Source organism: Pipistrellus kuhlii, unplaced genomic scaffold (assembly GCF_014108245.1).
Source record: "Pipistrellus kuhlii isolate mPipKuh1 unplaced genomic scaffold, mPipKuh1.p scaffold_m20_p_1, whole genome shotgun sequence".
Taxonomy (NCBI): Eukaryota; Metazoa; Chordata; class Mammalia; order Chiroptera; family Vespertilionidae; genus Pipistrellus; species Pipistrellus kuhlii.
The window spans coordinates 124,661,199-124,804,863 of NW_023425404.1; the positions used below are offsets into that span (position 1 = coordinate 124,661,199).

The 143,665-nt window shown below is 46.9% G+C and overlaps 2 protein-coding genes across 5 annotated transcripts; one reads left to right on the forward strand and one right to left on the reverse strand.

The window, feature by feature from the left end:
* The first annotated feature begins 4,080 nt into the window (after positions 1-4,080).
* PITRM1 (pitrilysin metallopeptidase 1) lies at positions 4,081-42,290 on the forward strand. Of its 2 annotated transcripts, none has more exons than XM_036408247.2 (26): positions 4,081-4,231; positions 7,568-7,670; positions 9,675-9,781; positions 10,396-10,547; positions 11,241-11,452; positions 12,646-12,806; positions 15,124-15,250; positions 16,573-16,661; positions 17,417-17,545; positions 18,163-18,276; positions 23,302-23,398; positions 24,686-24,820; positions 26,418-26,556; positions 32,140-32,256; positions 33,911-34,043; positions 35,247-35,367; positions 35,472-35,548; positions 35,788-35,953; positions 36,289-36,389; positions 37,678-37,798; positions 38,495-38,566; positions 39,134-39,246; positions 40,157-40,282; positions 41,207-41,352; positions 41,733-41,835; positions 41,923-42,290. In XM_036408247.2, the coding sequence occupies exons 1-26, from the start codon at positions 4,182-4,184 to the stop codon at positions 42,014-42,016; spliced, it is 3,105 nt and encodes a 1,034-aa protein (XP_036264140.1). In that variant the 5' UTR covers positions 4,081-4,181; the 3' UTR covers positions 42,017-42,290. The 2 variants fall into 2 exon arrangements, with proteins under 2 accessions (XP_036264140.1, XP_036264149.1); XM_036408256.2 differs by having other exon boundaries at positions 4,147-4,231; positions 7,571-7,670.
* A 1,007-nt stretch (positions 42,291-43,297) lies between these two features.
* Positions 43,298-105,761, reverse strand: LOC118702396 (phosphofructokinase, platelet). Of its 3 annotated transcripts, XM_036408280.2 has the most exons (22): positions 105,580-105,758; positions 91,911-91,984; positions 74,649-74,726; positions 71,028-71,217; positions 69,567-69,732; positions 68,919-68,963; positions 68,612-68,720; positions 65,813-65,908; positions 63,326-63,418; positions 62,505-62,630; positions 60,663-60,727; positions 60,057-60,126; positions 59,698-59,844; positions 57,806-57,876; positions 55,984-56,071; positions 54,977-55,129; positions 49,166-49,330; positions 47,232-47,293; positions 46,758-46,869; positions 45,746-45,845; positions 43,794-43,896; positions 43,298-43,687 (listed from the first exon to the last, which is right to left on the reverse strand). In XM_036408280.2, exons 1-22 carry the CDS (start codon positions 105,683-105,685, stop codon positions 43,543-43,545), a joined length of 2,364 nt encoding a protein of 787 aa, XP_036264173.1. In that variant the 5' UTR covers positions 105,686-105,758; the 3' UTR covers positions 43,298-43,542. The 3 variants fall into 3 exon arrangements, with proteins under 3 accessions (XP_036264173.1, XP_036264181.1, XP_036264191.1); XM_036408288.2 differs by lacking the exon at positions 91,911-91,984 and having other exon boundaries at positions 105,580-105,712; XM_036408298.2 differs by lacking the exons at positions 43,298-43,687; positions 43,794-43,896; positions 45,746-45,845 and adding an exon at positions 46,059-46,266 and having other exon boundaries at positions 105,580-105,761.
* Between the last annotated feature and the right edge of the window lie 37,904 nt (positions 105,762-143,665).

Here is a 143,665-nt window from a genome sequence, read left to right on the forward strand (position 1 = left end):
TGTGAGGATATAACTGTAGGGTAATTTTCATGAAGTGAAATTTCTGTTGAAAGGGTACATATATTGCCATGACCAGTTTAGCTCAGTGGATAGAGTGTTGGGCCATGGACTGAAAAGTCCTGGGTTCCATTCCAGTCTAGGGCTTGCACCTTGGTTGCAGGCTCTATACCCAGTGGGGGTCATGCAGGAGGCAGCTGACCAATATTTCTCTCTCACCGATGTTTCTAATTCTCTATCCCTCTGCCTTCCTCTCTGTGAGAAATCAATAAAAAATATTTTTTAAGAAGATCCAAGATGGCTGCGCCCAGGTGAACACCTAGCCACAGCCGCACACAACAATTTCAATAAAAAACAACTAAAATATAAAACGGACATTGCCCAGAACTACAGGAAGGTTGACTGACTGGAAATTCTACAGCGAGAAGCAAGGAGAAAACCAGAAGGAGGCGCGGAGGAGCTGGAAAAGCCCAAGGTACAGAGACCGTGGCGCACAGAGAGGACGAAGCCGGAGAGGAGAGAGGCCGAGTGCCTGGCGGGCGTTCCCTAGCGGAAAGGAGACTGTGCTGGGCCCCCGACTGCTCTGAACCCCCGACTGCTCTGAACCCCAGTTCTAGGCCAAACCCCGGGGACTCAGGCTCAGCCATAGGGAGCCGGGCTGTAAGGCGGAACCCCGGGGAGAGGCAAAAGGAGGTCTGGGAGGTGCGCACACTGCACGCAGAGAAGGGACGGTTGGCTGTGCCGCGGGATTGCCCTGACGGGAAGGAGACTGGAGCTCCAGACTGCTGTGAACGCCACCTCCAACTCCACTTCCAACTGAACTGAACCCCAATACTGGCTCATTGTGGGAGAGCATAGACTGGCAGCAGGCGAAAATCAAGGGCACCTATCTCTCAGAGGCACCGGCAGCGAGCACTGAAGGACCCGCATAGGGCGGGGCTGACGGAAGCCAAAGCTGCAGGCTCCACCCTGAAACCCCATCCCATCTGTAACTGCGAAATGCGACAACAAAATAGATCACAAACGAAAGAAATGGAGGACAAAAAGCGTCTGGATATTGAGTTCAAATCTACGCTTATAAGGTTTTTCAAGAATTTCCTAGAAAAGATGGATAAGACCTATGAGGATATGAAAAGAGATCAACTAGAATTAATAAGGAGTCAACAAGAAATGATAAGGGATCAACAAGAAATAAAGAATACATTGTCTGAAATAAAAAATATTTTACAGAGTCCTAAAAACAGAAGGGAAGATCGCAAGAATCAAGTCAAAGATTTGGAACATAAAGAGCCAGAAGACACTCCTCCACAGAAGCTAGAAGGCAAGAGAATCCAGAAAATTGAAGATAATGTAAGAAACCTCTGGGACAACTTCAAGCGAACCAACATCAGAATTATGGGGGTCCCAGAAGATGAGAGAGAGCAAGATATCAAAAACATACTGAAAGAAATAGTGACAGAAAACTTCCCCCACCTGGTGAAAGAATTAGACTTACAAGTCCAGGAAGCGCACAGAACTCCAAACAAAAGGAATCCAAAAAAGACCACACCAAGACACATCATACTTAAAATTCCAAGAGCAAAAGACAAAGAGAGAATATTAAAAGAAGCAAGAGCAAAGAAGGTAGTAACCTATAAAGGAGCACCTATACGATTGTCAGCTGACTTCTCAACAGAAACCATGCTGGCCAGAAGGGAATGGCAAGAAATATTCAAGGTGATGAACAGTAAGAACCTACAGCCAAAGATAATCTACCCAGCAAAGCTATCACTCAGAATCGAAGGTCAGATAAAGAGTTTCACTAATAAAAAAAAGTTAAAGGAGTTCATCAACACCAAACCAGAATTATATGAATTGCTGAAGGGGGTTCTTTCAGAAGAGAAAGTAAACAAAGATAAAAATTATGAACAACAAATACGTAACTATCAACAAGTGAATCTAAAAACCAAGGAAATTAAAACAACAACAACTGATGAACAATAGTAACTGTTGAATATAATAGAATCAGAAGTATAGAAGGGGAGTGAACTGACGATTCTTGGGGAAAAGGCGAGAGGGGGGCGTGGGAAGAGACTGAACATAAACTGTGCACCTATGGATGAGGACAATGGGGAGAGGGGAAAGGGCAGAGGGTGGGGTGGGAACCTGGTGGAGGAGAGCAATGGTGGGGGGGAGAAAAGGAACATTTGTAATAATATGAACAATAAAAACTTATTAAAAAATTAAAAAAAAATCAATGGGGGAAAAATTCTCCCATGAGGATAAAAAAATAAAAAAAAAAATAAAAAAATATTTTTTAAAAAATACATGCATTTAAAGTTTACATTAAAATGCCACGTCTTTGTATAAATACCACAAAGTGGGTATCTTAGAACAAGTGAGATTTACTATGCCTTGGCTCTGGAAGACAGAAAGTCGAGATGAAGATGTTGGCAGATTGGTTTCTTCTGAGGCTGTGGGGAGAATCTGTTCCTGCCTCTCCCCCAGTTTCTGCTGGTGCCAGAAATCCATGTAGATGAATTTCTTGTTCAATCTGTTCAAATAACCCCTTTTTGTAAAGACACAGGTCATCTTGGATTAGAACCCATCTTAATGACCTCATTTTAATCTGATGACCTCTGTAAAGACCCTTTTCCCAAACGAAGTTCTATTTGGAAGCTGTGGGGATTAGGACTCTAACATATCTTTATGAGGAGACACAATTCAATCTTTAACACTTCAGTATTCATTCGATTGCCTTTCTAAGGTCCAGTCACAATCTGTTCAGACCAATGCTCACTTGGTAATCTTGAAGCAGTAAGTTTCATTATAACACAGGGTATGTTTTTGTAACATAGAATATTGCATAAACAATTTTTCATTTCACATTACAATTATCTGTTAATATAAATTGGGACTACATGTTGGGAGCGGCTCAAAATAATTACTTATAAAATCTTATTTTGTAGGTGTGTATGTGTAGGCAAGCCATCAGTGAGGTTGAATCCTGTGGGAACATACCAGTACATGGCAATTACTGGATCTAACAGCATCTATTCTTCAGATAGATCAAAACACTTTAACCACCCATCCAGTGCCTCAGTTTCCTGCACAATCACTGTAAGGTTAATAATATCCAACCGTTTCCCCAAGATCACAGAACTGCTGTGGTGAGTCAAATCAAGGTATATGCAAGGAGTGTGTTTGTGTCAGTAGCTTCTCATCATCACTGTTGTTTGTTTTGGTTCAGTTGGGTTGTCCTCTTAATAAAGAGATATTTGGTTAACTGCAGAATCCGCTGTGCTGTGGATAGTTTTTGGTAAACTTCTGGTGGCTTTTCATCACGGTATGGACCTCCACATCGCTGCCAATGCTTTTATATGTTGAGACTGATCACCCATGGCTACCTAGCCTTCTTTCTTTAGAGCCTGGAATAAGGGGCAGAGAGATTTGAGTCCCTTTGCGTTAGTGAGCCAGGGGAAGAAATGAGGGAGACAGAGAGGAGGCCAAAACTCTGAGAGCTGAACTCAGATGTGGGCACTGCCTTCTTCCCAGCTTCACCCACCCACGCAGCGCCCAGGTGTGGTTCCTCTGAGATGCCCCAGGGAGCCCACAGGGCCGTGAGGGGCCCATCCACTCATGCTCTGCCCTCCTTAAGCCTCTCCGTGGGGTTCAAGAAAGGCCCGTGGGTAAAGTCTTAGAAGTCATGTGTGTTGTCTTCTCAGACACACAAGGAAGAGGAGTGAGCTGCCTTGGCAGGCTTGTCCCTCAGCTCCGGAGACCCGCCAGGCACCTGATTAGTCCCAGCTCATCTTCCGCACAGCCCAGCCCCGCGCTAGCACAGGCCCGCCCCTCGCCGGGCTCCGCCCCTCCTCGGGTAAGCCATTCAGCCAATCCCGCCCTTCGCTGTGCCTCGACGCCCCGCCCCCAAAGCGTCCGCCCCCGGGCTTCGTGGTCCGGCCCCGCCCCTTCTCACGTAGCCTGAGGTTCTGCCCTCCGCCAACCGTGGAGGCCCCGCCCACCTCCTGCGAGTTCCTTCCCAGGGCCCTAAGTCCCGCCCCGTCGCAGCAGGAGCCCGCCCTTTTCCTCCGCCGGCCTATTGGAGAGGGCGTCCCCGTAGGCACCAACCAATGGAATCACGGCTGGCACAGTGCGTGGGGATAAGTGGGTCGCCCCGTTGACCCTGCGCTGGTCACACTCACGCCATGTGGCGCTGCAGCAGGAGGGTCCCCTTGGCGCTGCGGCTGAGCCGCCGGTGAGACGCGGAGCGGGCGGCCGGAGGGAGGGGAGGCGGGAAAGAGGGGCGGGCGGCGGGCGGGAGCCTGGCGGTGGGGAGGTGGCTGGAGGCTTCAGGGTCTCCTCGGGTAGAAGGTGCAGCATCACCTCTCTGCTTTGGGGACTACCGCCCTCCCTTCTCTCCCTCTCCCTCTCGCCCCAAACTCCTCGCCGTTGGCTCCAATACCCCAAGACTCCTCCTCTGGGGCTTCTGTTCCCCCTGACCCTTATCCTGGGGTTCCAGGACTCCTAGACCCCTTCGCCTGGGCCTCTCGGACTCCTAGATGCCCACGCCAGGGACTCCCAGACGTCTAGGCCTCTCGTCCAGGGCTCTGTACCCCGAAAACCCTCTTCTGTAACTTTTGTACCCCAAAACCCCTGTCCTGGGGCTCCTGGACTCCTAGACCCCTCCAGGCTCCGGTATCCAGAGACATCTCGCTTGGGGCTCTCATACCCTGAAACCCCGCTCCGAGCCATATCCCAGGACTCCTCATCCGTGGCCCCTGTATCCCAAGACTCCCTCACCCCGGGGTCCTCTACCCCCACATCACTCGCCTGGGGCTCCTGGACTTCTAAAATCCCTCTCTTGGGGCTCCTGTACCCCAAAATCCCGCTCCTGGGCTCCTGTATTTTTAGATCCCTCTCCTGAGGTGTTTATACCTCGAGACCCCCTCATGGTGGGCTCCAGTACTCCTGGACGCCTCTCTGTGGGCCCCAGTACCTTGTTTAGACCCCTTATCTGGGGTTCCTGGACTCCAAGAGCCAGAACCCCAGCCTGAAAACCCTTTCAGGGCCTGAGTGACAGATATTCTTAAGCTCCTCCTGATGGGAGTGCATGCCCTCTCCCATGGCTTCCCCTGCCCAGCAACTTACCCCCCCCAGCCACCCCAAAGACGGGAGTTCCTCTCTGGGAACCAGGGTTGGAGTGATGGCAGAGAGGTTAGTATGGAGTAAAGCAGGGCCAGGCCCAGGGAGCTGTCCCTGTGACCCCCTTTCTTTTGGGGCCTCCCAGTGGGTGGCCCTGTGTGCAGGTTGTCAAGGCTTTTGAAGTGAAGGTGGTCATTAATGTGGGTTTTAATGTGTGATAAAAGTGGCAAGTTTATGGGCCTCATTAATATGTTTGCCCTCCTTTTTTGTTGTTGGCCTAGAGTCTTTAAGAGACCTGAGGCTTCCACAGGAAGTATTTAGATTTAAGCGGCTGCGTTTTAATAACATTGTAGCCTCCAGGATTTGAACCTTTTAAAATGACTCTCTATGGGAACACATTACATTTGGTTTTCCACCTTGAATGAGTGCCATGCCCTATGAGTTTGTAAAGTGTAACATTTTACTCAGCCAAGTTTAGTTTCATGCTCATTCACAAAACCTTGTTCAATGTATGGTACTTTAGCCCATAATATACTGAGGAAATAGGGTAGTGTGTGTTGGAGTGCCCTCTTGGTCTTGGAGCATTGTCATCTGTGTTAACCAGAAAGTGTAGGGGGGAGCCCGTGTTGCCCCTGACAGTCATACGGTTGGCTGTTTTGCTTTTTATGGTTGGGTTCTTGATGATAAATAACTTTTTAAAGTATATCCCACAACTCTAGAATTTGCCAAATCAATAAGGAAAATGTTGGCTGATTTTAATATCTCCATGATATTGCCTGATAGTGACTGAGTTTTTGTTTCTTTTCTGTAAGTATTTTATTTAAAAATAAGTTGTGCCCCTATTACTCAGTTTAAGGTTACCCCTAATCTGTCATCACCGTCTCTCTTAGATGTAATTTCTCTTCTGGTTTACAGAAATTATTTCCTTTCTTTCCTTTATAGTTGTGCCATCTATATAACATTTCTACAGTACAGTGGTAACCTGTTTGAACAATACCTGCTTAGGAGAACACTGTTTATCCTTTGAATTTGTATTTTTATTTTTTTTGGTTCAGGATCACTTGACCGACGTTTTTGTTACATGTAGTTGTAGTCTGTTCTTATGGCTGAGTTTATTGATTGAACAGTGCACAATTTATCCATTCTCTGACTCCAAGGAATGGTGCCAGCCTTGTTGTACCTGTGTGCTGGTGCCCTAGGACAGGTCTCCAGAACATCTGCAGGTTTTCCCCACTGTCCTAACGTAGACACTTCCCGTGAAATCTCTCTTATGCACTTAAAACAAAAAGCAATTACCATTAATTCATATAGAACATTTTTGAGTGGTCCCAAACTCCCCAAATAACCCGCCAAATTATACCAATGAGCCCATAAAGCCTAGAAGAACATTAACTCATTGCAAAAGGCAGAATGCACAGAATAAGGTGAGATTCAGTATAGAAGCTCACAGATGCAGCTCAAAACTCTGGTGGCAAAATGCTGATGCTGCCTGTAGGGCCACACTCCCTGCTCTGGGTGCCTGCTGCCTCTGTAGTGGCTCCTGCAAAGCAAACACAGGATGCTGTTTTAGATTTCAGCCTTTTTTCATAAAAGAGAAGATCCTTTGGGACTTCTTTTGGTTATTGAAACAGATACCAATGCAGGTCTCCTAAAGTGAAGTGGCAGAAGGCAAACTTTGAAAAGCAGGGGATACCTGTGTGTCAGGGTGCATGAATTACTAGCTAAGTGATCCCAGTCACTGTTGCAGTTTCACTCCAGGAGCAGTGAGAGAGTCTTTGGTGATACTCGACTTCTTAGTTTTCACCATTTGGTGAGTGTGTCATGGGACATCACTGCAGTTTGAATTTATTGAGATACTGTGATGGAAAAAGCCATTTTGACATGAGATTTTTAAAAAAATTTTTTTAGGCAACTCAGAGAAATTGGTATCACAATTGCATTATAATTATTTATGAATCTGTGCAAATAAAGGTTTTCTTTCTTTTATTAATCCAAATTCATTGGTTTTTAAAAGTGGAAGGGAGGGGGGAGAGAGACAGAGAGAGAAACATGGGTGTGCGACAAATCGATGTTTGCCTCTTGCACACACCTTAACCTAGGGCCGAGGATGAAGCCTGCAGTTAAGGTATGAGCCCGGGTTACTTCAGTCCAAGGGCTGATGCTCTATCCACTGAGTCAAACTGATTTTCAGTGTTTAATTCTTATTTGATGTTATAAAGCTTTAGTTAAGATAAAAGATCATTAAGAATTGAAGGAACTTGGCTAGAAATGAGTTTTCTGGAATGTGATTGGAAGATTCAAGGTTTAATTTTTGTTGGCATTATCTTAGTCATATGACAGTATTTTCATTATGTCTTAGTCATATGACAGTATTTTCATTATGTGGCTGAACTCTGTGAGTCAGTTTTCCTGCAAATCTTCTAACTTTGATGACTTTCTTTAACTGTAGCAGTGCCCATCCGGGAGCATGGAGGTGGAACAGCACGAAAGCCTGTGAGAGGGCGCTGCAGTACCAAGTCGGAGAGAAGATCCACGGATTCACTGTGAGCCAGGTAAGTCCTGTCCTGTCTTCTTTAATGCGAGCTTGTGAGGGCCTTCGAGTGGACCCCGGATCTGTTTTTATCTTTCTTCCTCGCCCTGGCTTCCTCCTGCTTCGCAGGTCCTCAGTGTGTGTGTGGAGTCTGCAATGAGAGTTCTTCCTAAGAACAGGTTCCCAGTCCTTTCCTTGAACTCCTTCTGGTTTTAGTGAGTAAATCAAACTTACTCATGTTTTGACCCTGACATCTGGCAGTCCACACTGAGTGTGATAAAGAAAGACTCTGAATGACCCACATTCATTCAAGTCAAGTCTTATCATCAAATACGATTGTTGCAAGGTTATGCAAAAAGTTTCTGGTTTTGAGCCCATGTGGGTTTCAGAATTATGGGAAAGAGATTATGTCCCATATTTATTTAAGTTATGTTAAAAAGGATTTTAATTTTGTTCTTGTTTTGCTTCAACTTCAGCATTTTTTTTTTTCTTTAATGCAATCATTGGGAAATAGTATTTCACATGATTGGCTGGCTGTTGGCTTTCTGCTGTGCTTGACATGCTGACATGCACAAAGGCAGACAGCTCACATTCTAGGCCTAGGGGACCCTGCAGGGGTAATACAGGATAGTGTGATGAGCTTCATGGTGGAAGTGCAGAGAGCCAAAGGAAGGCAGGAGGGGAGGGGAGCTTCATGGTGGCAGGATAGGGAAGGTTCCTGGAGAAAGGGGTGTTTATAGAGGAAGGGGCGGTTAAGTTCAGAAGGAAAGTCACCATCTGTCTCTAGGGCCAGTGATGTGGGGCTCTCCCAAGGCAGGGTCCTGGAACGGTGAATCATGACAGGGTGAGCCCTAAAGGCCATGCAGAGGGATGAGGATTTCTACTGCAGTATGGTAATGATGCCTTATTTGGATTCTTTTATTTTTCAAGTTCCCCCCCCCCCCCAGTTTTATTGAGAAATAATTGACATCCATCACTGTATAAGTTTAAGGTGAGCAGCAAGCATGTCCAACTCATGGCTAACGGGCCACATGCCTCATTTATTTAAACAGCCGAGAGTTTGACATGCTTGGTGTACAGCATGATGGTTTGATTCTCATGTATCTGAAGTGATTATAACAATAAGTTCAGCTAACTTCTATTATTTTTCAAATGTAATGGACGTATGAGAAACCTTATCATCTTTGAAAAATAGTTACCATGAAAACTGTTATGAGACAGACATCTCACTGTTTTACTGACCTAAGACATTAATCATCTCTTGTAAAGTATAGTAAGTTCTGAGATGCAAATAATTTAATAGCTGTAAATTACATCTCAGGCTCCCCAGGTCTAAGCTCTGCCCTCTAGTATCTTGCCATGACAAGCTACTCACGTAACCTCCTAGAAGTGGGGATGACAGCCACGTGGTTGGTGATCACAGAGACAGTTTTGTGATTGAAGGAGAGAGCCCCCCTAGTGCAGTTGGACAGGAGGACAGCTTCAGTACTGGGGACTGTAGATTGACGTGAAGGCTGACACAGAAAGAGAGGACCGCCTTCTGGGAAGGTGAGCTCCGTTTTATTGTACCATCCTGGACCCTTCCACTGGGAGCAAGTGATGTAACTGGTGATCACTTCAGTGCTGGGAACTTCTCCCAAACTAGATGAGGCCAAGTACAGTCCCCAAGTACATGCCAAATGAGAGCCCTCATTCCTCAGGCAGCCTGGTGTGACAAAAGGGGTTGACTCGCAGAGTGGCTCTCACTCTGAGCCTCAATGTTTTCATCTGTAACAGGTGAGAATGCCTCCCTCCCTGGGTGATGATGAGCTGTTTACAAAATGTTTGGCAAATAGTAAGCATTCTAAAAGGAGAGGTGTGTATATGTATTATTGTCAGGCTAGCTCTTCCTTTCCTCATTGGTAAGGTTTGGGGTTGGGACAGGTGGTTCCTGGTGTGCCTCCAGCCAGGTCCCTCAGTGGATTTCATGTAACCACTGAGGTATGCCTTTCCAGTTGAGTTTGGCCTCGTGTTGTTGTTGATTCAGGTAACGCCTGTCCCAGAACTGTTCCTGACCGCTGTAAAGCTCAGCCATGACGGCACAGGAGCGAGATACTTGCATCTGGCCCGAGAAGACACGAATAACCTGTTCAGGTGAGTGGGCACCCTGAGAACATGTTCTTACACATTTCTCCTTAGAGCATCACCATGGTTTAAAGAAATGATATGGTAGTGCCCTGAAAATATATGGGAACAATTAAATGACTACATTCTCAGCTACATACAGTAGAGTTTACATTTTTAGTCAGTGATTGTATACGTTACTAGGGGCTGGGTGCATGGATTTGTGCACTGGTGGGATCCCTTAGCCTGGCCTGTGGCTCTCCAACATCCCCTGAGGGATCCTGAATTGCAAGAGGGTGCAGGCCAGACCGAGGGACCCCACCAGTGCACTATTGGGGTTGGGGAGGGACCAGGGAAGGTTCTTCAGGGTGTGTCTGGTCCATCTCGCCCACACCCAATCGGCTGGACCCCAGCAATAAGCTAACCTACTGGTTGGAGTATCTGCCCCCGGTGGTCAGTGCATGTCACAGCTATCTGTCGAATGGTCGCTTAGGTTTTTATATGTATAGAAGATTGTCTGCAAACATTTATGAGAGATTACCATGTTAGAATGATGAATTCTAGTAATCCGGGGTAATGGCACATTTGGAAGCTGTTGGATGGTGTGAACTAACATGCCCATGGTGGCTCTTTTTTGGCTGTAGTGTTCAGTTCCGCACCACTCCCATGGACAGTACCGGGGTTCCACACATTCTTGAGCATACGGTCCTGTGCGGCTCTCAGAAGTACCCATGCAGAGATCCTTTCTTCAAAATGTTGAACAGGTCACTGTCCACATTTATGAACGCCTTCACAGGTAAGACTGACATCTTGGTCTGAGTTTGTGGTTGGGTCTGTTTCTAAGATAAAGGAGGGTAGTTGGGCCCTGGAGACGAGAATAAACTTATTCTCAGGTCTAGTTGAAAGACGTTAGAAATTTAATTCTTTAGGAAACCCACATGTGATTAGATTAGAAACACTGGAGTTTTTGCCCTGAATTGGATGGCTCAGGTGCTTGGAGTATTGTCCCATACACCAAGAGGTAGCAGGTTCAATTCCCAGTCAGGGCACATACATAGATTGCGGGTTCAATCTCTGTTTGGTGTAAGTATGAGAGGCAGTAGATTGATGTTTCTCTCTTATATCGATCTTTCTCTCTCTTTCTCTCTCTTTCTCTCTCAGTGAAATCAATTTTTAAAAATTTCTCCTTCTGTGAGGAATTTTAAAAAAAGCAAAACAAAACTAGAGTTTAGGAAAAAGGCATGTGAGGTTTTTCTGGAAAAGGTCAAAACTTTTCTTTGGAGAATATTGCTAGGAACTTTGGCATTTGTAGCATTATGTTATGTTGATGGCTGTGGTGTTTGAGTTTTATTTAGGAGAAATAGGAGAGTCAACAGGCTGGCGGTGTGCACAGAAGTGCTATTACAAATGCAGTTAAAGAGCATATTCATGGGCTGCCTTGAACCATAGTTCCTGGTGTTTTAAAACCTTCCCTTTTGTTTTCATTCAGCTAGTGACTATACTCTATACCCGTTTTCCACACAAAACCCCAAGGACTTCCGGAATCTCCTGTCCGTGTATTTGGATGCAGCCTTTTTTCCCTGCTTGCGAGAACTCGATTTCTGGCAGGAGGGATGGCGACTGGAACATGAGAATCCGAGTGACCCCAAGACAGCCTTGGTCTTCAAGGGGGTTGTCTTCAATGAGATGAAGGGAGCGTTTGTGAGTTTTTTTTCCTTTCTGTATTGTATTAATAAAAGCATCGTACTCTGTAAAATATTGAAATATAAGTAGGTTTGGAAAATAATTGACATCCTGTTATGTCATTTAATATTCTCATCACGTGAGGTTTATTAGCTTGGGGACAATGAAGGGCCAGGCTCCCGGTCACCCTAGAACTCGCTCTTCCAGATGAGCATTTCTGTGGTCTGGGGATCCCATATGTGATCTGCAGGATGTCTGTGAGAAAACAATGTTTTCATGACTGAAGTAAGACATCCTTTCTACTTTATTCCTGCCGAGCATGCAGGAGTTTCCCCAAGTCCATGGTGCACGGTGTGTGATGCCAGCACAGAAGCAGGTAGAGATGCCAGCTCCCTTCCATGAAGCCAGACTTTAAAGAGATTTGTAAAACATGTAAAACAGAGTCATTTTTCTCAATAACTTTGTTTTGTATGAAAAGTATTTTTTTTAAAATATTGGTTACCATGTATTTGTGTGTTAAGTTAATGATTAGTTTTACAGTTTTAGTTTTAATTTCTAATATAGAAAAATTATATACACACACCTCTACATTATATTATATACACACACCTTTAATTTCTAATATAGAAAAGTTATATACAAACAAATCATCAGAAGCTCTTTGGGGACCTCATTAATGTTTGGGAGGATGAAGGGTCTGAGGCCAGACAGTTTGAGACCCTCTGACCTGGGCCCTGCCCTAGCCCCTGACTTTGGAGACCTGCCCTGACCTGTAGTATAGCTTATGTGATCTGTGCTGCTCCCTTCCCTTTGCTGGCTGGTGGCTGTTTCTTACCTTCAGTTCTCGGTTTGGACATCATTTCTTTCAAACATGTTAAAACTCAAGTTAGGATAACTGCTTTCCCTCTGGATGTCCATGGGAGCGCGCCCATACAGATTGTGGGAAGAGGAATCCAGGATATCTTTCCCACAGCCCCCACCTGTGTGGCTCCTCACCCAGGGCCTTCTGCAAAGAAGATGTGCCCTCTCTCCCAAGAGAGCAGGCCCTGGGTCCCGCGTGCAGATCAGCAGTGAGCCGGGTGCTTTGTTAAACACTTGTTTATCATTGGGACGGTTTTACTCCTGAGGTGTTATAGGTATGTGATTAACTTGCTGTGTTGTAACAATGTGTGTATTATGCTATATATATGTTTTCTTTTTTTAATTTGAAGACAGATAACGAGAGGATATTCTCACAGCACCTTCAGAACCGCCTCCTTCCTGACCACACATATGCGGTGATCTCTGGTGGTGACCCATTGTGCATCCCAGACCTCACGTGGGAGCAGCTTAAACAGTTCCATGCGAGGCATTATCACCCCAGCAATGCCAGGTGACGTTTTGCTTTGAACGTTGGAGGGGAGGTGGCTTGATTAGGATTTGACTGATTTGCATTTTCTTTCACAGTGATAAGCTTCTCTCACATTTATCAGGGAAATGTTTGCTTAAAAGCCAAGTAAATTGAGACAAGATTCTTCACTTCATAAATTGCCTTTCTAATTTATTTGGACACTCTGTCTAAAGGTCTGCAGTGACACTCTTGTAGCCCAGCCACTGGGGCCACCTTCCTCGTAGGGCAGAGTGACAGGTGCCCTTGGCTTCATGCCTCAGTCCCAACAGTGCCCCAGGAATGGCGGCGGCAGGTATTAAACCTTGGATACTTACTTTTTGATGAATTGCTTATTTCAGAGATCATTAAAAATAAAACACTAATAAAGGGAATTACAAACAGGAGGGTTTACTCCCAATATGTGGATTTGTGAGCCTAAAATATAAAGATAGTTTCTGACATGAGATAATACCATTTTCACATTTAAAAAAAATACAAGACTTGCTCAAAGTCACCTACCACAAACTCAGACTTTCCAGTTGTCCCACAAATTGCCTTTCATCATCAGTATGTCTTTTTAGTACCCTTTTGTGTAGGATGGTGTCCCCTCTGTTTTCATTGAGACTGAAGAAAGTAGACAGGCTGCCTCAGGATTTTCTCAAAACTTATGGCAGTGGGGTTTTCTAAAAACCTTTTGGGTGTCTGATTGCCTTTTTGAGGCATTGGTGGACGTGTTACCCAAAGGGGACTTGGCTTCAAAGACTCGGTTACCTTCATAGTTGATGCCTGCATCCCTGCTGCATCCAGATGTCTCGAAGCAGCTGGTTTGCAGGTCTCCATGGTGACAGCAATCCCACACTGTAAAGCTGTTTCCTGCCAGACCAATGCGTAGGCTGGGGTGGTAACCAGCACCTTGCGAACACTGAGTTCCTCATCAACCTGTGCTGTTCTCTTATTCATTGACAATTGTTGCCTGGAGCAATTTCTTCAGTAGCGTTAGCAAACCTTTCTAAGTAATTATTCTACATGAATTAGCTGGGCTTCTGTATAGAAGAGTGTTCCCCATCCATGGGGCTATGGGTTACCCTGGAGACAGGATTCTGAAGGGAAAGGCAGGGTGCTTGTTTCCCTTGGCTGTCTCCAATTATGAGGAGAGGCATGGCAGCAATTGCTCTTCCAGTGAAGATACGCTTTTCTTTCTAGCTTTGTTTGGTTTCTTTTTAATATTGTTATGACTCATACACACATTTATATATATATATATATATATATATATATATATATATATATATATATATCACATGGATTTTTAAATTAATTTTTTATGTTCACATGTCCCAAGTATGGCCCAAGGGAGCTCCCTCAAGGTCATCCTGTCTGACAGTTTTCAGTCTTCGGTAACTTTGTTTTCTGTCCCCGCACCCAAACCCAGGCTCCTCCTGCTCCAGGTGTGCAGGTAGTCATTTCCCAAGGAGGCCTGTGACTCATGGGGACAGACATTTATAGACTAGTGTCTGCATTGCGCTACTGTTTGAGTGGAAAATTTTTAAGGATCTTTTAGTTACTCATTCTCCAATATTTTTTTTTTAATTTTTAATTTTATTTTTTTGTTAATACTTACCCGAGGATAATTTTCCATTGATCTTTAAGAGAGAGAGAAAGACAGAGAGGAACATCAGTGTGAGAGAAACACATCGATTGGTTGCCTCCTGCATGCACCCTTTGGTCTGCAGGCCAGTGTCCTATCCATTGAGCCAAACCAGCTAGGGCTCATTCCCAAAATTGTAACCATAACCGACAACATCATATTAAAGAAGAAGATCAAATATGAATATAACCCTTTTCCTCTGTCTGAATTAATGTGTTGTTTTCAAAATGTGTAATCTGAAATTTGTAGCCTAAAATTGATCTTTGTGAAATTCTTTATCAATCTTATATAGATTATTGTGTTATTGTAGTTAACGTCACAAAGTAGTTTAACATAAAACTTAATGGGTTTTTGTATCACTTTTATACTAGATTTAAAATGAAGAGCAGTTATTGCCATTTAATTCTTCCTATACAACTTTTGTTTTGTTTGCACCACCTATTTATAAAAAGAGCAAAGGCATCTGTTTGGTGTTTATAGTTAAACTAAGTGTGAAAAAAACAAGTGTTCCTCTATAAAGTTTATTTCCACTTTAAAGCCACTTGTTATCAGTATATCTATCTATCTATCTATATATATATATGAACCTTCTGCTTCATACGAAAGACCATCTGTGTTAATTTCTAGTCTTTTAAACTAAAATAGACTAAATACATTCTCTCAAATTTTTAGGTTCTTCACTTATGGTAATTTTCCACTAGAACAGCATCTGGAACAAATTCATGAAGAGGCTCTGAGTAAATTTCAGAAAATTGAGCCATGCACCACAGTGCCGGCTCAGAAGCCTTGGGATAAGCCGGTGAGTGCCACCCAGAGGATAATCAGTGTTTTACCAGCCTGTTAGTATATGGAGTCAAAGACTCTAGTTGTGCATTGGTAATGGGATTTAAAATGTGGTGTGAGCTCATTTCAAGCCTAAAGATGGTTATAGTAAAGCCTCGTTTTAACAGGCTAATTAAGGTAAGGGGGTATCCATTAAAGTTGAAAGTCCGTTATATAAGGTACTATGTTTTCCAAATGCATTCCTTAAAAAATTGGCAAATTAATTAGTTTACCTGTTTTTACTTATGTGGACACATTTGTATAATTAAAATTCAGTATGTATGAAAAGTTTAATTGCATAGAAAAGTTTTCTCTATTTCTGTAATTTTAAATTTATACTGAATACTAGTAAATGCATTCACTTGTCATCTCAAGTAAATAGTGCACATAAGAACATCTGCCACATGAGTTAAAACTGCTGCAGATAGACCCACCACAAGCGTGAAGCAGTGTGATCACGTGCTAATCCTTTCCCGAATATTTAGAAGCAGTGGCTCTTGAATTTAAATATGTAGATTATAGTTGGAGACATATAATATTTATTTATGTCAGCGAAATATTTATTTACTACAGTGTTTTTTTTCAACATATGGCTTATTCGTTAAAATTTGTTAAAAATAATAGTGAATTAATATCAAAAAAATAACCTGTTAATTTAATTACCTATAAGCAGATCTTGCTTTAAAGCATTTTAAAATCAACTGGGTGTTGTCCAAACCTGTTTGGCTCAGTGGACAGAGCGTCGGCCTGCGGACTGAAGGGTCCCAGGTTCGATTCCGGTCAAGGGCATGTGCCTTGGTTGCAGGTACATCCCCAGTAGAGGGTGTGCAAGAGGCAGTTGATCGATGATTCTCTCTCATCGATGTTTCTAACTCTCTATCTCTCTCTCTTCCTCTCTTTAAAAAAATCAATAAAATAAAATAAAATCAACTGGGTGTTAATTTTCACATATGACATACAGACCTGTTATTCTGTGGATTAAATCTGAAGTCCATTAAGTTGAGGTCTGCAAAATTGCGTGTTTGCTATTTTTTTTTTTTTATTGTCTAAAGTTTCCCTTTTTCCCCAATTGACCCCCCCCCCCCCCAAGCCATTCCCATCTTTGAGGGCAAGCCCCTACCACCCCAGTGTCTGTGTCCATTGGTTATGCTAATATGCATGCATATAAGTTACTGTATTTGTTTTAAAGCAAAGTTAAGCTAATGAAAAGCATCTCTTGGACCATTTTATTTATCTAGGTAATCTATATTAGTTTAAACCCATTCATTCACATGCTGTGCCTACTTCATGGTTTTACAGAGAGAATTTCAGATCACCTGTGCCCCAGACTCAATGGCCGCAAATTCCTCTAAACAAACTACCGTCAGTGTCACCTTCCTCTTACCAGAGTAAGTATCCATGTGGAAGTAGGAGACTCATGTGAGCAGGGTCAGATTTAGTTCTCCAGTCAGGTATGAATGGTTGGGCAGTTGGGGTTCAGGGTTACAGCAGGTCTTGGATGCCAGTGGGGTTTTTGACAATGTCTGGCATAGTTTGAGGGGAAATCGCTGAGTAGCTATTCTGAAAGAAAGTAACTTACTTCCTTACTGCATTTTAAAGCTCAATTCTAGAGAAAAGCACAGGCTCAGAACAGAAGTCGTTACCATTGGGGTCAGAGGTGGCTGAGTCTGAGAAGAGCACTGTGAACGCTGCTGAAGTATGTGGGCAGCAAGGAACCCTGCCTCGCTCCACCCATCAGGGTTGTCTGCCCTCAGAAGCTTCAAGGCTGACAGAGTTGCCCATCTTCGCAGTGTGTCTTGTCTGCCATGCAGTGGGACAGTGCAGTTTGAATTGAAGTCGTACTATGTCAGAGTATTTGCACACAATCCTGAGGTAGCATTCAGTACGTAGCTAACTGACTGATTTTGGACTCCCAGAAAAGTCCTAGTTTGTAAGAGCTTTCCAAATCAAAAAAATAATGACTCTCTTTAGATGATATAACTATTAAAATAAAGGTTGAAATGCATAAAATTCTACTAGAACCTCAACTTCTTTGGAAAAAAAGTATTGATGTAGTACTGATTATAATGATTTTGAAAACATAAGGAACAATGGTTTTCTCTTTTTTCTTCAACACCCTCCCTCCTTCTCCTTTAAAATGAAGAATCACTGACACATTTGAAGCCTTCACATTAAATCTTCTGTCTTCACTCTTGATCGGTGGGCCCAACTCTCCCTTCTACAAAGCCTTAATTGAATCTGGACTCGGCACAGACTTTTCTCCTGATGTCGGGTAAGTTTCATCTTCAGATGAGATCAGTAGTTTGATATTGAGGGCAGTTTTGACATTTGACAATGTGACACATTTTTATTTGTTAAACTGGGGAGGGAGGGTTACTGCCATGTAGTGAGTGGGGCCAGGGAGGTAGAATGCACATCCCGCAATCACAAGATGGTCCCTCCTGCCGCAGCCCAGAACTGCACTAGAGTACGGTTCCGGTACAAGTTAACTTATGTCCCCTACAGAGGATATCTGGAAAAAGACAAGTTTTTAAAGATCTCAGAATGGCATACTGATACCTATTTTAAAAGTCAGTTTATTAAATATTGTTTGAAATCTTAAAATTTTATAAAACTGAGCAGTTCACTGTTTTTATTTTATTTTGCCATAACTCTAAAGTTTAAGTTGTGATGTTTAGAAATGTTAAGATGTGGTGTCACTGTGACCAATTATGTTTGAGAAGCAGGTATGTGAGGATACAGCTTTCATTGCTTTGTCCTGGAGGACTTGGGAGTTGAATGTTCTTAGCTCTGTTCTGCAGTGTATTTGATCTTGAAATGAAGAAGCACATAGTAAGTGAGTGATGGAAGCCATAAGGACTGTAATATATGATAACATTTCCATTCTAGATACAATGGCTACACACGGGAGGCATACTTCAGTGTGGGCCTGCAGGGGATTGCCGAGAAAGACATTCAGATGGTCCGAGACATTATCGACAGGACCATCGATGATGTCATCATGTATGTATGACATGTACCAATTCACTACCCTTCTCAGTTCCTAAATACTTTATGGGAAGGGCCAGCCTTCTTTATTGGGCCATTTCTACAAAACGTCACATTTAGTTGCTTAAATAGTATCTCTGCACTCTTGTTGCAAAAACATTTGCTTTAGTATTTTAGTCATTTTTATTACTAAACTAGAGGCCTGGTACATGAAATTTGTGCATGGGGGCATGGTTGTGTGTCCCTCAGCCCAGCCTGCACCCTCTCCAATCTGGGACCCCTCGAGGGATGTCTGACTGCCCATTTATGCTCAGTCCCACAATCCAGGACTGCTGGCTCCCAACCACTCACCTGCCTTCCTGCCTACCTACCTGATTGCCCCTGATTGCTTTTGTCTGCCAGCCTGATCACCCCCTAACCACTCCCCTGACAGCCTGATTGATGCTTAATTGCTCCTCTGCTGACCTGATTGCCCCTAACTGCCCTCCCCTGCAGGCCTGGTCTCTCCCAACTGCCCTCCCTTTCAGGCCTGGTCCCTCCCATCTTCCCTCCCTTGCTGGCCATCTTGTGACCACATGGAGGCATCCATCTTTGACCACATGGGGGCAGCTATCTTGTGTGTTGGAGTGATGGTCTATTTGCATATTACCTTTTAATAGGCTTGTTATATAGGATAATATTCCATGTATAATATACCACATTGTGTATCCATTCATCACTTCATAGACATTTGGGTTGTTTCCATTATTTTGGGGGGCTTGGATGAATAATGCTGCCATGAACATTTATGTATAAGATGTTGTGTGGAGACATGTTCTCTTTTCTCTTGATTGGTAACTCAGAGTGGAATTTCTGGGTTAAGTGGTACCTCTATATTTAATTTTTCGGAGAATTTTTAAAACAAATTATTTTGCAAAGTTATTGCACCAAGTTAGACCGTACCCAAAATTTATGAGAGCTCCAAATTGTCTAATGTTTAGGACAAATTCTCACAGACCTACTAATTTTCTGGTTTCTGATTATTATCGGGTCTAGTAATAATTAATGTCGTTTTAAAACATTCGTTTAAAATCTTGCTTGGCGTTGACTTGTATTGACATAACCTTCAAACACGTGGTATCTACAGAACGTGTGAAGTGCAATTAACAAGTTTTGCTTGAAAAAGTTTGTGTTTGGTTTGGTTTTTGTTGCAAAACTAGGGCTAAGAAGATGGCAGATGAAGAGCATATTCGGCACTGCATGCTTTACAAGTTCCAATTAGGAAGAAAAGCAAGTGAGGCTGCAAGAAACATCTGTAGTGCTCTTGGTCAAGATGCAGTTAGCGCCAGAAAATGCCAGCATTGGTTTGAGAAATTTCGCGAGGGAAATTTTTCGTTAGATGACAAGAGTGGTCGAGGCCGTGTGTTCAATTTTGATCAAGCTCTTTTGGTGCAAAATCCTCAAATTACCCAACAAGAGCTTGCGACAACTTTAAATTGTTCACAAAAAACAATTTCCAATCAATTGCGTGCACTTGGCAAAGTCCAAAAGTTTGGAAAATGGGTTCCTCATGAGTTGACCAACAACAACCGTAATCAAAGAGTCACAATTTGCAGTTCGCTCCTCTCTCGTCAAAACCGTTTGCCGTTTTTAGAGCAAATTGTTACCGGAGATGAACAATGGGTGCTGTATGTTAATTTGAAAAGGCGGCCTCAATGGTTGGACAAAAATGAGGCTCCGCAGCCCACGCCAAAACCTGACTTGCATGCAAAAAAAGTGATGTGTGTTTGGTGGAATTTTAAAGGAATTCTTCATTATGAACTTTTACCATCTAACCAAACCATTACAAGTGCAGTGTATAGTGCCCAATTGGAAAGGTTAGCCCAAGCTTTAAGAGAAAAAGAACCCGCGCTGATTAATCGGAAGGGCGTAATTCTTCACCACGATAACGCACGACCGCATACTGCAAGAATCACTGCTGAAAAACTGCGCCAGTTGGAATGGGAAGTTCTCCCTCAACCTGCATATTCTCCTGATATTGCCCCTTCTGATTACCATTTGTTTCGTTCTTTGCAAAACTTTCTTCTTGGAAAAAAATTTAATAATGAAGAATGCCTCAAAAATGCATTGACCGAATTTTTTGCATCAAAATCACAAGAATTTTACAACAGAGGGATTCAAATGCTTCCTGAGCGTTGGGCACAAGTAGTAGAAAACAACAGCAACTATATTGTTGATTAAATTTTGTTGTATTGTTTAAATAAATTCGATTTTAAAAAGTATTAGAAAACGACATTAATTATTACTAGACCTAATACATCCATCCCGGTGAATTTGAAATAGTCTCTTTTTGTTTGTCATTCCTCCTCAACTGAGGTTATTTTTTCCCATTGATTTTTAGAGAGAGTGGAATGGAGGGGGAGAGACAGAGAAAAACATTGATGTGAGAGAGACATTAATTGGTTACCTCTCACATGGGCCTGGACCAGGGCCAGTGATCAAGCCTCCAATCGAGGTACGTGCCCTTGGCCAGAATCAAACCCATGACCCTTCAGTCCATGGACCAATGCTCTAACCGCTGAGTAAACTGGCAAGGGCTGATTTGCATTTCCCTAATTATTAGTGATGTTGAGCATCTTTTCATTTGCTTACTGGCCACTCTGTCTTCTTAGGAATAATGTGTATTTAAATTCTTGATCCAGTTTTTAATTTGGTTATGTGTTTTTTAATTCTATGATTGTGAAAGTTACTTAAATATTCTGTATTCAAGGCCATTATCAGATAGTTTGCAAATATTTCTTCCCATTATATGGCTTGTCTTTTTGCTTTCTTGGTGGTGTCCTCCCGTCACCATGTATTTGTCCCCCTTTATCCTTTTCATCCTCCCCCGCCCACCTTCCCCTCTGGTAATCACAATACTGCTTTCTGTATCTATAAATTTATTTGTTCCTTTGTTGCTTTTTATTTTATGTCCCACATTTAAGTGAACTCATATGGTTCTCCTTTTCCTTCTGACTTAATATTATTTTTTTTAATATTTTTATTTCAGAGAAGAAGGGAGAGGGAGAAAGAAATAGAAACATCAGTGATGAGAGAGAATCATTGATCAGTTATCTCCTGCATGCCCCCTCTGGAGGATTGAGCCCATAATCTGGGCATGTGCCCTGGACTAGGAATTGAACCATGACCTCCTGGTTCATAGGTTAGTGCTCAACCACTGAGCCACACTGGCAAATCTGTATGTCTTCTAGGGAAAGTTAAATATTTGACCCTTTGATCAGGACCCCTGCCCATTTTAATTGGATTGACTTTTGAACTGTTAATGGTTTCTTACTTTACAGAAGCTTTTTAGTTTGATACAACCCATTCATTTATTTTTATTTTTACTTACCTTGCCTTGGGGTCAAGTTCATAAAGTCCTGTCTGAGACCAGGGTCTATATGCTTAGTACCTATGTTTTCTGCTATGTGATTTATTTATTTGTTTGTTTGTTTGTTTATTTACTAGAGGCCGGTGCACGAAATCCGTGCATGGGACGGGGGGTGTCCCTCAGTCCAACCTGCACCCTCTCCAATTTGGAGCTTCTTGATGTCCAACTGGCAGTTGGACATTTCTTTCACAATCTAGGACTATTGGCTCCCAACTACTCGCCTGCCTACCTTCCTGATTGTCCCTAACCACTCCCTTGCCAGCCTGATCGGCACCTAACTATTACCCTGCCAGCCCAATTGTCCCCAACTGCCTTACCCTGAATCCCGGTCACCCCCAAATGCCCTCCTTTGCATATTCCCTCTTTATTAGATAGAGTTTTTTTCTTTAGCATATTAGACAGTCTTAAATGGTTTGGCTCAGTGGATGGAGCATTGGCTTGCAGACTCAAAGGTCCCAGGTTCCATTCCCGTCAAGGGCATGTACCTTGGTTGGGGGCACATACCCAGTGTCGAGTGTGCAAGAGGCAGCTGATCAATGTTTCTCTCTCATAGATGTTTCTAGCTCTCTATCCCTTTCCCTTCCTCTCTGTAAAAAATCAATAAAATATATATTTTAAAAAAGAAACATTTAAAATTCCTCCATATCTGCCTGGCTAGTGTGTCTCAATGGTTGAATCCCCAGGCTGCCACCACTAGAAGTGGATCACTCCCTGGCCAGCCTGAGAGCCCAGCCCTGGCTGCTGCCACTGACCCAAAGATCACTTGGTGGAGGTGCGCAGCCCTGCCAGCCTGAGACCCCAGCCCAAGCTGCAGCCACTGACCAGGATCACACTGGGTACTGGCACCTCCCAGCTGGACACCCCAGGCTGCCGCCACTAGGCAGGGGTCATTGGGGGGGGGGGCAGGTGCCTCCCAGCTAGACACCCTAACTGTCGCTGCTGGGCGGACTTGGGGACTTCGGCAGGGCAAAGAGGACCGGACACCGCCATCTTGCAGTTATGGGCGATACCATTTTTGTTGCGGTGTGATGGTTAATTTGCATATTACTCTTTTATTAGATAGGATTGTTATTCTCACCTGATGATATTTTTTCTATTGATTATTAGAGAGAGAGAGGGAGGGAGAGGCAGAGACAAAGAGAAACACCAATATGAGTGAAAGACATCGATTGGTTGCCTCCTGCATACTCTGACCAGGGCTGGGAGCCTGCAACCGAGGTACATGCCCTTAACTGGAATTTAACCTGGTACTCTTCGGTCAGCTCTATCCACTGAGCCAAACTAGCTAGAGCTCTGCTATGTATTTTATTGTTTAATGTCTTGTATTTAGGTCTTTAATCCATTTTGAGTTCATTTTTGTATATGGTGTCAGATAGCAGTCTAGATTTTATTTTTTTGCATGTGGCTTTCTGAACACAGTTTATCGAAGAGGCTTTTCTTTCTCTTGTGTGTTTTTGGCTCCTTTGTCAAAAATTAGTTGCCTTGTATGTGGGTCTGTTTCTGGACTCTCAATTCTATTCCATTGGGCTGTATGTCTCTTTTTCTGTCAATACCATTCTGTTTTGATTATTGCAGCTTTGTATTAAGAAACATTTCTTTTTTTAACATCTCCGTTTTCAATATTTCTTTAGGAAAGGATTTGAAGATGATCGAATTGAAGCTTTACTTCATAAAATTGAAATACAAATGAAGCATCAGTCTGTCAGCTTTGGACTCGCCCTGACCTCTGTGTGTAATTTCTCAGCTTTTCCTGTTTTTTCTTTTCTGATACTTTTGGAATTAGTGGTTCTTAAAAATACTGTATAATTGCATTTCATAGCAACTTTCCCATGAACCTTGAAAGTTATGCTATTTTACATCTGATAATAACTTTACTTTTAATTTAGTTTGTCTTTTTACTATGTTCCTCAATTGGCGCTTTTTTTTTTTGTATTTTATATTTATATGTAAAATAGATTTACACAGACCACTTTAAAGGAATTTATCTGTATAAAAGGCTAATATGCTAAGTGTCCCTCCTTCCATCTGGATAATGACATTAAGTAGCAATACCTGACTTCTCTCCCTAGCAACAACTAGCCTCCTTGCAGTTTCTTAAGCCCAAGAACATGGCTTGCTTTATAGCCAGGTGGAAACACCTTACACTGTAACCAAATGTCTGTGAAGCATTTTCCCGTGCCTCATCTCATTTGATCCTCACAGAAGTCCAGGAGTGTGTAGATGGGAGACTCTATGGAATCCTGTTTTCTTTTCATTAGCCGGGTAATGGAGATTTAGAAAGCTTAGAAACTTGACCTGACTGAAAAGAAGTAAAAAATGGTGGACCTTGAAAATGACTTCAGGTTTTTTCACTGCACAGAATATAGTCAAACTCTGCTGCAGTTAAATATTTTACCCTTTGTTCTCCCTGTGTGATCTTGCTTTGTGTTGATATTTACTGCTGTGTTGCTGACCATTACCTGAAAGAGAAGCTTCACTGGGCTGGAAAAAGTTTAGCTATATCAGAAAGCAGGTCTAATTAAGAAAGTTTATTCTATATCTAAGGCTAAGTTGACTCATGCATGCGTGATACATATAAAACTCTCCCTGGCACTGAAGCCAATCGCATGTGTGTGCTTCCATTTGTCATTATCAATCATGAATTTGGTTGACACTTTCTATTATAGAGAAAGGGCAAATAGCAATATTAAAATATTTATTCTAATTAATTTTCTTTCAACATGCATGAATTCATGCACCAGGCCACTAGTTGATAATAATTGTTGGTATTTATATTTTCTAAAAGTAATTTTAAACTTGTGCTTTTTTTTTTTTATTTTATTAGGGAACAAAAATGTTTAAAATTAATTTTTTTCTCATTTTAAAGAATGGCTTAATTTTCATTATAATTAGTCATCTGTGGTATTTCTTAAATATAGAAACAGATTATAATAAAATGGCCTGCCTTTGATGTTTGCTGAGCTGATGTGGAGGTCACTGTGTAATGTGCTTTGTGCATTTAAACCTCTGCTCCAGTACATAGCTTCCTGCTGGAACCACGATGGGGACCCTGTGGAACTCCTGAAGCTGGGGAGTCAGGTGGCTCAGTTCAGGCAGTGCCTAAAGGACAATCCAAAGTTTCTGCAAGAAAAAGTGAGACAATATTTTAAGGTAAGAAAATTAGAGAATTTAAGTCATAATTTTAAAGTTGAATTTTATAATGAAAGGAACATTGAGGACATAATCTATATTATATAAATCAACTTCTGTTAATAAGTAAGTGACATGATTTTCTTAATTATTAATTAAAAATTTATGAAAGGTCCTGGGTTCGATTCCAGTCAAGGGCATGTACCTTGGTTGCGGGCACATCCCCAGTAGGGGGTGTGCAGGAGGCAGCTGATCAATGTTTCCCTCTCATCAATGTTTCTAGCTCTCTAACCCTCTCCCTTCCTCTCTGTAGAAAAAATTTAAATGCTCATATTAACTTAAAAACTCAGTTTTCCAGAGTCAGATATGATTTGACTATGTGCTAATTTTTTATTTATGAGTATTTGTATGTGTATGTATTAACAAAACCTCTGCACATATTTTTGTTCTGTTTTGTTAATAGAACATACAGAATATGAGAACAAGTCACCTACATGCGTGAATATTCTGGTTATTTTTTAAAGGATTATTTTGATGCTTGCTCCTTGTTTTTGTAGATTTCTGGGCATTTCTACTTGTAGTAAACTCCCTGGTAGATAGTTGTCAATATGGTAGAACTACTAACAAGAACCTGACTGTGGTGGGGTCTGTTGTGAAGGCTGACAGCTGTACTCGGTACCGTTGTTTTGGTCATGGGGCATGATTTGGTCATTTGACCTTAGATCTCTCTAACTTATTAAAATTTATTTTGCATAAAGTTTTTGTTAATTCTTCCACCTCTGTAGTATTACATACACATGAGCATTTTGTATGCTACTGTTTTCAGTTGTTGAAATAAATAAGGAAAGCACATTGTCATCTAACATTTTTACATTAAATTGACATCTATTTTGTCTTCATAATCCTATCTAATAAAGAGGGAATATGCTAATTGACTCTTGTGCCATTGCAAAGAGGGCAGCGCCTAGGGCTGGCCCGAGCTATAGGCAAGCCTTGGATGGCGGCTGCCCAGGGCCGACCGAGGCTCAGGTAACCAGAGCTGGCTGAGGCTTGTGCTGCTGGCAGTGGCAGTAGCAGAGGTGTGATGGGGCATCGCCTTCCCCTGACCACCAGGTCACCTCCCACACCTGAGGGCTCCCAGACTGTGAGAGGGGGCTGGTCGGGCTGAGGGACACCCCCCTAGTTTATAATATATTGAATGAAGACTCAGCCTTTGAGATTGATAGTATAATGAGGACTAGATAAAAATTGTTTTCTATATTGTATTCAATGTAGACTAAAGTCAAAAATTTATATTAGAAAGTGTAAACAGTTTCCTTGTATAACCAAGATGTAAAGAAAATGTTGAGTACTGATACATTTATGGTTGCAACATCATAATAATCATACTAATAATAGTAGCACAGCATATATGAATTATGTAGTTTCTACAAAACAGGTATGATTGCAAGAATTTTATCTGGCTCACTCACTTTCTCCAAGACAGCCTTTGGGTGGTGCTGTCCTCACTATTTGAAATGGGAGGTGGCACACAGGCAGAGAGGCTGGTTCAGCATGTCCGGCTTTAGTAACATCTTGTTTTCATTTGGCTCTTTTGTTGCTGTGGATGTTGTTGCAGAATAATCAGCATAAATTGACGTTATCAATGAAGCCAGATGACAAGTATTCCGAGAAACAAGCACAAATGGAAACAGAAAAACTGCAGCAAAAGGTCAGCGCTCTTTCCCTGGAGGACAAGCAGCAGATCTATGACAAAGGTCAGACTCTCAATTTTGTTCCTGGTCGTTCCTTAGCCTTTGCCCAACCCTGGTGAACTTCTTACTGAGGATATAGTTGCAAGCAAGTCTTACTTTGACCAACAGGTATTTGTTGGGGACCTGTGAAGTTCTGTATTGCGTGTTAAGGGTTCAGGCCTGATAGGATGGATGCTGTTCTCAGCAAATCAGCCCCCTGTCATTGGGCAGGAAAGGCAGGAGTGGTGGAAATGAGGCAGCTTTGGAAGGTGTATCACTTCACATATTTTATAAGGACTTCTGTTTATCAGGTGCTGTAGCATGCCCCGTCCTGTGTGTTGTGTTGCAGTGTGTAGTGAACTGCCATCCAGTACTGTGGACAGTGTGAGCTGTGCGATCAGAAGAGGCGGGTCTCGTCTCAGTGATGGGGAAGGCGTGAGCTGTGGTGAAGTCACACTCTGGTCTGTGTGGTGCAGGTGCAGTGAAGACAAGTTGTAGAATTTTGTATAACACCCAACATAATTACTGGGAATCCCAGTGTTCCTACTCTTGTTTATTTAGAAGATATGAAGTGTCTGTCCACACAAAACTAGAAATAACTCATATCTCCACCAACATGCTTTGTCCATAAAATGCAGTGCTCCAGAGGAACACACTCATTATTGATGGATCTCAAAAGCCTTTGTTAAGGGAAATTAATTATCCAGGCACAAAGAATACCTATTGGTCAAGTACATTTACATGAAACTATTATAGAAATGGCAGAAGGACAGTGACAGAAGGCAAGTGAGACCTGAGTGGGGGCAGGAAATAGCCTGCAGTGAGACAAGAGGGCACTTTCTGGGTGCTGGAAATGTTCCGTATCATGATGTGGTGGTTCATTTGTCAAAACTTACTGAATTGTATCTTTTAAATTGTGAATTTCAACATGTGTAAATTATGTATTGATAAAGTCTTATTAAAGTATACATGTAGTACTCACAGAAATACAACCCCCATCTAGTAAAGGTAAAATTAGTGTCAACATGCAACCTATTATTCTTTATCTCTGAATTCTTTACACATACAGCTATTTTAGACCTTTCCATAAATTTATCATACTAATTGAATAATAAACACAAACTTTTGTGAGTGCCAGTTGACAAGTTCCATCTTTCCTGTTTTTGTTTTAATTGAGGTCTATTTGACATACTAATCTTGGGTGTACAACAAAATTATTTGCTATATGTATGTATTATGATGGTCACAGTAAATCTAGTTAACATTTGCCACCATACATAAAGGTTTTTTTCTTGTGATGAGAACTTTTAAGATTTAATCAGTAACTTTCAAATATGCAATACAGTGTTACTAACTTTAGTCACCATGTTATACATTACATTTCCTGACTTATTTTATAACCAGAAGTTTGTATCTTTGACCCCTTTCACTTATTTTCCACCTCCCACCCTTATCTTTGGCAACCACCAATTTGTTTTCTGTATCTATGAGCTTGGTTTTCTTCGTTTCTGTATTTTTTATTCCACATATAACTGTGATCATATGGTATTTGTTTTTCTCTAACTCATTCATTTAGAATAATGGCCTCATTTCATTTGTTTTGTTACAAGTGAAAAGATTTCTTTTTTCCTTGTTTATGGGTGAATAATATCCAATTATGTATATGTACCAAATTTTTAAAATTGTTTTTTAAATTTATTTTTCAATTACAGTTAAATCTATTAGTTTCAGGAGTCTAACAGAGTAGTTAGACATTTACATACCTTTCAAAGTGATATATCTAGTATACACCAGTTATGACAGTATTATTGACTATATTTCTCACATATTTATCCATTTGTCCATGGATGGACACATAGAATGCTGCAATGAACATAGGAGTGTATATCTCTTTTAGAATTAGTGTTTTTATTTTCTTCAAATGAATACCCAGAAGGGAATTGCTGGCTCATATGATAGTTCTGTTTTTAATTTTTGAGGAACCTCTATCCTATTTTCCATAGCAGCTCTACTAATTTACAATCCCACCAACGAATGGGGCACGAGATATCCTCATCAGCACTGATTATTTTCTAGGTTGTGTGTTTTTTTAATTAGTAGTCATCCTAATGGATATAATATGGCATCTCACTGTGGTTTTGATTTGTAATTCCCTAATGATTAGTGATGTTGAGCATCTTTTCATTTCTCTATTAGCCATCTCATCTGTTCATACTCTTTTGAAAAATGTCTATTCAAGTTCTTCGCCCATTTTTTGCTATTGAATTTTATGAATTCTTTATATTTTAGATGTAAAACTTAACAGATACATGATTTACAAATATTTTCTCCCATTCCATAGGTTGCTTTTTTATTTAGTTAATGGTTTTTTTTGCTGCACAGAAGGCTTTCAGTTTAATTCCCACCCATTTTTCATTGGACTTTTTGTTTTTTTGGTTTTTGTTTTTGCTATAAATAAGATTACATTAATTTCAGATATGCTCTATTATAATTTGACATCTTTATACTCTATGTATTTGTGCTCACCAACAAATGTCTAGTTTCCATTCATTACAATGTATTTAACCCCTTACCCACTTCATCTTCTTCTCACACTCCTTTCCCTGGTAACCACTATTCTGTTGTCTGTGTCTATGAGTGTTTTTTTGTGGGATTTTTTTTTTGTGTGTGTGTGTGTGTGTGTGTGTGTGTGTGTGAGAGAGAGAGAGAGAGAGAGAGAGAGAGAGAGAGTTTGTTGCTTTGTTTTATATTCCACATATGAGTAAAATCATATGGTTTTTGTTTTTCTCTGACTTATTTCGTTTAGCAAAATGCTCTTCAATACGTCCATGCTGTCGTAAATGGCAATTAAATCAGTGAAGCCACAATGGAAAATAGTATGGAGGTTCCTTAAAAGATTAAGAATAAATCAGTCATGTGATGCAGCAGTCGTTTTCTGGGTATTTATCCAAAGAAAATGAAAGCACTAATTTGTAAAGACATATGCACCCTTATATTGAAAGCATCTACACTAATAAAAGAGAAACATACAAATTAATCATCACTCTACTACACCCATAGCCAGTCAGGAGCAAGTATGCAAATTAGCCCAACCAAGATTGCAGCAGCCACAGAGCTGAAGCAAGCAAGAGACTTGGGTTGCCCTAGCAATGAAGCCAAGCTTCCCGCCTGCCCTGGCCTCTGCTCAAGGCTACAAAGTTTCAATTATAGAAGATAAATAAATCCCAGCCAATGCTGGTCTCTGCTCAAGGAGGCACTGGGAGAAAAGAAAGAAAAGAAAAAAAGGAAGGACTGGGAGCCTGGATCACTAGGGGACATGGCCAGCCTGAAAACAGCCCTCACCCCTTCACCCAGGCTGGCCCACCCCCATGGAGTTGAGGGTCCCTGCTGGGAGGCTTGGCCAGCCTGCAAATAGCCATCAGCCCCCTCACCCAGGCTGGCCAGGCACCCAATTCGGGACTCCCGCCCTGAAGGGGATGTGGCCAGCCTGAAAATAGCCCTTAGTCCCTCACCCCATCAGTGGGTGTCAGTGATCATAACAGTGGGGTGGGGAGGGGCAGTTTGAAATGAGCAGGCCATCAGAGGGGCAGTTGGGAGCTAGCACACTGGCATGAGGAATAGTTCGGGTGATCAGGCTGGCAGGGGTGGGCAGCTGGAGGTGAGCAGGCCGGCAGGCAGAGTGGTTAGGGGCGATCAGGCAAGCAGGCAGGCAGGTGAGCAGTTAGGAGCCAGCAGTCCTGGATTGCAAGAGGGATGTCCGACTGCAGGTTTAGGCTCAATCCCTGTAAACCAGCAGTAGGACATTCTTCGAGGGGTCCCAGATTGGAGAGGGTGCAGGCCGGGCTGAGGGACACCACCACCACCACCACCTCCCTGGAGTGCACGAATTTCATGCACTGGGCCTCTAGTTATTTATAATAGCCAAGATATGAAAACAGACATCTTCCATTTTTACTTAAGGCCATTTGTGCACGAGGTAATACATGCCTAAGCAACAGGACATATGCTTCCTGAGTGATCAGATTCCTGTCCTGGCCATGGAGGTGTATGCTGTTTTAAGGAAATAGTTATCCAGTCCACACCTGTCTGTGAGTGAATGGGTGCCTGTATTACAAAAGTGTGCTTTTATTTTACAGTTCACTGCAGAGTTCATTAAGTAAGATAGTGCTAGTGCATTTAATGGTTATTTCATCTCAGTAAGTCTTACATATGAACTTTCAGGATGAGGAACAAAGTCCAGTCTAAAAATAAGCACCAAGGGAAAATGGGAATAGGAAATTATCTGACTTAAAACTCTAAATAACCTTCCAGTTTGAGGTGTCTATAATGTAACATATTAAATACTGTGAAGGGCTGTAGCCCCTGCCATTGGGAGGGAGTTCACCTGGGAGCATACGAGACAATGCCAACAGTTTCTGTGCATTTAGAAAGGAGGAGCGGATATTTCCAAGGACAAGGGAGGTGGGCCTTTGAACTGTTACCAAGCCTGCCAGGCAAAGAGGCAAAAGACTTCCAGACCAAATGCACAGAAATAGAGAATGTCCGAGGGTCAGGGGGTTGGGTCACTTGATTGATTGGGGTGGGGTGACAAACTAAGTGAGGAAGGCCTTGGATATCCAAGAGGTTTGAATGTAAGGTACATGGAGCCACATCCCCGTGGTGCTGTGGGAAGAGCTGGGGACGGGCCTGCGAGGGGAGGTGGGTCAGCCTGTGCTTAGACCTGGGACCCAACCCCAGCAGAGCCTGTAACAAGCTGTCCAGAAACCCTCCTCGGTCTCAGGAGCTAGTTTTGTGGTCACTGGCTCTCTGGGACCTTCAGGGAGGTGGACCTGGAGATCAGGGCAGCTCAGCGACAACAGGGGATCAGTTATCTTGTGACATGATGCAGTATGTGTTTGACAGATTGTGCAGGCTGTTCCCACGTGCACTATTCTGCTCTGTCCTTGGTTATCACAGAGCCCTTTGGTTCCCTCTCCTGACAGACAGTGGTCTGTGCAGACTCTAGGAAAGTCTCCCCTCCAATCAGACCAGTGGTAGGCAGGCCTAGAGCATGTGCTTTAAGCATCTTTATAGTTGGGACAGTGAATTTGATGGGACAGTAGTTATAAAGCCCTAAAAATGAGTTCAGTCTGTCGATCTAGCATAAAACCTGGGAGACAGGATCTGTCTGAGCAAAGTCCCATCCCCCACCAGCACAATTGTTGCTTTAGAGCAGCTGTTTTCCACCCGTATGCCCACAAGAATTTTTAACACCCACATGCAGTACCTGTCTGTTTAGTCAGGGACACTGACCTTTTTTCCCTGAGGTTGTCAAATAAAGTGTGAATGAATTGAAATTATACCTATTTTTTAATCAGATGAGCAAACAATATAGTTTTTTGCATGCTGCACAATTTTAGTAACTAGTTTATGTGCACCGTGAGATGAAAAAGGTTGCAAATCGCTGCTTATGCTTCTGTGTCTGGTTCGCTTGGGACTGGCAGTGCTCATACCCCAGCACTCAGCATGGGTGGGTGTGAGTTAGTGACAGAGGAGATGAATTACAAAAGATCTTTCAGTTATTATTCTTCTAAATGTTCATACATTTTCTCCCCTTTTTCTCCCTAGGCTTAGAATTACAGACTCAGCAAAGCAAGGCTCAGGATGCCTCGTGTCTGCCGGCGCTGAAAGTGTCAGACATTGAGCCCAGAATTCCGTTCACTGAGCTGTCGGTGGCCCTGGCAGGTCAGTGAGCTGTGGCCGGCATGGTGCCCGGGCCATGTGAACCATGGGAGCACCCCTATGACTTTGTGGTCCTGCTCTCGATGCTTCCCTGGTGCTGCTACCACTCAGTGACCACAGACTTCTCTACCCAGCTGTCCTTGCCTCCCAGTGGGGGTAGTGGGCTCTGTTCCCAACCTCTGCAGTCAGGAGAGTGTGAGTGATGCTGCATTAGGTGCAGCTCCTAAAGGGCTCAGGCAGCCTTTGAGCCCCCGCCATCACTCCCTCCAGCTCGGCCGGCCGTCTAGGCAAGGGGACAGCCTAGTGTGGAGGGACGGGAAACTCCACACAGCGCCTTGTATCAAGGTGTGGGGAGCCAACAGGAGTTGCAGGCCGCTGGCATCTTGAGTTTCATCCTGGAGTTTCCTCCCTGGTCTGTCAGTGGCTCTGGTTGGAAGCACAGAGGCCTCTCTGGAACAACTTTCCCTGTCGGAGTGGATAGTCAGCTTCCACATGGCAAGATGAGACTTTATTGTTCTGTCCTGAGGGAATTCTGATGGCAGCCTTGCACTCTGACCTGTCTCCGCCAGTGTAGGAGTGTAGAGCATGTTTGAGCATCATGTTGACTGCTATGAAGCGTCTGCCACTGGCCCTTTGTTTGTAACAGGCCCTGTCCTGTTTACCACGTCTGACTTTTTGTGTGCATGTGCATACACAGGCAAAGGGGATTCTGTCTTCTGGAGCTGATTTAATCCCCCACAGTTTGTATTTATCAATGAAAGTCATTAAGTGATTATTAACAGAACTAGAGGCCCGATGCACGAAAATTTGTGCAAGAATGGGCCTGCCTTCCCCTGGCTTCCGACACTGCCTTCGCTCTGGTTGGAGCTGCCTTTCTGCCTTCCCATGCTGCCTAGAGGCCCAGAGCAGCTGGGGTGGTCCGGAACGCCTGTGTCGTCACCATCATGATGATGCAAGGGTCCCGCCCCACCCCAGGCTGCTCAGTGCCTGTGTATGCAAATGAACCTGCCATCTTTGCTGGGTTAATTTGCATACTCCTGATTGGCTGGTGGGCCTCTCGAAGGTATGGTCAATCAGCATGTTTCTCTTTTATTAGGTAGATTAGTGGGGACAGGTCAGTTACCATGGGAGCTAAGTGAGTACCTTAGTTTCTCTGCTGGTTTAGGGCACTGTGCTAGGGATATAGAAATAGAACACAGAACATCCCCCTGGGGGACTTGGGACTGGGGGGTGCTGGGGCTTCACGGTGGGGCCAGGTCCTGGGGAGGGACTTGTTAGGATGAGAGAGATCTGGGCTGGGTGAAGGGTGGGGCTGTGTTGCAGGAATGACAGTCCACTCTGAGTAAAGAAGGTGAAACGCACAGAGGCCAGTGGGGACCAGCTTGAATGGCATTTGTTGACCCGAAGCACGATGTTTCTCTCTCCTGATTCTTCAAAAAGCAAGGAGCTCTTTAGTATTAAAGATGGTTTAAATTTTACCATATAAAAGTACAATAGGGAAATTTGTCTAAATTACAGCAAAAGAGTATTTCTTTGCTAACGTAAGTTTAAAACCTCCACCCTTAAAAAGCACTACCATTTTTAAAATGTTAAACAATGACTGCATGATTACAAGTGTAATGGTAAAAATAAGGACGTTAAATGCCTCTTTCTCCAGCTGGAGATGTCCCCGTGCAATACTGCGTCCAGCCCACCAATGGCGTGGTCTACTTCCGGGCCTTCTCCAGCCTCAACACCCTGCCCGAGGAGCTCCGGCCCTACGTGCCGCTCTTCTGCAGCGTCCTCACCAAGTAAGACACTCATGCACCCTCAGCACGCGCTTGTGTATCTCATTGGTGGATATTCTCTGTGTTTGTTTCGTTTCGATGCATTCATAGTCTACTTCTTAGTGAATCATTTTGTTTTTCATAATCCATAGCATTGTTAACAGTGTATAAAGAGTACAATATTTGTTGAGATTTTTCTTATGAAAATCATATTTCCTTAATAAAATATAGTACATTCAATATTTTTAAGCCTTGGGTATAAGCAATATTTTCAAAATATCTATCTCAGCAACTAAGCTCTTTAAGACTGTTAAAAGAATGATGGTTTTGCATCAGAAAATGTAAGTAATAAAGTCTGACACGTGGGCCTGGGATGTCCTTGGTTTTGTGGTCCTGTCGTCCTGGGTGAGCAGGTGCCTGAGCAGATTTGAGAGCACAGGCAGGCACAGAGCTGCTGCCTGTCAGTCCTGTCTCCCTGTTCCTCTGCTGGCTCTCAGAAGCCGAGGCAGGCAGGCTGAGGAAGAGGTGATGGGAGCTGGGTTCCCTTCCTATGATCCAGGTACATAGAGACTTCAAAGGGAAATCACAGCAGTAAACCACTGGGCCCTGTGTCCTGTGTGCTCAGGAGCTAAATGCACTGGGAGCATCCACCTGCAGAGTGACTGCACAGTTACCTGCCCTTTAAAAAATATGGCTCCCACTCTGTCCTTTATGGCTGTGATCATTTTAGAAAAACCTCGCAGTGTCGCTTGGCTTAAATTACTTCTCTCATTAGGAACAGAAGTTAGAATGTTTCTACCAAAAGCAACATCAGTGTAGAGATGACTTCAACTTTTCTTAAAAATGAAAAAGGCTTAGTTTTAAATTTCACCCCCAGCACTACCAAATATTTGACCAGATAGTCTGTGTGGGATGTTTAGGAAGAACAGAGTAGGGAAGACACAGTAAGCATCTGAAAGCCTAACACTGGGAATGCAGCTTAGGATTTTACATTAGTGCTGGGCAGCGGCTGCCTGGGTGTCTGGTGAACTGGACAGTGCTGAGCAACCCCCTTAACGGGAGACCCGGTTTCTCCTGGGGAGAGGGCCTGTGACCACTCAGCCTGCGTGTACATTTGAGGTGTGAGAGGTTTGTACAGGTGTGGTTCTTGGATTGAGCCAAGCTCGTACTTCAAGATGACGGGGCCAAGCTCGCGTTGGTGATTTGGGAACTCCCTGCTGTTCACAGGCTGGGCTGCGGCGTCCTCGACTACAGGCAGCTGGCTCAGCAGATAGAGCTGAAGACGGGTGGGATGACCGTGTCTCCCTACGTGCTCCCTGACGACTCCCACCTGGACACCTACGAGCAGGTGACATTTGTGACATTTGTTCCTCCATCACAAGGTGTTTGGAGGTTGGTTTCTCTGGTGTCTATTTTTTTCCTTTAAATTATTTATTTTCTTTCCTGATTTAGGGAATATTTTTTTCATCTTTCTGCCTCGAGAGAAACCTACCAGACATGATGCACCTGTGGGGAGAGATATTTAACAGGTACCTTGACTTGCAGATATGTTAATGCTAGGGCCATATCACAGGTCTGGTCTGAAGGGTGCTGAAGGGAGGTTTTACTCTCTGGTGACTGGATTTCAGAACCTAATTCTACTTGTAATTCCTACGGACTAGCAAACTTCTGAGGATGTGTACATCGTCTGAAAACTTACACATTCTCCATGCTATTGAATGGGGACGGAGGGGCTCCAGAAACTTAGCATACTCTTTCTTGTCCATAGCCCATGCTTTGAGGAAGAAGAACACTTCAAAGTGTTGGTTAAGATGACTGCTCAAGAGCTGTCCAACGGGATCCCAGACTCGGGGCACCTCTATGCATCCATCAGAGCCAGCAGGACCCTGACCCCCGCGGGGGACCTGCAGGAGACCTTCAATGGGATGGACCAGGTGATATGCTGAGCGGACCATTGGTTATTCTGGGTTAGCCAGATCTTGCAGCGCTAATAAAATTACCTGGTACTAAATTACTTACATCTCAGAAAAGCTAACTCTCTAACCAAATTTCATGGGGAACTACCCTCTCTCTTCCCACTCCCCTCCCATCCCCACCCCTCCCCAAGGCAGGCAAGTGCGTCTGGCACACAGTCACAGAGCCATGGTTCCCTTGTCGGGGCGTCCATCTGGTTTCCAGACTAGGGAGGAGTGTCTGGTCCCTGCTGTGCTCCAGGGGCTCCCTGCTCTGCTCGGGCTGTCTGCTCTATGTGCTGGTTCCTTTGGCTTAGGTGAGGTTGATGAAGAGAATCGCAGAAATGACAGACATCAGCCCCATCCTGAGAAAGCTCCCTCGCATCAAGAAGCATTTATTAAACTGCAACAATATGAGGTAGGGATTTGTGGTTTGTTCTGAGCAAAGATAGTAATGATGCACCCACTTTCATTGAGTATAGTGTAGAGATGCTCTTCAAGTGAAAGTGTAGGTTATAGAATTGATTCTAGACTTCAGTATTCTACTTAAGAAATCATTTCATATAGGAAAATTTCATCTTAGAACTGTGAGGTGGATTTACTACAAATATTTAGTAAATATTGCTCTCAAAAGTAAACAGCCCATGTTCTGTAAATGAGCCATAAGTGAGACCCAGTGCAGTTAGCTTGCTCAAGACCAGAGTAAAAATGCAAAGTTCTTGTGAGATTAATTATTACACAATAGTTTAGGAAAATACCTAGCAGCAGACCCATCCACATACAGTTGGCCTGAAGCCACAGGTTTGTGAGCGTGAGCAGAATGTAAAAATGATTAGCATGCATTATCAGTGACATGGATTTAGGTTAGGTTGTAGTTCTACGTGGAGAGTCCCAGTTCCTTCCCCGTCAGTTTCGTGGAATCACCAGCAGGTTTTCCCCAACCATCTGGGTGGCAGGAGGGGAGCCTAAGATTGGTGAGTGGCCTTGACTGACTGCCAGTTTGGGGCCAGCACTGACACTTGTACCCATAGTGTCTTAGGCAACTTAACCACTTGGATCTTCTGTTTCCTCCTCCATGAAACAATACTTTGCAGATTTATGGCAAAAAAGAAAAGAATGCATTGCAGTCAGTATCGAACCTGGAATATAGTTAATATTACTATAATGGTGTGTAATTTAACGGAAATAAATTTAGGATTCAGGGCCAAAAGAAGAAAAATACACTGTCAATTTACTGTATAGTTCCTATAACTCATAGTATTATCTGTGATTCTGTAGAATTTGGAAGGGTTATATAAAAATATTTTTGAGAGAATAGGTGACAACTTAAAATTTCCTACTTTATTGACCAGTTTACATCTGCAAACTCTTGACTTCTCTTCTAGACAGAAATTGCAGCTTTCAGTCCATGACTGTGTAAGTGTGAAGGTGTTGGCAGGTTCAGGGAAACAATATTTACAGTCAGAAATGCTGTCTTTTCATCTTGACAACTGTGTTAGCTGTAAGCCTAAGATAAGACAGGCTTTCTGATTACTTGAAAGCATTGTGGTAAAGTATCACACAGATATTTTCATATTTGGCTACTGTTTCTTTTTAATATTTTTTTTAGCATAATTTATACAAAAACAATATATTATCTCTTTTTCATTGTTATTTATACTAGATTGTAGTAAGAGTTTCCTGTTCATGCATGACTTTTTAAACAGATGTGCAGTGAATGCGACCCCACAGCAGCTATCTCAGACGGAACAAGCAGTGGGAGATTTCCTCAAGAGTGTGGGACGAAGTAAGAAGGAGCGGAAGCCGGTGCGCCCGCACGTGGTGGAGGTGAGAGCCCCTTCAGGGAAGGGCGGGTCTCAGACTGTCCTGTGTGCCGGTGCTGGAGTCCCCATTGCTGATGAGACCAGGTTGGGTGCAGCCCAGTGCTGACCCAGTTAGAAGTGAGTTCAAACCCTCTAATTTGGCCTTTGACCCTGTGCTCCTATTGTCCCTGGAGTGCTTTGGCACACTCTCCTGATGAGGCAGGACACTGGAGTCTGAGATCAGCCAAAAATGGTGCCCTGAGGCCCGTCCCGCTGCAGCCAGGAGGCTTCCGCCTGACTCAGCAACGCACGGTAGGGGTAGGAATCACGTCTAGTAAGCACTAGGCAATGTGATTAACTTCCAGAGTGCTCTAATCTCCTCACCTGAGTCAGTAGAGAAGCAGTACTCCTCACGCACGGGGCTGACAATGTGCACATTCTACAGAGGACGGACTTCTGCTTTCCCCTTTGTTATGGCCATGCGTCCCTCATCCCTGAATGGACCTGCCCCCTGCCTTCTCAGAGCCCCACCTGGAAGGGGTGTGGTGCCTCAGCTCCCAGATGATCTGAAAATACATAGAAATCTATGTAGTTAAAATGTTTAAAACGCCAAAGCAAATGCGCCCTAACACTTATTAGCTCTGAATTTTCTGCAATGTATCATCTTAGCTATTTGAAGTGAATTTAGGATTTTTCTCATTTCTCCTGGAAACATTTTCAGAAAGCTGTGCCTGGCGGATGTGGGGGAAGCACACACGTTAGTGGATGCCAAGTCATCAGAAAGCTGATCACAGTAAGTGAACACAGCCTTATCATTCCAGAATTAGCCGGCCCAGCTTGGCTCTTGGGAGGCTGGTGGCCCATTCCCGGTTTCCAGTCAGTGCCTCATGGCTGGCAGGCAGGACCAGGAAGTCCTGTGTCTCATCCTGATGCCCATGCAGACCTTTGTCCCTCCACGCGGTCTCATTACCAAGCCTCTATCGTAACTTTACTGCCGAATCGGTATTAATTCACCACCAATTGGACAGTGTTTTCCGCCCCGAGTACTCAGCTTGGTGATCTGGGCATTGGGTTTGGCTCATCACAGAGAGGACAACTCGCTGTGTTCCTGGAGAGAAATGGATGGAAAGGAAAGAAAAGCTCGCACAGTCAGTGACCAACGGAAATATTGTAGGACGAGCTGTCTTATTGCGGGTTTGTGGTGTGTGTGATTGTCAGCGCCTTGCTCTCAGATGAGACCATGGCCTGTGATGCCCACAGGAAGTAGGACATTCAGAAGTCCAGGTGACACCTGTACAGGAAGCACCTGTGGGCCACTCCCCATGACGCAGCCTGACCGGGCCTTCCCTTCCCTCCACAGGAGCCCACTTTCACGCCCTGCCAGATGAAGACACACTTCCTGCTTCCGTTCCCCGTGAACTACGTCGGCGAATGTGTCAGAACTGCCCCCTACACGCACCCTGACCACGCCAGGTACAAACAAGGCGGGCAAGAAAACCAGGACTCCACGGAGGGGAAGAGGGGGCATGGCCACATAGAGGAGAGTCAGGGAGAGGAATGAAGCACGCAGCTGCCCCTAGCTCCAGAGGAAATGCGTCACATTGCTCAGCATTTCTGTGGATTTATTTCCGTATCCATAGGAAATAGGCATGCTCTGTAGGAATGTGTATTTCTATGACTAGAAAGATGTAGTTGGACCATGAAAATGTCACAAGGGGTATCTATGGGTAGTGGGATTATTGTTACCTTTTGTCTCTTTTTTGTATTTTCTAATTTTCCAACAGTGAATGTGTGTTCATTAGGTAACATAGAAGTAATAGAAGTTTCTAAAGAAAAACACATGGAGGGTAAACCCCTGTGGGCAGAGTGGAGCCTGCCCCGTCTTTAGGAACATGCTTCTCCCTCCAGCTTCTCACCAGGCTGTGTCCCCTGCTGGGCTGAGCGCTCACACAGAGCAGGGCAGCCTGCACTCCTGCAGGTGGCAGTCACACTGGGTGTGGCTCTCTTGGGAAGTGCTCTCCAGAACCATCCTTCTCTTTCCAGGGCCTCAGCTATTAGCATTCATAATAGAAGTTAGTGGGGACATAGAAAACACACACTCCAACCAAGGGAAACCCTAGGGAAGATGCTGCGGAAAGTCAGGGGCCTTCCACATGCACATACATACACTGATGTGGGGTCCAAGTTGTGGTGGCAGCGTTCACATGCTCCCTGTGGTGGGAAGAGGTTAAGAGGAGTCTGGGGGAAGGTGTGTCTACTGCCACCCGTTATTCAAGCCACTGCTTTATTTTTGTCTTCACCTGATTATACACTTGATATTCTTTTAAATTTACTTCCTTGCCAGACATGGTTTTAATTTGCATTCTTTAATCATTTATTTCAGTCTGAAGATCCTGGCACGTTTGATGACTGCAAAATTCTTGCACACAGAAATTCGAGAAAAAGGTGGTGCTTACGGTGGAGGTGCCAAACTCAGTCATAGTGGAATATTCACCTTTTACTCGTATAGGTGAGCTCTTATCTGACCATCTCGCACATGTGGACACAGTGTCATGTCACTGACAGTCACTGGCTCCAAATCCTCAATATCATATCTCAGACAGTGGGGTGAGCGTGAGAAAAGGTTGTTCCCACTTTCCCCACCTCTTGGGCACTTAACCACACCCAGCACTGTCCTTTCGGTGTTAGGACAGCAGGGAAGAACAGGAAATTTTGTTCCTTAAATGAATCCTGGCTTTTTAGTGACAAGCATGTTTCAGTAGAGGGTGACCTGAACAGTGTTCTGGCTGATGGAATCGTAGAGGCTGCGCTCCTGGCTCCACTGACTGCTCTTGCCCTTTAACTTTCTCTGCCTGAAGACACGCATTCTAATATTTTAGGGAAAGGACACATTGTGCCTCTAGGGCACTTCTCTTTACCCCTCACTGCTACACTTCTGAGCATTTCCTAGTGTCTGGGCTGGGAGCTGCAGGTCAGAAACCACCACCTTAGGCCCTGTCTCCCGGTCCTACAGTCCGTAGTATGAGCAAAGGCCTCTGCAGCCCTTTCCGCTGACACAGTGCTGGCGCTCCAGGAGTGGCCCGTATATGGGTGACGATTCCACTATTCTGAGTGTGTCCTTTGGAAAGCAGGGTTTTCATTTAACCTTTCTTAGCGTTTCTCCATGAGTCTCATTCAGACCAACTTTTCCTCCCAAGGAAGTCTCAGTGGGTGCATTTAATAACCTGGTGTGAGGCTGGGTGAACAGACCCTGTCTTCGAGGGCAGGGAGAGGGTCAGATGGCCAGTGGCCAGGTTGAAATTTTCAGTGTTGATTTTTGGACTAAGCTTAAAGTAGAGCCATTAACAGCTATAAAGTGTTGAAGCTGTGAAGTGAGCATGTGATTGTTGCTAATTTTTGTAAACATGAGTAACTAACTCTTCGGGTCTCCCAGGGATCCACGTTCCACAGAAACACTCCAGTCTTTTGCGAAGGCTGTGGACTGGGCCAAGTCTGGGAAGTTCTCACAGCAGGACATTGACGAGGCCAAGCTGTCTGTGTTCTCTGCTGTGGACGCTCCTGTGGCTCCTTCGGATAAAGGTACGTGGAGTAGAAAACACAAGCACCTGGATGGATGGTGCAAACAGACAACTCCGGGCTGAGTTCCCAAGATGTGTATCCACCTCACCTCACCTCCCGCCGCCGCCTCCTTTGTGACACACCTTGAGGCTGAGCATCTTGGTTTGCTGCTTGAAAGGGGCCGTATTTCACCTTCTCAGAGCTTCAGTGAGCTGCCAGTGCTCTGGGCAGTGCAACTGGAGTGGGGCAGAGACCATCCTGACTCGGCCCACACTCATCTCCATCCTCTTCCCCAAAGGGGCCTGGGTCAGGGTCAGCCCCCTAGGAAGACGGTCTGTGGAATAGGGTCAGCTGCCACATGCTGTCCCTGCCAGCTTCCCCAGTCACCTGTGTTCCTTCAGGGCTGGACCACTTCCTGTACGGCCTCTCAGATGAGCTGAAGCAAGCGCACAGGGAACAGCTCTTTGCCGTTAACCATGAAGGTCTTATTGAAGTGAGCAACAAGTGAGTACTGCCACGTGGCCTCAAGTGTGAACCTGAGGGCACATGATGTGGAAACGGTCTGACCCCCACCCCCACCTGCCTTTTCAGGTACCTCGGTGTCGGAAGGAGCACCCACGGGCTGGCTCTGCTGGGACCAGAGAACCCGAAGATCGCCAAGGACCCGTCCTGGATCGTCAGATGACAAGGAGTTCCGTGCTCATGACACGGCTAACATGGCTCAGGGGCCTCGGAGAAGTATGCCGAGCCAAGTATCTTCCTCATTTATCAATCTTAAAGTTTTGCCAAAGGTGTGTACTTGCCTGTCAGGTCAGCCCCAAACTCTTCTATCTTAAAGAAGGAAGTGGGCGATCATGAAGAAATGGAAATCATGTATTAAATGCCAAGGTGCACAGCTGTTGAAAGACTTTCTAATAATGAAAGAACATTTATGTAAAATAAAAGGCAACTCCGACCTACCTGTGCTTTAGTTATTTTAAATGACATTTTGCCAAGTAGTTCATAAGACCTTTAATTTAAAAAAAAAAAAAAATGAATGTGTTTGAGGGTAATAGTGTTAACTTGTTCCCATTTTGTCTTTACTGAAGGGCTCTCATATGTTACTCACTTTACATTTTTCAGACAGAAGGTGAACTTCTCATGTTATCCTCACATCCTAAACACGGCCACTGGCAGAGCGCCTTCTGTGTTGCACAGGTGTGCGCATTTGCACTCCACACACAGGAGTTGAGTGGCCACTGCACCCAGCAGGGCTGTCAGCGCCCTTTCCAGCAGGCTCGGATGGTCCTTAGCATTTTTAAGCAATCAAGTATTTTTTAGTTAAGGTTTGTACAGTTAGTTAGACATACTGCTCTCACACACCTAGTAGACTGCAGTATAGTGTAAGCATAGCGTTCATGTGCACTGGGGAGCTCAACATTGGTTTGACTCGCTTTACTGGGACACTGGCTCTTTTGCGGTTGTCTTCCTGTATTTCTCATCATCCGCCTTCTCTACTCTGCACGACTCCTTCCCCCATGGCTGGTGCACAGGCTGGTTCCTCTCTCCCCAGAGAGCAGAGGCTGGAGAAGAGGCAGAAATGCTTTTCACTCCAGACACTCTTGGTAGCATACCTCACCTTCCTCAGTGAACAGCTAGGGCTGAGGTCAAGTGTAGAAGCTCACCTTCTTCCCGACGCACGTGTTCGTGGTGTTTTTAAAGGAGCCCCTGTGGCTGGAGTTGGTCACCTCACCTGCGGTCCTACTCTGGGCCTTCTCTGCACACCTGTCAGGTCCCAGGTCTGCATGTCACAGCATTGCCTTTCCCACTGTGACTGCTGCTGTGCAGCCTACTTCCCTGATCCCTATCAAATACATTACTGGTGCCTGCCCTCTAAACTGCCTGTAGACCTTCGGTAGCTGCCCCCAGAACCTGAGGGTTAACGCCTACTGAAAAAAAAAGTAAAGGCACTTAGTCCCGTGGTCTCAGTTTCAGCCAAATGTTTAATCCCACTGGAAATGCACATGGTAAAGCGGGAGACAGTATGTGACACAGCAGACAACTCACTGGATCCAACGGGGGTGAGAAGGGTACGGGGCGGTGCTCTGTGACTGGGGATTAACGTCCACAGTACTCACATAAAGTGCTGATACTGATAAATAACATAAGTGTTACAAAAACGGGCAGTAAACAGGAAGTCCGACGAATCGAATCGCTGGCGGGCGGTGGCGCCTAGATGGCTGCAGGCTCCTCGGGGCCAAAGTGAACGTGGTCCAACTGGCTCGGTACCGAGACCTCGAAGCTGGCCTTGTACTTGGCCAGGATCTTCATGAGGGGCCGCAGCTTCAGCCACCACTGCACTTTGGGAATTCGGTGCCTGCGGATGAGAGGCGGCAGCAGTGAGAACAGTGACTAAGGCGGTGGCGTCCCTCTGTCCGTGACTCTTGTCCCTATTCCTTCTACCTGCAGTAAGGTTTACTTACTCAAAGTCTGTCTCTTCCTTCAGCTCTGCCACGGGTCGGAAAAGGAGGTTTCTTTGGTTTATTCCCAGCACGCAGATGGAATCATCCGTTACGAACTTTCTTCCTATAAAGGACAGAAAGTGACCTGAGAAGGTGGAAAGGTCAGGTGAAATGGCCAGTGAGGCCAGCAAAGTGGCCAGAGAAGGTTTGCTGATGGGAGGGAGCAGAATCCTGTGAGGAGACTGAAGAATTGGGACTTCTCACATCCTCCCTGGGCAGAAGCCAGACTCTGAGGACCCTTGGGGCTGTGACAAGGTGGGTGGAGAACACCCCGTGAGTCCCCGTCAAGGATCAGGGGAAAGAGGCAGAGATGATGGGGCACCTTCGCTCCACATTAGCCCCAACAGGAGCTGTTAGCTGTGCGTGGCCATGAGACACCCCATGGAGAGTAAGGTGGTACAGACGTAGCTCACTAAGTACTGGACTGGGAAGATGGGCTTAAACTGCAGCAAGAGTTCAGGTACGTGCTAGTAAGCAAGTACACTCATGACTGCACATACTGTGAGCAGCTGGGAATTGGTGAGGTGAGCTTCCTTAGAGGACCAGTGAAAAGAAAAATCCAGATTTATTTTTAAAGGATGAAATACAAAAATAGAACTTACTGTAAAAAAAAAAAATTAGTAGAAAAAAACCAAAGCCTAAAGACTAAAATGAAGTTGAAACTTTACATTGCTGTGCTTGCATAAGTCAAACACTGGAAATACACTGAAACACACAGACCTGGGAAGATTGGTCAAGAAAACGGAGGGGAGGGACATACAGGTACCGGCACAGTCACTAATCCTGCAGTGATGGGACCAGAAGGGCTGCCAGCATCAAAAACAGAGAATATGATGTAAATCTTCATGTCAAAGTTTTTGAAAATTTAGATGAACTTGAAAAGTTCCTTGAGAACATAACTTACAAAAGGGATGCAAGAAACAAACATGAAAAAAGACCAACAAAAAATGAGCAAACAAAAAAGAAACAAACAGAGATAGTTCTATAAAAAGTAAAGAAATTGAGCAGGTCAGCTCCGCCTACCCTACAGGGAAAGTGACAGAACCTTTGATCTAAAAATCAGAACATCTTACAAATTATTTCTGAGAGGAACCCCTGATGTAGAAAGTTAGGACAAACCTGACCTTGTACCTGACAGGGACAGGATGAGCAGGAAATGGCCAAAGCAAAAGCCCGGAGGGCGGGGGGAGGGGGGGGGCCGGGAGAGAGGAGAACTCCCCCAGGAAGGCAAAGTGGCCTTAACACTAGGAAATGCATTAAGACTTAAATGACCATCCCATATGATGCAAAAAGTATATAAGATCCTTTCATCATTTAAAAGTATGTAGTGAACAGAGTATCCAAGAGCAAGCAATAAGTAGCAGAGAGAATGACTTCAGTCAAATGTTACTAAGAATTTGTAGTCCCAAACTATTGAAGGTATTCCCTACTCAGAGCTGGACTAATAACACTGTGAACTCTGAAAGAAGCGACGGGATGGTTCCCACAACCCGAGGTTCTGCCGAGGGGCGGGGAGGGTGAAGTATGAGAGAGGCACACACTTAGGTGGACAGAGAAAACAGTCTAGCTACCTCTGCTCCTTCCTTGCCTGCTCTAAAAAGGAGTCATGAATGAAACACCACTTTAGGGGCCAGTCCAAAGTGGTGCAGGTGGCAAAGAAAGAAAACAAGGAGAGGTCACATCTTGGGTCTTGCAGAGGAGCCTGGTCGTGAACGGCAATTTTGTTAAATAACGGAGAGTGTCACTGAATGACCTGATGCCTCCCATCTCGGATCAACAGGAACAAAGCATTTCCTGCTAATTACATTGACACCTAATTATAACCCTGAAAGCCATAACTAGCGAGCGCAGAGTCAGAGTGAAAGCATCACTCCGTGAGCAGCCCCAGCACAGGCCACCCTGCCACTCCACACCTTTTCCTTGCATCTCCTTCAGCTTCCCCGTGATCCACTGCATGGCCCGGGCAGAGATTTTGGTTCCAAAGTTTCTGTCAAACGGGGAAGGCGCTCCTCCCTGTGGGTGGTTATATGTTAATTAGACAACCGCATCTTCCCGGATAATTATTTTAAAAAATGAAGTGGAAATAAAATGACTAACAAAATTCACATCACACATTTGTAAGTATGGGCTTGGAGGGTCTGTTTTGTTTTGTTAAATGTTATCTCCTTGTGGATAGCTGGGACCAGACAAAAGCAAGCCCGTGACTGCTGCCGGCGAAGCTGAGCCTGCGAGGCGTGTGCCACAGTGCTTTCTCCCCCTTCGGGTCCTCATCATCATTTTAAATATTCTGTCAGGATTCCTTAACCTTACGTTGGGATGGGGAGGGGGTTCCCAGTTTCCTTTCACAAAATACACACCTGCCTAGCATTGCATCATAGATTCAGGAAATTCAGGGACCCTCTGAAGTGAGCAATGGGCCCAAAGTTAGGAGTTCCCAAGGCACCAGAGGGGTCAGTAGTGATGGGATGGGGGCAGGCGTGTGGTCAGGAGGTAGGGCCAGTGCTTCCAGCCCACCCCTGCCTGTCATCTTATAGAGCATGCCCTGAATTCTTTCCACCTCGTTCTGATTCCCTGCAAGTATCCCTTGTTTGATGCTCCTATTTGAATGCTTATTTTTGCCCAGTATTGAAGAAGATACTTTGAATAAGTTTTTCCAATTAATGGGTATCATATGAAAGTTGACCTTTTTCCTTAAAACACCCATCTACCAAAATTTCACAACAGAATTTCCGGTGTGACTTCTAACTGGGACTGGAACATAGTTCAGATGTTTTTAATCATCTTGGACTTTATTTAAGAATGCACATCATTTACCCACAATGGCTAAAATAAGGCATCCATCTAAAAGGAAGTCACACCAACAGCTTCCCTTTCTGTTTTGTGGGACCCATGGGCCCCTGGTGAGGGATGGGGGGCCGGCCCTACCTGCTGCATGTGGCCCAGCACGTTCTTCCTGCAGTCGAACACCCCTCTGCCCTCCTCTGAGTAGAGCTGGTAGATGAAGTCGGTGGTGTAGTTCTCATTGCAGCTCTCGTTTCTGAAACGGGAAGCACAGGGCTCAGGGCTGGGGGGGCAGGGAGGGGGGCATCTGTCCCAAGGGCGCTTGAGAGAACGTTATAGCCGCCTCAATCCTGATCCTGTACACAAATGCACACATTTTCTTCTCTTTATAAATGTCAGTGGCGTAGTATAAATAATTATAAAGCAGAAATGAATTTTTAAAGGTTACCCTCCACTCATGTGAGTACATGCAAGTTTTTCGCACAAGCCCAACATCTCCACTGCATCCTCCCAGCGGGACCCAGGGTGGAGGTGAAGAAGCCCCCCCACCCCATTTTAGATCACAAAGCGGGTGATTTCTGAGCAGCCAGGTCTTAGATGAGAACCGGGATCTGTTACCTGAGCACGAGGCCCCTCTGAATGCTGGTCTTCATCTTCTCTGTCAGGTGCTCCACGTTGCTCTAGGAAAGAGTGCTCCGTTAGTCACATGGGAAACCTACTAAGCACCTACTGTGCGACCCTAACCGCTGAACATAGCAGCTACTCTGGGCTGACATTTTGGTGGTGAGGACAACAGAAATCACATCAGGTAGTGACAAGCCCTGTGGGGAAGATTACAGACAAGGTTATGTTACAGGCATGTGTAGGGGGTGGAGCTCAGCTTCCATGGAAAACACTTTCCAAAACAGGTTTCCATCCTAGAACCTTAATCCGTGTATTCATGTCCCTGCCTAAGCTTATAACTTTACTTTATTGCTGCTTACCTATTTTCATGACAACACTTTTTTTTTATCTCAGAGGAAAATATCTGTCACCTCACTTTAAAGAGAATCGCATACATATGATTGCCTAGCGAGCATTTCCAGGCCAAGAGAAATTTTTCTAGACTCAAACTTGTGCAGAAATTCCCTAAGGAAAGGAATACTGTATCTTGGGGGAAAATATATGCAAAAAATGAGGTATTTACATACCAGCAAATTCCAGTCATCATTACATTTGTTAGCACCTACTATGTGCCGAGAGCAATGGCAATGGGATGGTGAGGCACTGTTGTTAGGCAGGTGTGTGAAGTATAAATGTTTAACTCAATGTTGAAGAGAAATTCATAGGTCAAGATAAAAAACAATTACAGATCAGTAAAAACATCAAGTACCTCTCCATTTGATTTATTCGGTACAGAAATAACAAAATCATAGCTTTTACAAAGTTGTTTTATTTGTGCTTTTGTGTATTTCAGCTGTGTTTACTGACCTCCAGCCCATGCCTGGGCTGAGCCACCAAACTAACTTGTGCTTGCCCCGCTAGCCTCCACTGATAGCTGGGAGCCCTGGGGACCCTTATCCGTTTAGAATAGCCATCGTGATGTGACCATTTAAAAGCAGCAGTGACACCCGAGTGAGCCCTCATGTGAACCCTGCTGGAACTGGGGGTGCTGATGGCATGTCAGTGTGGGTCCCTCGACTCCAGCATGGGTCCCTCTCTGGCAGGGGTGCTGGGTGAGCAGGCTGCCCTGTGTATATATATGGGAAATCTCTCATGTGAGCCTAAAACTGCTCTAAAATAAACAGAACCTGCTAATGAGAAAAACAAGGAAGTGAGCTGCAGGGAAGGGCAGGAGGTAAGCCTAGTTTCCATTTTGTTTATAGCGCAGTGCCCACTAAGTGTCCCACACAGAGTGGGGGGTGCCACACATTCCCTCATGTAACCCCACATTCATAGTGGACAGAGCTGCTTGTCCTGGGGGCCGCTGGGCTCCAGGAAGGGGAGTTAACCCCTGCACGGACCACAGGCACTGGAAGCCTCGGGAGCCCAGTGCTTACCCTGGGAAGCCCTGGTCAGATGGCTGGTGACCCACTACGGAAACAGTGACTGCTCAGCGGAGGGAACTGTCATCCTGGGGGAGTGGAAGCTGCCAGACCCATGAGCTCACGCTGTCACCGCACATAGAGCTCTACCACAGAGTCAGTGCCTCTGCACACAACCTGGATCCGGGGGAGGAGCACTGGAAGTGCCTACGACCTGGTGTATTGCACCATCTAACCAACAGGGTTGGGGCATGGCTCAGTGGTTCAGCACCAATCTATGAACCAGGAGGTCACAGTTTGATTCCCGGTCAGGGAACATGCTTGATACCCGGTGTGGGGTGTGCAGGAGGCAGCCGAACAATGGTTCTCTCTCATTATTGATGTTTCTATCTCTCTCCCTTCCTCTCTGAAATCAATAAAAATAAATAAATAAATAAATAAATAAATAAATAAATAAATAAATAAATAAATAAAAACAACAACAACAAAGGCAGCATGGAAGGACTCGGAGACAAGCACACCACGTACCTGCAGGTCTCGGATGTCGAAGGGCTCCTCGAAGATGTAGGCAGCGTCAGCCCCGGCCGACAGGGCCCCCATGTTGGCCAGGTAGCCACAGTAGCCGCCCATGGTCTCGATGATGAACACACGGCGTTTAGTCCCGCTGGCGGACTGCTTGATGCGGTCGCACGTCTGGACACAGAGAAGGACGGGTTATTCCAACACGTAGCCGGCCGGTACTGGGCCGGGAGCAGCCAAGAGCCCCGCAGGTCCTGAGTGTCTGCCACGTAGGGGCAGAGATGGCTGGCCTCGGTCTTGACCTTAGTCACTAGGAAGTTCTATTTGGTTTTCTTCTAAAAGGCTACCAAGCCTGGCTGGGGAGGTTCAGTCGAGGTCAACCCATGAACTAAGGTCGCTGGTTCAATTCCCAGTCAGGGCACATGCCCAAATTGCGGGCTTGATCCCCAGTAGAGGACATGCAGAAGGCAGCTATCAGTATTTCTCTCTTTGTCCCTCTCTTCCTTTCTCTTTAAAAAATCAATGAAAAATTAAAATAAATGAATAGTAGCCCCCTCCACCCCCCTCCATTACTTTTGGGTTGGATCACCCTCAACCTACGTCAGAGCACCTCTACTGAGGTGGACAGTGGCTCCTAGACAAAGGCCACATGAATCTTCCAGACACACAGGATGGCAAGTCTCCTAAGGAAATGTCAGCCATCATCTCTTCAGCACACAGAACACTCACACACTGTCCTCTCTTCTCAACCCACCGAGCCTCCGACCAGTTCTGTCTATGAAACGCTCTGATGTGACCCTTGCCTTCCTCAGCATCGAGTAACATCTCCTTCTTCCTCGAGTATCGCACAGCTTTCCTACGGACCTCCCCCCGGGGCAGCCCACTCCAGCGCTGTCCTGCTCCGGGGCCCTCACACACATGCCCGTGGTGGGCTGGGTAACGGCCCCCAGAGGCACGCAGAGGATGGGCTGACCAGGGACAGGTCAGGTCACACTGTAGCAAGATGCTGCCTGTAGGCCTCGAAATGAGAAGGGATCACAGGCCAAGCGAGCGGCAGCTCTGGGAGCCAGAAGAGCAGAACAGGTTCTCCCAGAGCTGATGGAGGGTGCACGCCTGCCAACACTGTGGCCTCGGCCCAGGGAAATCATCTAGATCATCTGGCAGCTAAAGAGCCAGTGTAGCCTCTTCCTGCCTTTTCAACATGACCCAGACGGGAGTGTCATTCCCTCAGGAAAACTGCCTGACCGCCAGGACGAGACAAGTCCCATGCAGAGCTCCCCCGACAATTATGCCTTTCTTTGAAAAACGACCTTGGCCCGCCTTCCTGCAACCTTCTGTATAGTTATTTGACCTGGGGTGTCTCCCTCACCAGTCACAGGCTGGGCTCACATGCAGCCATGCCTGGGACAAAATTGGGGTTCAATCAATGTTTGGCAGTGATTGGAATAAAAGCACCCCATCCATCCCTGTGAAGCCTATGGCACGAATTCCTGGGACTAAACCATCCTGCATCTCCAGGGAAATCACAAGGAGGCTGGGGAGTGGTGAGCCCGGGAAATCACAAGGAGCCTGGGGAGTGGTGGGCCCAAGACCAGGGGTCATGAATCTTAGGGGGCAAGAGGAGGAGGTTTGTACACAAAAGTATATTGATTCGGACATTTCCACGTGAGTGTTTTGTATGACCTGTGAGAGCATTCTGATTTCTACACACGGGGCCACCTGCTGTCACTCCTAACGAGGCTGTCCATTTCTTGGGTGGAACCTCACCTTCCCCTAATAATTAATCACAATAATCAATTATTCCAGATGCAGCACATGCTTTGTAATCTTTAGGAGCTGGGAGGGAAGGAGGACATAGCACCAAGGAGGGTAATTGTTGCCTGACGCTGGCCGGGGATGGACCAACAGGCCCCTGGAGGCCTGGAAGGGTGGACCTGAGCATGCTCGTAAGTGCTCACCTGGCTCTGAGGCAGCACCCAGCACTGACACTGCCCTGCACAGTCTGTCTCCCATTTCTGAGGAATTCTGGGGGCTGGGATGGAACAGGGCTGCACACATGGGCGGATGCCCAGGTCCCCCCGAGCTGCAGAGTTACAGGGTCCCCCCGGAAGGCCTCCTGAGGCGGAGATCCTTATCACCAATGTGGAAAACAAGTTACTGCCACTGATGGCAGAAGAACATGCCCACAAAGCAGCTCCCCTGTGAGGCCAGTAGGAACATGTGCATCTCTGCACCAACCCCGCAAAGGTCAGGAGCGCCAGTGGCGTCGGCTGTGAGCCAAGATTCCGCTCTCCATGAGCCGCAGGGGTCAGCAGTGGCCGCTGGCCGGCACCCTCCGCCGCTGCCTGCTGCTTAGGCACGCCGTTCCTAACCCCTCCCTCTGCGCGCCTGGGTTGTGTCTGAGGGTCCAAATTCCTTTCTTCTAAAAATAGTACGGTATTCTAGCCAGTCGCATTCCATTACTAAAAGCAGTCCTGACAAGTGAGGGGGTGGCATGTGGAGGGGAGGGGCAGGCTCTGGGTGAGAGGATGGAATCGGGTAGGGCAGATGCCCCCACCTGGACTGGATGCCCCACCAGCCCCTCCAGCCTCTGGTGAACCTTGACCCCTTTCAGCGGCTGACAGACGATTCCCCGAGAGAAATCTTTGGGTCCTGTCCCACTGGAGGAAAATCTCCATATGACAATTCCTATGCCACTAACATACTGGAGTTATTAAAATGCAAGTCGAATGTGAAAGGATAAAGTGGCAGTTGGAATGGTGCAAGATACAAAAGACTGGGTTTGTGGATTTGTCAGTCCTGTCCCGTTAGCGGGCTAGGAGGTGGCCTCCCATGACTTGGGCTCCCAGGAGAAGGAACGTAGGCTGGATGTGGGGTCCAGACCAGGCTGGCCACGGCCAGGAGGGTCCCCGCCTAGCAAAGCATAGGGCAGTGGCGAAGCTGGGTGACATGCAGGTGCAGCCGAGGGCAGAAGTAGGACGGCAGCAGGAGATGCCAATGGTGCCCCCAGTGGCCGGTAACTGCTCTAAGGGTCTGTCTATGACGGAATTTTACCTGAAAGCAGGAACTGCAAGGCCTGTGGGAGCCTCCAGCTTGGGATGGAGGCCACCCCGCTGCTGGAGGCTGAGGGCAAGCCCACCTCCTGCCTCAGCTTTGTGAGAAAATGAGCAAGAAGCTCAGACGTGCCCATCAGTTCCAGAGCAAGAAACTCTGGCAAATGGTTCTAACCCCAGCCCTTCCTGTCCTCTCCCCGCATCCCCATTGGGCCTCGGAGGGACTGTGCCACTCTGAGCAGGGCCCTGAAACAGAGTCAGGGCTTTCACGAGATGTGACGATCTGAAGGAGCTGTCGGTGCCACTGCCAGGTGGTCACCGTCAGGGCCCTGCTAGGCTGCTTTCCTCTCCCTGTGACAGGAGGAGGACCACACCCACAGCAGAGGCCTTGTGCCCACTCACCAGCCACGCTCGTCTGACAATGACCAGAGCCTGATACCGAGTGGGCACCGGGCGGGTTGGAGCTCGGGAAGGGGCATCATTCCAGGGACAGGACAGAGGTGCCAGAGCATCTGTGGAGCTGAAGTGGGCGCTCCGAGATGGAGAAGCTGGGAAAACCGCCTGTCACTGTCATGGAAGGTGTGACAGAACCTCCCTCACAATTCCGGGCTGTCGGCAGGGCTGTGGCTGCGGCTGCCTGCACGGAGCTCAGCACACGGTGCTGTGTTGTGGCTGAACACTGTCGGGCTCTGGGGGTGGACAGCATCCCTTGTAAAGCCTGTAGCCACAGCACAGGGACTCCAAATGCCTGCCCTGGCCTGGACACCGACCTCTTTCTGACAGGCAAGTGCACTGAGAGCAGGTTCCCGCGACGCACCTGTGAGCTGAGCTAAGTGCTGGCAGAGGGAAGGGCCCTGAGGACGATGACACAATATGCAGACCCAACAGCCGATAACCGGAGCCCCTCGTGGGAGTCTCACCTTGAGCACCTTTGGCATTCTGGGCCTGAATCCGGTCCTCCTGAGGATCCAGCCTCATTTTGGCTTTAACAAACAGAACGCAGGAAGAAACAGCAGTTTCCTCACACTGTGTCATACCTTGGTCCGTGCAGTCCCAGGATACCCTGAGCGGGCCCACGAGGGGTTGTCCTGACTTCCCATCGTCCAAGATCACCAACCAGAACCAGAACCGTGGCACCACCGAGAACACCTGGCTCACTGGCAAAGGCACCCTGGCCTGTCCCAAGGCCGGGGGTCGAGCCTACAACCTAGATATGTGCCCGTGATTGGAATTGATACCGGGACCCTTCAGTCCAGGAACTGACACTCTATCCTCTGTGCTAAACCGGCTACAGCTGGTTTCCACATTTTCAACAACATACATATGAGTATTACTTCATAATCTGATGGCATCGGGGGTGGGGGATGGAGATTCCTTGTAGCTGAGGAGCCTAGAATTACAAAGCCAGAGAGCCCTGTTTTTGTGCCTAAAGTGGGCATCAAATGCCACAAGGAACGGAGGCCAGCCTTGGCAGGATCCGCAGAGACGCTGGTCAAACCCCACCCACCCCCGGCCTCCAGGGTTCTGATTAGGTAACAGTTAGGAAGAGTTAATTCCAGTTGCATCAACTACAAGCTCAGCATAATCAGATTCAAAATCCAGCAAAGGCAGGGAAAAGAGTGCGACAAGCGAAGGTGGGGTTCACGCGGGGACAGACAGGACCTGCGGTTCACAGCGGAGGGTCCGTGAGGGGAGGGCGGGCCGGAGCAGGGGAGGCAGCAGGGAGTCACAGGCAGCAGGAGCAGGGCCAGCAAGCGGTCAGGGGTGCACACAGCGCGGGCCTCCAGCACAGGGACACAGCGACACCGGGCCGGCTTTTTAGTGGAAAGATCACAGAAAGTTTAGGAAGCTCTCAGACAAGCAGCAGACACTCAGTGAGCATTACTTACCAGTGAATTTTATTTTAAAAGCATTTATTTTTATTTACCAGCACTAGAAACAAAACGGATGCCCTGGGTTTAAGGGCGGGGAGGGTGGGGGTAGAGGGATCTTAGAAAATCATTCAGAAGACCTAAGTATCAGAAGGAAAACTAAACTTCAGAATTTACTGAAAAAAATGTAGGCACTGAATTAAAAAACAACAACAACAAAACAACTTGTTATGTTAGATGCTGATCTGCAAACTCGCAAACTCACGTGGCATTTCACCAAGTGAGACTTGCAAATACAATAATAAGAATACATTTCTACGTTATTGCCATTTAACAGACAAAACAACAACAACAAAAACCCAACCTTAATTAGTACCAATATGCTATAGATGTGATTTAACATCCCCAATCCACTGTATGGAGAACGATGATGCTGATTGGCTCAGGTAAAAGAATAATGAACACCAAAGAGGGGTCAGGGTGATGGATAAAATTGCAAAATATTCCGCTCAGGGTCTATCCCCACGCAGCCCGCTATTCAGTCGGACCCAGACTCATCACAGCAATGTGGCAGAGGTGAGAATTATACTGCAGCCAAAGAGCCCCACAAAACTAATCTGAATGATCGTCAAAATCACAAAGCGCAGCAGCTGGCTGCTGGAGTTGCCATGCTCTGTCACCCAGGTACACGGTGCCGGCGCAGCCCAGGAAAGACGGGGTACAGATCTTTGGGAGCTGGGTCAGATTTTTAAGAAATACTTTTCTGGAGACAAACCAACGCCTCCGACCCGGCCCCCGCGTCTCTAGTGCACTGGTAGATAAAAACGGGCCAGGCGCCCTCGGTTAGTGCCCTCGGCGAGGCCCGCGGCACCTGCTGTGCTGCCACGCAGACTTACGTCAGTGATGGTGTTCAGAGCGGTGTCGGCACCGATGCTGAAATCGGACCCCGGCACGTTGTTGGACACGGTGGCGGGAACCATGATCATGGGGACACAGAACTCCTCGTGCTTCTCCCGGGCGGCTGACAGTTCCAGCAGCCCCAGGTAGGCCTGTGGGACAAGCGTGTACAGTTGGGGGGCGGGCAGAAGCGGGGCACCGATAGGACCACTAGGGAGTCAACGTGGAAACACATGAAGGTCATGACAGGGACAAGCAGTTCTTTAAGCAAAAAGGGACCCAGGGAACCTCGTCCTGTAGACGAAAGACCAAGGCTCCTATTGACAAGTGTCTTGGTACTGGAGACTTGAATTTTCTTGAAAGGAAACCATAAGGTTATCCTGGGACTGATCCTGGTTGAATAGGAAAAAAAATAAAAAATAAAAAAATGCCAACCGGGATGGCTCAGTGGTTGAGTGTCGACCTATGAACCAGGAGGTCACAGTTCACTTCCCAGTCAGGGCACATGCCTAGGTTGGGGGCTCGACTCCCAGGGTGAGGTGTGCAGGAGGCAAATGATCAATGATGCTCTCTCATCATTGATGTTTCTATCTCTCTCTCCCTGCCCCTCTCCTTCCCTCTCTGAAGTAAAAGATATATTAAAAAAAAAAAGAAAGAAAAAGAAAAAAATTAAGCCTACAGTCCAATATGGGATAAAACAAATGAGCTGGCCACATAACCCCCTTCTCTCTGAATGGCCATGGACTGCAGCCTCAGGGGAGAGACTCATTCCTGTTGGCCTGGGAGACTCCAGAACTCACAGGACAGAGGGGCCTGTCCAGGACTCAGGGTCGCCTCCCGCTGGGTGAGTCCCACCCCTGCTCCGCGCTGCCTCACCGCTGTCCCGTGGCAGGCAGGTGGACCTGGAGTGCTAGGCCGCAGTTGGTGGGGAGCTCGGTGGAGCCGGCACGGGCCACCACTGAAGCCTACGGAGTGGAAGAGCCAACCGGGAACGGAGCGGACGTACCTCAAACCCACCGATGATGAGCAGCGCGTTGATGCTGTGGGCGCGCATCTGTGAAGCGATGTCTTTCAAGTACTTCGCGGGGAGGATCCTGAAAGTAGTTCCAGAGAGATGAGGCCAGACAGGCTCACAGGGTGGACTGAGCACTGCCAGCACCCTGGCGGCCGCCTGCCCCGGCTCCGTGTGGCGCTGGGGCAGCTGCAGTGGGAGGCCAGCTCCCTCCTCCCCGTGGCTCCCCCTCCCCGTGGCTCCCCCTCCCCGGCTCCCCCCTGCCCCTGGCTCTCCCCTTCCCCTGGCTCCCCCCTCCCACTGGCTCCCCCCTCCCCGTGGCTCCCTCTCCCCGGCTCCCCTCTCCCCGTCGCTCCCCCCTCCCCGTCGCTCCCCCTCCCTCAATTCTCCCCCCTCCCCGTGGCTCCCCCTCCCTCATGGCTCCCCGTCCCCGTGGCTCCCCCTCCCTCATGGCTCCCCCCTCCCTCGTGGCTCCCCCTCCTTCATGGCTCCCCCTTCCCTCGTGGCTCCCCCTCCCTCTGGTTCCCCCGCCCCGTGGCTCCCCCCTCCCCGTGGCTCCCGCCCCCTCATGTCTCCCCTCTCCCCGTGGCTCCTCCCTCCCCGTGGCTCCCCCCTCCTTGTGGCTCTCCCTCCCCGTGGCTCCCCCCTCCCTCGTGGCTCCCCCTCCCTCGTGGCTCCCCCTTCCCTTGTGGCTCCCCCTCCCTCTGGCTCCCCCCTCCCCGTGGCTCCCCCCTCCCCATGGCTCCCGCCCCCTCATGTCTCCCCTCTCCCCGTGGCTCCTCCCTCCCCGTGGCTTCCCCCTCCTTGTGGCTCCCCCCTCCCTGTGGCTCCCTCCTCCCTATGGCAGGGGGGAAGCATGTGGGGGAGCAGCCCATGGCAGAGATGGCCAGGGAGCAAGTCCCTAAGAGCTGTGTTTTCAAAAGAAAACAAGGAGAAACTTCCCAGCTATTCAGTAGCTTCACCTCAACAGAATTACGCAGCCTCATTAGAAAAAACACACCCTGATAACTTGCAAATATTCACAACAAATATCACTTAAAGGGAAACTTCCACTTTTATACTTTATACAACTTCATCTCCTTTAAAGTCACATCCACTCGTATTTGTTCTCCCATTTCACACACAGCCACCAAGTCAGACATGGGATAGACTCTTCCCAAGAGCCCCCCCAAACGCTGGCCCAGCCATTCCATTTTGCAGCCGGGAGGACACCGTGCCGGTGCTATTGGTAGACCAATAGGAAGCTGCAGGGCAAACATGTCCAGGCCTGGGCAGTCAGGGCAGCCAGCAGGCGTGTGTCACGGCAAGGGTCCCCCCGCGTCTAAGATAAAGCTCTCGAAGCATCGTCAGGAGGGGTTGCCAGCTCACCCAGAGCTTTGCCAGGACGGCACATAAAGCACACGGTGTCTGGTTAAAATGCACCTTCTACCACCAGCTATTGTGAGGAACGGAGGCTTACTGACTCAGAAACATGTTGGGACTGGCCTCCAGGGTAGGTGCCACTCTGCTCTGTGCCCAGGCACTAAGCCACTGTCCACCTGCTCTGACCCTGGTCTACACACACGGTCCCTGCAGCTCAGTGATGTCCCTCATCATCATCCCGTCCCCTGAGGCGGATTCCTGCCGGCCACCTGCTTTCTCTCCTTGAGGCCCAGGAGAGATTTGGGAGCACATGGTCACTTCTCAGCCCTAACCACTGGGGCCTGCTGGGCGGGGCCAGGACGCGGAGCTTTCCCAGCAACGGCCCCAGCTCCTCCTCTAGAACGAGGCCCTTTCTTCCTCGTAAAAGCAGGTCCGAATCAAGAAGGGAAATTACCGTTTTGTCCCAAGAATGGAGCCACCTTGTCCCGTCCAGCCTCCAACATCCGACCAGCCGATTTCTTTTATCTAAGATGCAAACGGAATGAGACGGCTCAAGTGAGAAAGGAAGGAGATTAGAAGTCTTACAAACAGCTCAGGGGGCAGCACCTCAGGTGAGCTGCCTGTCTGTAGGCATCCATCATGATGCAGAGGGAGTCACTGCCATCAGCTACAGCAGCCCTCCTACCCATGGGACATCCCCACAGCTTAGTTTCCATCAATAGAATAGATTGGCACTTCAGTTGGCCAAATTATACCACTGGGAATTAAAGAAAAAATTAACAGTATTGTGTTTTTTAATTGACATAAATTAAAAAAAAAAAAAAACTTCTTTAATGAAAAATTAAAACAAAAACAAAAACACACACACGGAAAGATAGATGATGCCAGCTGGGGGTGTGCACCCTCCCTCTGCACACCCATCTCCTGGGCTAGGACTCTCCCCTCTCCTCTCCACAGCAAAGCCCTTTCCTTTCACACCTTCTCTGTGCCATTACTTTAAGTACCACCTGTATTGCGGTGTCCCCCAAACATGGATCTTTAGCTCGAGCCTCTTGAAGACCCAGACCATGACCTCTGCCTGCTCACTGGCTACCTCCCAGGGTGCCTGCCAGACACATACTGAACATCTTGGCACCTCAGCGCCTCTTACATTTCCTCGCGTCCATCAGCTGCAACTCAGGCCAGAAACAGGCTCATTCTCGTCTCCTTTTTTCACCCCCAGGCATATTTAGGGACCAAATTCTACAGGCTCTGCCTTCAAAATCCACCCAAGACCCTAGAAGATGTCTCATTAATACCACTGTGGCCGGTCTGGACCAGGCAGCCCACACTCCTGCCTGGGTTACTGCGGAAGCCTTCCAACTAGTCTCGTCTGTATGCACCAGGCCCCTGCTCAAAACCTGTCTCCTCAGAATAAAAGCCAAACTCTTTACAAATCCCATGAAGGACCTGGCCCGTCTGCTCCCCACCTCATCCCACCCCAGCCTGCTCTCCTGCTGCATCCCACTAGCCCTCTCCCACCTCTGAGCACCTCAGGCCCCTGCACTGTCCTGCTGCCTGGGACAGCACCTTCTCAGCCCTTCACCTGAGACTGAAGCCCCGCCCAGCTGCAGACCTGCCCACCCCAGTTCCAGGGCTCACTCAACCCCTCTGTGTTGCCCCTCTAGCAAGGTCACTTCCTCACCTGCTCCCACCTGCTCTGCACTTACAGTCTACCTTCACCTCCCTTCAGCTCCCTCCCTAAAATGAAAGCTCCATGGAAGCAGTGGCTTTGTCTGCTTTCTTCACAAATTTACATGGGTAGCATGAGAACTCAGTAAACAGTCGCCAAGTGACCAGGCGAATTGACTCTGTGGACAGGACACACCTAGTGGAGTGCAACCGTGGTCAAGTTACTGCCTCTGACCATATTTTCTCACAAGGAAAATGGGACAATATCTCAGGTTTACTGAGAGACTACACCGGTGAGCCCATGTCAGTCTCATGGGCGTAGAAAGGTCCTTCCTTAGGATGGGACCCTAGAGCAGAGGTTCTCCTTAAAGAGCAGGCACTGTGCCCCGGCTGCTGTAGCTCAGTTGGTTGAGCATCATCCTGTGCACCGAAAGGTTGTGGGTTTGACCCCCCTGGTCAGGACATGTGCGGGAGGCAGCTGACTGATGGTTCTCTCTCACATCATTGTTTCTCTCTCCCTCCCTCCCCCTTCCTCTCTCTCTAAAATCAATAAAATCATATTTAAACACACACACACACCCACACACACAGTTGCTGTGTTCCTGAGGTCCCCCACTTCCCCATGACTTTCCCGTCGAAGACATCCCTCCACTGGGCACCTCCTAAGGGACCCACCTGGCCTTTGGCGAAGCCCTCAAAGCCATCATAGACGGCAAACATCTTGTGTCCTTCTGAGATGCCAACCCGCACGGCCGAGCGCACAGCAGCGTTCATCCCGGCAGCCGGGGCACCCACGTTGATGACGGCCACGTTGCAGCCACTCTGCAAGACAGGGGGCAATGTGGCACTTGGCACAGCTGTGTCACCGACCCATGCACACCTGGGAGGGGGCCCTGCCCAGCACCAGGTGCCAGGAGTGCCTGGCCACGGGCAGGGAGGCTGCGGCATTGTCCAGGGCAGGAGGTGGCAGGGGAGCGGGGTCAGCGGGGACCGTCAGGAGTACCCCTGGGAGCCAGTGGGCAGTCATCACCCACCTTGGTGATCTGGGAGTCTGGCTTCTTGATGCAGAGCTGCTGGTAGATGTTGAGGTTGCCCTCAAAGCTCCTAGAAGAGAATGACACTGTTGGAACAGGTTTAGAAGGTGCAGGGAAGTAGAGCGCAGAGAACAGTGGTACAGGGAGCAGGCAGTCTGCAAATGCTGTCCCGTCCCTCAGGGGCAGGGGCCTGATGGTACCCGAGCCCTGCTGCCTTCAGGGGGGACACAGCATGGGGGATGTACATCATGTCACTGGGCTAAGGGACAAAGGCGTCCAGTGCTTCTCAGGTTTCTTTGCCAACACCCTACCCACTTGCCACTTCCTATCTTAATCTCATTACTTCGAATGACGCCCTGTCCAAAATAAACAAAGAAATAAATGATACCCCCCCCCCTCCCTAATAATCACCGCAGCGCTCAACCTGCAGAAATGGCGCCTGCTCGCCATCTTCTTTCTGCCTTTTCACAGTGGGATTGGACAAGCACAACCTCTTGGGGCCTTCTGAAGGAATAACCCTGAGGACCTTCTGAACAGATAACTCCCAGGCCTGAGGAAGGGACAGGCCCACAGCACACGTTCCAGGACAGAGATTCCCTCATTCACCTTCCTCGGAGCTGCACGGCCTCCTTGAATCTTTTCTCATCCATCGCCTTCTGGACGCCCTGGGTCTTTAAAGAGAGGAAAGAGGAAGACAGCAGGGTCAGGACTCGGTGCAGCCTCACGCCCAGCTCGGTGCCTCCACATGGTCCCCATCACGTCCAGCCTCAGCAGGCCAGTAGCCTGGGGTGGACCCACAGTGGGCCTCAGCTGGCCTGGCACACCCGGCTGTGAGGGGGACACAGGGGCCACTAGCTCAGGCACGTCATGGAGGAGGTGAGGGTGGCACCGCTGGCCATCCCAGGCAGAGGTCCTGAGGTCTTCGGGATTTCACTCTATGAGAGCAGAGCCAGGAGGAAATGCATCTCTCGCACAAGGTCCTGACAAATTCACAGGTGGATTCTGGGAGGAAAAGATCAACAGGATCTAGGAGCTGGGGACCCGGATGGGGTCTCTGCATGCAGCCAACACACCCAAGTAGGATCTTCAATCCGAGGATCTCGGGTAAATTATTTATTTGGTTTCCTCATCTGTACAATAAGGAGAACACGCCCTATCTAGTGTCATCTGTGGTTAGGAAACATGCCAGATTGGCCCTGGCTAGTGTGGCTCAGTTGGAGCCTTCCCCCATACACCAAAAGATGGCGGGTTCCATCTCCAGGTAGGTCATGTGCAGGAGGCCATGGATTGTATCCATGTTTCTCTCTCACATTGATATCTTTCTCTCTCTCTGAAAATCAATTTAAAAATAATTTTATAAAACACACCAGGCTCTTAAGAAAACACCTGCACACAGCAGGTGCCAATGAAGGGCTCACTGTGGCTTTTGTGAGCCATCCGGCTAGTTTATCATAATGTATGGTCATCTGGAGGACAAGCCATATTGTACCTACATGTTTATCTCTGAAGGAACAGACATGTGACATAAGAAATAGGCCCAGAACAGACTACTGCACACAGTTCAATGTCCTGATCATCTTAAGCCTGTCATCTCACTCTCTCACAAACAGACATGCACGCACACACATGTATACACACAAACACCCTCCCACACAAACACATGCATGTACATCACTCGTGTACACACATGAACACACTCACATGCACACGTGTCAGACACATGCTTAAGACAAAAATACATATGTGTGCACGCGCAGACACATGCATGAACACACTCACATGCAAACATGTCAGACATACATATGCTTAAACAAAAAATACCTTTGGACACATACAAATATATACACACAGCTTAATGCCCTCCCACAGGCTTTGAAGTGACGTGTCTAAGGTAACTTCCAACAAGTCCCTTGACTGCATTACATAATCACCTCTCTGTGCATGTTATCAAATGAATAATTGCTGGAAAAGACCAAGTAGGATGACAGTCATGGACAGACTTTGAGAAATAAAAGAGAAGAACAATTTCCAATGCACCTCACTACCACCTCCCCTTGTGGACTCGGGTGGGGAATTACAGCCTGGGCCTGGAGGAATGAATGTCCCCTGAATTAGCCAGGCCAGGGTCACCCCACAAACTTGGACATCCTTGGGAACAGGATGAAGGAGAGGCTGAAATCTAAGGGGTTAAGGAGGCCCTGGGCACCCCACCCACAGATTCCTCCCAGACACCCTCAAGGACCCCCCCGCCCCCAGCACAATCTTCCTGACACAGTAACCTCCCCTAAAAATGAGACAAGCAACTAGTCTGGGTGATAGGAGCCTGCTGCCATGCCCACAGGGCAGCTCCACTGGTCCTGATGAAGGTCATCTAACTCCCTTGTGGCTTGGCAGCCACAGACCAGGGACCAGGTGCCAGCTGTGCCCGCACGCCCCTCCCCAGCTCACCATCTGCACACACTCCACCAGGGGCAGGCGCACTGCCTGGTTCCCGCTCAGCGACACCACGCAGGCCGGGGTCTCTGGTGTGGCCTGCAGCAGGGCGACCACGGCCTCCACCCCCATGCGGCTGGCCTGCAAGTGACATTCATGAGAGTCAGAGAAGGCCCACCACCCACTGAGGCAGCGCTGTCACCAGAGCCCCTCAATGCTCCAGGCAGAGGCATCCATGGGCCCCTAACCCCTGAGGTTCAGACAACCCCACTGTGTCCTAAACATACATTCTCCTCAGCTTTCTTTCTGTTCTCTGGGACTGAGTGTAGTTAGGTACCCAAGTCCTTCCTGCTTAACCCAATTCCAACAGAAAGATTTAGTCTCCACCCAGAAGTGGTGGGGAGGGGAGAGGAGGGGATGAGAGGGGAGGGGAGGGGAGGGAAGGAGAGGGGAGGGGAGGCTCTGTGGTATAAAGAACAGTGAAGATTAACAACCCAGGATCTGGACTCTGGGCTCTGCTGTCCCAGGTTCTGTTTCTAGAGACCTGCATGTGAATGCCACTTCCCACATCCTGGGTTTGGTCCTAGAGTCCCTGCCATCCTCCACTGTCCATGTGGGTGAGGTCTCCCAGCTTCTGGGTGACTGGGGCCGGGGAACTGCTCTGGTCTGTCTGGCCTGAGTCTCCCAATGACAAGGCCTGGAGGGTCTCAGAGACAGGCTGCCCCATGCTGTAGGCAGCAGCTTTTGCCGGATGGCGCTAGTGAACAGCTCTCAGTCTCTGGTGCTTCCAGAAACTCCCCTTGGGAACAGGACGGACAGTTTCCACCTTCACTTACCAAAATCCTGTCAAAGGCCGACGGCGTCCCGCCTCTCTGCACGTGTCCGAGGATGGTCACGCGGGTGTCGTATCCCAGCTGCGTCACCACCAGCTGCGGGAAATACCTCCATCAGGGGACAGAGAACAGGTGCAGGCAGATGGGCTCCCATCAGAAGACCGGGTTGAAGCTGGGAGATAATTTCCTATTCTCTCTTCGCATCTACTTGAGAAACGTTCTCATTCCTAAATTTTGGTTCTTAAAGGAATGCTTAGGCCAGTGGTCAGCAAACGGGCTCGCGAGCCACATGCGGCTCTTTGGCCCCTTGAGTGTGGCTCTTCCACAAAATACCACGGCCTGGGTGAGACTATTTTGAAGTAGTGGTGTTAGAAGAAGTTTAAGTTTAAAAAATCTGGCTCTCAAAAAGAAATTCCAATCGTTGTACTGTTGATATTTGGCTCTGTTGACCAATGAGTTTGCAGAACACTGGCTTAGGCTAATGGCTAGCTGAAAATGCTTTTAAATAATGCTTTAATTTTTTAATTTAAATAGAATTTTTATTTCTCCTACCTTGCAAATAAACATAAATAACATGATTTTTTTTTTTAAGCTTTTATAGCTTGTGTTGAAAGCATGATTAATACTTTATATAGAAAGGTCAACATTTCTTGACTCGCCCTACATTTGTAGTGTCTTTGAAAAGTGTGACCTGTAAAGTGAGGTGTCCCCTTTCACCTGTGCAAACAGCTGAGTGGCAGGGGCAGGCCACGTACCCTCTGGGCCTCAATCACTCCTCTGTAAACATAACGGGGGTTGGGCTCTGTGAGTTCCACGGTTCAATCTCCCCTTCAATTAAGTGGGAATTTGTGCTCTTTCCAGATGACTTCCTGTGATAGCAGGCAGTTAGATGGGCATGAGCAGAGTGACAAGCCAGGTAAGGAAGGTCACCCAGGGCTCCTAGTAGCAGGCAGCTGTCCTGTAGGTCTCGCCCTCAGGGCAACCTTTCCTCCCCTAGCACAGCACTGGTCACAGAGCCCCTTCGAGGAGGAACTAGGGGACAGGAGAAGAGACTCATGGGACATCCTGGTAAGTCCTTGCACAACCACTCCTAAAACTGTACGCTTCAGGACAATGGCCCGCATCAACGAATCTTAGGAACAAAGCCTTGGGTCTGCTGACCACAGAAACAGAGTGTTGGTCACACTAGAGATGACATCTGGGCCTCAGTTGTGTTTCAGCTCCAGGAAAGGAAAGCAGCAAGGCCTGAGCACCTTTTCCCCATGCCCTTCTTCCTCAGCTTGTGCGACTTTTCTGCCTTTTTCCCCCTAAGCTAAAACGGCCTTTCTTTTGCCTCTGTAACTTGTTTCCTAGGTCCACACAGCCCAGCTGGCTCACCTCCTTCTACTGCTGTGACTTTCTAAATAAACTTTTGCTTATATTTGAGTCTTGGCTCTACATTCTTTCTTTCCTTTTAAATTTATCTTTATTTTCTAAATTATTATAGATGTCTCTTTTTTTCCCTATTGACCCCCTCCAACTCTCCCACCTCCCTAAGCTTTCACCACACCATTGTCTGTGTCCATGGATTATGAATATATGCATTGAAATTCCCTGGTTAATTTCTCTCTACCCCCACCCCAGCCTTCCCTCTGAGATTTTGTTCATTAGATTCCACATATGAGTGAGAACATGTCATACTTGTCTTTCTCTGTCTGAATTCTTTCTTAGCCAAAGGTGAAAGACCAAAGTCTAACATCTGGGGCCATTCACCATTCACACTAGGAAATGTTGGCTGATATCTTTCACAGCCAACTCTTAGTATTTTAAGATTTAGGAAGGTGAACAGCTGGTACAGGGAATAGAGAAGGCAAACCTGAGAAACCAAGTTGACAATATCCTTCGCCCTGATCAGCAGCTTCAACCAGAGCCTCTGTCCCCCTGCGATGTTCAGACAGAACGTGCCCAGTTGTCCCCATATCCCCATAACCAGGGAGCCTGGCCAATCCCGTCACTGGCCTGAGGAGTCAGCACCCTAGGCAGGGCTCTGTGGCAACAGCACTGCAGTGTGGGCCCCTCTGCAGGCAGGGAGTGGCAGTGACTCACATCCAACATTTGGCTCAGCGGGTGCTCGCAAGGAGAGAAGGGGACAGACAGGGGGCGCTGCTGGGAGCTGACCCTCCTAGCTCTCAGAGTGGCTGGGCCCAGAGCTGACCCTCCATGCCCACCTTCTCCAATGCTCCCTCTCTCCGTGGGCGGGCGAGCTCTGGCCCCTGGGAGATATTCCCAACAGTATCCAGCAGCACTGACTCTGCAGAAGCCGGAGCTGTGTGAGCCTCAAGCCACTAAAGCTCTGAGTCATTATGAAATAGTTTTTAAAATCAGAAAAAAAACAGAAATGTTTCAGAATAATAATGCATCATGCCAGACCCCCTCTGCCAGCATGCCAGCATCTCCTGTTTGCAGGCAGGCAGCGGAGGAGGGAAGAGGAGGGGAGACTGACACACTCACATCCTTGATTTGCTCCGAGGTAATAGGTTTGTTTTGGGTGTCGATTGCTCCTTCGGACACAATGATGATGTTCAGCCTTTTCTTCCGGGCCCGGTTCTAAGGAAACAGACATGAAAATCCTCTGATGCCTAAATGCTCTTAACAAAACCAGGACCAGTTTGCCTCGATTGAACTGGCCAAGAGGCCGAAACGGTCAGCTAATGTCACACGCTCTGTTCACTAAGGACACGGGGAGGGGAGGGGATCTGGGTGAGTAGGAGCAGGAGGGGGCAGGGGCTTGAGATTTGGTGATACCACCAGAGCTGCTGGCACCCAGGCAGCCCTAGGCTGGAGGCTTTGCTGGTTGACCTTTGACTGTGCTCCCCTGACAGGATGCCCACAGGCTGGCTCCCCAGCCAGTCTCCACTGTAAGCCTGACTTCCCACCACCTCTCAGGAATCCTGCCCCAACCTGGGAATCTCAGTCATTGGGGTCAGGTGATAGGGCCCTGGGTCCAAGCAGGAGGCAGGAGGCAGGAGGCAGGAGGGACGTGAAGAACTCAGAGCCCAGCCGGGTGGGAAGCGCCCGGCGCAGGAACAGGAACAGGCCGACGGGCGCTGTGTGACACCCGGGTTGCGCTGCCCTCACAGGCTGAGGCAGTCTTCCAGGGGTGCCCCAAAACCATTCTCCCCGAGTTTGTTCTATAGTGCCCCCCAGGAAGGACCCTCGGGGAGGGAGGGTGTAAGCAGGTGGGGCGATGAGGCCCAAGAGGGCAGTGCTGGAGCTGCCCCTGCCCAAACCCAGAGGGTGCCACGCACAGCAGGCTGTTCTCACGGGGCCGCCCATCCTGGGACCAAAGTCACAAATACATTTGCCCTTTGTTGTTGTTTTTTATAGATATTAATGGATGTGCAACACTTTGGAGAATGCATCTATCGGAGATTTTCTAAAAGGTGTAAAGATGTGACTTCAAGAGTGATTATTTCAGCACCAATAGAAAAGCGAGGTCAGAAAGAATGACATGTCCATGAGTATGGGCTCGGCCACACTCCATCGTGGGACGTAATACCCCGAGGTGGCGAGAAGTAATGGAGGCCGCACACCTATGTGGGGAGACGCCTTGCCTACCTGCTGGCTCCCCACCTGGACCAACTCGTTTACTTGCTCACTGGCTCACTCCTCACAAACCTGCTAAGGAGCAGTCTGTCCCCCAGCTACAGCGAGGAGCTCAGGACATGGAGGTGGGGTGTCCACTGTCCCCCTGGGAGTGGCAGAGTGGGGCCTTCGGATTTCAGTCTTCCCCAATCCTATACTGACATGCCCGTGCCTGGGGCACCTGAGACCTGCATCTGGGGCTGGTTTATTAAACAAAGTATTTGGAAAACATCCTCTCAGTAGTACATTCACGGCCTACAAACATGAACAGCAGATACCAATATCAAGTGTCTTCACACAGGGGCAGGTTTACACCATCGGCCGCACTCTGCCCACTCTCCGAGGCCAAAACATTCTGATTCGTGTCCTGGCTGACGGGGCAGCTTACAAAGCCTGCAGACAAGACCCACAGCTACAGAAATAACAGACAAACCGGAAACATGCGCCTAAGACGCACAGCCTCAGCCCCGACCTCTGATCGACTGATGGGGAGGGTGTGTTTCCTGGTCCCTGAGGCTGCCATCCTGGGCCAGGCCGGGGACCGACAGGGAGGAGGACAGCTGGAGGAGACACGCATAGCCCCTGGGGGTTGCGACCTTACACAATGTCCCGTGAGGTGGTGATGACACAGGTGTCCTCCACAGCACACAGACCTACCCGTCCGTCCAGGAGGGCCACCCACCTCTCCCGCAACCAGCCCCGTAGCTCCTGGCACCAGCTGGTTGGCAGAGAACACTGCCCCATGCACAAGTCAGACCCAGAAATGATGAGCTCATTTGTCACTTCCTTGCTAGTGTTTGAACTTTGAACACGCCCTGCCTTCTCTGGCCTGTTTCCGGTTAAGAGCTCCAACTTCATACAAGGCCCGACTTCCAAGCCAAGGTGCAGCTTGGCTGACAGTTTCCTTCCTGGGGCTTCAGGTCAGCAAAGCTTATTTGGTGTTTTCTGCGAATCCCCGCCTTTGAATCCGACACCCTGAAGGTGACTGCAACGTTACTGCTCGTGTCCTCAGTGCGGGCAGTGCTGAAGTGCCTGCTGTATACACTGCACTTAGCCTGTGCCATGGGCTTACATTGGTTCCCTGTCGACCAGTCATAAGAGGGTTGTAAACACAGAGCATGGGAACTCCTCACACTGGGGTTTCTGTCCTGAAAGCTGGTGTCTCACATGAGACCTCACATGCCTTGTAGTGGGAGATGTGTTTTACAGGAAGGAGTACTCTACAGTGCCGGCTCCAGAGCGGTGCGCCAACCCGACTTCAAGCCCCACACAGAGGGGACACCGGTTGAGAGACGTGCCGTAGCCCGGGCCAGTGTGGAGGGAAATTCAGATCAGAGTGAGAACACATGTCTTCCTACAGATCAGTGGAGAGAAAATAGGAAACACATTCACCCCCCGAAGCTATCTTTCAGTAGCTGCAATCTCACAGCACCTCCTCCATGAGAGCTAACCTAGCCGGTGCTTTGCATGGAAAAACGGAAAGGTTGTCACTTTTCTCTACTGCCTCACTCTGCAGCCTGAGACATAGACCCCTGTGGACAGCCACTACCTGCCACTGCCATTCACCCGAGCATCCGATGTTCCCACCTGTCTAACACCTCCCAGACTGAAAACCCTGACGACGCTCACGGGCACAGCCAGCGCCCGGAAGCAGAGAGCGATTACCTCTGATAGCTTGACGCACATCCTCTCCTGCCAGCCCTCCTCCGGCGGAGACTCCGGGAGGAACACCCAGTCCGCCCCACAGGCCAAGGCGCTCACCAAGGCGAGGTACCTGCACAGAAATAGCAAGGATGCAGTCAGGCTGCCGCTAGACACCCGGGGCCTGGGAACCGCGGGGTGGACAGAGCACCAAGCCTGCATGGGAGGCACTGACCCTGGGGAACCCTCCCGGGGCACTGGCACTGGGTGCAGGGCTCTCCAGGGGGAGGGGGGAGGTCCTTCCCACCCGATCATGTCTGCACATACGTACCCGCAGTGTCTCCCCATCACCTCGAGAACGAAGGTCCTCTGGTGGCTGGAAAAGAGAAAGGAGACATGCACCCACCGAGGCTGGGAAGGAAGAGCTGGGACACAGAGACACAGGCGCCCCCAGAGCCATGCACACGGCAGGGCTGTTCAGTGACTGTGGCAGGAGCCCCAGCTTCCAAAACAGGACCCGTTTTCCACAGAAGCAAAAGCTACTGCAAGGGTCTTTTCAACTTTTGTGAGTAAAGGGGCTCGGGCTGCCCCTTCCCAGTTTCACATTTTACAGCGTCATCCACACCTGGGTGCGTGAGGCTGGAAAAGGAACATGGGGGGCAGGATGCCTCCCCACGTCTCTAACAAGGGCTGTGGCGACATTCACCCACACTTTTATTTCCCGCGATTCCTGCCTGAGAACGCAGCAGAACTTAAGATAATGATGAGTTTTGTCTTTCAAATTTTCTCCCATGAACACATTTTCCTTCTATAATGGGGGAGGGAGGGAAGGAACGTCATAGAACTGAAAATAAAAAGTGAACCCGAGAACACTTTTTTTTTTTTTTTGCACCATTTCTAACACTCAAGCGACAAGAGCTGCACCAGAACACCCTCTGTGCACCCTCCCAGCGTGCCCGCCCACCTGCACCTCCTCTACCTCTGGGCCGTCGTCATGATAGCGTCCACGACTTCAATGATGCGGTGCAGAGCCGAGTCAGTGCCGATGGTCATGTCTGTGCCGCAGAAGTCGTTGTCGATGGAGCCCACCATGCCCACAACGTTGAGGTACCCGTGCTTCTGCACATCCTCCTTGCTGATCTTGCCTGTGAGGACACAGCCACAGGCTCCGTCACGGGGAGCAACCCCGGGGCCCTCGGGCACACACTCCATAGCTGGGAGACAGGTCGGCCAGGGGGACAGAAACCCACGACTCGAAATGTGTTTTCTAACTATTGATTTTCTTTTCTTTTTTTTTCTTTTTTTTTGAAACTCTCCATGACCTAATCCTCTACCCTCACAGAAATCCATGCCAGACAACAGGGCGGTGCTGGCAAGCTGGGAGCTGTTGCAGATGAGAGCACAGGGCTGCCAAACTCAAAGGGAGGGGTCGCACGCTGCCATCAGTGGGTAAAGCCAGGAGAACAGCATAGCTCTTACTAAGGAAATATCTCAATCACAGAATAAAGTGGTGAAGGATATGACATAACTATCACATTGATGCGTCAGAGGCCCCCCGGGAAGCCAGCCCACCAGGTGGTCATATCTACTTCCAGCTCCCACAGAGTGAGCAGATGTGCCTACTACCATTCAGAGTGGTCGAGGTTGGGCAGCTCAGGCAGGGACCTGGGCGGCTATTCCTCTTCGGTGTCACCCCCAGCCTGCGTCAGCCCAAACTGAGGAGGCCAGGAGGTGCGGGGAGGCCCCTGCTGTGAGCCACTAGTGCGGCTACCAGCTCCAGCAATGAGACTCCCTGCTCAGACTTTGTATTAAAGACAATTATGTAGCAACTCTGTTACCACATTGACACTAATAGAGAAATGGGAAAAGGGAATACGGAAGGCTGGTCAACCTTAATTTCTCTGAATGGTTGGAGCTGTTCACTCATTGTTTATTAATAGTTGAGACATTGGTAGTTAAAGCAACCTCCACCTGTTAATCATATGTAAATTCTTGCTGATTGTCTATTATTGGAATTTCCTGCCAAAAGGATATGGGTGTTTCCCATAGCCTCAATTAAAGGAAGAGCAAGGCCAGAGCGGAGGGGGGAGGCAGTCCTCCCCCTGGAGGTGGACTTCCACCTGCTCCCCATTTTCCCAAATTAACTCTTTTCTAGCCTCTCTTCATTTGTGGGCAGCCTTCTCCAGAAACGGAACCTTGAACAGGAACTCTGAACCTCGCGGGAGTAGAAGGGGCTCCCACACCACAGTACAGGGAACTAAGTACTATTCTTGTTATTGTTATTTTTGAGGTCCAATTTGAATTCTGAGGCGGCGACTAAGATCTGACACCACCAATACCTCCGGGACGGTCAGACAGGCAGCGGGTCTGAGACACAGCGCTCTGCGGGGCTGGGAACAGGACAGGGCAGCCAACCCCGGAGAGCAAGGCAGAGACTCACCGTCTTGGGCCAGCTCCTCCAGCAGCGCGCTCCACTCCTCCCGGAAGATGTTGGCCCCGGTGAGGCTGCCGTCCCCGCCGATCACACACAGGTTGGTGATGCCCCGCTGCACCAGGTTGTGGGCGGCTTTCAAGCGGCCTTCCCGGGTGCGGAAGGCTTTGCACCGGGCGCTGCCAATGATGGTCCCGCCCTGGGAAGGAAACCAAATCCTAGTTATCTGTCTCCTGCAGCTGTGCAGAAAGCCGGGCAGATCAGCGCCTGTGGGTGCTGGTGCGGACACAGGACTTCCCACAGTTGGTCTGCAGTGGGAGTTTATAGTTCCTCTGTTTTTAGCTCCTTCTGGAATTCAGTGGATAGAGACGTTGGCTCCCTGCCCAGGGGGGCCGAAGTAGGGTCTGGAAACAAGGAGCAAACTCAGCTAAACACGCAGACAAGAGTTTGCGAGGTGATGACAGCCATCCGGAGGCTGTGCAGTTGGGGCAGCCAGACCCTGAGCTCTGCCAGTGCCCCGAGCCTAAGCCAGCCCAGCGCTGCCATCAGCCTGGGTCAGAGAGCACCCAGTTGGAGGCCTGGGCCACAGGCTCCCCTCTGTTACTCAGAACTTATCAGATACACAGGCAAAATAGGAAGCTGCACACCAAAGAGATTTATTTCCAATTATATCTCCTTTAACTCTTCTTAAAGGCTAAATTGTAAATAAATAAATAAATAAATAAATAATATTTTTTTAAATGAGGCTGGCTCATCCCAGTTTCCAGAGAGCTCAGTTGTGAGTTTTCCCACGTGGGTCTTCATAAATGAAGAATCCCTAGCTGCAGTTAGAAAAATGCAGGGCTCCCTGCCATGCCTCAGGGATGCACGTATAAATCTGGAATTTGCATGCACGCCTTCAAGTGCACCCTCACTTCACAGAGCTCACTCATCAACAGTGGTCAGTGTGGCAGGGGCGGCGTGATGACTCAGCACAGCCATGGAGCCTGGGTGGCAGCTGCAGGGCTCAGAGCAAAGGTGAGAGGGCCATGTGATTTCTAACAACTGGAAGGTAAGTCAGCAGCTGATAGATGGTGTGAAGATAATACAGCCAGAGCCACAGGGATGAGACCAGGATTGGCTAAGTAGGCAGCACACACACACACACACACACACACACAGCCACACTTGTATCTCCTGTCTTCTGCACAATCACAACAGGACAAAGGAAATGCATCCTGTACACACAGCTCATTGTCTGGAGTTCAGACAACAAGATTTTTGCAAATATCACTCTACCTACGTGTTGGTGGGTGCCAAACTTCCTCCCGTCTCTTTCAAGGAGACATAGCGTAAAGGTCTACGGTCAGACTTATCGCTCTGTGATGGGTATTAAAACGTACACATCACTATCATCCCCCAAACATGATGTCAGTTGAAGGTGCACAATGTGCTCAGTTGATAGGTGCCTGTACTGTGAAATGATTACCACAACAAGATTGGTTTATACATCTATCAGTCTGCATAACTGCCTTTCTTTTTTGTAGTGAGAACTTTTACGATCCACTCTCTTAGTAAATTTCAAGTGTATAATGCAGCATTGTGAACATGGTTACGGTATACGACATGATGACTTATATATGTACACACTGTGAAATAACTACCACAATCAAATAAATTAACACACCCATCACCTCATATAGTAACCTTTTGTGTGTGTGCTGTGAGAACACTTAAGACCTATTGTCTAATATAATACAGAATTATTAACTACTAGAGGCCCAGTGCATGGAATTCATGCACTCGAAGGTCGGGGGGGGGGGGGGGGGGTCAGCCCGGCCTGCACCCTCAGTCTGTGAGGACCTCAGGGGATGTCTGATGGGGAGCAGATCTAAGCCAGCGTTTCTGTAGAGGCTGGAGAGGATCCAATGACAGATAGCCGCTGTGCTCTCCAGCTGTGAGCCTGGCTCAGGGCTTCTGGCTGAGCAGTACTCTCCTTGTGGAAGCACACTGACCACCAGGAGACAGCTCCTGCATTGAGCATCTGCCCCCTGATGGTCAGTGAGCATCATAGTGACCAGTCATTCTGTCATTCAGTCTATTAGCATTTTATTATATAGGATAGTCACGATGCTGTACTGAGATGCAAGCATATATTCATCTACCCTTTGGCCATCATCTCCCCATATCCTTGTCCACCTAGCCCCTGACAAATACCAGTTTGTTCTTTGCTTCTATGAGTTTAGGTTCTACATATAAGTGAGATGATACAGTATTTGTCCTTCTCCGTCTAACTGCTTTAACATAATGCCCTCAAAATCCATCCACTGTGTCCCACATTGTAGGAGTTCCTTCTCTTATATGACTAAATAATATTCATATATTTTCTCATAATTGTTTTATCCATTCAACCACTGCTCTAGCACCTTCACAGCAGTGTATCCATTTTATTCCTTCTATTATAAAAGTACTCAACAGGCCCAGCTGGTGTCTCAGTAGTTGAGTGTTGATCTATAAACTAAAAGGTCATGGTTTGATTCTCAGTCAGGGCACATGCCCAGGTTGTGGGCTCAGTCCCCAGTGGGGGGCATGCAGGAGGCAGCCAATCAATGATTCCTCCTCATCATTGGTGTTTCTGTCTCTCCCTCTTCCTTCCTCTCTGAAATTGATAAAAATATGTTACAAAAGTGCTCAATAGGAGTCACAGATGAATACATATGCTACAAAAGTAAACCTACAGCAGTGCTTCATGAAGTCTTTTCTTGCCATGTGAGCTCTTTTTTTTTTTTTTTTTCTCAACTGTGTGAGGCCTTTGTTAAGCTATACAGTGTTCTGGAAATTTATTAGGTATAATTAAGTATAAACATGAAACAGCTGGGCAGGCATCTTTTACAGTCAAAGTGAGCAACTGTTTCTTTGCCTAAAGTGGTGGTGACCTCATGCTTGAGCACATCAAAGAAATCCATGCCATCTGGAGCAGGCCAGGACAGGGTGCCACCTGCCCTTTAAACCCACAGCCCACCAGGCCCAGGTGTTTCAGAGGCTGAGCACTGACCTATGAGCCAGGAGGTCGTGGTTTGATTCATGATCAGGGCAGATGCCTGGGTTGCGAGCTTGATCCTCAGTGTAGGGCATGCAGGAAGCAGCTGATCAATGATTTCCCTCATCACTGATATTTCTCTCACTCTTTTCCTCTCCCTTCCTCTCTGAAATCAATAAAAACTAAAAATGAATAAACAAGCAAACCCAGGGCCCTTGGAGCCGTTGGCTGGGATCTCTTCCAGGCTGTGATATCTTGATGCCCAGGAACTCGAGAAAACCCAACAGGCACAGGTATTTGCCACTAACCACACAGCACCAACAAATCAAAGCTGCTTCAACACGAATCTGGTGTACATACCCAAATCTGCTACAAGTACCACGAGGAACGCTAGCTACTATGCATAACATTTTTATTGCAAGGATATTTCCTCCATTTGTATGATGTGAAGTGCTTCTACAAAATTTAAGAGACACATTAAGAATGTTTTCTTTCCTGTCGCCAGGCAGCACACTGACCTGTTTTAAGCCTGACAGCAGTATTAGGACAAAAGTCTCCAAACTCAGAGAGTGACTTACAGAGAGAAACAACCTAAGGAACCCAGCACCTACCACTTGCAGAATGCTGGAGACGCTCTCCCAGTTCGCTTCCATGATGTTGTTGCCGCCATCCACCATGCCTTGGTAGCCCTGGGGGAGAGAATCAAACCGTTTAAAAATTGGGTAAATATTGTTGTAGTTTTAATCCATCCTAAACTACATGAAATGGGAATACCAGTGACAATGAAGGTAAGTGCCCAGGAGCCCAGCATTTGCAGACAGTCCATATGAGTGCCACTCACAGTCATCAGTAGTGGGAAAGCCCCTTGAATTTCATCTCTAAGAGTGGGAATGTCAGCCCAGACTCATCCAGGGCACCGTGGGGAACACCAAGTGTGCCTATTGCCTAATGGTGCCTGAGAGATTGAAAAGGGACTTACCCCCAAACTGTCTGTCATTTAACACCAACCTGGTGTCAGTCACATGGCATACCTGAAACACTCCTGTCATGGCCCCCGTCTGCCCAGGCAGACCCATGCTGATTTTGCTATATATACAATAAGATTTATAAGCACAGCTGAATTCAGTCTTCTTCCTTCCCATTAGTGACATCTTACTATACCAGGGGACTGAGAGTAAATCAGGATACAAGTGCTCACTTGCCTGGAACCCCAAAATAATCACCTTTCAATTCTAAATGCATCTCTCTTTTACCCACAGACTATATAAGATCAAAAAATATAGAAAGCTCATATGCATCTTTATCTAGGTGACTCACTTTCCAGATAAAATGAAAGTGAGTCACCTAGAGGTCATGGTTTGATTTCTGGTCAGGGCACAAACCAGAAACTAACCATTTAGTAAGGCTTATCATAATAGATTATTATTGTGAATTCAGGTCCCCTACCTAGTGAGGGCCAAGAGGAAATGAAAAAGAATAAAGATTTTTAATAACGAAATGCCCATTGAGTATGGAGCCTTGTGCATAAATTAATCAACAGTATAGGCATCTTGCTGATGGATTAATTTATATATTTAAAAATGTAAAATATCTGTAAATAATATAATGAATAGATTATGTAACATTTTATATTAGCATATTTATATGATGAAATACTATCTTATATAATAAAGAGGTAATATGCAAATTAACTCTCACACCCTCACAAAGATTGCTGCCTATGACCAGGTGGCAGGGGGGCTGTGAGGGGTGACCAGGCTGGCAGGGGGGACAGTTGGGGGTGACCAGGTCAGCAGGGAGGGCAGTAAGAGACAACCAGGCCGGCGGGGGTGGGGGGAGTGAAGGGCAGCAGTTAGGGGCAACCAGGCCAGCAGGGGGTGGGGGGAGTTGGGGGTGATTAGGCCAGCAGGGAGTGGGCAGTGAGGGGTGACTAAGCTAAGCTGGAGTGGGGTGGGGCAGTTTGGGGTGACCAGACAGGCAGACAGGCAGGGTCACAGGTTGAGAACCGCTACTGTAGAGCCTAAGACCATTGGAAAACACAGATATTTACATTACAATTCATTAACAGTAGCAAAAGTACAGTTATGAAGTAGCAACAAAAAATAATTTTATGGTTGGGGGTCACCACAACACGAGAAACTGTATTAAATGGTCATAGCATTAAAAAAGTTGAGAACCACTGCCTTAGAGTGCCTCTGCAGATTGCAGTCACTGAGGCCCTGGCCCCTGATTGCCCTGATGTCCTCAACCCCCAGGACAGCTAGTTCAGGTGGCCAAAACCCCCCACTGTCTCATGGGAAAGCCATGCAGTTTCCCCCAAGCACACCTCTGTCACGTTAAGGACCCCTTCCATCTCTCTGTTCCCATCTCCCTGCTGTGTAAGCCTCACAGCGTGCAGCTTTAGCCTATTCCATTTGAAGTATAGAGCCAATGTGGCTGGCACTGCGGATGGCAGAGTGATAAGCAAGAGAGTGACTGAATCCAGGCTCCCTCCAGGGAGGGAGCATTTATCAGAGCCGCTATTTAAGCAGCACCCTGGTGTGTGAGCGACCTCGGGGACAGCGGCTACACCAGGCCCACAACATCCCTGGCTCCAGGACCAGAGGAAAAACCAAGCTCTCTCCTCCTCCTGAGTGTTCCCCCAGGGTCTTATTTCATAGGATGTTAACAATAAATAGGCAAATGAGTAGATAGATACACAGATGGATAAATAGGTAGGTAATAGATGGTTGATAGATGAATGATGAATAGATGATGGACAGATAGCTAGGTGACAGGTAGATGACAGATGAATAGATAATAAATGAATGACAGATGATGAGATATCTAATCTAATAAAAGAGTAATATGCAAATTGACCATACCTCTGCTATATCCACCAGCCACGCTCACCAGCCAATCAGAGTGAGTATGCAAATAAACCCCAATCAAGATGGCTGCAGCCACAAAGAGTAGGAGGCAGGCTTGGGTTTCTCTGACAATGGAAGAAGCCAAACTTTCCACCTGCCCTTGCCAGCCTAAACTTCCACTCAAGGTTACAAAGTTTCGATTATAGAAGGTAAACAAATCCAAACAGAATGGTGGCAGCCACTGAGCATGCAGAAGGCTTGGCTCCGCTCCAGGCTACAAAGTTTCCATTGTAGAAGGTAAATAAATTCCAGATACTAGGGCCTCCTCTTGGGTTGCCGGGGGGCATGGCCAGCCTGCAAACCACCACAGGGTCCCTCACCCAGACTGACCCACACCCCAAGGGAACCCCCACCCTGATCTGGGACATCCTTCAGGGCAAACCATCTGGCCCCCACCCATGCACCAGGCCTCTATCCTATCTAATAAAAGAATAATATCAGATTGACCATCACTCCAACACACAAGATGACTGCCCCCAAGTGGTCAAAGTTCCTGCCCCCATGTGGATATAGGATGGCCACTACAAGATGGCCAGCAGGAGAGGGCAGTTGAGAGGGACCAGGCCTGCAAGGGAGAGCAGTTGTGGGTGATCAGGTTTACAGGGGAGAGCAGTTAGGAGTAACCAGGTCGGCAAAGGAGGGAAGTTGGGGGCAAACAGGCTGGCAGAGGAGCAGTTAGACATCAATCAGGCTGGCATAGGAGTGGTTAGGGGGTGATCAGGCTGGCAAGCAGAAGCGGTTAGAGGCAATTAGGAAGGCAGGCAGGCAAGGAGTTGGGAGCCAGCAGTCCTGTATTGTGAAAGGTGAGATTGGGCCTAAACTGGCAGTCGGTCATCCCTCGAGGGGTCCCAGATTAGAGAGAGTGCAGGCTGGGCTGAGGGACACCACTATCCCCCTCACCCCCTGTGTACAAATTTCGTACACTGGGCCTCTAGTATATATATAAAAGCCTAAGCGAATGTCCAATTGCTCGAAAGATACCTATGATGCACAATGACTACCAGGAGACAGGTGCTCCAACCAGTAGCTATGATGTGCATTGACCACCGGGGGGCAGACGCTCAACACAGAAACTGCCGCGCTGCAATGAGTTGGCAGCTGCAGTTCTTAGGTGACACACTCAGAACCTCTCACAATCTGGGACCCTTCGGGGGATGTCAGAAAGCCAGTTTCAGCCTGATCTCTGCAGGCCAGGCTGAGGGACCCCACCTGTGCACATATCATACACTAGGCCTCTAGTAGATAGATAATAGATGAGATAGATGAGAAAGAGAGAGAGAGAAAGGGAGATAAGTCTTAGGGTTGTCATTTGACTTGTTTCTGCCACCCCTGCACTCCCAAACACTGTGGCGCTGCGCAGCATGCCCCTCTGAGGCTGGAGACCATTAGGAGAGTCTGCACATGGGGGCAGTGCTGAGTTCTGGTCTCTCAGTGCTATGAAGCTCCCCGGGCAGGGAGGTGCATGTGAGCAGGCCTGGAGCCCAGGGCCACGTTTCAGATGCTCAGCCCTGTGCTGAAACAAGCCCTACAGAAAGGGATGACGTCTTATCGTCCAAACCTGCGTACTTCTGAGGAGAGAAAGCATTACCATTAGTTAGGCCAGATGGCAGGCCTCAACCAGACTGTCCTGGGCAGAGCAGGAGGGGAAACGACTGACTGCACCGACCACAGGCTCCCACAGGGAAGAGAGTGGAGACCTCCCAGCCCACACCGATGGCCGGCAGCAGTTTCTGTGCCTTTGTGCATTAGGTAACTAAACAGGTGTGGCATGAGAGCCGTTGAGCTGCAGAGTTACCTACAGGGAAGACACAGATGTCACTGACGGATTCATCTCCCAGATGATTCCTGCAATACCTCGTCAGACACCACATAAGATCTGACCCTGAGTAGGTGCCCTAATGCCTGAGAACGGAAATCCTGACTCAATCAAAACACTTAGAAATCCTTTCTGTTTCCAGAGTTAGAGCATAGAAAGCAGTTTCACAAACCATTACACATATTTTGGAAAGTAAAATGTTCCCCAGACATAAGTGATTAATTATCCCGTGTGGCGGAGACACATATGGTAAAGCAGCGGTGCAGAAGGAAGAGGAGGATCTCTGGATGGCTGCATTCCCAGCGCTGCCTGCCCACGCACGTGGGCCAGGTTATGGGGAATGACTCATTCTTCAAGTGGCAGAGCACTAACCTCACATTATATCTGAACAATAACCACCACCTCAGTGTGGGGCAGCCTCTCAGGAGGAAGCTGTTCCCAAATGAGGAAGACTGACTTTGCACAGGAGTGCCACCCTTTATGCGCCCCAGTTAAACCTCTCCTAGTGACCTCCTGGAGAGGCTGGCCACTGGCTCCGGTACCGCCGGAGCCTAAGGCATTTTCTAAAACTCTCCTGTGAAAGAACTGCCTTCAGAGCCAGTTCTATGACTCACATAAGAAAAACAAAACCATAAAAATTTTACAGCCACACTTAGATATTGAGCTAAAGTAACACTACCTTTCCTGTCGGTCCTCATTCATGGGGAGGCCCTTAGCCAGATGTATCGCGGAACGGTTTACGTGGACTCCTTTGACCACATGGTGTTCAGTTTGACTTGCCTGTAGACATGTTACATCCATTCTAAAACGAATAAAAGCTAGTCCATCCGTGGGAGGCATTCTCTTGTAAGAGATTTGTGTGTGTGTGTGTTTTAAATTGAAGACCTGAGGGAAACTGCAGCCTGGCGCTACGCATAGTAGGCTTTTTCTTTCAGGATGCATCTGTTCCAGGTGTCCACGTCTCGTCGCCTCTGCGATGCTCTCTCCAGATTGGGTTCCCTGCATCCTTCAGGTGACAACTCACTGTTTAAATGGCAAAGACTCCAACCACCATGAGTATTTTCTAGATATTGTCATCACCGGCATTCAGAGACTTCTCCAGGGGTTTTGCTGCTTCCGAGGAAATGCGTATTTTTGTTTCCTCTAGGGCAGTGGTCGGCAAATCATTAGTCAACAGACCCAAATATCAACAGTACAATGATTGAAATTTCTTTTGAGAGCCAAAATGTTGCCACTTCTTTAAAATAGACTCACCCAGGCCGTGGTATTTTGTGGAAAAGCCACACTCAAGGGGTCAAAGAGCCGCATGTGGCTTGTGAGCTGCAGTTTGCCAATCACTGCTCTAGGGGTAAGGTTTTCCTGGTTTATTCCTTATTAAACTGAAGCATTTCACTTACAGAACTTGGGAGCAAGCAATTGGAGGGGTGGGCTCTGCACCCCACTCCAGTGGCAAGTGCAATAAATGCCACCGCGCACAACAAGGTGTGCCTGAAAGCGAGGCGGCCAAAGTTGTCCAGGTCAGTGATTCCGAGTTCAGGGATTATGAGTTCACTTTGCCCACAGGAAATGCATGTGCTAAATCTCCGGTCATGCATTTCCTCTCCCATCCAGAGCCTGCGGAGCCCACCAGGTTCTAAGGCACGGACTCTCTGGTCCAGGGAACTGCACTCCCTGATTTCAGTTCTTCAGGGAAAATGCCTGTGTAGCCTTCGGATTTGTCCTTGGCAAGATTCACCAACTCAAAAATCTTCAAACATGTTAGAACACCACGGGTCATTGTACAGCCCTAATCCCTGGGCTTGTGGAATCAAAGGAATAAACCAACACGATTTATTGGTTCCCTCCGGCATTCCTGGATTTCTTGAAGCTACAGCTAACAGGCACAGTTCCAGGGAAGTCACAAACTGAAAGCCACAGCAGGACTGAGCCAGCCCCCAGCCTCCAGGGCAGAGAGAGCCTGTCACCTCACAGTCAAGCATGTGATCAGCCCATGGTGATAGCAGTAGGGGAGGCGGGCCAAGGTGGGGGGGTGGACACGCAGGAGAGAGATGGGCCACTCTGAGATTTGCACACTGAATGTTGGCGGTCACCCGATGTAGTCTGAAGCGGAGAGCACCGCGCTGATGGTGTGAGGGCCTCGTCCACAGGAAGCGTCCGCGGGGAGCCAGCACTGTCCTCGCTATTGCTCATTGTTCCAAGTGCGACCAGCCAAGGTTCCCGTGGGAATCGGGGTGGTGCAGAGACCGAGGTCGCCTGCCTTTCATGCATTAGCTTAAGAAACTCAACCAACCTTGTAACGTGCCTGCATGGCAGGGGGAAGGGCCAGGCGAGAGTTTAGCATAAACATCCGCCCATCAGCTATGCCAGAGAGATGCTGAACTGGACATTGGGGCAGAACCAGATGAGTCCCCAGACGTCAACCCTGACATTCTAACCCACATGTGTCAAACACAAGGCCCGCGGGCCAAATCCGTCCCTCCAGGCCTTGCAATGTGGCCCGCACCGCGCTGTCATCACTGCACTCCGCTGCGTTTCCATCACAATGACAGTTTATGATTGTTCAGTAAACCATTCGGCCCGCGATTTAGGCTGGATTTTAGATTTTGGCCCCTTCTCTGATTGAGTTCGACACCCCTATTCTAACCTGTTCTTGGTCCCTTCAGGGAGCATAAGCACCCATCACTGCCCACAGGGTCCAAGGCTCAGACGGAACTCAGATCTCCAACCCCCACAGGGAGTGGTGGCCGTCAGGTCTCTCTGCACTGACCTCCTTGCAAAAGGCAGAGGTTTTTCATGTTGCTGTTGTTTTATTTGGACACAACATAGCATTTCTTGATTTAAAAACTGTGACAGAAGCCCTGGCCAGTGTGGCTAGGTTGGTTGGAGCATCATCCCGTATACTGAAAGGTTGTGGGTTTGGTTCTTGGTCAGGGCACATATCCAGATTGTGGGTCTGATTCCCAGTTGGGGTGCATATGGGAGGCAACCAATAGATATTTCTCTCTAACATGGAGCTTTCTCTCTCTCCTTCTCCCTTCCTCTGTCTCTAAAATAAAATAAAATAAAATAAAATAAAATAAAAGCATATTCTCAGGTGAGGATTAAAAATAAAAATAAAAACTGACAGCAAGTGGTACATCGTATCTGAGAAGAGAAATAATGACCCTATGGCAAAGAGAAGGTTTTTGTTAGAAAGGGGGAAATGATGCCGACCTAATAACTGACATTTAAAGCTTATTTATTAGTGTGTAAAGGCAGGCCATTGTAGTCAGAGTCCCAGCCCAGTGCAGCTTGGATTAAATTTGATTATTCAAATTTGCAAGGAAGGAATGGAGGGGGAAAGGAAGAAGGAAGGAGATGGGGAGGGGAAAGGAAGGGGAGAAAAAGAAACCCAGTCTGCAGAGAGCCCCAGGAAGAAAGCCACTCACTGAGCAGGACCCTGAGCCGGCCTGGGAAAAGCAGACTGCTGGCTCCCGAGGCTGTTCCAATGCCCTTCTTCTTTCACAATAGGGAATTCTGCCTCTCTGACAGGTAGAATGCCTCCTTTTTAACACCAAGAGGAGAGCTGCAGAAAGCAATGGGCACTGTTCCTAGCCTCTCCTCAGGGGAGGACAGCGGCAGGCGAGACCGGCTGACACTCACCGAGGCCTGCCCTGAACGCCCAGCTGTCCAGGCGTTATAGAGGGATGGCTCCTGTCCTGGGAGTCCCATCTGAGGAGCTGTAATGATAATGACTCCCCAAGTTTGCAGAAACACCTCAGCCAATGGGATTCTGAACCCATTTATTACACTAAGCCACAGACAGCGCGGGTAGGTCATTTAGGGCTCCCGACCTTGTCTGTCTGATCCGCCAAGCCCAGGGCAGGCCTCCCCAATGCAGTCTTCTGCAAAGTCATGTGATGTGCTTGCCCTTGCCGTCACCAATCAGGTAAAGCCACTTACTTGTACGTTTCTAAGGGGAAAATGTCCTAGCCTCAAAGGTAGACAAAAAATCAACAACTGGCTCAGTAAATGGAAAGATCAGCTTGACTGCGCCCCACCCTGGCCCGTCCAGAACAGTGCCCAAGGGCTGGGCAGGCAGCACACGTGGTGCTGCCCCAGATTCACTGCTCGCCCAGCCAGACGAAACAAACCCAGTGCCAGACCTTCAACAGAAACACCCATGTTTTCGGATCCATTCACTTTCCACACATTTTCTGCTCAAGAAGAAAACCCTAACCCCTGCATTTCAAAAAGTAATGCTGATTGTTTTGGTGTGTGGGTCACTTTGAAAACTCTAGCTAGACTTAAAAACTAGACTATAAATGGCCCTGCCCGGGTGGCTCAGTTGGTTGGAGCATTGTCCTGTACATAAAAAGGTTGTGGGTCAGGGCATGTATGGGAGGCAACAGATCAATGTTTCTCTTTCCCATCTCTGTCTCTCTTTCTTCCTTCCTCTCTCTCAAATCAATGAACATACCCTCGGGTAAGGATTAAAAAAACCAACAACACAAACCAAACAAACAAAAAGCTGGAGTATAAATGGATAAACATGTTGGATACGTCACTGAATTATGTTTTTTTTTAAAATAAATGCTCGCCGAAACCGGTTTGGCTCAGTGGTAGAGCGTCGGTCTTCGAACTGAAAGGTCCCAGGTTCGATTCCGGTCAAGAGCATGTACCTGAGTTGCGGGCACATCCCCGGTAGGGGGTGTGCAAGAGGCAGCTGGTCGATGTTTCTCATCGATGTTTCTAGCTCTCTATATCTCTCCCTTCCTCTCTGTAAAAAATCAATAAAATATATTTTAAAAAAATAAAAAAATAAACCCTAACATCTCCTAAATTTGAACCCAAATAGGACTGGGCCAGTGGCCCCCCAGGAGGAAGAGTTGGCTCAGCAGAGACACCTGAGTGCCTGTAGACATTCCTGTCTGTGGTGTGGGGGTTGGGAGGTGGTCTGGGCTACTCATGGCAGAGGCAGGGATGCTCCAAGTAACTTGGCCTCCATGACATCCCATCACTACCCTCCCATCATCTCCTACAAATGCCAATAGTGCTCTCATGTGTGGTGTAGAAGGTAACCCACAACATGTGGACACATCTGCAGCTCTGAGAAGGTCTTTAGAGAAGTGAATGCAGTTCAGAGCCCTCACCGCTCCCCACACCACCGATTCTGTGCCTGGAGGAAACCAACGGAGTCAAAGGCACACACCTCACCCCCCACCCCCACCCTGCAGTCCCACACCCCCTTTGCCCAGCTTGTGCTCAACACTCTCCAAGTGCAGGAAGGGTGAATAAGATGTTCACTGGACAGATGAGGAAACAGGGCCAGAAAGGTTAATTTATTTACCCCCTGGGATGTGTATATAGGTTCATAATCACATCTCCAAACTCATGGGGTGGGAGATGTGCCAGAACTGGAACCGTAAGCACCTCAGACAGTGTAGCATGTGTGAGCTGGTGCTGTCTCGGGGGGAGTTGCCTCCTCCCATTTGAGGGACAGTCCAGGGTGGGCAAGAAAGAATTGCACGCAGCGTCACCCAGGTTTGCTGCCCAATGACTTAGGAAACACTGACAGGCTTAGACATTTTCGGATTGCAGAATAGCAGATACAGGCTCATCGCATCTGTCATGGAGAGGTGATGGCACCCAAATTATTTCAATTCAATGAGATAACACTGACCACTACTGTGAAGTCCTGTGGGTCTGAGGGGGTACTGGGTGATCCCTCAGGGAGGGCAGACACTAAAACCAATCCCACTCCCTAGAATTTCTCTCTCTTTAAGAGTCGGGGGAGGGGTGTCATGAGAAGCATTGCATCATCTCTAGACAGGCGATTCCAGTACAAGTGCCTCTGTCTGCAAGCTGTGCCCTTTTCCCTCCATAGCCAAGCACGTCAAAGGCATGATCACTCCTAAGGCCAAGTCACACTTGCTGCAATCACCGGGATGCCCTGAGACGCCCTCCATCAAAGGTGCCAATTACCAATAAAACAGTTAGTATGAAAACTAGAATCATGGCATCTTCCCAATGGAGTGACTGTAGAATGTCCTGGATTTCCCTACCGGAGATGGGTCTGCTCAGACACAGGCCTCCTCACTGCCCCCTGCTGGAAGGGGCAGGAAGCAGAGGGCACCCCTGCAGAGAGGACTTGAAGAATGTGGCCCCACAAGTCCTCGGAGAAAGACCCCTTTACCTCAGAGGGAAGTGGACCCTGCAGCCCTCCTGTTCTGGGGAGAATGGAGAGAAAAAACTGCTTTTCTATGTCAAGATGCCTCCAAAGGAGCTCAAAGGTTTGTGGACATGGGCACACCGGGTGATTGTTCCATCTCAATGCCTATGTTCTGAAATGTGGGAGTCTGGTAGACACTGGTTGGTATGCATCTAAATATCAATGAACACAGACAGACAGCCACAAGTCAGAGTGCCAATAAAAACAACAACAACAAAAAATAAAATTTCTGGTAAATGCTGTGCTCACCTCATCCCACAACCATATCAAAATGCAACTAACTTATAGAAAAACCATCATTGATAATCTCCTAAAGTTTAGCTACCAGAAGGCCTCTAACTAAGGATTTAAAAAAGAAGCCATGTTGAGACTGGTAGAAGGGGTGGGGATTTGGAACAGGCTGGTCCCACACCCATGTATGATTAAGAATCAGAGGGATATCTCAGCTGAGAGGTGCCCCCTGAGGGTTCCAGTGCTGGGAAGAGAGGTCCCCATCACTTCTGGCTGAGTGAGACAGAGAGCTGCTGAAGTCCCAAGCATTCTTCTTAAAGGGCCAGAGCACAGACTCATGGCTCCCATTATTTCCTGGCTCTGAACTCCAACACGGGGTTAGCAGCTCCAAGAACACCAGACACATACAGGAAGAACTGAATTCACTAGCTTCCAGTCGAGGGCTACAGGAGCAGGGGTTGGAGGAGCCTTCTCCAGTGTTGTTGAATCCTTCTCTCATTCAGCTGCAGGTGGGCACCAAATCTGAGCTCTTCAGTAACCTAGCTAACACCACTAGCCCCGCCCTGGTGAAACCCTGAGGCCGCACCCCACCCAACTTGCACACTCCCCAGAACCTCTTTCAGACAGATTGCACCATTGAGACCCACACAACACCTACTAAATAAGAGCACTCTGCTAAGACAGGGAGATGTAGCAGTTCTACCTAATAATACAAAGAAACAAACACAGGGACTCAGCCAAAATAAGGAGACAAAGAAACATCCCCCAAATAAAAAATAGGACACAACTCCAGAAAAAAAAACAAAACAAAACCTAAATGAAATTGAGGCAAGCAATCTACCAGTTATAGATTAACATGGTTATAAGGATACTCAATGAACTTAGCAGTGAGAATTTACACTAAGAGCTAGAAACCATAAAGAAGTCAGAAATGAAGGATAGAATAACTGAAATGAATCAAGAGCAGATTAGTTGAAACAGAGGACTGAATCAGAGGTCTGGAGTACAAGGTAGCAGAAAATACCCAATCAGAACAAAGAGAACAAAATTTTTTTTTTAATAATGAAAGTTTATGAGACCTCTGGGACAACATCAAGCATCTATAATAATAAGCCTAATATGTAGACTAGACCAGACAGCAGCAGTAAAAAAGAAGAATATCTTACCCTTTGAGATAGCATGGAGGGATGTGGAGAGTATCATGCTAAGTGAAATAAGCCAGAGAAAGACAAGTATCACATGAACCTAAGTAACAAAATTAACTGATGAATGGAGTTGATCCAGAGACATGGAAGCATGGGAAGCATGGAAAAGAGTGTGAAATCTCAGAGGGAAGGCAGGGGAAGGTGGGTGGCTGGAAGGTAATCAACCAAAGACCTTGTATGCATATATGCATAACCCATGAACACAGATAATAAATAGGGTGATGAAGGCCTGAAGCAGGGGGATGGGCTGGAGGGGGCCAATAGGAGTCTTTATTTCAGCAATAAAAATATATAAATAATGCAAAGAAAAAAAATAGAAAGAAAACAGCATGGTACTGGCATAAAAACAGACATGCAAATCAAAGGAGTAGAATAGAGAGCCCAGAAATAAACCCACACCTATATGGTCAATTAATCATGACAAAGAAGGCAAGTCTGCATAATGAGGTAAAGACAGTCTCTTCAATAAATGATGTTGAATCCTAGTTGGTTTGGCTCAGTGGTTAGAGGGTCAGGTTCAATCAAGAGCACATACTCCAGTTGCAGGCTCTATCCTCACCCCAGTCAGGGCACGTGCAGGAGACACAAATTGATGTATCTCTCTCAGATACATTGCTTCCCTCTCTCTGTTTCTTCCCCTTCCTTCCACTCACTCTTAAAAAAAAGCAATAGAAAAATATCCTCAGGTGAGGATTAACAACAACAACAACAAAGTGATGGAAAAATTAGACAGATTAATGCAAAAAATGTAACAGACTTCTTTCTTACACTATCATAGTCATGTTTATTGTTATAAACTCAAAATGTATTAACTTAAATGTAAGACCCAAAACCATAAAACTTCTAGACAAAAATGTCCTAGAGTAAAACAAAGACAGTAAATTGTTTAACACCGCTCTTAGCAATTTTTTCTTTTTTGCATATGTCTCTCCAGGCAAAGAAAACAAAAGAAAAAATTTAAATGAGATTATAAAATTTTTGCAGAGCAAAGGAAATCATCAACAAGATGAAAAGATAACCTACTAAATGGAATAAGATATTCACCAGTGATACATCTGATAAGGGGCTAATATTCAAAAAATATAAGAAATTAATACAGTGTAACACCTAAAACACAAACAATCCAATTAGGAAATGGGCAGAAGACTTGAATAGACACTTCTTCAGAGAGGACATACTGATGACCAATAGCCATGAAAAGATACTTAATATCACTAATCATCAGAAAAATGCAAATCAAAACTACAATGACATACTACCTAACACCTTTAGAATGCTATTTATAATAATAAAAGCATAATATGCTAATTAGACCAGACGTCCTTCCAGATTAAGCTGGGGATGCAAGGGAACCCTGGATCCTGGGTGCCTGCCAGCAGCCAGAGGGAAGCCTGAATTCCAGGTGTCAGAGGGAAGCTGGTGCAGGCAGACAGGGGAAGGAAGGCCTAGTCTAGCACGAATTTCACACATCGGACCTCTAGTCACTAATAAACCAACAAGTGCTGGTGAGGATGGGAAGAAAAAAGAACCCTTGTGCACTATTGAGAATATAAATTGGTGCAATCACTATAGAAAACAGTATGGAAGTTCCTCAAAAAGTTAATAAAAGAACTACCATACGATCCAACAGTTCCACTTCTGGGCATTCATCTGAAGAAACCCAAAACACTAACCCAAAAAGACATATGCACCCCTATGTTCAGTTGTAGCATTATTTACAATAGCCAAGATATAGAAGGAAACTAAGTACCCTTTCATAGAAAAATGGGTAAGAAAGATGTGGTTCAGGGAGGGATAAATGATGGTGGAAGGAAACTTGACTTGAGGTGGTGAACACAAAATATAATACACAGATGATGTATTATAGAATTGCTCATCTGAAACCTATATAATTTTATTAATCAGTCACCCCCAAAATAAAATAAAAAATAAACATAAAAATTTAAAAGTTGTGTATCTATATATATATAAAAGCCTAAGCGACCATTATGATCAAATGGCTGGAACAACCAGTCGACCAGTCACTATGACATGCACTGATAGTCAGGGGCCAGACGCTCAATGGAGGAGCTGCCCCCTGGTGGTCAGTGTGCTCCCACAGCAGGAGTGCCACTCAGCCAGAAGCTGGGTTCACTGCTGCTGACCACAGTTGCAGCAGCAGGAGCCTCTCCTGCCTCTGTGACAGCACTACTAAGCTGCTACGGAGGAGCAGCGGGGCCGGAATGAGTGGCAGCAGTGCAGTGCCCAGCCCCAGCGAGGGCTCCTACCCAGCCGCCTGCTGCTTTGGCACTGCTACATCCCTTGGGGGATGTCAGACTGCAGGTTTCACCCAATCCTTGCAGGTCTGGCAGGGATCACCCGAAACTGGAAGTCTAACATCCCCCGAGGTGGCCTGGATTGCAATGAGGGATCCCACCCGTGTATGAATCCCTGCACTGGGCCTCTGGTATTATACAATGGAATATTACTCAACCATAAAAAAGACTGGAATCTTGTCATTTGTGACAACATGGATGGACCTAGAGGGTATGATGCTAAGTGAAGTAAGTCATACAGAGAAAGACAAATACCATATGGTTTGACTTACATGTGGAATCTAAAAGATAAAATAAGTGAACAAGCTACACAAAAACAAACTCATAGATACAGAGAACATTTTGATTGTTTTGTGGGATAGGAGGAAGGCGGGGAGATGGGTGAAAAAGATGAAGGGATTAAGAAGTACAAATTGCCAATTATAAAAATGGTCATGGAGATGTCATGTGCAGCACAGGGAATAATACTGCAATAACTATGTATCATGTCAGTTTGTAATAGGTTTATCAGGGTGATCATTTTTAAGTTACATAAATGTCTAACCACTATGATGCACACCTGAAACTAATATAGTATTTTATGTCAATTATGATTGAAAAATAAATAATAAAAATAAATCACATGCAACAACTCTTAAAATCTGTCTGTCAGGTTCAGTACCCAAACATGGGACAGGCACACAGCCAACAGCTCTAGCACCATCAAATTACCAACATTCAAACCAACCAATACAGATTTGGCCTTTGGTTTAATTCAGATTTCTGGACCTCAGCATTACTGACATTTAGGCAAGATAATTCCTTGTTGGGGGGCTGTCCTGTGCATTGTGGGATGTTGTGCAGCATCCCTGGCCTCCACCCTTTGTAATAGGACATCAAAATGTCTCCAGCCAGGCAGGTGTTGCTCAGTGGTTGTTTCCTGGCCAGGGCACAATTTGGGTTTGCAAGCTCAGTCCCTAGTAGGTGGCATGCAGGAGGCAGCCAATCAATGACTATATCATCATTGACATTTCTATCCCTGTCTCCCTCTCCCTTCCTCTCTGAAATCAATAAAAACATTAAAAAAAAGTCTCCAGAATTTTTTTTTTTTTTGGGGGGGGGGGGTGATTGTGAGATTTGAGCTCTTTCCCAACCCTGCTATGATGAACAGTAAAGTAACTCAGAAACTAAACTGTTCAGGAGGACGAGTCAGTTCTTTTAACCATAAAATAACTGAAATGACTTCCTTCCCTGCCCTGCACACACCGCAGAGTCATCATGAAGACCAAGTGTGTCCTGTGGGGAGGGATCTTCAGCTCAGCATGGCCACAGCCTCACTGGGGAGGGCCACAGACCCTGAATCAAAGGTTTCCGGGGGAGCATGCTGTGCACCACCAAGTCTAAGTAAATTCATCTTCAGCAAAGCTGAAAACATTCTGTTCATTATAAGAGGAGCTGACCTGTTATAATGAGATTTTTAAAGCCACGTTCACATGTTAGGAATTGCCATCAGAGAGGTGTGGAGTCTTCTCTCCAATTCAAAGGCAGAATGCAATGCCCTCTCCTCCCCCAAATAAAAGAAAAGGGCAGAGGGAGCTGGGCACATGCATGCATGCTCCTCAGCAGAAGCAGAACAGTCATCTGAGTGCAAACTCAAACATCAAAGGGAGGAGAGCCAGTAACGTGATGCCCGTGGCCCCGTGTCTCATGTGTTCATTCCACATCAGTGAACAGGAGACAGCGGCTGCCCGGCCAGGGCCTGGACGGACATCCACAAGGGCAATTTGACCCTCAACACATCCAAATGGAAAATGACAGAACAATAGTGTGGGACTGCTTTGATGGGACCCACCATTTTAACACAACCCCGAACCCACAGAACCACAATGTAGAAAAGCAAACCAAAGTGTGGGAGGAAACAGCTTTGCAGCAAACGATAAACAAACAGTTATTCAGATCAATGAGCAGAGACCACGGGAGTCACGTCACAGAAGGAGAAAAGGACTTTAGTACACAGCCACTCCAGTGAGTCGGAGGAGGGGCACACACACAGAACCAGTGGATTTGGTACCACTTTTGGAGATTGCGTGAGGGTGCTGAGTGGGCTGGAACAAGTTTCAGAAATTACTGGTGAAGACACATCGGGACCCAGTATAAGGGCCATGTCTTCCAATTAATAATAATACAAAGCACAGAAGAGCCACACATGTTAATATGGATCTTGCTATGTTGTGATAGTCCAGAAATGGGCAGGGACCTAAATAATCCAGGGGTTGGCAAAGGAACGACCCAGCAAACAAAGAGCCAGGCAAATGTGGAGACATCAATGTGATAGAATGTTATATAGGCATTTAAAGCAATAGTTGTGGGATGTGCATAGCATATAGAAAACCATCAAAACATAATGGTAGGTAGAAAATGTACTATACAAAATACCTTTGCTGTAATTTTAGTAATGTACAAATTTCCTCCTAGTCTCTCCCATATATAACACTGGGAAGAATCAGCATAGAGCACTAGCAGTGATACTGAAGGAATTAAGTTATTTAAAAATATATTCTCTTCTTTCCTCTTTATAAGCTTTATTATGTTTTACAAATTTAAAACCTAAACATAAATAATAGTTTTCCTAGTAATTTTTGAAATAAATCATGTGCTCCAAACTATATTGGCACCTTCTACCCGAACACCACCCACCTCCACGTCGCCAGGACTGCTGCTGGATTTCAGAGGCCTCCATTGGAAGAAAACAGACAAACAGTAGGAACTGGACTTTACATTAAGGATGAAAAGCTCAAAGCAGTTGCTTTATCCCAATTATCTTAATGTTTATTTGAATTCAATCCCATTTTAAGTGACTCTACATATATCATTTCTATAAGGAACAAGAGTATAGATACAACCAGTTTGAGGTCATTAATCTTGCAAGACCAGTTGACACCAAAATGGAATTTCGTGCCTGTCTCATCTCCTTCCACCCCTTACTCCCCAACACAGATCTCACAGAGGCACATCTGGACCAGGCAGCATATCCTCCTGGGTAAGCTCTGGTGGGGCTGGGCTCCCCTGCTGGCCCCGAACATGCAGTCAGCGCTGACCCTGGTTTCAGTCGGCAGGGCCCGACCCCAGCAGGTGTGAGAGCTCTGGGGGAGTGCGAGGCACAGATCCCGGGGGCCAGAGAGAGCAGGGCTGCCGGGGGACACTGACCTCATAGATGAAGTACACCTTGGCCCCTGTGTAGATCCCCATGCGCACGACGGCACGGACAGCGGCATTCATACCTGGCAAGGACAGGACAGGACAGCAGTTAGAGGAGAGACAGGCATGCATTGGCCGCGACCTCGGGAAAACGGGACCTCTCAGAAGGCTCTTGGATGAACAGCGGGCCTGACACACTGCTTCCGGGACAGCACCAGGATCTTAGGGAAACGCAGAGCAGGCAGCTGGGCATTTGCGAGTTCATTCATAGATGAACATCCTTATGTTCTTGGAGAAGCGCCTGGCGCATGTTTAATTAGAGTACCTTTGCTCAGCCACCTACAAACCTCCAGGCAACTCCTTCCAGTTACAAAACAACACAAGGGACAGGTGTTCGTTTATAGTTTGCCAAGTTCAAAGAAAATAGTACTGAAAAGGACCAGCAGTCTGGGATTTGAGGAGGAGGTAAAAAATAGACATTTTCATCACCAGCGTAAAAAAAAAAAAAAAAAAAAAAATCATCAGTGGCCTTAAATACAAAACAAGTCATGCTATTTTATAAAAAGAAATATTAAACCAATATCCTACATAATAAAAGGCTAATATGCAAATTGACAAAACAGTGGAACAACTGGCTGCTGTGATGTGCACTGACCCCCAGGGGGCAGACGCTCAATGCAGGTGCTGCCCCCTGGTGGTCAGTGTGTTCCCATGGGGGAAGCGCCCCTCGGCCAAAAGCCAGGCTCATGGCTGGCAAGTGCAGCAGTGGTAGTGGGAGCCTCTCCCACTTCCGAGGCAGCGCTACGGATGTCCAACTGCCAGCTTAGGCTGCTCCCTGCAGCCATCAGTCAGACATCCTCCAAGGGCACAGGCCAGGCTGAGGGACACCCTCCCCCCAGTGCACAAATTTTGTGCACCAAGCCTCTAGTTCTATAAATAACACCTAATCCAGATAAATCTGGGACAGGAAAGAGATGCCCCGCCCCAGCTCACACCTGTGTGGTTTATGGCACCTACGTGCTGAGGCTCACATCTCCCCGTTCACAGGGTCAGGTGTGCATGGAGCCTCCTCAACCCTCAGACCTGACCTCATAAACAAGCTCTCAAGGTCCCTCCTGAGTCTAGGCTTCCTGAGTCTAGGCCTGTATTCTGCTGTGGCCGCTGTCACTGGCAAATTAACCACCCAATGCTACACCACACCAGTGCTTTGTCTCAGGGAAAATTCCCAAGGTTGACACACCTTCTCCCTTCAGGACGTAGGAAGACCTTCATAAAGGCAGGATAAAGAACGACAAATTGGAGGTTTTAGACGTGGATAAGAAATGACAGGAGTGAAACTGTGACAAGGGGGACATGATCCAGAGGTGAGCCCAGGAGATCCCTGTGCAATAAAAGCCTGCCCAACGCTGACCTCTGTCCTACATGGTCTGAACAATTCTCACATCAGCTCCTTGGCTTCTGTCTCCCCCTGCCTCTTGGGGTGAAGCTGTGCTCACAGAGAAATGGCCTGTCACCTCTCTGCCTGCAGCGGCCCCAGATGGGGGTTCCAGGGCCCCAGGGGTTTCCCAGAAAAGACCCTGAGTACCGTCCTCTCCACAAGCTCCCAGGAGGTGAACTGCGCTCTGAGCAGTAGGGCCCAGCCTCACAGGCCTTATTCACTCCCTGCTCCTGTGATTTAGTAAAACCAGCTGGCCTTTCCCCTAGCTGGGAACTGGCAGCCTGCTGACTGGACCCGAGCTGATGCACCAGGCAGCCTCAGGGGCCTGGGTGCTCCTGGGAGACAGGGAGGTAGGGCTCTGAGCAGATGAGCTGACAGCCACATGAGCAAAATTAATAAATGGCAAAGAAGCTGGCATGCAAACCTTGGTCTTCATTTTATTTTATCTTAAAATATGACCTAATTCCCCCTAGGCCCGGGCAGTGGTCGGCAAACTCATTAGTCAACAGAGCCAAATATCAACAGTACGATTGAAATTTCTTTTGAGAGCCAATTTTTTTTAACTTAAACTTCTAACGCCACTTCAAAATAGACTCGCCCAGGCCGTGGTATTCTGTGGAAGAGCCACGCTCCAGGGACCAAAGAGCCACATGTGGCTCTTGAGAGCTGCAGTTTGCCTACCGCCCTAGGGCGATGGCTGTGCCTTAGAAGCACCAAAGGGAACTTTAAAAAAAAACTGCCCTTCCAGTTTTGTTGTTTGGGATGGGGCCTACTTGGTTAGTCAGCTCTCCTTTTCAACTGGGTGCACAGCTGGGACCCAAACTGCTGCAGGGGCTTTGTCCTAGAAGTGGCTGCCTTCTGAGGAGCACCCTGGAGGACAAACACCAAGGATCACAGAGAAAGTCAGTTTTCGCCGAAACCGGTTTAGCTCAGTGGATAGAGCGGCAGCCTGCAGACTAATGGGTCCCGGGCTTGATTTCAGTCAAGAGCATGTACCTTGGTGGCGGGCACATCCCCAGTAGTGGGTGTGCAAGAGGTAGCTGATGGATTATTCTCTCTCATGGATGTTTCTAACTCTATCCCTCTCTCTTCCTCTCTGTAAAAAAAAATTAAATATATTTTTTTTAAAAGCCAGTTTTCGCCCGTGGCCTCTCACGCACATGGTGGGATCCACACGGCGCCCCGCATAGGGGTCTGGCAGGCTGCTGGGTGAGCAGGGCCAGGTTCTGCTTTTTCAGTAACAGCTCCGCACAGTTGGGTCCATTCATTCTGCCTTTGTTTTGGTTTTGGTAGCCAGACCTGGGAATTAAGACAACTTTCACAATCATTTCCATGGGACAATGCAATCTAGCCACTGAGTAAGAATCTTAATATTTGGAAAGTAATGTCCTCCTCATTTGCAAAAATGTAAACTCCAGTCCTTAGGGGATGTACCAAACTGTGACAGGAACCAAAAATAAAGTTTAAAAAAAATTAGGGAGGAGTTAAATGAGGAGTGTGTGGTAATTACTTTAGATACAATAGAAAGAGTAGGTTGTTTTCTTTTTTTTAAATTTAAGTTATTGTTGAAAGTATTACATATGTCTTCTTTTCCTCCCAATGAACTCTCCCTGCCTGCTCCTGCCCCCAGCACATGCCCTCACCCCCCTACTGCCTGTGTCCATTGGTTATTCTTGACATTCCCTATTAATAGCTTCTTGCTAAACCATCATGTGCGTAAGCTAGTCACTAAGTGATTTCTTCCTTGAATCAGGGTGTGGGGTGGACTCCAGGTTTCCAAATGCTTCCTAAGATTCTGTTCTGGTGAAATGCAAATTTTGAGTACCGTATTTTTTGGACCATAAGACGCACCCGTTTTTAGAGAAGGGAAATGAAGAAAAAAAGATTCTGAAACAAATAGTGTCCTAAAATATTTTATGTGCATTAAAACCCAACATCACAGTCATAAACACATGTAATCAATCCTGTAAAGTAAACAGCAGCATTTAGAACCATTTTAGAGCCGGGCAAGCACACAGAGACCACACAGAGCCAGGCAAGTAAAAAAACTTTTTTTTTAAAGTATATGTGTAGGCTATATTTGGACCATAAGACGCAGGGACTTTTTCCCCCAACTTCTGGGGGGGAAAAAGTGCGTCTTATGGTCCGAAAAATACGGTAATTTGTAAGAGACAAGGCATGTGTTGATTCTGATAAAATAACTCGGGTTCATTCTTTCATTTCCTATGTGACCTGAGGAGTATGAGAAAGCTCCTTACGGATCCCATTTAGCCAAGTTCCCTGCTTATTTCTCAGTACTTATAACCCTTTCCCAATTCATGTTAATCTTTAATTTCCTTATTGAAAAATAAAGTCGGGTTGCTCAGCCCTCTTACTGGTTTCTTCCTGAATTCACATGGTTTTCATCTTTATACCAAAGCAAAGTGTGGGATATGTTAGAAAACAAACTTAAAACCCACCTTAACTTGCACTTGCTACTAGAGTTCTCCCTAATGGTTCCCCTTTAATGATTTAGGGATTGACAGGGGGAAAAAATCCTAAGGACAGAGGATCCAAGATGGCTGCTCTGGTAGACACCTAACCGCAGCAGCACACAACAATTTCAATGGAATACAACTAAAATGTAGAGTGGACATCGCCCAGAGCTACAGGTAGTCCACTGACTGAAAATTCTACAAGAAGGAAAATCAGAGGAGCTGAAAAAAAGCCTAAGGTACGAAGACATGCTGCGAGCTCGCACGCACGGAGAGGAGGAGAGGGCTGGGTGCTGCCTGGCGTTCCCTAGCAGGAAGGAAATAAAACCCCCAGCCTGGGCTAAACCCCCGAACTGGCAGCGCTGACCCCCAGTTATGAGCCAGACCCTGGGGATCCAGGCTCCGGTGGGGGATACCAGGCTGTGAGGCGGAATCCCAAGCGAGCAGCGAAAAGCAGGGCCCCTGGAATCGCGCGCACTTTGCACACAGAGGACTGAATGTTGACTTTGATGCTGGATTACCCTAATGTGAAGAAACAAAGCCTCCGGCGGCGCTGTGCCTCAGTCCGGACTGCTCTGAACCCCAGTCCTGGACCAGACCCTGGGGACCCAGGCTCGGGCAGGGGGAGACGGGGCTGTGAGGCAGAATCCCAGGGGAGTGGCGAAAAGCGGAGCCCCCAGAGTCGCGCGCACTGCGCGCAGAGGACAGTCTGTTGACTCTGATCCTGGACTCCCCTAGCTGGAAGGAGGAAAAAAAAAGCTCCAGACTGGAGGAATGCGACAGGGAGCAGGAGCCCCTGCTGGACACCAGCCAGCCGGGCACCAGCAGGGAGCTGGGCGATGGGGCCCCCAAGGGGGGTGCCCCTGAGCCATCGACCTCTGAGCGAGGGCAACAGAGCCAAGGCCAGGGGCTGCTTCCTGGGCGGCGCCGACCCCGGCAACAGGCTGGAGCAGCGCGGGAGCCTGCGGAGAACAAAGGGGTGCCACAGGCCAACCTGCTGAGCTCCCAGGATAGGAGGAAGAAACCAAAGTTCTCAATGTGAAGACGTCAAGTGAGAGCAAAAGATAGTAAAATTACTTAAGAAAGAATACAAAGAAGATCTTGAAAATTCAAAGACTAAGTCAGAACTCAACTCACCAGCCAACATTGCAACATAAATGCGTTAAAAAAAAAAAAAAAAAGGACAGAATATTGGAACAACGGCGGCCAGGCCTAGAGTGCCCAGGCACAAAGCAATGGCAACCGGGCCTGGAGCAGCAACGGCCAGGCCCCAGAGCAGCAGCAGCCAGAACCAGAGCAACAACAGCCAGCACTGGAGCAGCCAGACCTGGGGCAGTGGCAGCCAGGCCTGAGGCGGAGGCAGCCAAGCCCAGGGAGGCCAGTCCAGGAACACCCAGATCCGGAGTGGCCAGGCCCGAAGAAGCCGGGCCCAGAGCAGCCGGGTTGGGAGCAGCCAGGTCCAGAACAGCAGTAACCAAGCCCGGAGCATCCAGGCTGGGAGCGGCCAGACTCGGAGCGGCCGGGCCTGGGGCAGCCGGGCCCGGAGCAGCCGGGTCTGGTGCGGCCAGGCCCGGAGCAGCGGCTGCCAGGCTGGGAGCGGCCAGGTCCAAAGCGGCTGGGCCCAGAGCAGCCGGGTCGGGTACGGCCAGGCCCGGAGCAGCAGCAGCCAGGTCCAGAGCAACTATGTCGGGAGCGGCAGTGACCAGACCCGGAGCAACTGGTTGTGGAACAAATCAGAGCAACAGAGGCCAGGCCCGGAGCAGCCAGGCCCGGAACAGCTCGCTCTTCGCCTGCCCCTGCCCCACGGCTGCCTCTCAGACATGGCTGGAAACTTTTGTGGGAACTTGAGGGTCTGCTGAATCAAGTGATGAAGGCTTAGATCTGGATGTGTTGAGTTAGTATAGGGCTGGGGTGTTGATCTGTGAGTGCCTTGGGTGGGGCCTGGATGAGGCTGGTTGACCTATTTGGAATTGTCTTTTGTGTGAAATGTATCATTGGGCATGTGGTGGTATTATTGATATGAGAAAATGCTAAGTAACTGATTTACTATCTGAAAAGGGATTTACTATCGGGGAAAGGGAGGGAGGAAGAGACTGAACATAAACTGCACCTATGGATGAGGACAATGGGGGATGGAGAGGGGGCGGAGGGTGGGATGGGAACCTGGTGGAGGGGGGAAGAAATGAGGAACCTTTGTAACAATTTGAACAATAAAGATTGATTTAAAAAAAAAAAAAAACTAAAAAAAAAAAAAAATCCTAAGGAGAACTGTGTAATGACCTTAACTCCCCCTCGGATCAAAGTTACCAAGTTGGGAGTGTCTCTGATTCATGGAGGCTTCAAATTGCTGGGTCTTGTGTTCAAAGTCTGCAGAAAACTTAGATAAATTCCTAGAGGGGCGGGCAGTCCATCCATCAATCCATCCATCCATCCATCCATCCACCCACCCACCCATGCACCCAAGATGCAAGGAGTGTCTTCTCTGGGCCAACCACTGCTGTCTGTCATTGAGAAATTCGGAGAAGCTCCTGGCCCTGGTGGGGCTGGTTCTAGCTGGATAAACACATGACGCCCAGGGTGGAGGGGGGTCAGGGGGAGAATAAAACACAGAGCAGGGCTGGGGGACTGGAGTGTGTGGTGCAGAGAGGGGCTGCAACTGTCCGCCAGGAGCTAGTGCTGGCCGCTGGGCTCCAGGAGAAGTGCTATTTCGGGGAATCAGAGAAGTGAGGGAGGCAGCCAAGCGGACATCTGGAAAAGCAGCTACAGGCCTGGCAAGCGGTGGGGGAAGCATGCCTGCGGTGCTGCGTCCCGCCTCCGCTGCAGATGGGAGACCATGGCCAGCCGTCCCTCCGTGTTATTGAACGTAAACAGTCAACAGGGACCCTCTAAACAGGAGTGCATTGTGCCAGAACCTCGCTGTGGAGTGAGCCTCAATGTCAAAGGCTCAGCATGGGAAAAAATAAGGTGAGTTATCTAAATACTCTTTAAGTGGACTCTGGTTGGAAATATTGGGTTGGCTAAAATATACATTTAAAATGCATGTCACCTGCTGCTTCTGCTTCTTGTTTCATGTGGTGAGTCATGCATAGAACAGGGGCTCTGCCCAAGCCTCATCTCCACTGCCCAGGGGCTCCCACCTGCCCTTTCGCCGCCAGTTCTGTGTGGGTCCTGCCACATGCATCAGCACAGAGCTCCCCCTGAGAGGCGAGACTGTTCCTCTCCTCGCACCCTGTGCAGCTTGTCTCCTGTGGCTGCTCCTGCCAGTTAAGCAGATAAGCACTGCTCTAAACAATGTCCTTTGACCGACCCTATCTGCCTCCACCTCCATTCACCTCCTACTCTGCATTGCTTCCTGCTGCACAGGGAGCAGGTCAGAGGCCAGACCCTCCATTTACAAACCCATCCCATGACCCTTGGTCCCCTCCTCCATGCAGAGGAGGCCCTGCTGGCTGCCCAGCCCCGCCCCTCAAACCCTCCACAGGAGGCCCAATTCTGCTCCTCCTGAGATCCTAAACTTTTCCCTCCTCCCGCTTTTCCCTCCTCCCCCTCCTCCCACCACCATAAAACCACCCCTATGATTGGCAGCCAGTGCCTCCAGGTGGTTTCCTGGTCACAGGGTCACACAGACTAAATCCAAAGTCCTCCCCACCTGCCGCTCCCCAGGAACCTTGCCCATCTGGCTCTGACCTCTTCCTTGAAAGCCCCTGCAGGCTTCCCCTGCCACCTCCCCAGGAGGCCTCCGGCCGCCACTGCCCCAGGCCAGGTGGAGGGTCCCTGACACAGGCTGGCCTGGGCGCTCCAAGGACCAAGACTGCCCCCAGGTCTGCCTCTTCCCATGTTCATCCGCCCCCAGGTCACCTGGTCACTGCCCGAGAGGAGGGCCGAGGTCTGCCTTCACCTGGGAGGCCAACGCTAATTTGTATAACAGTTCAATGGAAACAGACCTGGGATGTTAGAGCAGAGCTGAGAAGATGGGGAGGACTGGCAGCACGGGTTACCCCAGGGCACCCTTCCCCCTAACATGTAAGCCAGGGGTGGGGAATGTCCAGCTCATGGGCCCTATAAGGCCTAAGAAATCATGTGATCTGGCCCGGCCAAGGCATTAGGGGTGAGTTAAGTAAATGTTTGACCAAATACAGCAGGCTAATTTTTAAGTAGATGATTTTGTGTGTCTCCCCCGAGTGATGTTATAAATATCCAAATGGCCCTTGGCAGAAAAAAGGTTCCCCACCCTTGGTCTAAGCAAGAGAAACTTCTGATCTGATTGATGACTTGTTTCCATCTTTTTATAGACAGGGTCCTATATTACAATCCAGTCAAACTCCTGGTCAGAGAACCGTCAAAGAAAATTGCTGGAGGGATCTGAACTTCCCGTGGACTCAGGACTGAAGCCCGGTCCTCAGCTGACCAGGGGGACCAGCAGTTGGAGTGGATTCTCAGGCCTCCCCTAGACCTTCTAAATCACAGTCTGCACCTTGGCAAGGCCGCATCAAGTACAGAAAAGAGGCTGTGGATTTCAGGGCAGCAAGGTCAGAGGCAGAGCAATGACACGCCTTTCTCTTTTGCACATTTTCCTTGTCCTGGGAGTCTTCCTGTGGCCTTAAGCCTTTCACTGAGAACAGGAAGGGGGAGCGGAGGAAGGAGATAAGAGTTGAGTGACTCCACTTTCATTTTCCAAATGAAAACATGTAAGACCCTGCCTCACTGCTGGCAGAGAGAAGCTCAGGGCACCGCTCTAGCAGCTTGGCTGCCTCTTTCCTCCTGACAAGCACAAGGACTGTAATCCCCAGCATGCTGAGTGTCTGGGGAAGGCACATGGGATGAAGGGGCCTGCTGGCAGACACTTTGTAACCAATAAAAACACAGCAAGCTGGGTGAAAAGAGTAACTGGAAAAGTGACTCAACTACTTCCTTAACACATGGTCACCTGTTCTTCATCCCCACATCTTCTCAGCACATTACAGTCCTAGTGGATGGACCATGCTGTGCTCTGATGTCTGCCTTTCGAATGGCTTTGCTCTATCTTCATGTCTCTAACTATAACTGCTTCTGACAGCCCAGTGGATGGGTGCATCATACTCAAATGGCCCCAATTCTCCATGATGGAAGGTTTGAAACAAGGGGGGAAACATGCTTTTTGAAGATGACAAAATGTCACACAACAGTGTTTGCATTTGTAGACAAGTAAGCAATTGCACAGACTTCCCACAGTACACATGAGGTTAACACTAGCATTTTAACACTCTGCCTCCTAGACCCAAACACTTTCATTAAATTATCATACTATAAACAGAAAAGATCCCTGGAGGCCTGGCCGCCATGGCTCAGTGGTGGAGCATTGACCTGGGAGCCAGGAGGTCATAGGTTTTGGTTCCCAGCCAGGCCATATGCCTGGGTTGTGGGTTCTATTCCCAGTGTGGGGCATGCAAGAAGTAGCCCATCACTGATTCTCTGTCATCATTGAAGTTTTTATGTCTCTCTGCCTTTCCCTTCCTCTCTGAAATCAATAAAAATATATTAAAAAGTCAGACAGAAAGAAAAAAGATCCCCAGACAGAGTGTACAGAATTCCAGAATAGTAAGGGACTGGAGTGTGGGGCGAGATGCCCACTGTTCTCAATTGCCCTTTGCATCTTACAGGGCGCTAATGCCCACACAGGGCCAGCACAGAAGAAACCCCCCAAGCAGGACCCCAAAGCAATGTTCAAGAAATCCACGTTCAGTGAGGGTCAACTAGGTGACTGGGCCCTATCCACAGTACCTCACACTTCTGACTGCAAATCTCCAGGCATTCACTTTACCCAGACATCACTCATTAGATGAAAGAGTGCTTTGGATTAGCGGGGATTTAGTTAATTGACATGACTTTATGAGAAAAGAAAACAGCTAGTCTGCCTAGAAGAAGGAATTGGTCCACACTTCTTAGTAAGCTGCCAACCCTTGTGCTGGGTACCAGAAAGGCACTGGGGAATTGCCCTGGGGAATGGCACCTGTGCCATTTCCACTGCATCCCTACTGCTTAGCAGATGGCATCTCAAACTTCTGAGATGTACACTCAGTTCATCTCAAAGCTTCCTTGTTCATGTGTCAAATGAGGATGGATTAGAACATGAAGCATTAGCACCTGCCACATAGCAATGGTCACTAAATGTTAGCTATTCTTTTTAAAAATATATATTTTATTGATTTTTTACAAAGAGGAAATGAGAGGGTTAGTCAGAAACATCGATGAGAGAGAAACATTGATCAGCTGCCTCCTGAACACCCCCCACTGGGAATGTGCCCGCAACCAAGGTACATACCCTTGACCAGAATCAAACTTGGGACCCTTCAGTCCGCAGGCCAGTGCTCTATCCATTGAGCCAAATCAGTTTTGGCAAATGCTAGCTATTCTTACCATTAATGGGAAGAAGTATATAGACTCGATGTAGTGAATGCCCTTTACTCTGCCATGGGCAAAAAAGGACTCAGCCTCGTGTTCACTGTGCCCTTAGGGTCCACTCCATTGCTCAGAACTCTCAGCCCTACCAGCCTCTCCAGAAGATGATGAGTCATTTTTGGTGTGTGACACAGTCTTGCTTGAGGTTGGGTACTGAGTCATGATTATGTCTGTTCATTTGGCAATGTGGAACTTATTTTAGGTTAAAATAAAAATCAGTTTAAGTCTGCAGATTTCTTGTGACAACAGAAGAAACTTAAGTAATAATTTAAAAAAAATAGTTAGCTTTAGAAATACTCTTCCCTAATGGGTGGGGTTAGGGAGTCAGGAATATAGATGGGGTTGTTTTTTTTAATAGGTTATATAATGCAAATTCCATTGGGAATCAAAAGCATTTCACCACTTTGGAATCAAGGGTTACATCACTTCAGCCACTCTCACTGTATTTTAGAGTGGTTGCTGTCACTGTAAAAAAGGCTTTTTCTGAGAAAGCTCCCTCCAGAGCACCATGGCCTGGAAAGCAAGTAGATTGAGATCTTGTAAAGCTAAGCTTAAATCCTGCCACTGACATTTCAAAGCCGCATAACCTTCGCTAAGTCGGTTACCTCATTGTGGGTCTTTGTCCCCACCTCCAAAATGAAGACACACGTGTCTTGGAGCCATGTAATTAGGCCTGGAGATAAGACCTTTACAACTCCTAATATATACAATATGCCAATTCACAGAAGCTATAGTCACTTCAACATAAAATTTCACCTTAACTTCACATCTGATCAGAACATTACCAGGAAAAGAAGGCATGAGTGTGCTCTTTTGGATTTACAGCTATGAGCAAAATCCTTCTATCTCAGAGGAAATCCAACACTAATCTCACTTAGAATGAAGATAAAGTGGTGAAATGGTGGGCAGCCCAAAACATCTCTGGGAATAACCAACCTATTCTACTCTAAGGGTCTGTAAATCTGCCGCTGCCAAAATCGGACCCTCTGAGCATGTCTTCCGAGAGCTTTCTCGGAAAGAAATGCTCCCAGACACTCAGGCAAATCCAAGATGGACTCAAAATAGGACATCTGGTGTTTTGCATGAAGTCCAAGAAAAAATAGCCAACAGCCAACTGCCTGGAAGAGGGAGGGAGGGCATACAAGTGGCCACGGTTGGTTGTCAGGAATGTAGGGCAGCCCAGATATGCCAGGTGTGAGCATCAGGACATCAAAGAGGATACTACCCACTGAGGTGAGAATTGCCATTTCCTACTAACCTGACAGGACATCAACCAAACAGCCTTCTCTTAGAATTTTTGTTTTCAGAGTATACTTTTCATGGAGAAAAGGTGTGGACTAACTGAAATAATAATTTTATGACTGTTCACAGGTAGCAGGGCCAGAATGAGTAACGGGGGGGGGGGGGGGGGGGGGGGGGGGGGATGCTGATTCTGTCTGTTGCACCATTATCCTGAGTGCCCACATGCCAACAACCCGGTAGCTAAGCTAATATTTGGACAAGGATTCAAAAAAATGACATATGTATATATATATATTTTTCAACAAGGTTATAAAATAACCTTGAAACGCTGACCTTGAAGCCTGGAGGCCTAAGGCCTGTTCCCCTTCCTGTGCCAACGTTTTGTGCTCTTTGGAGGGGCAGGATGCCATTCATTTAAGATGCTTCCTCATTTGTGCCAGCATCTGCAGACACACGTGCTTTTGATAGGGCCCCACCCGACCCCCACCTGGCACATTTCCTGGTGTTCATGTAAGTAACAACGTGGGCGATGTCCTCGATTTCACTCTACCATTTCCTCCATCCCAGCCTCTGCTCTATCACAACATCTTCTTTCTTTGGAATGTTGATAACCTGAGTCATTTTCCTAGGATATCAAATCAGAACAGTTCGGCTTCCCTGGGAGGCAAAGGCGTGGGCCTGTCGGGCGGGGGCGATTACCAACGCTGCGGCAGACACTTTCAGGAGGACTGGGAGGGCCTGGCCTGGGACAGACGCTCTGGGGATGCTGCGGGCCAGGTGCCTAGGGCCCAGGGCGCAGGGCACAGGGACGGCGACTGGCCAAGCATCACGTACGCGCGCGCCAAGGGCGCCAACCAGCGGCACCCGAGCCAGCCACGCCCGGCTCAAGGGCAAAGGGAAGGACGCAGAGAGGGTGGGCACAGGCTAGGACGCGAGAACCCTCACCCAAGCCTCCATCCTCTTTGTGTGTGGCCTCCAAACAGGTGGAGACTAGGCCGCAGGGTCTTTAACATAATCTTGGGGGGCCTGGCGAGGAAGGGGGGAAAAAAACCAAACACCGGCTACCAGACGCGTCTCCGCCTGCGTGGTCCCTCAGGCTCCAGGTCCGCATCCGCCTGGAAAACGCCCATCCACTTCCTAGCGGTTGGCCTAGATAGGAAACCCCACTCCCCGGGAACCCCTGCGTCCCCATGTGCACCCAGCGCGACAGATAGCCGGGGCGTGGCCCGTGGCCATCCTTCCCCCATTAGATTGAAATGTTTTTTTGGTGCGTCCGCGGGCCTCGAGCTCCTGTCCGCATCTCCCCGAAATCCGCCTCCACGCTCGTGGCGGGGTGCCCAGAGTCCGCGCTCGGGGCTGGTGACGTCGTCCCGGAGTCCCCGCTTCCTAGTCCTTCCCCCCAAAGAGAGGCTGGCGGGGAGGCCTAGTGACTCGTTTTAGTTTTCGGTTTGGTCACGAGCCGGAAGGGGAAAGAAGATTTAGAGCAGCTGAAACCCCTTTTTAAAAAAAATCTCCAGTGTAGATATACAGTGTGCCGGACGCATGGCAATCCAGGTCGGGGACCCCCCACCCCACGCTCCCCCCAGCCGCGCCCCGAAATCAGCAGCGGGGACTCCGCCCGCGCCGTGCAGGGGCGTGAGTGCTCCGGACGCGCCGCGGGGACCCGCTGTTCCCTGCACAGCGCGGGGCGGGAGCCCTGGCATCGGCGGCGGCCGCGCCGTCACCCACCTTCAGGGGGCCTCCGGGCCCATCCTAAGAGTCGGATTTAAGATGAACTACAAGGACGGTCCAGACGACCCCGTCGCCCAGCCTCAATTTTTTAAAATAACGTGGAGGTGGAAAATTCATTGATCTTCCGGTTGAAGGCTTGGGCTGCCATCCCTCCCCTTCTCGCCCCGCTGGGATTCGGAGGCTGCACGGACCCTGTGGTTGCCGGGCACTGGGCTGCTCTGCTCTCTCACATCTCTTCTTCTCCCCGTACCCCTGCCGCTGGCCCGGGGTCCCCACAGGTTCCTCCTGGTCCCTCCATCCCTTCTCTCCAATGCCCCCTCCCCCCCCCCCCCCCCCCGGGGAGGTGGGAGCGCACCTTGGGCATCCCCGCCGCTGGTCAGCACGCCGATGGCTTTGCCGGTTCCGGAGAGATTCTCCAGGAAGGAGACTTTGGGGGCCTTGGAGTCGCCGCCGCGGTCCATGGCGAACAGATCGGAGACCACGCTGGGCCGGGTGCTAGGCAGCCAGTGCACCCCGCCCGCGGTGCCACCGCTCAGAACCGCTCGCCACGCCCACTCCGCGCGCGCCAATCGGAAGCGAGGGGCGGGCACAGGGGCGGGGCCTGCGGAGGAGGCGCCGCGGAGAGGGGCGTGCGGCTCTGCAGGGCGCTTTGCGGACGGGGCGGGGCGCGCCCTTGGTTACAGGCTCCGGAGGTGCGGGAGCCTCGCAGGCGGAAAGAGCCCAGGTGTGTGAGGGCGGACCTTTCAACACCCGGAGCATCGCATCTGGGAGGAGCCTCCTAGGTAGGCGGGATCATTCCAATTGTGAGAGCCTGGCAGGTGGATAGGAGCTCCACACTACAGGTTCGCAGCCGGTGGGCGGGACATCACGAGCGGGGTGGAGCATCGCAGGTTGGGGGCGTTGGTAACACCGCCAGTGGGAGGAGCAGGCAGGTGGGAGGTGGGAGGCGAGGGGCGGGGGGTCGTGGACCGCTGCAGGTGAGCGAAGCACCTCATTTGAGGGGAGCCCCGCTGGTGGGTGGGATTAGCGTACAAAAAGGAAAGAATTCCAGCTGAGGCACGCACCCTTATCCCTGCAGGATTCCTCGCCAGGTGGCGCACGGAGCCACGGGAACCTTCGCGGTTCTTCGACTGCCCCAGTTTTCCTCTCCAGCCTCAGGTCAAGAGGAAGGAATCAGAACGGATGCTCTACCTATCAATAGTTGGTGAGCAAACGTAGGCATCGCTGCCGGCGATGACAAAGTCCTGACCCCTGTCACCCCAAGGGTCCTGTCGCACCCTAACCCGCCTACCTGCACGGGGGACAAGAAGGATCATGACTGGAGAGGGGACCTTAGCGCCGAGCTTGGGTAGGAGGAAGGCAGGAAAGGCTGGCTGTGGAGATTAGACCTACATTCCTACCTCAGGAAACAGAGTTCCTGAGATGTCAGCCAGATGCGCTCAGCCCTGCTGGGAGCTCCAGATCTAAGATACTTGCATCCAGTGATGAACAAGCTGACTCTTTGCGGAGATTAACCTCCTGCCAGTTACCTGCGGCTGACACCCAGAAGGACCCCTTAGGGGCTTGGCCTCAGGAGACACCATACTGGGATACAGTGACCCCAAGTTTCATGAGGTCCCATTCATCTGCAGGTCACAGTGGAGATGGCACAGCACCTGAGCCTGCGAGATGCTCAATAAGTGTTTGTTGAATGGATACAAGAGGGAAAGAGATTAAGAAAGGCCCTCTGTCCACCTAGAGAATCCTGTGATAGCAACACAACCAAACTATTTGCTATAGGGCCACTCCAGACAGAAAGGGAGTGGGGTGCTCAGACTTAGGTTGGATACTTGTGTAAATACGCTCCACCTCATCTTCCCACTCATGTCTCTGAGCATCAAAATTTTATTGTAAAAGAGGGGAAAAAAATGCCTGCCATGGACAAGCCTGAAGTCTGATCTCTGCTGTAGGCCAGGATTAATGGAGAAATCCTGAACCCCTATGATTATGGAAATCACCTGGCCTATTTTTTTTTCTGGCTCGACCAGAAGCACCAAAGTCCAGTTTCCTGGCATGCTGCCAGGGAATATGTATTTTTAACAAGCTCCCAGCTGTTCTGATGATTGCAGAGTCTGAGAGCAACTGGCTGATGGATTGAGCTCAGCAGGCTCAGTGATGCTGAAAGGAACACTGGGTGTTTTGACGTTGGCACACAGGTGGTCTTTACTCTCCAAGGACAGGAGGCTCTAAGCACCTCCACGTAGAGGTCTCCAGTGCCCGCAGCCCAGAATTTGTGCTCTAGAATCATGTATGCCTTTCTAGAGCATACTACATTTGGAAAAGTTGGTGTACACTGAATTTTATCTTCTTAAAATGCCTGTTTTTGTAATTTAGAGGACTGGTCATTTGTCATAGAATTGTCTGTAATTTAGAATATGATAGATATGTTCAAACAGGACAGTAAATGATGCAAATTATGATAAAAATACACACAGTTTTCAATTGCTGTTTCACTTATAAGGGTAAATAACTATTGACTTGAAGAAACATTCAGGAAAGGTTAATAAGAGGCAAGGTAAGAAATAAGAGGTCTGTGTGTGTGCATTTTTGTGTGTGTATATATGTGTAAATAAATCTAGACATTTTAATTTCCTTTCTTTTGCTTGTTACAAGAATTGATTTTTTCCTCCAGTGAGCTAGTATTGTTTTGGTATAAAAATATTACAGTTAAATAAAAGTGATAGATCCTCCTTTCCTCCAACTGATGGACGGATGTAAATTCCACCTGTAGCTGGACATTCCTGAGCACTGAACCACCAATCAGCACCTGCCAAATACCCTAAGCCCCCGATTCCTAAGTCCCTAGGTCCCTAATCATAGGCCTTACATGAAACCACCAATCAGCGTGTGCTGAGTGCCCTTAGCCCCATCCCCTCTCTTTTCTCCCATAAAAAGGTGCATGAACCCAGGCCCTCATACTCTTTCTCAGGAAGGCAGCCAGCAGTGGTACTCTTCTCTTCAATAAAGCCTGTGTCCTGGCATCCTGGTCTCCGGCCCACTCTGTTTCATCTTTCAAAAAACAATAAAGTTTAGAGTTGTCAGACCCCCAAAGTTATGCCTGTTTTTACAAAAGATTTTTTTTTTAAAGCTAATCACACAGACTTGTGGTTCAGATAGGAAATATGTCATTCTGCCCAACTAAGCTCATGAGCTCAGTTATTCAGGGAATAATATACAGGGATCTCAGCTAACATGGAAAGACAGAGCCATTTCTCTTTCCTTCTTCTTTTGCAATGCATGTATTTTAATAGTTCAACTGGAGGTATTTTAACTTTGGCCTTCCAAGATACCAGAGAGCAGAACTGCATGCCCGGTTACTGTGCAGCTCACCTCAGTAGGACATGATGCACCTTAATTCTCTACTGCTGCCTCACAAATTCCTGCAAACTTGTGTGGCTTATGCCAGCCCACACATATCACAGGAACAGTCACTCCAGGGATCAGGAGTTCAGGTGGGCTTCCTTGGACCCTCTGCTCAGGGTCTCACAAGTGTCTGTGCCCGGCCTGAAACTCATCGGGGAAGGGAAGGTCTGCCTGCACTCCTGTGCTGTGGGCAGGATTCATCGCCAGGGCTGCTGGACAGAGGGCCTCGGTCCTTCACCAGCTGCAGGCTTAAACTCTGTCTCTCATCTTGGCATTTTCCTTGGTTTCCCATCAGGAGTCAACTTGGAGCAAATCTGCAACCCCAGCTACATTTCCATCCCCCTTTTCCTCCCACTCTCTCTCCTTCTCCCCTAGATTGAGGAAAATACAAGAGTAAATGCGCTACACTGGGACATGCTGCCTTCAGCCCACGCCTCCTGTGCAGTGAGCAGAGACAGCACCAGGGTTCTCACAGGTGTTCTCTCTCCACATTGGTGACGCCCACCTGCTTTTCCTCTCTTCTTCATGGATAACTCTTCTCATTTATTTTTTGATTTGGCAAAGTATCTGTTGGTAGTAAAAAAATAAAATACATTTTTGTTAACACCCCCACACATGCACCAAAATTAATGGCGTGCCTGCTGGGTAAGGGAAAAGATCTAGGATTTTGGTGTGGAGACCTGAGTTTGAACCTAGTTCTGCTGGTCACAAATGGAAAACTCCAGCCAATAACTTCAGCTAGAATATCATTTGAAATGTCTCCTGCTTTCTAGTGTCTTAGTGTTGTGGTCCCCACTTTCTTCATTCTGTGATGATGGTACAGCATAACTTCTTACCTGTTCTGCTTCTACCATCTAGTCTCACATTTGTTATAAAAAACACGTGAGTTTAGACCTGGTGAGGAGGCGAGCAACAGACTGAAGCAGTATTACTGTTAGCAAGGGAGCTAAATTGTTCTGGAAACAATGTAATCAGTCACTAGAAACATGAAAATAATCTGCCAAGCTCTGAGAATGATTGAGGATTCAGTGAAATGCCAATATTCAATACTGTCAACAACTTTAACTAAGCCAGCCTCACAGGGGCTGCAGTCCTAACAGACATGGGGTGGAGGGTCGGCCCTGGGGGTGCCCAGTTGAATTCTCCTGTGAAGAGAATCTGGAAGATTCTAGCTCCAACTCCCCAACTGGACCCGTGGGTCTCACAGCCAGCCCGGAGGCCTGGGAGGAAGAAGTGCCTTCTATGTCCTTGCCTCACTTGACCTTGGCCTCTTTGGCTAAAACACGCTGCTTTCCAAGGCTCCAGACAGGGGAGCGGCACATAGAAACCTTTGTCCCTGGCATCTGGTTCTGGAGCAGGAGGCTCCCCTCTCTTCTCAGGTTGCTTGGCTACGGGTCTTTCTCCAAGCCAATGTTTTGACCGCAGTGGAGGGTTCAGAAACTTTCTTTATAGACTTATTCTCAGATTTGTTTTAAAGTCAAACAAACAAAAAGCTAAAGGACACATCCAAAGGAAGGTGGCTATACTGTGAATAGAAAGTTTAGATGCCAAGGCAGCATGTACACATATGCTAACAGTCTGCATGGCTTATGCATGCAGGCCAGGTTCCACTATGAGCTTCCTAGCACCCATCCCCCGCCTACACATAGGACATGTTAAGATTCTCCATAAGGACCCATTTTTGGTGAATGGGTTTTGCAGAGGTATTTTTTGTTTTTGTTTTTTTTCCCCCCCTTAACTTCTAATGATTTAGAATCATAGAAATAATACAACAGGATCTGTTAGGGGGAGTGTGGGCTTTTCTTGGTGGCAGAGTAATAAGAAACCCATGCATAGATAAGAGGAGGGAGCACAGCGGATGTTGTTGGATTATTTTAAGGGAGTTTTCTAAGTGATAAATGGAGAGCAAGACGGAGAGGGATTAGATAAGGGAGAGTGAGAGAGAGAGAGATGGAAAGAGAGAGGAAGAGAGAGATCATGAGGAATGATTCATGACTTCTGCCCAGAGATCCTGGCCAATCACCCAGATTCTCCCTGATCATTTTGGGGGCACTCTGCTCCAGGGAAGGCAGCTCTTTTTCTAGAATGTGACTGTCTCTGGCTATTCTGCTTCTATTGTTTTTTAAAAAAATATATTTTATTGATTTTTTTTAAAGAGAGGAATTGAGAGGGATAGAGAGTTAGAAACATCAATGAGAGAGAAACATCTATCAGCTGCCTCCTGCACACCTCCCACTGGGGATGTGCCCACAACCAAGGTACATGCCCTTGACTGGAACCGAGCCTGGTACCTTTCAGTCTGCAGGCCCATTCTCTATTCACTGAGCCAAACTGGTTTCAGCTGCTTCTATTCTTTACATCCATTTTAAATAAACGAGGCTCTTGTGATTCGTTTATTCTCCCAACTTGTTATCTGTTACCCCATGAAATAGCTTCACTTTGTTAGCAAGTGGGTCCCCATTTCTTTCTGAGAGCCCTGCTTCTGTTATCCTTTCTAGAGATGGCTAACTTTAGATCGTGTTTATAAATTCAGAACCTCACTGGGGTGAGCTCTCTTCTCTGACTGCTCTTGCCCTCTTCGTTACTATATACGTGTAGACACATGTGCTCATACACTGTGGGTGGGACATTAAATGGGCTTTGTTTGTATTCCCCGCTTTCGAGAGGCCAAGCAGTGGGAGCTCAGCCTGCATCTTCTTCAGGGAACACAAGGCTCCCAGCTACAGACCAGCCCGTGTCCCAGGATCTGACACATTCTTCAGGGACTCCCACCCCTTCTGGGCCTTGGCTTCCTCCATCTCACATACTCCCCTATTGTACGTTTGAGACACCACCTCTCTGCTGGTGGTCCTGGGACAGCACTGGGTTTGCAAGGCTCTCTCCTCTTGGTGGTGATGAACACAAAGTGTGGCAGAATGTAGAAGGGGTCCACCTAAGTCCCCTGGGAGTTAAAGCCCAATCCCAGAAGTGACGAAGTGACCTGTCAATAGAGGGACTGGTAGGGGCTGAACTGTTCTGGGCAAAGGCCTTGAGAGAGAAGGATGTGTGTCCAGTGAAAGAAAGGTTTGTGTGGACTCTGTGCTGGGGAGTAGCCAGGAAGGTTGTCAGGGGAGTTTATGGATAAGAGGCTGGAGAGAGAGTGGGGGGAAAGGGTGCAGGGCGGGGGGTGGGGGGGGGTGGGGGTGTAGATGGAGGAGGGAGCAGGGGGAGGGAGCTGGCAGACTCTGGGTAGGGAGGAGCCCTGAGAATTGGAAGTTTACACTCAGTATGAGTCTATAGGAGCTTCAGGGTTAAGTTAGAGATGAGAGGTTGTCTCGCACTGTGCACTGGAGAGTCAGGGCAGCCCCTGGGGGGCTGGACAGACCTGGACTCAACTCTTCAGTGCCAAGGGGTAGGTGCTGAAATTAGTTCACAGCTCACTCCTTCTCCTAGACCTCGGGCCCCACTTTCTGGATCCAGGAGGAGGAATGGCAGTGGTCACCAAAGGACATGCCAAAGCAAACAAGGTGTGCGCTGACAGCCAGGCAGTGCTCCCTCTCCCCTCCCCCGTGGCCGGTCAGGGCTTAGTCATCCTGGTTGGAGAAGACTTCCTTGTATGGCCAAGCCCTGGAGCAGGAGGTGCGAGCTGAGGTGGCTGTGAGGGGGGCCCTGCACTTCTCACACTGTCTGGGGCTGCTGGGCTGAGGGTATTCCCACAGGCTCAGGCTGCAGTCCCCCTGCTCACAAAGCAGCGCACCCTGGGTGTTCTTACTAATAGAGCTGACACATTTGGGGTGATTTGTAAGTCTTCAGTGTCCTGGAGGTGACATCAGCTTTCGTGGGAGGTGACCAGCATGTTTCCTTCCATACAGTAAAAATAGGAACTACCCAAATGCCTTGAGTTTAGTAAGAGCAGCTGTGGCTCCGCGAACCAATTCCAGAGTATTGCAGGTCACATAAGATGTTTTATTGGAATAGTTTGAGTGAATTTATTTCAGCAAAGATGTTAAAAAATCGTTTGCTTTAATTTTTCCCCCCTAGCTAGCTAACATTGGAATTTAGAAACCACCTATATATCAGAAGAGTAATTTTAAATAGACAAGTTTTATGTAGGCATTACCATGACTGAAATTCCCCCCCCCCATTTTTTTAATTAAGGTATTACATGTGTACATATCTTCCCATTGCCCCACTCTCACCCCCATGACCGAAATTTGACAAAGCAAAATCCTGTCCAATTCAACTTGAGGTTTGATTAGTTTCTTGGCAGTTGACAAGTCACAGACAGGAGACTGAACAGCCCTCTCAAAAGTCATATTTATTCCCAGATTGAAAAATTATGAGAACCCTTAGCATCCACTCCTAACCACTTTAAAGCACACAGTACAGCATTTTAAGTCCAATCACTGCTGGACTATCACTGCTGGACTTCAAATCCTCAGAACTTATTCATCTTAGAACTGAAACTTTGTGCCCTTTGACCAGCATCATTATCAATTGTACCTCAATAAAATACAATAATTAGAATACAATGAATAATTTCCTTAAGGACTGGAGTTGGACATCTTCCCAGGAATGTTCTTGGCTGTGGGTCTAATGACTTACAGGTCCTTTTAGGGTGGTATGGCTTTTCTTCCTTTCAACATAGTATCACTTTCCTTCTTTCTTTCTTTCTTTCTTTCTTTTTTTTTTTTTTTTAAGTAGATTTTTTTGATTTTTTTTTTTTTTTTTTTTTTTTTTTTTTTTTTTTTTTTTTAACAGAGAGGAAGGGAGAGAGCTAGAGAGCTAGAAACATTGTCGATGAGAGAGAAACATCAATCAGCTGCCTCTTGCGCACCCCCTACTGGGGATGTGCCTGCAACTAATGTACATGCCCTTGACCTGAATTGTACCTGGGACCTTTCAGTCCACAGACCAACGCTCTACCACTGAGCCAAAACGGCTTCTGCAAAACAGTGCACTTTCTCAAGGTAGCGTGGATCCGGCATAAATAGTAACCAATGCTGAGGATGTGTGCCCCTTTTAGGACCCTGAGATTTGCTGACCATTCTCCCTGGCTCTGGAGTGGGCTGCTTCCTCGCCCAGATGGTGTTGTCCTATTAGGACAAGTCCTTTTCCATCTTGGTGGGGGCAGACATGGAAACAACAATGTCGCACAAAACCCTCTGTTGAATGGTTCTCATTATACATCTGGTCAGTCAATATATCAATATAATCACCGAGTCTCAGATGTTTTATAATCATGTTTAACCTGTTTGACATTGTGCTTGAAATGATGAAACAGTGATGTTCTTGAGTAGGTACTGGTGTGTGTGTGTGTGTGTGTGTGTGTGTGTGTGAGAGAGAGAGAGAGAGAGAGAGAGAGAGAGAGAGAGAGAGAGAGAGAAATAGAGAGGAAGAGAAAACAGATTCCCCAAGGGGAACAGAAGGAAGACATCCAGATGAGAGATGCCTCATTCCTGTAAGTCGTGTCCCACATCTAGAACACAGAGAAGCACAGTTTAGCATAAATCAACTGGATGTACAGACTAGACTTGGAATAAGTTTATAAGCAAAGACAACACTTTAGAATAAAAGCCTGGAAGGAGATTGGACATGTCTGTGTGCATGAGGTCAGTTATTGAAGCAGAACCCAGAGAAAGCAAGTCCTGCCCAGAAAGAGTGATCCTGGAGAAACAATAGGTATTGGTGATCTGCTTTCTTGTTGGGAAGGAGTGAGTGACCAGAATCTAAGTTAACTGACTGTCTCTCTGGCTCAGGTTCTACTGAGAACCCTGAGTAACTTGTTGATTTGCTTCTTTATGAATTGCTTTAGATGTGCTGAGCTCACAGTTCCTGACAGTGAAGAATCCAGCACCAAAGAATATAAAACACCAGGTTAAAATCCTCTAATTAGAAAAGGTACTGTGGCCTCCCATGTTCATTACAGCATTATTTATAAAATAGCCAAGATAGAAAAGCAACCTGGGTGTCTATCAATACACAAATGGATAAAGAAAACATGGTACGTGCATAAAATGGAATATTACACAGCCACATGAAAGCCATATTTGTGACAACATGAATGCACCTAGAGGGTGTACGTTAAGTGACCTAGTAAGAGAGAAAAGGAGGAATACCATATGATTTCATTTATATGTAAAATCTAAACAAAACAAACAAAAAAACTGACTCAGAGAAGCAGAGATTATAAGGACAAGAATGGTTGCTGGAGGGGAGGAGGTAGAGAATGGATGAAAAACATGAAGGGGAATATAGTCAAGATTGTGGTACATTTGCACAGCAATAGATGATTACCAGAATTATTGTGGTGATGGCATTGTAAGCTACAGATATGTCAAATAGTCCAGCCAGTGTGGCTCAGTGGTTGAGTTGACCCATGCACCAAAGTGGAAACTAAGATACAGAGAGTCATGGTTCAATTCCTGATCAGGGCACATGCCTGGGTTTTGGGCTTGATTCCCAGAAAGGAGTGTGCAGGAGGCAGCTGGTCAATGATTCTCTCTCTCATTGATGTTTCTATCTCTCTCCCTCTCCCTTCCTCTCTCTCTAAAATTAATAAAAACATATATTTTTTAAAAAAAGTCAAATCACTATATTATACACCTGAGATTGGTATAACTAATATAATATTGTATATAAACTATATTTAAATTTAAAAAATAAAAAATGGTTTGAAAAAGAATGTGGACCTGAGAAAGGTGCTCTCTGATTGAGGGTGCTGTGTTATATAACTTACCTCATCACTTTTTGAACTGTCATGCCTCAGTCCCAAGTGTTTCTGTGGTTTAATAAAGGCCACGCTTGCTTTTGGAAGGGATGAATAAATTATTACTCTGAGCCCCTTCAGCAGGCTCTTTGAGTGATGCTGAGTCAGAAGGCATGCTTTTGATGCTGAGTGTTCCTTCTGGGCATGAGTTCCCATGTGTATAGAAAAATTGGGCCTGGTAAGTAGTAAGATGAAAGAAGCAATAAAGATTCCTAAAGGTTTCTACAGGAATGACCTGATTTAAAACTACACACACAGAACATGTCCAGAGTCGTGGAAGCAATCGGTATAATGGTTAAAGGAGTGACTGGGCTCTGGTGTCACCATTCAGGCCATTGGGGATTTTATTCATTTTAGGTTACTTTATTTTTTTAGAAAGGGAAGTCTCTGTTTTAGCTATTTTAGTCGCTATGAGAAATGGGATTCAGTATTAAACAAAAGGACTGGGGAGTAATATCTTTCCTCTTGTTCTGAATCATCAGAATAACAGAGTCACTTTGACTCACTCAGCTCCTTCAGGTTCCTCAAAGTTCTTAGTCTATTTTTAAAATTAGATGGTAACCGAGGGGAACTTCCAAATATAACTCAACTATATCTTAGATTCCACTTTGTTGAACAAATCCATTGACCTTGAGATAATTGACATTTTTTCCTAAATATCTGTCATACTTATTTGATCCAGAAAACAAATTATACCCTTAAAATATCTTTTCACCAGAAATCACATATGTGCTCAGAACCATGGGACTATTATAGGCTGTAAAAAAAAAAATTATGAGTTCACTTTTTTTTGTAAACTTTTATTTTTCTCCCACGATGGTTATGTTTATAAATCACTTCCAACAATCACAGATCCTGATATGATGGAATTCCGACTAACAGTGGTCAGTTTGGGGACCTCTTATTAAAGAAGCTTACACTAACCAGTGCTGGGCCTCAGTAACATGAGCTAGGTTTGGGCGAGATTTTTTTAAATTATTATTTTAAATAATTATAATCATCTTTTAAAAAATATATTTGTATTGATTTCAGAGAGGAAGGGAGAGGGAGAGAGAGAAACATCAATGATGAGAGAGAATCATTGATTAGCTGCTTTCTGCATGACTCCACACTAGGGATTGAGTCTAAAACCTGGACATGTGCCCTGAGAGGAAATTGAACCATGACCTCCTGGTTCATAGGTTGATGCTCAACCACAGAGCCACACTGGCCAGGCCGAACTAGGTCTTTTTATTGAAATCCATCCATCCCAGTGACTAGACTTTCAGTGAGTATTGTGCTGTGTGCCAGGTACTATTCTAAGCCTTTCAAGTGTTTTTAAAAATATATATTTTATTGATTTTTTACAGAGAGGAAGTGAGAGGGAGAGAGAGCTAGAAACGTCGATGAGAGAGAAACATCAACCAGCTGCCTTCTGCACACCCCCTACCGGGGATGTGTCTGCAACTAATGTACATGCCCTTGACCGGAATCGAACCCGGGACCTTCCAGTCCACAGACCAATGCTCTATCCACTGAGCCAAATCGGTTTCGGCCTTTCAAGCATTTTTAACCCACAGAATCTAACAGTCTGTGAGGAAAGTCCTATTAGTGTTTCCAATAACTAGACAAGGACGCCAAATGACAGTCACACACCGGAGGGTCAGTCCCAGCAGTCTGGCCTGTGCACTGGGCCCCATGCCCCACTGTGGTTCTCTGGAAACTTCTGGTGAGCAGCCAGCTTTGTGTTTTAAAATATAATGAAAAGTGACTTCTTGATAAGGAGCTTGGACTTTGCACTCAGACTGTGGTTAGGACCTAACTCAGCCGGCTGGATGGTGACCTTCACAAGTAGATTTTACTGCCTTGTGTCTGTGTCTTCTTACCTAGGAAACAAAAGCAAGCCAACTCCTGAGGCCATGGCAATGACACTTAGATTTTGGTAGGAACCTAAACCTCAAGAGCACTGTTTTGTCAGGTGCATGTCTACAGCCCTGTCCCAGGCCAACATGGGCTTAAGAAAAGGACCATAATGAAAAGGCAGTAGTCAGTTACATTTCAAACTAAGAAGCACTTCTTGAACGTCTGTAAAGAATTAATAAAATTACCACTTCTGTAATCACCTAGGTTCCAACTTATTTGATACGCTGGTGTAATGGGTAATTGTCTACTAGTATTACTCGACAGTCTGACATACAGAAAACCTAGTATATCTTACCTGTCTGGTTTAATGGGAAACATGTGACTGGCAATTTTTTAGGGTCGTCTCTAGCCATTTTTACAGTTTAAATGTAATACAATGGTCATGGAGAGTCAACAAATATTTGGCAGCAAGAACAAATTATCTCTATGTGCTCCTTTTTCCCCATTATTTTTGATATTTTAAAATCAGCTTCAAAGATAGATTTCCAAACAATGTAGATCCTAGGATTGAAATAGAGACTAAACATGACTTCCTAAGAAAAGCAGTTTCCCTTGAATGAGCACCACCCACTCTATTTTTGAGGGAGCTTCCCTCTGATGTAACAACAGTGAATGTCAGCCCTCCTTTCAGGAGGAAGGTGCCTAGAGGGCCTGGGCCTAAAGTCCAGACAGTCTCCCACAGGCCAGAAGGACAGGGCCACCTTGCTCCAGCCCTTATATGGGAGAGCTGAAGACACATACCTGTTACTTCGTTCTATACCCCTTTAAGCAGTTGTTTATCGGGAACAGATTTGAGATCCATGAAATGTGTAGCTTTTTTCAGTTGCAGGTTAGAGCCAGGCTCACTCAGGGGGTCTTTGTAGCCCTTGTTCTGGGCTAATTTGTGACCAGGTGATTGTGGGAAGCTGTTTAATCCTGCATGGCCTCAGGCGTGGCTGCTTAACACATGACCACAAATAAACTGGCTCAACACAACACACTTTTTTTTTTAAATATATATATTATATATTTTATTGATTTTTTACAGAGAGGAAGGGAGAGAGATAGAGAGATAGAAATGTTTGATGAGAGAGAAACATTGACCAGCTGCCTCTTGCACCTCCCTCACCGGGTATGTGCCCTCAACCAATGTACATGCCCTTGACCAGAATCGAACCCGGAACCTTTCAGTCCACAGACCGATGCTCTACCGCCGAGCCAAACCGGTTTCGGCAACACAACACACTCTTATCTTGAAGTTCTGGGAGTCAGATATCCAAAATGGGTCTCACTGGGCTTACATCAAGGTCTCAGCATGGCTGGCTGCTCTCCAGGCTTTAGGATTAGGATAGAATCTTTTTTCTTTGCTTTCCCAGGTTTTAGAAGCACCTAGTGCCCCGCTGGTGTGGTTCAGTGGTTGAGCATTGACATATGAACCAGGAGGTCATGGTGAGGGCACATGATTGGGTTGCAGGTTTGATTCCCAGTAGGTGTGCAAGAGGCAGCCAGTCAATGATTCTCTCTCATCATTGTTGTTTCTATTTCTCTCCCTCTCTTTTCCTCTCTGACATCAACAGATATTTAAATCTATACTAATAAAAGGGTAATATGCTAATTAGACTGGGTTGACTGGACATCTTCTTGTTGTCCTGCTTTCCTTCTGTACAAAGCCACAGTGGCAGGGGCTGAGGCAGAGGCAGTTAGGGGCGATCAGGTAGGCAGGCTGGCAGGCAGGTGAGCAGTTAGGAGCCAGCGGTCCCAGATTGTGAGAGGGATGTCCGGTTGCTGGTTTAGGCCTAATCCCATAGGCATTGGGCCTAAACCAGCAGTCAGACATCCCGAGAGGGGTCCCAGATTGAAGAGGGTGCAGGCTGTGCTGAGGGACACCCACTCCATGCACAAATTCCATACTCTGGGCCTCTAGTGTGTGTGTGTGTGTGTGTGTGTGTGTGTGTGTGTGTGTGTATACAACTGGATTCCTCAACTCATGGCCCTTCACATCATCAAAGCCAGAGGATAGTTTCTATCCTCTCTGACCTCCCAACCATAGGGGACCTTCTGATCACATTGGGTCCATCTGAAAAATCTCATGATTTTTACAATAGTATAATCCCACCCATCTAAAAGTCCTTTTAAGTCACATATTCACAGATTCTAGGGATGGGACATGAGCATAGTGGGGATGGGGGTGTATCTATCTGTCATTAGGTTTGTAGATAGTTGAGGTACACATCAAATCTGCAAGACCACAGAAGATTTGTACATACCAAATTTCCCTCGTTCCTTTTGCTTTAAATTGTGGGTGTCCTTATTTCCTCTCCTTTCAAAGCAACTGATGAGAAAATGAGAGAAGCAGGCTTATTTGGTTAAAAAATAAACATGTAAGTGAGAGGTGAAAGCTGAGCTTGTGCGTCTTTGTGCCTGAGACACATGTGTTGTGTGTCTGATAGCTGGAGTGGAAACAGCTCTGCAAGCTATTTTCTCGCATTTCTGAATGTTACAAAAGGCAACGTCCAGGTTCACTTTGTGTGTTTCTTGGCAAACATGGGCCTGATGGTGTAGGGTGCCCAGCCCTCTGTTCTTGCTGTTCCCTGTCCCTTCTTCTCCTCCCTCCTCACCTGCACAAGTAGAAGTGCTTTCCCAAAGAGTCAAACAGTGCCCTCCCATGGCATTGCCAGGAATGTTCTCACATTCTTGGAATTGGGATTCCCTTCCCAATTCCTACTGATCTTACTAAACCTCTGGCAGCAGCCAGGAGCAAAACCCAAGACCTATTCCCCTATGGCCCCAGCCTACTGGAATAGGATCAGTACCATACTTATTCCCTCATTAATTCCACATTCCTGATTCTAAGGAAAATTGCACAGTAGAGGGGAGTGGAAGGGAGAGGAAGGAAGGCTTGTGGGCTGAGAAAACCATCTCTTTGAAGGGTGTGGGGTTTTGGTGGTTTTCAGTTCTCCTTTTTATTCCTCTTCTTTCACAAGCACTTCTGCTTGTCTCCTTGTGACAGCTCAGTCCACCCCCCAAAAGCAGACACCATGGAAATAAGCAAGTACATGAAAGACAACACAATGTGTTTATGTTTGTATGTGGATTCCTCTCATCTTCCTTCCCCTATTCTGTATGGGATTTCCCTGAGGGAACTATTCTCCTAGCTGCCTATGATGGTTAATTTCATGCATCCACTAGGCTGGACAATGGTGCCTCAATGTTTGGGCAGACATTATCCTGGATGTTCCTGTGAAGGAGTTTTTGCATAAGATTAATATTTAAATCAGTGGGTTTTGAATAAAGCACATTGTCCTTCCCAATGTGGGCCTAGGCTTCATCCAAACAGTACAAAGATTGGCCATTCCTGGGCAAAGCTGCAGCTCTTTCCTGCTCTCCAGCCTGCTGCCTGCCCCTCCCCGTGTGAGATTTGCCAAATCTCCACAATCATACGAGCCAATTCCTTAAAATAAATCATATATATATATATATATATATATATATATATATATATATACACACACATCCTGTTGGTTCTGTTTCTCCTGGGAACACTGACTAATAAACTGGCCTTTTCTCACATATTTAACATATTTAGGAAAACAAGTTAGCGGTGGTATTTAGTGGGTGGGAAGAGGACAAGAATGACACAGAAAGTATCAGCATTGAGCACATGCTATGGTGCCAGGGACCAGGCAGAGGACCGACAGTCACGCTGACCGGGGTTCGAGTGTCCACTCTGCTCTTTTCTGGCTGGGAGAGTGTGGGTGGCTCATGTAATCCATCTCAAACAAACTGTGTGGAATGGTACGAGCCTGCTTTCTAGCTGTTCTGATATAACAGAATAGAGCACCCCACTATTAGGATAATTAGGAAAAAATCTGTCAGGTTTTGTTTCAGAAAATGTGCTTTCTGAGGAATCAGGAGAGAGAACGATAGACAATGGCATCATTGCTGTGTCATGACTATTACAAACCAGAGCACTTCTGGTCCTAGGAACATTGTTTGATAAGTTTGACCTTGTGCACAAGGAATTGAGTTTTAATAGACTCAGTGCTAAATTGCCTTTTTTGAACTTGCTTGGGGTTATACAATTCTTACTGGATAAGGGTAAGCTGTCATAACTCACATCTAAACTTCTGGGGAGACTTTTTAAAAATAAAAATCTTTCATGAGTGAATATTTGGAATGTTATAACAGGTTCTTGAAATATGCTAAGAGATGAACATTATTAACTCAATACAGAAAACAAGCCCAAGTGAAAAATAGAAGGAACTTCATAGACATTTATCAAAAAACACACACAGAAGGCCATTAAGCACATGAAAAGATGCTCAGTGTCAGTAATTATTAGGTAATTGCAAGTCAAAACCAGAGTGACATACAACTTAGCACACATCAGGACCAAGGACCCAGGAAATATGTTGCCGAGGATGTGGAGAAATTGGAATCCTAGTACATTGCTGATGGAATGTGAAATGGTGTGACCACAGTATGGAAAACCATATGGTGGTGCCTCAAAATTTTAAAAATAGAGCCCTGACTGGTTTGGCGCAGTGGCTAGAGCATGGGCCTACAGACTGAAGGGTCCCAGGTTTGATTCTGGTCAAGGGCACGTACCTTGGTTTTGGGCACATCTCCAGTAGGAGGTGTGCGGGAGGCAGCAGATTGATGTTTCTTTCTTGTCAATGTTTCTAACTCTCTCTCTCTCTCCCTTCCTCTTTGAAAAAGTCAATAAAATATATTAAAAAAATTTTTTAAATAGAAATACCATTGATCTAGTAACTATTCTACTACTGAATAGCTATCCAAAACAATTCAAAGCAGAGATTCAAACAGATATTTGTATATCCATGTTTATAGCAGCACTAGAGGCTTGGTGCATGAAAATTCGGGCACTGGAGTGGGGGGGTCCCTCAGCCTGGCCTGCCCCTTCTCACAGTCTGGGAGCCCTCAGGTGACCCAGTGATCAAAGGAAAGTGACACCCCCATCACATATCTGCTGCTTCACTGCTGGCAGCACAAGCCTCTGCTGGTCCTGGTTACCTGAGCCTTGAGTAGTCCTGGGTGGCTGGGCAGCTGCCATCTGATGATTGCCTGCTCCTGGGGCTGGCTCTGGGCAGCTTGGGGGCTGAAGGGTCTAGGAGACTCCAGAGACAGGTGCATGGAGCAGCCAGGCCTGTCTGGAGATGAGCCTGGCAGTGCCATGGGGCTGAGGGGACTGGGTGCTGCCATTTTGTGGCTGTGGGTGCCACCATCTTTGAGACTCTGATAGTCAATTAGCATATTCCCCCTTTATTAGATAGGAGGTTTATTCACAAGAGCTAAAACACAGTAGCAACCTAAGTGTCCATCAGTAGGTAAATGGATAACAAACTGTGGTCTATACTCAATGGAATTTTTATTTAAAAATATTTTTATTGATTTCAGAGAAAAAGGGAGAGGGAGAGAGAGATAAAAATATCCCAGTAGTTGGCCCAGACAAATACTATATAATAGAAAAAAGACAAATACTATATGAACCTATGATAGGAGGTACCTAAAGTTGTTAAATTACTACTGACAGGAAGTGGGATGGTGGTTACCAGAGCCTGGGAGCAGTGGGGGAGGGGATGGAGTTTCACTTTGAGGAAGATGAGAACATTCAGGAGATGAATGATGCTAATGGTTGCAGGACAATGTGAATGTACTTAATTCCATTGAGTTCTACACTTAAAAATGCTTAAAATAGTAAAATTTATGTTCTGTATATTTTACCAAAACAATAAAAAAAAGTTAGGGTTATTTCTTTCAATCTTAGATTATGCCAATATCATTCTTAAAGTTTTTGAAAGTAGCATTTCTACATAAATTGACCACACAAGACAATTTCCCAATTTGTTAATCATCTCTGCTAATGTCATAAACATTTCTCTTGAACATTTCCCAGGAAGTCTATAAATTGTAGGTTAAATTGAGTTTGCAGTCACTCAAGAATAACTGTCATGTTTGGGCAAAGTTCCAGTAGAGTTTCCACAGGACATGATCTTAGAGGTTTCAGCCATGAGCTTCAGACCACATTGCCCCAAATGTGCCCAGACAGGAAGATGTGTGATGGATCTCTTGTTCATCTTTTACAAGTGAGACACGGAGCACAGCCATGGCATGGCATGAGGGCAAAGGAGATGACAAACACAATTCCACTTTCTTTTCATGTGTTGCATCCACAGTGAGTGTCCCACTTGTAAGGCCTCTGGGAAGTCCCTGGAGCCTCTCTGGCCCTTAATTTTTCCACTTGCAGGTGGAGAGAATTGCCTCAGCCTTCTAAATGCCTTGCAGGATGGGCACCTTCCATTTTTCTAAGCATTGTTAGCAGGTACTCACACCTCCCAAACTGATGACGGTGGTCTTTGTGCAATAAACACAGAATACATTGGCCCAAAGACAGGCATTCTCCAGCATGTTTTGAATGTGAGCAACCCAGAGTCAGAGCTACATGCCAGTTTCTCACTTTGCAGATTTCTAGTTTCCTACAAGTTTTCATTTATGAGCCATTGGGTTATTATCCAACACTGTTCAATATAATTTGGGATCATTTTGTTAAAAAGACAAATGTTCCATATCTGTCTATCAGCTGCATATCGAATCTATAATCCTCATGCCTTCGTGATCCAAGGCCTAGCTGTGGGGCTGAACTTCAGGATGTGGGGGTGCTGGAACTAGATGTTTACTCACTTACTCTCCTTTGGGCAAACACTACCCATAACGGTCTCAGAATAAGAGGCGAGGGATCATGTCTGTCTGCTCATAACACAGTTCCTGTGATGTCATAGTGCCTTGCTCACAGCTGAAATGTGCATCAGGCACATTGACGTTTGGCTGAAAAGAACAAGAAATCCCAGTAGTTAGCCCAGGGCTGCTGTGGCCCAGCCTTCTTCTGTCTACCTTCCCATGCTTACCCCATAGCCACCCCCCTTATCCCCAGCATGAGTGCTGCAGAACTAGCCATCACATCTGCATTCCAGCACCGGGAGAAAAGGCTGAAGAAAATGGTATTCACAAGCTGCCTTTTAAAAATGGTTCTGGGACACCCTCCGCTGCTGCTTCTATCCCACTGGCCAAAATTCAGTCTCGTTCCACGCCAACCAGCAAAGAAGGCCAGGCGCCCAGTTACAAACCATGGGTTATTTTTATAAGAAGAAAGGAAAAAATGAGTAGTTAGAAATAAGTAGGTGCCATTGCCACAAAACTTAAAAATACGAACTGAATGACAGTGGACAAACCAGCAGGAAACAAGGTGGGACGCACCTTCAGTGAGTGAGGGCTGGAGAAGGAGGTGGCTCTCTTTCTCACTTAGATGCTGATGGCAGCTAGGAGATCCGTGTGGTCTCCATTGTCAACTGAGAGAAAGTGAAAAGCGAGAAATAGTGGAGAAGGCAGGGGTGGAGGGGTTGGGGTGGGGGTGAGGCGTAACCTCAGCTCCTGGAGCTTCAGAGAGAATGGCTGGAGGCGCGGATGCTACAGTGAAGACTCAGTGAGGACCTCTGCTATTGCAATGCCCGATGGACCTTTCCTCTGTCTGAACTCCATGTCCACACTCTCAGAATCCACCCTCAGCCCTTGTCAGCATTCCCCCACTACCCTCGGGGTCGCCTCTGATCTGACAGGATGGAGAGGCCTCGCTGGGCCCTGCACCCTCATGCTCCCACCTCCAGGGTGGCGGTCCTTGAGCTCTTCTGCACCGGCATCCCTTGGGGGGCTGTTGGAACACCCCCATGAGTGGTATTGGGCTGTTCTGTGAGTCTGGGGCAGGAAGGAATTTGTGTCTCTAACCACTATACCCTGGTCCTTGGGTGCCCTTATGGGGACCATTGCAGTATTTTGGTTTTGCTTTCTAATTTTTTTAAACACATGGTTACTTTGTCTCTAATCCTATGCCCAAATCTTGGTCCCCGGCCAGCCAAGGTGCACAAGCCCCGGCCCTCCCCAACCCTGAGGAGTGAGCAGGTATGGCGACCCCCAGAAACTGTCCAGAAACTGTAGGATACCTGTCTCCACCAGCCTCGTGTGGAATCAGCTCTGGCGGGTGAGGGCTCATCCATCAGCCACGTGCACAAAAGACAGAGGTGCCATTGAATAAATGTGGAGACAATGTGTGCTTCGGAAATAGTCAAAGTAGATCATAGAGCACTTAGCCCTCTGGATTGTGCCAACATTTCCAGTTAATCAGAAATTCGTGAAGCGTGTTCTGTGCGCATTAACCTGCTGGCTCAGTGCATTTGGGCTGACATTACCGAGGACACAGCCTGGGGCGTATAACAGTGGCCATTCGTTTCCCACAGTCTAGAGACTGGAAGTCCAAGACCAGGCACAGGCAGTTCCAGGTTCTGATGAAATCCTGCTTCCTGGTTGATAGATGTTGTTTTCTCGCTTTGTCCTCACATGGGGGAAGGGGTGCAGGTGGGGGTGGGCTTTATAAGGAGGCAAATCCCATCACGGGGTCTCACCCTCCCGACCTCATCTCCTCCTAAAGATCCCTCCTCCTAACTATGCCATCAGGGGTTAGGTGTCAACATATGAATTTGGGGGACATTGGATATTCAAAACCACACTGGGTTTTGAATATCCTTGTGTGTGCCTAAGCATAAAGCTACCTTTCTTAAAAAAAAAAAAAAAAATATATATATATATATATATATATATATATATATATATATATATATATTTCCATTGATTTAAGAGGAGAAGGGGGAGGAGATAGAGGAGAAAACATTGATGATGAGAGAGAATCATTGATGGGCTGCTTCCTGCAGGCCCCACACAGGGCACCTAGTCCACAACCTGGGCCTATGTCCTGACAGGGAATCTGGTTTATAGGTCACGCTCAACCACTGAGCCACGCCAGCCGGAATAAAGCTGCTTTTCATCTAGAGGCTTTGTTAACGCCGCCTTCACGGTGTCTCTCATTAGATCCGATGAACTCAAATGAAGCCAGCACTCCTCTACTGACTGTGTTCCCTGGGGTTGCCCTGTCTTACTCTACTTTTGTGCGTCCCTGTCCAATCGCCAGTGGAGCTTATGCGCGTGGCAGGACAGAGGCCCTGCCGAGGCTGCCTGGGCTTGCATTTGGCGCTGCTCCCACCAGTCTGCTCCTAGGCTCTTCACCTTGGGAATCTGGGGGGGAGGGGAGGGAGAGGAGAGGAGAGGAGGAGGAGGAGGAGGAGGAGGAGGAGGAGGAGGAGGAGGAGGAGATGGGAAGAAGGAGGGGAGGGGGGAAGGAGGAGGAGTGGGAAGGGGAGGGAGAGGAGAAGGAGATGAAGGAAGAGGAGGAGGACAGCAGCTCAGAGAGCTTTGTGAGGATGAAGTCTGGGGAGGAGGAGGAGGGGAAGGAGAAGGGAAGGGGGAGGAGGAGGGAGAGGGGGAGGGGGAGGAAGAGGAGGAGAGGGGAGGAGGAGGAGGACCGCAGCCTTAGAGAGCTCTGTGAGGATGAAGTCTAGCGGGATGACATCAGGGTTTCTGGCTGTGTGTGCCGCCTCTTGATTCCCAGCTCCGTGAGCACACGGGTGCAACATGATTGAAACACGTGTGTAGCATCTTTGGTCATGCTGATAGGATCCTCGTAGACTTGCATCAATGCAAACACTTCCTCTAATCTAGGCAGCTTTCAGAATAAAATAGTGTCCCCTCCAGACGTTTTCACTCTTCTTCACTTCAGAAGCACAAGGGATTCTGTGCCTTCACGGAGTCCTTCGCTATGCTTGTTGCCTGATCCCTCCGCCTGCCCTCGGGCATGCAGCTTGCAAGGAGCTGAGAGGCCACCAGGGGGAGACGCGACACTGTAACTGCAGCAGAAGCTGCCTCTGCTGAGCCCCTCTGGCGTCCTTAGCAGGACGCTGGCCCAGGTCACAGCCTCTGGCCCCCTGCAAGCTGCGCTCAGCGGGAGGGCTAATTAGGAAATGCAAATGAATGACGTACAAGAATCATACATATTTCACACGGGTGTTGGAGGAAGCATAATCCGGCAGCTAAAAGCTTCCATGAGCTGTAATGACACAGACCTGTGAGTCCACACTGGGCAGCCCGGAGAGGTTATGTAACATCTCCAAGCATGTTGATTCGCCTTGAAAATGTATGCTCCTGTTGGGCCAGGACAGGGGTCCTCAGGTGGTTTGTGTTCAGAACAAGGCCGAGGCACCTTTTGCTTGGCCCTATGCCAGGGCAGCTCACATCAGGGAACAGAGATGCTGGTTTATAGGCCAAGGCACTGCGGTTCCCAGAAGTAAAGGCCCCAACGTGATGCAGCAAATAACCAGCCTCTTCCTGAGCTCACACCGCACTGGCAGCAGGAAGCACTGTTCAGCAAGCTGTGCAGCGCTTGTTTTTCTAGAGGAGGCTACAACCTGCAGCGCCAGGGAGCAGACATTTCCACCAGGGGAGGGAGGGAGGGAAGGAGGGGGTGAACAAAGGCTGGAAACCCTGGATGGTGAGTTCTGCCCAGTGAGCACAGGGCTGAAGGAGAGGGTGGGCTGGAAATTAGCTTCTCGGTCCTGCGCCCTGACCTCAGATGGGCAGAGATAGCTTCCTCATCTGCGAAGAAGGGATAAAAATAATCCTGCTTGGAAGCCTGCAAAGGGGATTAAATGCGTTCAGATTTGCAGGGCGCTTAGAGCACTGCCTGGTAAACAGTATATACAACAGATAGGCCTGTTCAAATAAAACAAAATACTAAAATCAATGATTTGTGTATAGAAAACCCCAGGGAATACTCTAAAAATTATTAGAAGTAATAAATGAGCTCAGCAAGGTTGGAAAATAGAAGATCAATATTTAAAGATCAATTGGGTTTTTAGCCATTTGCAATGAGCAATATGAAAAGGAAATTAAGAGAAACACTTGTACTCGTAATAGTAGCAAAAGAATAAGATATTGGGAATAAATTTAACCCAAGAAATGCAAAACTTATGCTTTGAAAATTAGAAAGCACTGCTGAAAGACACTCAAGAAAATGTGAAAAAAAAATTTAAAAAGCTCCCATATATATGGGTTGGAAGACAATATTGTTAAGAAGGCAATAGTAGCCCAATTGACCTACAGACTCAATACCATTCCTATCAGAGTCCTCTTCTCTTCTTTCCAGAAATGGACAAGCTAATTCAAAAGTTCACATGAAATTAAAAAATACCTAGAATAACCAAACACCTCACCCCACCCCCCTCACACACACACTAAGAAAACAAAATAGGAAGATTCCCATTTGCTGATTTCAACACTTACTATGAATCAGTGGTGGTCAAGACACTAGTATCATCACAAGGGTAGACAGATTGATCAGTGGAATAGAACTGAAAGTCAGTAAGTCAATGCTCACATCTCTGGTCAATTGATTTTCCACATCAGTGGGGACTAAATAGTCTTTACAGCAAATGATGCCAAGACAACCGAATAGTTACATGATAAAAAAATAAAGCTGGAATCTTACCTTACATTAACTCAAAGTGGACCAAAGACCAAAATGTAAGAACAAAACCGATAAAACTTGTACTAGAAAATATAGAAGGTAATCTTTATGACATTGGAGTTTTCCAAGAATTCTTAGATATGACACCAAAGCTTATGCAAGAAAACAAACAAACCCATAAATAAATTACATTTCATCAAGATAAAAACAACAACAACTTAGTTCTTCTAAGCATGTGACAGTGCTGTGTGACGTGCACAGAGATAATCCATGGGATTACCGGAAAGGTGCACCAGCACTTCTCCCTAATTTAATAGCAGGAATCCAGTCCCTGACCCATCATTCCTTCCTGGCAGAGAATGAAATCATGGAATGAGCAGGACATGGGATGGGCAGGTATTAGCTGTGGGTCTTGCCCAGGGTGAGAAGGAATGGAGGGAGGGATGGCACCAAAGGCTACTTTGATAATTGCTGTGCAGACCAACAGGGCATTTTAAATACAGGTGCCAGCATGCATGCATCTTTGATTTCTTGGCTTCTGTCTGAGCAACATTGATGAGTTTGTGCAGACTCATGCTGTGACTTTTAAAATAGTGGGAAAATACATGTAACATAAAATTAATCATCTTAACCATTTTTTTTCCAGCAAAGAGAGATTTTTAAAATTGTAACCACTTTTGAGTGTTCAGTACAGTGGTATTGAACACATTTCGCCATCACCACCATCCATCTGCAGAACTGTCTCATCTTCCCACACTGAAACTGTCTCCACTAAACACTAACTCCCCATGCTCCTCCCACAGCCCCTGGCACCCATATTCCACTTTCTGTCTCTATAAATTTGATGACTGTAGGGAGATAAGCTGCAACCCGGGCATATGCCCTTGACTGGAATCAAACCTGGGACCCTTCAGTCTGTAGGCTGACACTGAGTTAAACCAGCTAGGGCGATATCAAGATACATTTGGTTAGCCAATGTATTATAGTAGTGGAATTTAAAAAATAAATTAATAAATTCAGGTTTTTTTTAAACGACTTGAAATTGCATACTTTTTGAAATAAAATGTGACCTATAGTATGTTTCATATGCCGAGACTTAATATTTCAGTAAGCAAACTAATTATCTAAGCAAATCTACTTATAATATCCTACCTAATAAAAGAGTAATATGCAAATTAACCATCACTCCACTACGCCCACCAGCCACAACCACACCTACACCAATCGGAGCGAGTATGCAAGTAAACCCAACTAAGATGGCAACAGCCACAGAGAGCAGGAGGGAGGCTTGGGTTCCCCAGGCAAAGGAAGAAGCAAAACTTTCTGTACACCCTGGCTGGCCCAGGCCTCTGCTTAAGGCCGCAAAGTTTCAGTTATAGAAGATACACAAACCCCAACAGAAATGGAGCAAGGAGGAGGCTTGGCTCTAATCCAGGCTACAAAGTTTCCCAGCCAGGTGGAACAAGTGCACTCTGGCGTGGCTGGTGTGGCTCAGTGGTTGAACATCTACATATGAGCCAGAAGGTCATGGTTTGATTCCTGGTCAGGGCCCATGCCCAGGTTTCAGGCTCAATCCCCAGTGCGGGATATGCAGGAGGCAGCTGATCAATGATTTTCTTTTAATCTTGAAGTTTCTCTCTCTCCCTCTCTCTTCCTCTCTGAAATAAATAAAAATATATTAAAAAAAACCCACACAAACAATAAAAACCAACAAAACAAAGTGACACTCTGCCTTCTTGTTCCAGCTCTCCTACTGTAAACAAATGTCCTTTGCATGGTCTATTGTATTTAGTGCCACATTTTGTGCATTTTTGTGCTTTTGCTGGTAATCTGCTGTTTAAAGTAGCTCCCAAGTGCTGCCCTAGTGCGCCATCTAGTGTTTCTAGCATAAAAAAACTGCGAGACGCCTAATGAAATTGCAATTGCTAGATAGGCTTCCTTAGAAAAACACAAGTTACTTGCTGTTGGCAGTGAATTCGTAGTTAATAAAGCAACAATATGTATTAAACAAGATATCTTTAAAAAGAAAGATATAAACGAGGTTTGGAGTGGTTGACTAATGAATGCTGGGACCTGTATTTTCCTGAGAGTGACTGTCCAGTGTTCACTAATTTGGTGTTTATGACAAACACTATAGAACAGAAATACTGTGAATTAGGGGAGTCCCCTGTACCTCTTCCTACCTCTACCTAAGCCCTTGCAACAAAAGCAATTGTGTCAAAATGCCAGAAGGGTTTTGAGTTGAGTCTCTGCCAGTACAGGAGCACAGTTTCAGAGCATGGAGTGTTTAAACAGCAGAAATGCTTCGGTAAGAGAAAAGACCGGCTAACTATTAATAACTTGTCACTTCCTCCTTCACATGCAGCACCCATACAATATGTTTGTGTGATAAAAGGTATCATTTTCCATTAGTGCCAAGTATTCATTTTTTTGCTTTCTCCATGTTCCATTTGCATGTGGTGGCCAAAGAGTATTTTGCAATTTCAAACAATGTGAATTGTGTGAAGCTTGCAGATATGTAGGTGTGTGAGACATGACTCCCCTGTTGGCAACTAGAAGGACATTGGATTCTAGAATTTTATAAAGTAAAACTAGAGGCCCTCAGCCTGGCCTGTGCCCTCTTGCAATCTGGGACCTCTTGGGGGAATGCGTGACTGCCCATTTCAGCCTGATGTTGGGGATCATGTCGAAACTGGTAGTCTGACATTCCCCGAGGGTGTTGTAGAGCGTGAAGGATGTAGTAGGCAGCTGGGGAGGAGCCTGGGCCAGGTGCTGCACTGCTCCTGCTCATTCTGACCCTGCTGTCGGGTAGCATGCTGCCGCAGAGGAGGAAGAGGCTTGAGCCGTTGCAGCTGCAGCTGCGAGAGCCCAGTGTTCTGGAGCCCAGGCTTCAGCTGTTGGAGTGCACTGACCACCAGGGGGCAGCTTTTTTATTGAGCATCTGCCCCCTGGTGGTCAGTGTGCATCATAGCTTAAAAAAAAAAAGGAAAATAATTCAGCATTGCCTAATCTTGTTTTTAGAATATTATATTCATTGATTTTTTTTTTAAATTTCATAGTATTAACTAGAGGCCCGGTGCACAAAATTTGTGCACAGGGTGTGTGTGTGTGTGTGTGTGTGTGTGTGTGTGTGTGTGTATCTCCCAGCCTGCACTCTCTCCAATCTGGGAAATCCCTCTCACAACTGAGGACTGCTGCCTCCCAACTGCTCGCCTGCCTGCTTTCCTGATTGTCCCTAACCACTTCTGCCTGCCAACCTGATCACGCCTTAAACTCTCCTCTGCCAGTCTGATTGATGCCTAACTGCTCCTCTGTCATCCTGATTGCCCCTAACTGTCCTCCCCTTCAGGCCTGGTCCCCCCAACTACCCTCCCCTGCAGGCATGCTTGCCCCCAACTTCCCTCCTCTGCTGGCCTGGTCATCCCTAACTGCCCTCCCCTGCAGCCTTAATCTTCCCCAGCTGCCCTCCCTTGCAAGCCTGGTCCCTCCCAACTGCCCTCCCCTGCAGGCCTGATCACCCATAATTGCCCTCTCTTGCAGGCCTGATTCCTCCCAACTGCCCTTTCCTGCTGGCCATCTTGTGGTGGCCATCTTATGTCTACATGGGGGCAGCCATCTTTGACCACATGGGGGCAGCCATATTGTGTGTTGGAATGATGATCAACTTGCAAATTACTCCTTTATTAGATAGGATAGAGGCCTGGTGCATGGGTGGTTTGCCCTGAAGGATGTCTTGGATCAGAGTGGGGGTTCCCTTGAAGCCTGGGCAGCCTGGGTAAGGGACTTGTGGTGGCTTGCAGTCCAGCTATGCCCCTGATGGCCCAAGCAGAGGCCCTGGTATCTGGGATTTATTTATCTTTTATAATTGAAACTTTGTAGCCTTGAGCAGAGGCCACTGACAGCCAGGGCAGGAAATTTGGCTTCCTCCATTGCTGGCGAAACCCAAGCCGCCTGTTCTCTCTGTGGCCGCAGCCATCTTGGTTGGGTTAATTTGCATACTTGCTCCTGATTGGCTGGTGAGCATGGTTTGGGGGTATAGCAGAGGGACAGTCAATTTGCATATTTCTCTTTCATTAGTGTAGAAAGTAAACTTTTAAAGACCACATTTGAAATATAATTTTAATGTTTTTCATATATTTACATTGGAAGGGACATTTCGATGAAAACAATCAAGTTTGTGAACTCTTAATGTAATTACATTTTATTTTAAATCTTTTAGGTCATTGTAACAGAACAAATATAAAAAGCTTGGTTGTAAGAACATAGTAGTTTTTCTGAAATAAAGAAAAGAAAATAATTTTTATAGAAAAATATGTGAGACTTCATGAATTATGTTTGTATTTTGTTACTTATTCAAACATTAATGGTTTTTTAACATGTACACAAACAGAGCACCTTTAATACTTTGCAGACTTTCAGTCATAAAAACCACAGCTTTCTAATATATTTTAAAATTTTGTTGTTAGGAAGTATTTGATTTGGATACTTCCTCCTTTATTTGATGGTATGTTAGGATTCATTTTTTTCATGTTTTTGAAAAATATATGTATTTTTATTGATTTCAGAAAGGAAGGGAGAAGAAAAGAGATATAGAAATATCCAGAGAGAATCAGCATTTGCCTGCCTCCCACTGGGGATCCAAACCTTGGCACATCCCGACTGGGAATGAAAAAGTGACCTCTAGGTTCATAGGTCAATGCTCAACTACTGAGCCATGGAGGCGGGGATGGATTTATTTTTAAGTGTCTGACATGCAGCATGGGGCCAGCCATGTTTGTGCTCTTACTCAGGATGCTGCAGGTATCAGGAAAGGACTGACCATGAGCCCAGGATCCAGGTTTGCTGAGGCCTCGCCCAGATCTGAGTAGCTTCGGAAGGACTTGTTCTATGTCCTCAGTGCTGCACGGCTTCTTCTCTTCCTTTGGCAGCTCTTAAATTGTCCTTTAATAATGCATTGAAAATGTTTAAAAGTTCCTATGAACTGAGGAACAGATGGCCATGGTAGCATGTAGCTCTGGAATGGCTTTAAATTCAGTCCATGGGCCAGTGACAGCTGCCTCTGTGAGCACAATGTGAAAGCTGCCAGTGTCAGCTCCCATAGTCAGTCAGCCAAGGGTAGACAGACTTTGAACTCCACGGGGCCCACATTTCTGGAGCAGAACAACACTTGACTATATACTTTGACCTTCTAGAAGAGTAAGCCCCTTCCCTGTGACAAGCAGTGCCTTCAGCTCTGACTGTTTCAGGGGTTATGTAGTGGTCAGTCTCACCATGCTTTGGTGCATGACCCTTTGGTAGGACCCTCCTCCTCCTCTTCCCCACTTAAGGAGCCAAAGTCTACTACTTCTAGGGGTGTTGAACTCAATCAGAGAAGGGGCCAAAATCTAAAATCCAGCCTAAATCACGGGCCAAATGGTTTACTGAACAGTCATAAACTGTCATTGTGATGGAAACGCAGCGGAGTGCAGTGATGACAGCCCGGTGCAGGCCACATTGCAAAGCCTGGCGGGACGGATTTGGCCCGCGGGCCTTGTGTTTGACACATGTGCTTTAGACCAAGGTTCACAAGAACCTGGGATACTGTAGTTGCTCAGTGTAAAGTTCAGGGTAGAAGAAGGAAGGAACTTGGCTTCTATGGGTGTGGTCATTGTGCATCCTGGCTGAGTAATGAACAGGGTGATCCAGGCTTCTCTGAGGGTGACTCTGTTCTAACAGGAGAGGACACTAAGCTGAGCACTCTCACAGGGAGGCAGGCTGAGCCACCTCCTTTCCTGCCCTGGAGGATGGTGACCAGGTTCTCTCCAAAGACAGGTGTTACATAAGCAAACAAACAAAGAAAAACCCAGTTGCTTGAAATATTCATGAACTAGAGGAGAATCATCAAATGCTGTGAGGAGGGAGCTGGATGCAGGATGTTCTGAAGGATGGCTTCTCCCAGGGGAGGGACAAGGGACATTTAGGGGACATCACCTCCTGCTGACTATCCTGCTGCCCTTCTCCAAAAATAAAGTGGTAGAGTTGTGCTGGGCCCAGGAAAAGGAGGAGGGGTGGTGTTTCAGTCAGGGGTCTCCAGAGAAACAGAACCAATTATAGATAGATACATAGGTAGATAGATATTCATGTGAAATAGATATGAATGGATGTATGCACAGATATGAATTGGATGAATAGCTAGCTTGATAGATTTATTATGAGGAACTGGTCATGCTATTAGGAATCTGGGAAGGCCTATTATCTTCCATTTGTAAATTGGAGACTCAGAGAAGGTGGTGCTGAAGTTCAAGGCTCGAGATCCAGAGCATGAGGATGGATCTTGCCAAGTACTAGTAGACCATGGGCCTAACCACTGAAAATGAGCAGAGATGTGCTCAGGTTCACGGGTGAGAGCACTTCTGAGTTTGATCAAATGCATCTATGCAATCATTTTCTTTTCTAGGTATTCAAGCTCCCTGTCTTATTTATTTATTTATTTATTTATTTATTTATTTATAACCCTTATTTAAGGATATGTTTATCGATTTTTTTTGAGAGAGAGAGAGGAGAGAGAGAGAGAGAGAGAGAGAGAGAGAGAGAGAGAGAGAGAGAGAGAGAGAGAGAGATCAAGTGGTTGCTTCCTATAGGCACCAGGACTGGAGATTGAACCAGAAATCTCGGTATGTGGCCTGGTGGAGGATTGAACCCACAACCTGTTGGTGTATAGGGTGATGCTCCAACCAGCTGTGCCATCCATCCCAGAACTCTGTCCAGATCTTATAAATATCTGACATGTCAGTGGTTTTTAAAAATCTGTTCTGTTCTCAGCAAATATCTGAGGAGAGAAGCCCATTCATGACCTGCTCTGATTAATTTACTACAATATTTGGGAATAAAAAGCCAAGGACAGATTTAGGTCCTGTCATTCCCAGATTTAAAAATAATAGTCGATATGTTGGTGGAGGAGAAACACCCCTTTATATAAGGCAAATAAGACAGTATAAAAAATAGGTTAAGTTTTCCCCCAAGGGGCTGCTTTTGTAGAAGTGCATTTTTATTTCTCCTAAGAGCACATTCTGTGTCACCCACAGGCTGTGTCACCCCATTGACACCTTTCAAGTCTCCTTCCAACCCTATTCTGCTTCCAGTAGTAAGACAGGCAATTCTAACGTGTTATCTCTTTTTCTTGGGACATGCGATACTTATCACAGTGAATAGAGGCCTGGTGCACAAAATTTGTGCATGTTGAGGGAAGAGTGTCCCTCTACCTGGCCTGCACCCTCTCCAATCTGAGTCCCTTTGGGACTATTTGGATTTTGTATTCCACATGGTCCACGTACCACATTTGATTTGAAAAAGTTGAGGACACTCATCTTCATCCAGAATTTCTGCCTTAACTATACGGTCAATGCTATCTTCTGTTCGTAATTTGGATTCACTATCTAATATCAATAATATGTGAGCACGAGGCAGTCAGTGTTTCTGAAATTCAATGACATGAATTTTAGCTGTTACTTTGCCAAATAAATGGAATTTACACATATAATTTAAAAGAGCATTCAGGTTAACACTAAAAACTCTGGATACCAAGTCAGGTCCGTTTTCAACTTTTTGCCAGCGTTGTAAATTGTTTGTAATATCTGCCCATTTGGGATTGCATGTCATGGTTATGAGTAAATCGGGCTTGCCATACTTCATTACCATTGCCATAGCATCTTAATATCACTGCTGCATATTTCTGGGACTACCCTCAAAAGATGATGGAAGTATTATCATTTTACCAAATCAGTACATTGTCATTTTCAGATCTAGATGTGAGATAATCCATCAAACTACTTTGATATTTTTCAACTCTCCACTTGATCTTAGCCAAAAGGCCGAGAAGCGATGATATTTTTCAACTCTCAATTTAGATTGCTTTGCTTTAATAAAATTTATATGATTGGCTTCCATTTTTAAAATATGAATCCACAATAAATTATTGAGCTAATTTTCCTGCATTTAAAATAGGATTGAACGTGTCCCACACAGAGAGATGAAATCCATAATACTGCATTTGTGTAATTCGTGTCCTTACATTTTGTCTAGTATTATTGTCAATTACACTGTCGTCTCTGAATCTTTTAAAAAAATATTTTTTATTGATTTTTTACAGAGAGGAAGGGAGAGGGATAGAAAGTTAGAAACATCGATGAGAGAGAAACATCGATCAGCTGCCTCCTGCACACCCCCCACTGGAGATGTGCCCAAAACCAAGGTACATGCCCTTGACCGGAAATGAACCCGGACCCTTCAGTCCGCAGGCCGACGTTCTACCAACTGAGCAAAACCGGTTTCGGCCTTCTCTGAGTCTTAATGCAATATCTGTTCCCCAGCATTTTTCACCATGTGGAAAACGAATAGGATATGTCATTGCATCTATGTAGGAAAAGGATACTGATTTGTTTTATTTTAGTGGCATTTGAATTATTGAGATCTGGTTTACAGTGAATGAGCAAGTCTCTTTCAAAAGGAGGTTCTCCATTTTTGTTTTCGAATATGTCAGCAACTTCGGTTATACAGGGAGAATTATATCTTTTTAATTGTCATTGTTACTTCCTTGGGAGCTATACCTTTTGCTGCTGCTTCAGATTGGGCTTCCTTTTCTACCTCATGTAGCATCTTGTGTGATTTTGTTAATTTGTTTATTTCATGCATGAGGTTGTTGATATTGATCATTAGCCCTGGTTTTCTGGCATTGCTAATCTTTTAATTGTCCCTTTGGCAGTATCTAAAATATAGAATTGAGCAAACTTCCAAGAAATACCACCAGAAGAATGTAAAGTTCCAGTATGGTCATAAACTTGTTCGTGTATTCTAAAACAGTATGGCCCATTTCCTGATGGAAATGCAATATTTGCACCCCTTGAAGCAAAAGCAAAAGAACTAGCTATGGAACGAATATTTGCCATGATATTTTTACTTTCAGAATCTTTGCTTGTCATTAATGTTTTTAAATATGTCGAATATTTTGGAAAATGTGTATAATTTGGACAAACTTTACCTTTGCTACAACATCAAATAAATTTTCCATCAGATGGTTTTTCATCAGAGAAATTTAGTGATAGGCAAAATTGACATCTAACAGTCATTCCACCACAACTATGTTCGAGAATTGCATCCTCTTGTACTCCATTTTTGCTGAGAAAGCAGTTCCTACCAGTATTGGTAGTACTTGTTGATGACTGTTCTTTAGACATAATCTGTTGTCGCTGATACGGTCTTTCAACTTCAGAGGCACACGTTGGTCTTTAGACATTTTCTGTTTATGACACTGTCTTCTTTCAGCTTCAGAACTATGTTGTGCCAATAGCTGCTCTTCAGATATATTCTCCCACTGCTGCCACCTTCTTTCAGCTTCAGAGGCACATTGGTCTTTAGACGTTTTCTGCCAATGACTCTGACTTCTTTCTGCTGCAGAGCTACATTGTGTCAGTAGTTTCTCTTCAGACACATTCCCACCTCCCTGCTGTCAGGGTCTAGGATGCAAGGCAATGAGAGTCCTGGCTGTCAGGCCACTGAGAGCTGGCTGGCCAATGGCTGGTTCTGGTTGATTCTGGACTCCCTCCTCCCCCACAGGGACACAGCATCAAGTCTGCTTGTGCTGGGGGACCCAGCCAGAGTCAAGTCCCCAACCATTTGGGTGCCTCAAAAATCCCTAGAGATCCAGACCTGCTTGTACCCATGCAGACAGAGGCAGCATCAAACAGCACAGAGCAGTGGAGACCTGCCCCCTAATGGGGCTGAGGAACTCTAGTGGAAGCTTCCCCGAGCAGCCAGCCCTGCCCTCCTAGGCAGGGCTGGCTGCTCTGCGTGCCTGCCACTGGGTGTCCTCCCCCACCCATAGGCATGGTTTGGGAACCCTAGCAGTAGGAATGCAGAGTGGCCATGTCCCTCTTCCCTCCCCGTGGGGCCACAGGATCTGTGACAGCAAGCGAATGGAGCAGCTGGCTCTTCCCCCATCTTGTGACAGTGTTATGGTGTGAGGGTTAATTTGCATATTGCCTCTTTATTATATAGGATGATCATTGCAATGGCTCTGTTCAGTAATGTGGATGGTTAAGAACAAGGCCCACACTAAAATGTAGAAACGTCTGAAGCGATTTAGTACTTCCTGTGTTTTATAGTGGCATTCAACATTTCAGGTTGAACTCTATAACTTTTCATTATTTCTGAAACAGTAACAATTCAGGTTTATCAATGATGAAGATGAGGAGTGAGAATTACAGCTAAGATTGTGAAAAAACAAAACCCCCAAACCTAGCCGAAACAACCAACTGACCAAATATACAACAGAGCCAGGTATCCATGCTAAACTTCTCAGGAATGCTGGCATAGATGATAGTACAACATGCAGGCAGAGTTGATTAGCTTTTGCAAAGATTCTGTTTCCTAGCAGTTTTTCCGGAGTTCCGGAATTTAAATACTTGTAAAGAAAGGGAGGGGGGATAGTCCACAATTTGTAAGGATGCAGCAAGCTAGACAATTATTTTACTCCTGCCATTTGTTTTTCTGGATTTTAATGAAAATGATGCCAAAGTTGAGTCGGTTCTGGGCTGAATTGAGGAGGTCTTGTTCATTTTTTCCCCTCAGAGCATGACATCTGTATTCTGCATTTCAGACACTAGAGGGAAGCACTAGCCTGGGCTAAGATTCCTGGAATCCAGAGAAAGAAAAGCAAAAACCAAGAAAACGTTTCTCTTTTCTGTGATAATGTCCTTTTTTGTCTCCCTCCCCTCCCGCTTTCTCTTTCTTTATCCCCCCCCTTCCCTTTACCTGTCTCCCATATATAATCTTCCCCCTTCCTCCTGTAATGATAATCTTTTTTAAAAGTTCACAAGAAAATTCCTTCTTTATGCATTCAGAGAACGAAGAGATTGTGAGGTGAATTCTTGCCATGGTGGACACAAATTATATTTTAAATGGCAGTGTCTGGTTTTGGCGTTTGAACATCATTCAACACAGTAAGTTAGTTAAAAGTTATTCTTTGGGGTGTGTTATTCTTTCATTTTCTTGTATTTTTATTCTTCCTATAAAATGTTTCTCTCTAGAGTTGTCCAGAAGCACAGCCCCACCTGGATGTTCCTTTGCCTCAAACACACCCTCTGAAAACCTGGGTGGAGGAGTGACTTTTGTGTGGCCACACACAGTGCCTTTCTGTCACCAACTGCATGGTGACCTCTTTCCATCACAGTTGAGGCCCTGAGGAGGTGGAAGTTTGCTGTGGGTACCCATCCTGGCTCTGCAATGTTAAGATGCTTATTTCTCCCCACCTCAGTCTTTCTTTTCTTAAACTTCAAAACAGTTAACAACGGTGCTCATTTGCAGTGTTATGGGGATGCCATGACCAGGGTGCCTGGCCCATGGGTAAGGTGACAGATGTCCTGCTTTTTAACAATTTGTCCCACATCCCGTGGCGTTTTAAAAAAGTCCCGATTTTAAACTTTTTAAAACGCTGTGGGACACAGGACAAATTGTTAAAAATCGGGACTATTCCACTAAAAGCGGGAGTGCTCAGTGTTTGCTGTTACTCATTTTCGTTCTTCTTAAAACTTTATCTCTTATTCAAAGCTTGCCAAAACCGGTTTGGCTCAGTGGATAGAGCATCGGCCTGCAGACTGAAGGGTCCCGGGTTTGATTCTGATCAAGGGCATGTACCTTGGTTTTGGGCACATCCCCAGTGGGGGGTGTGCAAGAGGCAGCTGATCGATGATTCACTCTCATCGATGTTTCTAACTCTCTATTCCTCTCTCTTCCTCTCTGTAAAAAATCAATAAAAATATATTAAAAAAAAAAGCTTGTTGGAGTCATTGCATTAATAGTTCTTTAACTTTTCACCTGCATCATATAAACTAAATCATGAGAACTTATACCATCTTGCTTCACATATGGGACATCACCTGATCAAGACATTTAGGAATAAGAAATGCCTTTTAAAATATTTTTGTATTTGATTTTAAATAATGCTTTCACCCCACAAAACTGCTATATTTTCACGCTCTTAATTGACAAACAGATAATATTGTATGTAGCATAGAATATATTTTATGATAAAACTCAATTCAAGAGTATTCTGTTTCTAAAACCTGGTAAGTCTAGATGTTCAAATTCTGTGTTGTTCAGGACAACAGCCACAGGCTGTGTGTGAACCCGGACAGGCTTAAGTTGTGGCCTGGCCAAACTTAGATGGGTGAGTGGTGGAAAACACACACTGGATTAGATTTGGCAGGAAAAACGTAACATGATTATCTCATTACTATTTTTGTGTTATTTCCACGTTGAAATAATATTTTAGGTAGATTTGTTTAAATACATATTATTAAAATCATTTTCATCTATTTCTTTTACATTTATGATGTTTTTTAAAAAAATTTAATTTTTATATGTGGCTTGCCTCATATTTCTGGCAGACAGCACTGTCCTGTGTAATTTTGCACCAGTGGAACATTCCAAATGTCACTCATTATATTAATTTTAAAAGTAAAACAAACTTATGGAGGAACATATACTGAGAATACATTCGCTTAAGAAGTATTTAAAACAGGCCTGCCAATGATTCGTTGGGCTCTTCTCATTGGCCATTTCTGTCCATTTTGTGACCTGTGAAGCGTGTGTATTTGTTGGACTGTAACAGGTAAAGCACTTCTTCTGTGCTTTCTTGGAAAGGCTGAGCCTTTAAAAAAATATATTTTTTCTTGATTTTTTACAGAGAGGAAGGGAGAGGAATAGAGAGCTAGAAACGTCATGAGAGAGAAACATGGATGAGCTGACTCCTGCATGCCACCTACTGGGGATGTGCAAACAACACCAAAGCATACATGCCCTTGACCAGAATCGAACCTGGGACCCTTAGTCCACAGGCCGATGCTCTATCCTTGGAGCCAGACCAGTTAGCGCGGAAAGGCTGAGCCTTAATGTGAACGATCAGTAAATCCATCAGACACAGACATAGGGGAGTGCAGGATTCTGTCTGCAGGCGCCTCCTTTCTGGTTTCGTGGACACCTCCCTGAAAAACTCAGTATTTCCTCTTTAAATAAACACTGCCCTGGGGGCTGAAGAACACTCTGGCATACTTTTTTTTTTTTTTCTCCCCTTAAGTGACTTTCCTAAGAGTGTACATTTTATAAAAATTCATTGTCAGATCAGACAATGGGGTGGAAGCAGTGGTGACAGTCAACATCCTACTATGCTTTCCTGCCATATCTGCTCCCTTTTGACTAGGCTTCTCTCCTCGCTCTTTCCAGTTTGGGAGGGTCACAGGCCGGCCGAGGCCAGGGGCCCCCTGCCTCCCCGAGGCCATACTGCCCCCATGTGTGGAGGCTGCGGCCCCTCCTTCATCACATCCTTGTCATGCTGCACTTGTTGAAATCCTGGGAAACATGTTATGATCCCCAGGGCAGGAAAGGCATCTTTTGTAATACATGTGAGTGGCTCGTCTTTTATTTATAAATCATTTTGCTCGGAAGGCTTTTATTTCCATGCATGCGCTAGAGCCTCAGTTCTACCTAAAAAAAAAAAACCCTCACTGCCTCCTGTGCTTCTATTGCCTTCCATAGGAAGCTGATATTTCCATAATGCGGAGCAAAATAATACTTTTGGGGTTTGGGGCTGTGAGTGTTTGCAAAACCAGCAAACGCGTTCCCAGCGTGGGTCTGCATCACCCTGGCTCCCACAGCCAGACACCCCGGGGGGCTATTCAGCGTGGTTATTATGGTGTCAATCACACCCACACTCCCTGTAAAGATGCCCGGAATACCTGGTGATCTTGCCAGCGCCTGGTCCTTCATTTATGATATAATATTTTGGATCTAAAATGCAGGGTAATGCTAGTTTCCAAATCCTTGGAATTACTAGAATGAGAGAGAGTAACTGGGGGGCTGGGGACGCCATGGGAAGACCTGGGAAAGCGAACCCCGCCCCCCCCCCCCCCTCGTGTTACTCAGCTTTCCGGACCCTCGGGTTCCCCGCATATAAAATGAGGGTAAAATAACACCTTGGGGACAGGACAGTTGTGTGGCTTTGTGCAATGACAGTGAAAGAAGCCAGCTTGTAAATTACACAGCAGACCCCAGCGTTACCTGACTTCCATTATGTTCAATGTTTGACAAACTCTGGCCAGCCTGCCAGCCTGCTTTGTCAGGAAAACATCACTATTGTGTCATGCAATGAGGAGAGGGGATTGGCAGACGTGCGGGATAGAGACACACAGTGAAGGTATTTCTCTCCCTGGTTCCCACAAAGGTGTGGCTCTGACACCTTTTAAAAACACAACCCAGAGTTCCCTGACCAGCAAAGAAACCCTATGTGCGTACAGGTGGGTGGCAAGGCTGCCGGTGGCTGCTCTGTCACCCGGAGGTCTGTCTACCCAGAGGCTCCCCGTGGTCCAGGGATTGATTGATTGTGGTGACCCAGTGGAGGAGGGCGGGAAGGGCCAGGCTAGGACTGCGATGTGGGTCCATGCGTCCCCGGGCCTTGCTTCCGGAGGCTGGAGGAGGGGGAGTCTGATCTGGGCTGTGGCACCGGTTAGATGTTTCCCTTGAAGAAGACACTCAGATGCCCTCAGCCTCTCATCTCAAATGTCCCAACCTCAGGGATGTGCATGTCCTCTTCCCTACTGAGGGAGGCAGACCCACGACCTGCCAGCTGCACCAAGTCACAGATACGCTGGGAAAAATGTCCCAGTTTGATTGTGGATGAAATGTGATAGCACTGATTAATACTCTGTTCTAGATTTTTAAAATAGACTTTATTTTTAGAGCAATTTTATTTATTTATTTATTTATTTATTTATTTATTTTAAAATATATTTTACTGATTTTTTATAGAGAGGAAGGGAGAGGGATAGTTAGAAACATTGATGAGAGAGTAACATTGACCAGCTGCCTCCTGCACACCCCCCACTGGGGATATGTCTGTAACCAAGGTACATGCCCTTGACTAGAATCAAACTTGGGAACTTTCAGTCCGCAGGC

Bases quoted from the DNA above. Each gene is read 5' to 3' on its own strand.
- PITRM1 (XM_036408247.2), top strand. From the start codon at position 4,182: ATGTGGCGCTGCAGCAGGAGGGTCCCCTTGGCGCTGCGGCTGAGCCGC. The intron at 34,044-35,246 runs GTAAGACACTCA...TGCTGTTCACAG, and splicing joins TTCTGCAGCGTCCTCACCAA to GCTGGGCTGCGGCGTCCTCG. The intron at 35,368-35,471 runs GTGACATTTGTG...TTCCTGATTTAG, and splicing joins ACCTGGACACCTACGAGCAG to GGAATATTTTTTTCATCTTT.
- LOC118702396 (XM_036408280.2), bottom strand. From the start codon at position 105,685: ATGGACCGCGGCGGCGACTCCAAGGCCCCCAAAGTCTCCTTCCTGGAG. The intron at 56,072-57,805 runs GTAATTTCCCTT...AACTACTTTCAG, and splicing joins TCCATTCTTGGGACAAAACG to GATCCTCCCCGCGAAGTACT. The intron at 45,846-46,757 runs GTAGGGCCGGCC...AACCACCCACAG, and splicing joins TGCTGGGCCACATGCAGCAG to GGAGGAGCGCCTTCCCCGTT.